Source organism: Mastacembelus armatus, chromosome 15, assembly GCF_900324485.2.
Source record: "Mastacembelus armatus chromosome 15, fMasArm1.2, whole genome shotgun sequence".
Taxonomy (NCBI): Eukaryota; Metazoa; Chordata; class Actinopteri; order Synbranchiformes; family Mastacembelidae; genus Mastacembelus; species Mastacembelus armatus.
In genome coordinates this window covers 3,494,343-3,617,780 of record NC_046647.1, presented here as the reverse complement: position 1 = coordinate 3,617,780, position 123,438 = coordinate 3,494,343, and the positions used below count along the sequence as shown (strand labels likewise).

The window sequence follows — 123,438 nt, the reverse complement described above, 5'->3', positions numbered from 1 at the left end:
ATCACAGAAGCAACTGTCGCTCGGAACCTGGAGAAGCAGAAGCAGACAGTAAGTAACTGAACATACAATTTACTGACAGGTACTGGTGCGAAACTATACCGCAGGAGTTAGTAGGACAAACTAACGAAGACGGAGAGGAAAACCAGGGCTTTTATGGAGGCAGGTGAGTGATTGATCACACAGGTGATGCCCATCAGCGGCTACCGCTCTCCCTGGCACACCTGCCAACAATTCAGACAAGGGAGACAGCACAACACACACTAAGGGAAAAGGAGACAGACACAAGGTAACTGGGAGACTGGTGTTTGTTTCGCTCCATGATTTTGCATCCTAGTGAGATTTTGTATGAAAAGTACTGAGACGACCTCCGCTGTTGAGCCCATCTGGGGATAAGATAACTTCAACTGCTGAGAGTGCTGGAGGAATCCTGGAAGCTGTACCATGAGTAGTTGCTACTGTTATTTTCAACATGGCTCCATGGATGGCTGCCTCAGTGTTAACGGTGCACTCTACTTTGCCTTTTTTTGTGTTTTATATTCAGTTTTCTGCCTCAGTTCTGGTGGCTCCTATCCTAAGGAAGAGCTCATGAACATCAGAGCTACTACCCCTGTGGACCTATTTCCAGGTTTTCTGGCTTCTACCGTGCACCTATTGGCTATTTTGATCAAGGAGGCATGTAACAAAGCAAGGCCCCACAGAAGAGGGAAACGCTCAGGTGTGCTTGCGCGTCTCCGCCGGTGCGGATTACTGTCGTAGAAATTTCTGTAAATTGAGAGTTGCTAATTCTCAGAAACAACCACAAGTGCGATGAATCATCTCAGGTTTAATTTCATGCGCATGGATAGAAGACTTCTCTAAGCATTCTCTGCCTTTGTATTACAGTAATCAGGTTTATATATCTTTGACAAGAAAGGGATAGACTAATCTTGAACAGACCCTACATGTTTGTTCAGGTATCTATCTTCAGCCTTCTTACCATCAAAGAAAACAAATTGTTGGCAGTTATTTACAACCCTCTACCCTAAAACACTAACCCACTAAAACAGACAAAATTACATACCAGAAATGGGTTAAGTAAATATTCAAGTGACCCTTTGACCTGGTGTAAAACCACCACATTAAGCACTGCGTTCCCCGGGATATTCCTCTCTAATGTGCGCTCACTTTGCAACAAAATAGATGAGCTAACCCTGCTGCTGAACAAAAACAAAGACTTTTCCATGTCCTGTGTTTTGTGCTTCAAGGAAACGTGGCTGTGTGATCTTATACCACGCTCTGTGCTACAGCTGAGTGGATTGCGACTCTACAGAGCGGACAGACAAACAAAGCTTTCCAGCAAAACAAAAGGTGGTGGAATCTGCTTCTACATCAACAACAGCTGGTGCAACGATGTGATAATACTGTCTCAGCACTGTTCCCCAGACCTGGAGGCCTTCACCATCAACTGCAAGCCCTTCTACTCACCCTGTGAGTTCTGCTCCTTCATTCTCATCTGTGTTTACATTCCGCTGCAAGGCAATGTGCGCGAAGCACAGCGTGCACTGGCTGATGAGATACCGCGTGTGGAACGGACAACCCCAGACACCTTGTTCATTGTCCCAGGAGACTAACAAAGGTAATCTCTCCCATAAACTGCCTAAATACAAACAGTTTATTAAGTGCCCGACCAGAGAGTGGTACTTATTGTGTTGTCCCTCATGCCGGCACTGGGCCAATCCGACCATGTCATGATGCATTTGATTTCTGCATACAGGCAAACTCTGCAAACCTGTTGTGAGGACATCAAAGAAGTGGACCAGTGAGGCTGTGGGGGAACTGCAGGAGTGTTTGCACTGTACAAACTGGGATGTTTTTAGGTTTGCCACCAACAGTCTGGATGAGTACACAGATACTGGGACGTCCTAAATTAACTTCTGTGAGGACAGCGTCATTCCATCACGCACCAGAGTGAGTTATAACAATGGCAAACCCTGGTTAACAGCTAAACTTAGACAGCTCAGGTCAGAGAAAGAGGCCACATTCAGAAGTGGGGACAGAGAAAAAAGGAGAAACAAGGAGACTAAGTACAGATTTAGCGAGGTGAGAGGAGCTAAATCAGTGTATGGTGACAGAATGGAACAGCAACGATTCTGCCTCTGTCTAGAAAGGGCTTAAGGCGATCACCAACCACAAGCCTAGAGCCCCCCATTGTGTGAACAACGTGCACCCAGCCAACAGCCTGAATTTCTTCTGCCACTTTGAGAGAGACAATGGGACAAACCTGACCTCCCCCAGTCCTCCCCCCACCATCAAATGACCAAAGAAGAAGGAGATGTGAATATGGCCCTCCTTCATCCTCCAGCATCTGGATTTCCCACACCAGGATACTGTTTGTGGACTTCAGCTCTGCCTTCAACATGATTGTTCCAGCTGTGCTCAGGGACAAACTCTCCCAGCTGAATGTGCCTGACTCCATGTGCAGTTGGATCACAGACTTCATGACAGGAAGCTCTGATGGGGACGAGTCGACCTACGAATCAACCTACAGGAGTGAGATGGACCATCTGCTGTCATGGTGCAGCACTAACAACTCCCTCAAAACAGTGGAGATGATTGTGGATTTCAGGAAGGACCCAGCCCCCCTCCACCCCCTCATCCTCTGTGATACTCCAGTGACCTTTGTCGAGTCCTTCCTCTTCCTGGGCACCACCATCACCCAGGAGCTCAAGTGGGAGCAGAACATCAACTCCCTCACCAAGAAGGCTCAGCAGAGGATTTACTTTGTGTGGCAGCTGAAGAAGTTTCACCTCCCTTCAAAGATGCTGGTGAACTCTTCCAGTCCCTCTCCTCTGGCAAGAGACTCCGGTCCATCAGGACCAGGACCTCATGCCACAAGAACAGTTTCTTCCCCACTGCAGTACCCCAGTTACCCCTATATGACCCCAACCCCCAAACTACAGTCAGTCACTTTTCACTTTAACATTCTTAAATTGCACTACACTTCACGCACTCTTCACTTTTCTGTATATATATACTATATATATATATATATATATATAGTATTTATTTTACATTGTACACAAGGTGCATTTGATTTTCGTTTTATAAAAATGAGTGTATAGGTTATGGACATACTCAAAATTTCTGTGGTGTGAAAAAACTACAACTTTTTTATATTTACAATTTTGAGGGATACAGCTATGTGTCACGTCCTGGCTCAAGGGACGCGACAAAAGAATCAATGAAACCAAGATTCTTCTAAAAGTTTAATGAAACGTGAGCAACCAATGTCCAGGGGTATGCCAAAGGCATCAAATAACAGATCAAAAATACAAGTAGCTTGCTAATCGGAACACAATCCAGTCCAAGCTCAAAACAAAAGCCAATCGTCTCATGCGAGGTCTCTATCAGTTTGGTCTTCTCTCTCTCTGTTTCATGCGAAGTCTCTTAAATCCAGCATGCCCCACCCATAACAAGGTGTACAGCATCCCGAATCACGGCTTCTCACTCCAACCTCCTGAAAGACAGCCAATCAAACAAAACACCAAAACAGACACCAGACGGGGACCGTCACACTCCCACCCAGAAGATAGGGCCTCATAAAGGACCTATTAATACATTAATCCCCACACACTACAAAATTTCCCAAATTGATAACCTCATATGTACATTATTCACACAGGCAATTCTGGAATGACAATTACACAACTTACCAAATAAATAAGGCCAAATGGTACAGAAGAGATTTTTTTTTTTTTTTCCTTACATTACCCCTACCCTCGGTATAACAGACAGCCTCTTTCCACTCAGCAGCCTCGGCACCTAGGAGCAATTTAAGAGAGAAAGAAGCAGACTACCAACAAAAGACAGAAGTTAGTACACATTACATAGGAGCCCGGGAGAGTGCATCTGCCATAACATTATTTTTGCCTTTAATGTGTTTTATGTCAAGTTTGTATGGTTGCAAAAACAATGCCCACCGCATTAATCTTTGATTGGGATTTTGCAGAGAGTTCAAGAATGTTAATGGATTATGATCAGTATATACAGAAATTACACGTCCAGAATCAAGGTAGACACGGAAGTGTTGCAAAGCCAAGATCAGCGCTAAAGCTTCCTTCTCAATCACTGAGTAATTCAGTTGATAGGAATTAAACTTCTTAGAATAGAAACTAACAGGGTGTTCCTTACCTTGTTTGTCAGTTTGTAAGAGAACAGCACCTGCTCCAATATGGCTTGCATCCACTACAAGCTTGAAAGGCTGATCTAGTCGTGGAGCCATTAACACTGGGGCAGAGCATAACAACACATTAACATTATCGAACGCTTGCTGACAAACGGGTGACCAAATAAACTTAGATTTTCTTTTAAGCAAATCAGTTAAAGGCGCTACCACCGACGAGAAGTTGCGACAAAAACATCAGTAATATCCAACTAATCCCAAAAACCTCATGAGTTCCTTTTTCGTGGAGGGGACAGGAAACTCATCTATAGCACAAACTTTAGCTCGAACACAGCACAAAACCTTGTCCTACAACCTTACCCAAATACGTTACTGTGGCCTTTGCAAATTCACATTTTGCCAGATTGACTGTCAGATTGCCATCTGCCAGACGCTGGAACAAAGCGCGGATACGAGCCACATGATCTTCCCAGGAATTACTGTAGATCACCACGTCATCCAAGTAGACTGCACAACCTTCAAGACCATTAACTACCATATTCATGAGTCTTTGAAAAGTAGCAGGTGCATTACGTAAACCAAAACCCATAACCGTATAAGAGAACAAACCAGCAGATGTAATAAAAGCTGAGATTTCACGTGCTCTTGGGGTCAATGGCACCTGCCAGTATCCCTTCAACAAATCAAATTTACTGACGTATTTGGCGGAACCAACTTGATCAATACAATCTTCAACTCGGGGTAACGGAAAAGAGTCAGATTTTGTCACAGCATTTACTTTACGGAAATCAGTACAACAACGTGGCGATTTATCTGATTTTTCCACCAACAAGCACGGAGATGCCCAACTCGAAGCTGAAGGCACAGCAAGGTTATTGTCCAGCATGTACTTTACTTCGGCATCTATAATTTTCCGTTTTTCCTCAGAAACTCTGTAGAACCTTTGACGAACTGGCGCTGTCTCACCTACATCAATATCATGTTCTATCAGATTCGTTCTGGAAGGTGTATCCCCAAACAGTGAAGGAAAGCTTTTAATTAGTTCTACCAACTCAACTTGCTTGTCGTCAGACAAATGAGACAGCAACACATTTAGATTTTTCAGCGATTCGGAATTATTCAGCCGACCACGCAATACAGAATCATCTACCACTACTACTTCCTCCCCCCCAGAAAACTGTTGCTGCACTCCTCCACTCACGGCACAAACAGCACAAGCCACAGAGCTGGATGACAACTGCTGCAAAGGCCCCACTGAACCAGATCGTGAATAATACGGTTTTAATAAATTAACATGGCACAGTTGATTGGTTTTCCTACGGTCAGGAGTAGCAATGAGATAATTCTGATCCGAAAGCTGACAAACTACCGTGTATGGACCAACAAATTTAGCCTGGAAGGGTGACCTTTAAGTTGGCAACAAAGCTAAAACCTGGTCACCTTCACTGCCGCAATTCAGACTCACGGTCATACCAACACTTCATTTTGGCCTGACTTTTCTGAAGCTTCTGCTTTGCAAGCTGACTAGCCAAATAAAGTCTATATCTAAATCCATTGACATAGTCAATTAAATTTTGTGGAGGATCTTCACCTTTCCATTTGTCACACAAAAGTGTAAGTGGCCCACGCACTTTGTGACCAAATACCAACTCATTTGGGCTGAAACCAAGAGTTTCCTGACAAACCTCCCTTGCCGACAACAATAGCCATGGCAAACCCTCTTCCCAGTCTTCATTCATCTCATTACAAAATGAACGTAACAGTGACTTCAGAGTCTGATGAAATCAATCCAAAGCCCCTTGGCTCTGAGGATGGTAAGCAGACGACCTAACATGTCGAACGTTCAATTGCTTAAGCACCTGTGCAAACAAACGAGAAGAAAAGTTGGATCCCTGATCACTTTGAATTATCTTAGGAATTCCAAACACAGAGATAAACTGAGATAAGGATTTCATCACTGCTCTGGCTGTAATAGAACGCAAAGGATAGGCAGCGGGATATCGAGTAACCCGACACATCACCGTCAACAGATAGTTGGAACCCGATTTGGACTTCGGTAACGGACCAACACAATCTATTATCAGATGTTCAAATGGGTTAGTAATTGCAGGAATCGGATAAAGTGGAGCAGGCTTAATGGCCTGATTCGGTTTACCTGTCATCTGGCATGTATGGCACGTTTTAATAAATGCAGCCACATCATGCTTCAAACGCTGCCAAAAAAAATTACGTAAAATATGAGCGAATGTTTTCTTAACGCCAAAATGCCCTGTCATGTCATGAGAAAACTTCAGAACTTCATTACAATATTTCTCTGGAACAACCACCTGCACTACAGGATCACCCAACGTATCCAAGCCTTGTGGCATCCATTTCCGGACCAACACGTGATCCTGAATAAAGTAACCACAAGCAACACTCGTTACGTCAACCATAGGACGGACTTGGTCAAACAATGCTTTTAAAGAAACATCAGCCTGTTGTTCCTGGATCAAATCTTGCTGAGAAACAGAAAACGACTCAGGCAGACACCACTCCAACTTATCTCGTTTGTTCTCCTCTGTAACCTGAGTGCATACTAGACATAGCCCGTGTCATTGCACCAGCTACGTCAACCTTCTGTAGTTCCTGTTCACAGTGATGTCCCTCATCAAAAGTCACCAGCTCTGTTAAAGCAGAAGAACAATCACCAGACCAAACCCGATAGCCAGCCAAATCATTACCCAAAATGACATGAACGCCGTCAATAGGCAAAGCTGGGCGCACTCCAATGTGAACCCCCCCCATCACTAGGTCAGAAAACAGGTTTACCTTGTGTAGAGGAACACACATTGTATTCAAACTCATTCCCTGAACCAGGACACACTCACCCCAGTCTGAATCCTGGGAAAAAGGTAACACTGAATTCACAATAAAAGAATCAGTTGCACCAGTGTCCCGCAAAATCTTAATAGGGACTTTAACAGTACCGCCAGGACGAGAGACAAAACCATCTGAAATAAATGCTTCAAAACCAGCAAGCACAGTACTGCAAGAATTATCCTTATGAGAAATTGGTAATAAATTTCTAGCAGGAGCGATCAAAGCTGTTGGGTTAACATAATTACTACGGTTACCTTTGTTTTTTAATAAAGGACAGTCAGCTTTCCAATGGCCTACGTTATGACAATAATTACAAGTGAGGTTAGGACTCATAAAATGAGAGCTGCGACCCCGCGAAGTCACCGCACCAAGAGCTGTAACTGCATGAGTATCTGGTTTAACATTAGCATTCCTTGAATATTGGTTTTTAAAGGTATATCTATGAGCTAATACATACTCATCTGCTAATATCGCAGCCTCAGAGGCTGTCTTTACTCCACGCTCTGTCACATGAGTAGCAATAACAGGAGGGAGAGAATTCTTAAATTGTTCCAGCACCATTAAGTCAAAAAGACCTGAAAATGAACTCACATCCAAAGACAAACACCACCTGCTGAAATGCTTCGACAAATCCCTTGCAAACTCAACATGAGACTGATTATCGGTTTTATGCCATGATCGAAAGCGCTGCCGGTAGGGGTAGGCCTCAGGCACCAACTCATAAGCCTTTAAGACTGCATCTTTAACAGCAGAATACTTTTGACTGTCTTGTGTACTAAGAGGTGAAAAAGCTACATCAATATCATGTTCATGTCCAAGCTCAAAACAAAAGCCAATCGTCTCATGCGAGGTCTCTATCGGTTTGGTCTTCTCTCTCTCTGTCTCATGCGAAGTCTCTTAAATCCAGCATGCCCCACCCATAACAAGGTGTACAGCATCCCAAATCACGGCTTCTCACTCCAACCTCCTGAAAGACAGCCAATCAAACAAAACACCAAAACAGACACCAGACGGGGACCGTGTATTTAGAAAAATAAAATAAAAAATATAAAAAATGTTTCATTTTTTTGTGGTTTATTGCACTTTTTAGCAATTTATTTAGTTAGTAGGCTTATTATGCACGTTATTAAAATTTGGCATATAAGGGTTGCATTGATGTATGGCAAATTAATATGCTCCAAAAAATGACATTACAGCATGTATGGAGATGTGCTCTGGCGGACTTGTTCTATGGAAGGTTTTAAAGGGTAAATACACTGCCTAACAATGCATCGGCAGATGTTCATCCAAATAACAAGATTTGAGAGATTTAAGTCTTACGAAGTTCCAGGCCAGGGTCAGTGAGTTGCAGTAACCCCGTACATGGATGAGTTTCCCTCAATCTGATTCGGAAGTAGTTATACACGATCCTAAAAGCAGAAAGGATGTCACAATCATTCTACCTGTGGGTCCTTATGATCCTGTGGAGAGAATACTGCAAGAATTCAACTCTGCATGTCTCTTACAACCAGCAACATGGCTTGCTAATATGCAATACAAAAACATCACAAATAGAGTCTACATAAACAAAGCAGAGAGATATGTCCAGTACTATGTGGACCAGGTTGTTCACAGTCTTTTCAGGCTGGCAAGGCCCCTGTTCAAAAGAGGGCTCAGTATAGCTAAAGCCCATCTGAAAACAGCAGCCACAAACATCGTAGGTGAAGTGCTGTCAAATATAAGCTGAAAAATCATAAACGGAAATCTGGAGGGGAGAGGTATGGCTGTATATACACGCAGACACCGCAAGAGATCACCAGGTGTCGTAGTGGCAAGCACAAGCGGTGCCAAGAGGCATAAAATGTCTGATCGTGCCTGTAAGGCAGGCAGGAAGAAGCCGGCCGGTAAGTCAAGCAGTGTCAGCTGCAAGTGACTGTTGAGTAGGCTACCGGTCGGTGTTTGTATCCAAGGATGTCTGTTGGGCAGTGCCAGCTGAGACCTAAAGTGGACTCCTGTGGATCGAGGTTTTTGAAGCTTAGCCAGAATTCACAACTATCTGACCTAGTCGTGCTGGGCTGGTGATCAACCACTTCGGGGATGTTACTTGCCCACTGGCATATTTCAAATCCACCAAGACTAAGAAGTTCCCTCATCTTGTCATGAACCCCTTTGCCTCTTGCAGGTTAGAAAGGCACAGCAAGCAATTGTCAAAGTAAAATGCTGAGTGGACTGAGTCATAAATGTCTTTGTGACTGTCCTTGTGCACCTTAACATGCCTCTGATGTGCAAATGTAGCACAAGGACTACAAGTCATCCCAAAATACAAGACTCTCCACTCATATACATCCGGGGGTCATTCAGTTTCACAATCTCTCCACAAGAATCACAGAAGGGGGCAACCCTCTTCTCACAGTCGAACCTGGTGAAACATGGCTTTTATGTCTCCACTCACTGCCACAGGATACTACTGAAAGTAGTCTACATTAGTGAAAGTGAAAGTGACTACTATTGTCAAGTATGGTGACCCATACTCGAAATTCCCCTCTGCATTTAACCCAGCCGAAGTACACACACACAGCAGTGAACACACACACGGAGCAGTGGGCAGCCCACAACTTCCGGGTTACAAGTCTGACTCTCTATCCTTTAGGCCACGACTGCCCCCAAGGCCACGACTGCCCTGGAGGAGCTACATCTTGCTGGCTGTATGTCACGGGCTGCTGGTCCTTCATCTGCTGGGCTTGTGGATAAAGGGGGTGTAACTTGATGTCTGCTGGGGAATCACAGGAACGTCAACTAATACAGACCACTGGGTGGCCTCTTAAAGACAGATCACTGGCCATTTCACGTGATGATTTTAGCCAGGGATATACATTGTTCTGTTTCAATCTGGAGCCAAATGAAAGAGGCTTGGGAAATGTCTCCCTGATTAAGACGGGAAATGTAAGACTGGAGGCCTGGTTCCGAACACCACTCCCACGCACTGTGATTCAGTCATCGAGATATCAAACAGAAGACAAGTACTGCTAGACTATTACTAAACAACATCATGAATACCATTGAATTGATTAGTATTGTTAAAAGAATAATTGAGGGCACAGATTTTCTGGGGGTTCTAGCCTGTGATCAGCTGGGAAAACTCAAAATAACTAAACACCCTTCTTCTTCACCCTTGATTGTAAACACTGAATCTTCACACTTACCTGGTGAACACTGGTTGGCCATCTATTTCTCAGGCTACATGCACAGATACGTCTTTGACAGTTATGGAAATCCACAAGACAGCTTTCCCCCATATATAAACAACTATCTTGTGAAAAACACCACCCATGTGTTTTACTCTGCATGAGAGGTTCAGAGCTTTAGTTTTTCTGTGGAATGCCTTACCATCAGCTTATTGACATGTATGGACCTGATCTTGTCGGTAACGATACCATGGTCTGTCACTTTGTTAATAACATCCAACCTGTATCTGTATACCATGACTATACATGTGTACAATGTGCATTTCTGATATGATTAAAAAAAAAAGACACATTGCTTATGTCTCACAAGTGATTTATTCACATTAAAATAAAAAATACATTTCTGTCAAAATTCACAGTCATTTTCTCTGTCTTTTGGGCAAATGTTTCAAAACATCCTCCACAACCAGATCCTTTACGCTGTCTGTCTACCTATCAGTGTGACTTGACTTAAATAAAACTTGACTTAAATAAAACCAGATAGTTAGTGTTTTAAACTAATAATACGGCTGGAATTACCGTGTATAAACAAATTCTGAACTAGATAACTACAACTCAAATTCTTATGGTGAACATATTTGGTGAACACATTTTGAACTTCCAAATTATTACTTGCATCAGTCACCTATAATGAGAAAATTGTTTTCGAGTATATGTAAATGACGTTGTGAAATCTGTGTGAAAGATTTCACACTTATGACAAAAAAAGTTTTGCCATTGTTCAACAGCCCACTCACAACCATGCTGAATGGATACTGTAAGTGGCCATCAAACTCTAATTTAATATCCATAAGGCAGCGTTGTGTAGTCAGGCAACACCTTGTCATTCTTCATGCTTGGCTGTATTAGCTAAGGTGCCTAAATGTCTGCTAGTGACAGGGTGGAGATTGTGGGTATATTCTTTCACGTTAGCTTCATTTCTGGAGCCAAAATAGACTTGAAGGAGCCTGTGGTAGTATTTGTTAGGCAGCTCCTGGCGGTTCTGTCGGACTTCCAAGGCAGCAAATAACCCAGTTTGGTTTAAGTGATCAGTGAACTCCTGCTCTAATGCTTGCCGGAGCAGTGTGAAGTCTATCTGAACATTGATGTTGACGTTCAATGAAATCATGGTTGGATGTTAACCTGATTAAGTAGACTTTGTCATAGGCTGTAGCCTGAGGAAATCTTTGTAGACAGAACTCAATGAATGGGAATGAGGGGGCGGCTGTGGGTCAGGAGATAGAGCAGAGGGTTGGCGGTTTCATCCTTGGCTTCCCTGGTCCACAGGCCGAAGTGTCCTTGGGCAAAACACTGAACAGCAAGTTGCCCCCAGTGGCTGTTCCACTGGTGTATGAATGTGTGAGTAGTTGACAGATTAGCTCCTCATGGAGTCTTTGTCCACTGTGTTGTGCATTTTCTGACAGCAGGATTTCATCTTTCAGATTCGCAACCTCTTGTTTTGCATTTGTGCAATCTTTGACTTGCTTGTTCTAACAAGTAGTTAGCTTGTCTTAGCTTGGTAGCCATGGTTATGGCTAGGCAGCCTAACATTTTAGTTAGGTTTTGGTTATCAAAGGTCTCTGTTTTAGCATCAGCTAACAAACCAGATAGAGTGGACTGAAAATCAGAAGGAATATTTTGAATCTGTTCTGCATATCCCGTTAACAGCGCTTCAGTCAAATTCATTAACACTGCTTCATACTCAGACGGTGTTATCCTGGCTGGGCTTCATCTTTGTGGTCACATCTCATGGGCTTATCCCAATGATACTTGCCATTTTGGCTTTCTTCTGCTCTGTAATTTTTCTGAAATTATTCTCACTTTTTCTGTGCGTTTGGATGATGGCACGTTACGCTGGCGCTTCGTATGTTCCAGGCAGAGATGAAGAGTTTACTTTGTCCTCAGAGGAAAAACACGACTCAAATGGCGAACGTTTGGATCCACTTTGTGTTGTATTGCATTGCACTAATTCCCTCTCAGCCACATTGACTGAAAGGCTCATTATGTCTTTGTCTTCTCAGGTAAATCACATGACTATTAATGATCAGACACACCTTCCTGCATATGCCCTTTCTAAACAAAAAGTGTCTTAGAAAAGTGTATTGTTTTCTGTGAATGAGTGAACAAGATGACTTTCACATAATTTTGAAGCAAACACTTTACACTACAAGATGTTTAATATTTTCTTCTGTTAATGTTTATCTTTTGCATATATCAGCAGTCTTCTGTTGTTCAAATACCTTGCAGTCTTAACTTTGCCTATTTCCATCTCAGTTGCCTTCGTAACCTTTATCGGACTGAAGTGACTACCATCTTTAATCTATGATTACTTTCCATTCATGGTTTTGTTCCATTTCTTTTCTTGGTTCCGCTACATTTGAGTTACTTGTGTCCCTTTCTGATATTTTTATTCTTTTGACAGTTTCATCTAAGTCTTCACTTGAACTACTCAATTTATCACCTGACTTCCTTCTTTTCTGGTAATGGACTTGTTGCCAAGCAATTCCATTATAATCACAATCTTCATCACTATTGTCTGCCATGCTTTCTACATTTATGCCACAGTTGTTGCAATCCTCTTTTATCTCAGTCAGATCCACCTCCGGACCACCCCGCTTTACTACGCTTTAAGCACTTTTTAAGGGGCTTTATGCCTGCACATGTACATTCACACGCACTCTTGTGCACACGCATTTTCATATGCGCAGCTACCGGAGTCAATATAATATGACACTATATGTATAGCATTCTGTCTATGCTATGTTACTGAATTTCTGTTGGCTGATGAGACATACATTTTATTGCAGGTAAATGTTTCATAAATCCAGAGTGCCTGCTGTGTTAGGTAGGTTTCCTTTAAAAGTCTGGTCACCAGCTGTTAGAGACCTGTGATGATAGCTGACACCAGAAACACTGTCAAGTGTATCTGAGACGTGTAACATGTCGCGAAGTAGTGGTACAATGGACTTGATGGTAGAAGACAAAAACAAACAACAAAAAGTGAGTTTTCAACTTTTATTAAGTGCAAAAGAATATTTACAATATTCAACGACAAATAATAAACAGGAAGATGTTTCCTGGATGCAAATGACATTTTGACACCATGTAGTATGTTACATTAATGGAAAGCAATCTGTGAAAAATCCCTGCACAGATACATATAAATACTCATTTTGCTTAATCAAAAAAGTTAGATAAGAATGAGTCAATTCAAACTTTGAACATTTGGCCCCTAGAGATAAACATGGTGAGCTACATACAGATGATGCGTGACAATAATTCTTCCAACAGCTCTTGGGTTTATTTCAGCTACATCACTTTTCAGTCCCCTGTTTACTGACAACATTAGAGACAGTTACATCTCATCACAATGCAAAACAGGAAGGAATGAAGTATTACAGTTCAATCGACATTTCATTGTAATTTTCCAACTACTGAAACTTTAAAATTCACGAGAAAATTTCAAGTAATATCTTCTGACAGTACCAAATAATACTGATACAGACTGTATTGCAGACTTATCTTGTATTCCTTCTCCTGTTCACTGTACCCACGCTTAACATTTATCTTTCTACAAGAGCCACAAAGAACCATACAGTACTGGGTGTGACCTCAGACCAGCTAAGAGGTCCACACAACCTGTTCTCACTATGATAACTTTTAACATCTGTCAGTAGTACAAATACCATATCAATAGTCTAACATGGCACTCAGCCACAGTTATCACTCAGTCACATGGTCTCAATATGAATGTAAAAGATATCATTTAAAAAGCAATATATATCAGGTAAAACACAGTATCTTTCATATCACCAGGATAATCAACAAGTACATACATAAATGTTATATTTTTTAATAGTACAACACCTGTTTCTAAAATTACTCTTAAACAAATTATTCTTAAGATTAAAAAACTACTATAATTGACAATGTTTGTATTTATGAGTATGTAGTATGTATTAATATGTAGTTCTTATTTCAAATTGCATTCATAATTATGGTGTCTGTCTGGAAGGGAATTCTTTTTTTTCCAGATATTTGTTTATGGAAAATGGTTCAAGCACATCTGATTTCCTCGTCTGTGTATATCCAGGTGTGGGGGGGAACTACTGCAGAAGTGACAGAGTTATATAAAGATTTTTGTGTGTCCAGAGGGAGCTGTGTGAAGTCTGATAAATTGTCTAGACTGATGTCAGTTGAGATGGTGGTGGGTTGGGGCTCAAGACTTTGAGAGAAGCTAAACAAATCTGTGCGTAGAACAACAAAGAAGTGAGCAAAAATGACTACAAACTCTGAATGCTGCAAGTTAGACTGCTTCCTAACATATATATTTTACCCCAACAGTCATTCAATATTTGTACTGAAAAGACAATGTGATATTTTACTTTTCACTGACAATACTGGTGTCTGTAAGAAAATATGCAATTGTGTACACATGGAAGGGCTGTGTCTCTCTAAACAGGTGGTTAGTGAGCTATGAGCCAGTTGTCACAGCAGATTTTTGATATGTCTTAATGGTAGTCCACCCTTTTCTTTTGTTTATATAAGCTGGATAGCTTCCAACACTGGGCATAAATCTTTTCTTTCTAATGTTATTTCTGGAAAATATTAACTTGCTATGTGCACCAGCTCCCACTGGGTGTCGTCATCCATCAAAATCTCAAGGAGTAAAGTTTCAAAACACAAACAACATAAAAATAATACAGTTTACCAGCAACTGTACCAAGTTAATCATAAGTATACATGTAACCTAAATAAACTATCTGCTGCATATTTAAAGTGACTGATCAAAGATTAGTATCACATGTATCTGAGATCTGATTTCTCTCAGTGTACCTTAAAGGAAGCAACAATAACAACTGACCCTGGATATGTAACTAAATTACCAGCATTAAGGCAGAATTGTGAACAGATCTGAATGTGCACATGCTCTTTAATAAAACTTTATATTGTCTCCAACTTTGTTACCTTGGGTTGCATTTTGAGAGTTGCCTTTAGTGACAACTGCTCTGATGTTAAAGCTAAAGCCAAGGAAATACAATCAAAACTCAATATCTCTCATTTTTTTCCCCTCCTTTCAGCTTTTCCTCTTTTGCTCGTGTCTGTCAGAAGGAACTTTCCAGCAAAAGGATGTTGACTGCAACAGATGTGTCATCCAAAAGGAGAAGTCAGGCTTTGTAAAGAATGGCACTGCACTGCATTTTGTCTACTTGAGCCCCTTGAGGAAGTGTATTTATTAGAGATAATTAGCAATACTGGTAACAGAGGTACGATACGAGGACAGAGGCCCAGTTCAGCACCCTGCTACATTCATATAGGTATGGAGTTGCCATTGAGGTGGCTGGGTGGCAGGCTGAGGGTCAGAGCTGGGCTGAGGCCTAAGCTGAGAGTGGGTTGGGGGGAGGTACCTAATAGATCCATGTTGATGTCATTCAGATTGGCTTGAGGGTCAGAGGTCCCAGTGAGGTCGTTGAGGTCGGGTGTAGTATCGAAGGGTGCTGATGATATGGCATTGCTATTGGCTACACGGCGGAAGACAAAGTGGAAAGGAGTGGCCTCTAGGCGGCTGTGGAGCTCAGCCTTGATCTTCTGAGGATGGTTGTCCGGTGCCAGCTGCTGGCTGCTGCCCTCTGTCAGTAGGAACAGGCCATAGTTCTCAGGGTCTGACACTTTAAACTTATGGGCACACAGCTGGCACACTTCTTCCACGGTGGCATAAGGTCGGACCTGTAGAGTCTTGGCCGTACAGCCACTGTCCAGCTCCTGCAATGCCACCCGCAGGTAGTTCTGAGGGGAGGTCAGAAGAAACACAATCACATGTACATTCTAGTTCTGTCCAGCATTAGCAGAGATTAAACCTGAAGCAACCCAGTGAATGACAAAACTTGACATGCTGTCTATGTACCACTTTCATGGTATACTTCCTTGGAACTAAATTATTTAATTTTTAATAAGGGTGACAGTTTCAGACCAGATTTATAAATTTGAAACTTTTGAATTTTAAGAGGCTTTTAAAGTGTGACCTTAATTTGGCAGTATAAGATCCTCAGAATGATTCAAAGTTTTCTGGAATAGAAGGAAATAATAAGACTTTTTATAGGAAAAATCCCTAGGATAATTACTGTGTGTGTTTTCACCTGGAAGTCATCAATGGACGGTGTTGAGCGCTGGGTGGTGCGGCGACGGTGCCACTGGCGGAGTGTGTCTCTGGTTTCAGAACTCAGTACCCTGGCTGCCTGCTCCTCCTGGAAGTTTCTGATAAGGGACATTGCACCGTAGGCGCTGGTCAGGTAGTAGCCACCTGGATTTGACACAGAGGCAGTGTTCATAAGACGTACACAGAGGGTAGTGTACAAAGCAATGATTCTTAAGTTGTAATGTTCCAAAGAAATTTTCCTTGTGGAGGAAAACAGATACCTTCTCCATGAAGCAGCGAGGGGTCCAGGAGCTCCATCATATACAGTATTTCATTGTCTAACTGGGGCATATCACACTGGGCCAACACATATGTCAGCATGGGCAGGAAGTCATCAGCACCATACAGACGACCTGAATTGTCCTCCATGATGGTATAGATGAGTTTGCAGACTCTTAGCAGCATAGTGACCTTCTTCTCTGGGGAGTAGAGTTTACACATTGTGTTGAACTTATGCTTGATCTTCTCTATGGCCACAGGGTCTGGGGGCATTGCATCAGCCACACCCATTTCCTGTGGTTTCCGGACTTTGGCCAGTGAGAGGTTCTCCTTCAGGTCCTGCCACTCCCCGCTGCGCTCCTGGAACTCCTGAAGGGCCATGCTCACTACAGATTTTAGAGGCTTCAGGACACACTTGTGCATTGCCTTTTCCAGAACCCGGTCTAAGGACAGGAAGAAACAGTTGAGCTTTTTAATTTGGATTATGTTACAATTCTAAATATTTAACATGCAAGCCAGAAGACTTTCTAAAAAAGTGGCAACAACAGATGCGAATTACAAAGCTGAACCTAACTCAATTTAAGAACAACAGAATCGAAATGAGGCAGATTAACCCTCAGCAGATCAACTGTCATGTTGAGTTCATGGGTTTTGTTCACAGTTATTGATCATCTGATTCAATCATTATTCACACATCAGTATATTATTTCTGATGTACTTTAACAAGATTCTGAAACCATCATGATAAGGCTAGAAATATGTTATATACAATGTCTGTAACACTAAAACCAACAATACAAATGATATGTCAATCCCTCTCTTAATACAATCTTACCAAACCGGCTTGTGATCCTGATGAGGGCATGTGTGTTCATGTTAATGAAGGAACAAGTGCAACAATGTAGGTCAATTATGTTTTTTAAATAGTTTTTGAACATGTTTACGATGCTTGTAATCCATGGCATTAATGAACTTTACAAAATTAATAGTTACACTGTTTATTATGTGTACTAAATAAGCAACTTCAAACAGTCCAATAGAAAATACAGTAATATTATATACTATATATTTTACTATATAATATTATATAGTAATCAGAACTGTGCACTTTTATTCTATGTTGGGTGCATTTAATTTCAGAGCAGACGCCAATGTTAGCATCTCCTTCTTTATCAGTGTTGTGTACACTGTGAGCTAAAATGGAATTTCCTAGAAACTTTCAAGGGCAGATCATGGTGACTTGTGTTGTCATGTGTGAAATCCAAGCTAGTGTTGTTCACCATCTGAATTAGATCGATGCTGAGGAAAGCTGAGTGTGTTGTTGTTTCTGTGTATCCATACTTTGACAGTGTCAACATCACCTTTTACTAGGTCAGCTTGTGCAGTGTGAGTAACATAAGCCATGATATCACAATACAGACAGGATGGAAGCAGAAAGGGAAGCCAAGCCACAGCACTGCTGAATAAGGACCATGTGTGAGTGCTGTCTGTGTGCTTGGTGCTGACTATTCTGCAGACCAGAGTGAAGTCAGCAATTTTTTTGGCCACAAAATCTGTAGAGAGATTATACTTTGGACCATCAGCCAGCATTTGCCAGTGACAAAAAACACTGTTTGTCATTCTTATTATTCTGAATTGTTTAACTCCACTGTTCCACCGACCTGGATTCTCAATCCCCAACTTAAGTCTGCTGGATATAGATCAGACAGCTCAGGGTAAAGTGATATTCAGGGGAACGACACTTGTGCCAGGCTCTCACAAACAGCATATTCTCACTTCCTCAATCCACAGCTACACAATAATTCAGAGTTGCCAGTAAGTAGGGCACCTACCATCATGAACCAGTATCAACATGATTTTACTGGCACTGACTATGAGTAAAGAGTGAGAGTGGATTTGTTGGTTTACCACCAACAAAATGACATACAATATAACTTTTGTCTTATTTAACTGTGTCTTTTTGAAATCAACTATCTTCTATCAGCTATCAACTATCAACTTATCTTTTTGTGTTTCTGAAACTACCTGTGGCTTGGGCAAGATGAAAGTTATGTAAATGTTTTTCGTTTCCTCCTCCATCAAGAAACAATAAAGCAATGTGGAAATTCAACTCAAGGGTATTATATGTACGAAAAGGAAGAAAACAAGTGTTTTATGGTAAGCTTCAGCATGGGTGTCACACACAAAAAAATATCACCTGAAACCATGTCCTTCTTCTTGAATGGCTAGAATGATGACGCTAATAATGTGAAGAATTAGGTGCACAATATGCATCTTTTCTAAGTAATACTTTTAGAGCTCAGTAATGACTGCACTGCAGGTCTGTTAAAGTGATTAAGAACAGAAAATGCAGTGCCAACATTCCACACTCTGCTCTAGACAACATTAAGAGCACTGTGCATGCAATTCTAACAGGCAGTTGAGTTTAGATTTACACACAAACAGAAGAAAGTAGCGTTTCTTACAGTGTTAAGGGGGGGAGCAACTCAGTCAACCTCAGTTAACAGTTAATGCATGATCAGGAGCACTGAAGTAATACTGAGTTGGTTTTTGGCGATGCTCCTCACTGTGCGGGATGAGTAGAATACAATACAATTCAATTCCTTATAGAGTCCCCTCCAACCACAACACTCCCCTCACCTTGCCTGAACATCCTGACCCAAACACTCAGGCCAACAGCCTTTTCCAGATTTAAAACCCCGGCAGTGTTACCTTTAAAAAAGAAATACAGAAACCTAAAAAATCGTGTTAGAGACAGAGTGTTAGAGACAGAGTGAGACTGAAAGTGAAGGGGTCTTGCATCAGATTTTCTCAACCTGATTGGAGAGTGGCTATTAAAGAATTGGAGTTGGAGTAAGACAGAGATTTCATGACTTGGCAGGCAGCCACCCAGATGCATCTGGGCTGGCTGGCCTTTAAGATAAGCAGAAAACACTCTCTGAAGCTGCCACAACAAAATATTGTGCAACTATTCCAGGAAGTAAAACGACAACAGCTCCCAGTGTGTCGCTACTTGAAAAACAGGCCATTCAGAAAACAGGCACAAGAAGGGATACCACGACAAGTGACAGGCAAACATGAAAAAATATAACTGCATTTTGAAATATAGTCCTCTAAAAAAAATTTCTTCAGATACTATTAAACCTTAAATATTTAATCTTTGATAATCTTTCTATTTTTAGTATATATTTATGTTTTGGACATTTTTTTCCTTTGATGAGGTGGCTGGCAGGTGTTCATTCTAAAGGATGTGATATCTGCTAATAGAAAGAAGAGCTTTTCACCCAATTTATGACTTCATAATTATAGCACTGAATCAGGCCAGTAGGAACAGGTTGGTTTGAAAGCCCTCTTCCTTCTTAGAGAAAACCCTCTTTGTGCTCTCTGTTTATATGTTACTCTGTCCAAAGTCTAATGCAGCCATTGAGTCTTGGCCTCAATGATTCAGATCACTTTTCCGGCAGGTGTGTTTATGTGTGTGTGTTCTTGTGCGTACATATAGTTGTCTAATTTTCCCCTTTAATGTTGCTATCATGATATTGTAAGATGCAATAAAGGATTGATTTAATAAAGAGCTATAGAAAGGAAGACAAATATTAGTATTGGATTATAGATCATTTGCACTCTAGTAAAGATAAGACTACATGGACTCCATCCATCCTTACTTTGTTTTTCAGTAGTTAGACTGAAACAGCATGCACACAATGAACTATATACACATAAGTGTAATGACTATCTTCCCACCAATTGTGTAACTGAAATCACCTGTGGCTTGGACAAGATGAAAGTGAGGGAAAAAAAATTGATCCCCAGGTAATGATTTAGGAGCACTGTCTTAAAGGGAGTGCTCCTAATCTCAGCTTGTTACCTGTATAAAAGACACCTGTTCACAGAAGCAATCAATCAATCAGATTCCAAACTCTCAACCATGGCCAAGAGCTGTACAAGGATGTCAGGTACAAGATTGTAGGCTGGAATGAGCTACAAGACCATCGCCAAGCAGCTTGGTGAGAAGGTGACAACAGAAGAAACACAAAGTAACTGTCAATCTCCCACTATCTGGGGCTCCATGCAAGATCTCACCTTGTAGAGTTTCAATGATCATGAGAGCAGTGAGGAATCAGCCCAGAACTACACAGGAGGATCGTGTCAATGATTTCAAGGCAGGTGGGACCATAGTCAACAAGAAAACAATTGGTAACACACTACACCTTGAAGGACTAAAATCCTGCAGCGCCTGCAAGGTTCCAATACTCAAAAAAGCACATGTATGGGCCCATCTGAAGTTTGCCAGTGAACTTCTGAATGAAACAGAGGAGAACTGAGTGAAAGTGTTGTGGTCAGATGAAACCAAAATCGAGCTGTTTTGCATCAACTCAACTCGCCCTGTTTGGAGGAGGAAGAATGCTGCCTATGACCGCAAGAACACCATCCCCACCATCAAACATGGAGGTGGAAACATTATGCTTTGGGGGTGTTTTTCTGCTAAGGGGACAGGACAACTGCACCGCATCAAAGGGATGATGGACAGGGCCATGTACTGTCAAATCTTGGGTGAGAACCTCCTTCCCTCAGCCAGGGCATTAAAAATGGGTTGTGAATGGGTATTCCAGTATGACAATGACCCAAAACACATGGCCAAGGCAACAAAGGAGTGGCTCAAGAACAAGCACATTAAGGTCCTGGAGTGGCCTAGCCAGTCTCCAGACCTTAATCCCATAGAAAATCTGTGGAGGGAGCTACCCATCAACCTTGACCTCTGTAATTGTTTCCGGGTAAGTGAATCACTTCCTACTGCAAGCGTGTCATGCTGTGTGTGCTGTATAGTTCGTCTACAGATTAGCAAGAGACTAGCTATAATCTAACACACCTAAAAACTAAACTCTCTAAACAATTCATTAACTGCTACACATTCTGGTACTAGTCAAGTACCTTTCTATTTTGGCTGGTTGACTGATTGCTATTCCCAGACTTAGCGTTCGTCAGCCTACCAGTTAGCTTAGCTAGCTAGTACCATGGCATCTCCCTCTCCCTCTCTTTCCTGCTTGGTGTGCCACATGTTTAGTTATTCCTCTGTCTCCTTTAGTGATAATGATACTTGTAATAAGTGTAAGATTCTGGTAGCTTTGGAGGCGAGGCTCACTGATTTGGAAGCGCGGCTCCAGACCTTTGAACAAAGCCAGCTAGCCTAGCCCCGTTAGCAGGTGTGGAGCCACCGAGCTCAGGCTCAGGGTCTGTTTGCAGTCCGACAGAGCACCCTGGAGAATTAGCCTGGGTGACGGTCCAATGGAAACATACTCCTAAGCAGAAGCCCACGGCTCAACACCTGCCTGTTCACATTTCTAATAGAACACACCTGCTGAAAAATCGACTCTGATAATTGGCGATTCCATAGTCAGAAACGTGAAGCTAGAGAGACCAGTGACCATAGTCAAATGTTTCCTGGGGCCAGAGCAGGCAACACTGAGTCAAATCCGAAGCTGCTGGCTAAGGCTAATCGTAAATATGGAAAAATTGTTATTCACATCGGCAGCAATGACACCTGATTACGCCAATCAGAGGTCACTAAAATTAATGTTGAGTCGGTGTGTTACTTCGCCAAATTAATGTCAGACTCCGTAATTTTCTCTGGACCTCTCCCCAATCTGACCAGCGATGACATGTCATCGTTCCGTCGCTGGCTGTCTAGGTGGTGTCCAGCAAGCGATGTGGGCTTCATAGACAATTGGGCCACTTTCTGGGAAAAGCCCGGTCTGGTAGCAAGGGACTGCATCCTTCCCACTTTGAATGGTGTGGGTCTCATCTCTAGAAATTTGGTCGAGTTTATTAGCCAACCTATAGTTTGACAATCCAGAGTGGGGACTGGGACGCAGAGACTCAGTCTAAAACACCTCTGCAGTTTCCTTAGTGCCGTCACCCCCCCCTCAAACCAGAGATTGTGTCTGCCCCTCAAACGTATAAATCAAATAAATCAGATGTTAACAGAAGAGGAGTTATTCATAAAAACCTAATAAAAATTAAGACCACTCCTCTGATTGAACAGAAAAACAGAACAGTCAGATGAAGATTATTAAATATTAGGTCTCTTTCAACTAAATCTCTGTTAGTAAATGATTTGATAACTGATCACCAAAATGAAACCTGGCTACAGCTGGATGAATATGTCAGTCTGAATGAATCAACCCCCCTCAGTCATAAAAATTGTCATGTTCCTTGAAGCACAGGTCGAGGTGGAGGAGTAGCTGCAATCTTCCACTCAAACTTATTATTAAACTTTCATCCTCAGAACAGTTATGACTCATTTGAGAGCCTCAGTCTTAGTCTCTCACATCCAAACTGGAAAACACAAAAACCAGTTCTACTTGTCATTGTGTACCGTCCACCTGTCCCTTACTCAGAGTGTTTAACTGAATTTCCAGACGTCCTGTCTGATTTAGTGCTTCAGATAAAGTCATTATAGTGGGAGATTTTAACATTCATGTAGATGTTGAAAATAGTCTCAGCACTGCATTTAATTCAATATTAGATTCAATTGGTTTCACTCAAAATGTTAATAAACCCACCCACTGTTTCAACCACACCCTTGATCTTGTTCTTACCTATGGCATCGAAATTGAACATTTAATAGTTTTATTTATAAAATTTAAGAAAATGATTCCATCTTTATTTACATCTATGCTTGCTTCATCTAAATCATCAGTGTGTCTCTTAGACCCCATCCCGACTAGACCGCTTAAAGACATTAATTAACTCATCTTTATTAGACTTAGTAAATTTATCTTTAGTATCAGGCTACGTACCACAGGCCTTTGAGACTGCAGTAATCAAACCCTTACACAAAAAGCCTAGTCTTGATCCAGGAGTCTTGGCTAATTATAGACCAATATCCAACCTACCATTTATTTCTAAAATCCTTGAAAAAGCTGTTGCTAAGCAGCTATCAGGCCAGGAATGAACTATTTGAAGATCTTCGATCAGGATTTAGAGCACATCATAGTATAGAAACCGCACTGTTAAAAGTCTCCAATGATCATCTCTTATCCTCAGATAATGGACTTGTTTTTATACTTGTTTTTATACAGACCTTAGTGCTGCATTTGACACTATTGACCACAACATCTTATTACAGAGATTGGAGCATGTGACTGCTATCAGAGGAATAGCATTAAACTGGTTCCAATCCTATTTGTCAGATAGATTCCAGTTTGTTCTTGTACATGATGAACCAAACGCACAAAAGTTAGTTATGGAGTTCCACAAGGCTCTGTGCTAGAAGCGATTCTGTTCGCTATGCAGATGACACTCAGCTGTATCTATCTATTAACCCTCTGGGGTCTGAGGGGGTTTTTGGGGCCTGGACAAATTTTGACATGTCCTGACATTTGTGCTTTTTTCAGTGTTTTTTAAAGATATTAATGTCTAAAGTCTAATAACACTGTAATCAGCACAAAATTGGCTACAATAATATGTGAGCTTCAAGTTTATACATTATTGTGTTTTTGAGAAAAAAGTGTTTATGCATGGCTAGTGAAAAACTACAATTTTTTACTCACTGAAATAAGACCATAAAACACAAACAGGACATTGGTTCACAAGACTTTGGAGACCAGCATGTTGTAGGCTAAAGTGTTTACTTCAGAGTGCTGTGAATGTCATCTTGTTCACACATTCACAGTAAACAATACACTGATTTAAATTTTCTAAGACACTTTTTGTCCAGAAAGGCCATATGCAAGAGGGTGTGTCTGAGGATGAATAGTCATGTGATTTACCTGAGAACACAAAACACGCACTGAACGTCCAGACAAAGCCGCGCATAATGAGCCTTTCAGTCAATGTAGATGGGACGGATTAGTGCTGTACAATACAACACAATGAGGAGCCAAACGATCCTCATTTGAGTTAAAATCAGTGTTTTTACTCTGAGGACAAACTAAACTGTTTGTCTGTGTGGAATGTAAGGAGAGCCGCTTCACGTGCGTAACGCGCCATCATCCAAACGCGCCGAAAAAGTGATTAAATTCTATGATGAAGTTTGATATTTTGTGTCATTTCTCGAGGGCGTGCACATATTTACCTGGTTCACCTGAGATTATTTACATGTGAACAGTGGACAGTGCACAAGGCGGGACCGCATTACCTGTAATGAGGTGAGACAGGAAAAAACGGACTTCTCCTTACGTTCATACGGATTAAATAAAAAGTGATGATTTGTTTTTGACTTGAATTGCTTCACTCAAAAGAAAACATTTCAAGCTTTCCAGCCATATAATTCCTATTTTTATGAGGCAAGTATTCGCTGAGATTCTGGTTGTTTTATTTACGCGTCTGTGAAGAGAAATGGCAGAGACAGAAAAGTCCGAGAGCGCACCCTGTCGGCTTTCTTTATTTAAAAAAAGCACAACGTTTTGTTGTTATTATGATGGTATACCACTAAAACTAGACCCTTTACAGATTTGAATGATATACTTCTTTTATCTGTACGATCAGAATTGACGGAGTAATTTAAGTTTGTTTCGGCCTTATCAGAAAAAGATGCGTCAAAACGCGCTGGCGCGTGCGTCGACCCCAGAGGGTTAAACCTGTTAACACAAACCAGTTAACCAGCCTTCAAGTGTGTCTAACTGACATAAAGGCCTGGATGACCAGTAACTTTCTACTTTCTACTTAAACTCATTTTATTGTATTTGGGCCTAAAAACCTCAGAAATAACTTTTCTAAAATTATAGTTACTTTAGATGGCATAGCCCTGGCCTCCAGCACTACTGTGAAAAACCTTGGAGTTATTTTTGACCAGGACATGTCCTTTAAATCACACATAAAACAAATCTCTAGAACTGCCTTCTTTCACCTGCCCAACATTGCCAAAATTAGGAACATCCTGTCTCAAAATGATGCAGAAAAACTAGACCATGCATTTGTTACCTCAAGGCTAGATTACTGTAACTCATTACTATCTGGATGTCCCAGTATCTCCATAAAAAGCCTCCAATTAATCCAGAATGCTGCAGCCAGAGTCCTGACAGGAGCTAGCAACAGAGATCATATTTCTCCTATATTAGCATCTCTTCATTGGCTCCCTGTAAAATATAGAATAGAATTTAACATCCTTCTTCTCACATATAAATCCCTTCATGATCAAGCACCTTCATAACTTAAAGACCTCATAGTACCATATTATCCGAACAGACCACTTCAGTTTCAGAGTGCAGGTCTACTTGTGGTCCCCAGAGTTTCCAAAAGTAGAATGGGAGGCAGAGCCTTTAGCTATCAAGCTGTGTTCCAGTGTAAGCAGCTCCCAGTCTGGGAGGAGGCAGACACTCTCTGTACGTTTAAGGATAGACTTAAAACCTTCCTTTTTGACTAAGCGTATAGTTAGGGCTGGCTTCAGGTAACCCTGAACCATCCCTTAGTTATGCTGCTATAGGCCTAGACTGCCCGAGGACCATCGGTGCACTGAGCTCCTCTACCCTAACCCTCCCTTCCCCTCCCCTCTCCTCCTCTCCTCCCCCCTCACATGTATATTCCACCATTGAATGTCACTAACCTTGTGCTCTCTCCCTCTCTCTCTGTTCTCTCTCTGTACCTTCTGCAGGTGTCCCTGGTCCTGGAGCTGTATATCGCTGATGTGCAGTTACTGGCCCCACCAACCTGCAGTGTCTATTTGTTGTTTATTGTTGCTGTTCTTTTCTCTCTGCTCTCTCCACTCACCCCAACCGGTCGAGGCAGATGGCCGCCCAAACTGAGCGCGGTTCTGTTGGAGGTTTTTTCTTCCATTAAAGGGAGTTTTTCCTCTCCACTGTCATCAAGTGCTTTCTCATAAGGGATTTGTTGGGTTTTTTGTTTTTGTAAAGTGCCTTGAGATAATCTGTATTGTGATTTGGTGCTATACAAATAAAATTGAATTGAAAGTAATTGAATAGAACTGAATTGAATTGAATTGAGCTGAAGGTTCGAGTTGCCAAACGTCAGCCTCGAAACCTTAATGACTTGTGGAGGATCTGCAAAGAGGAGTGGGACAAAATCCTCCTGAGATATGTGCAAACCTGTTGGCCAACTACAAGAAACGTCTGACCTCTGAAATGTTGCATATCAGAATAATATACGGGGTTGATGAATACTTTCAGATCACAACATTCATTAGTATAATTAAGGCCTAAAGCTGGTGCACAAGCCATTCTTTCTTAAACTACTGAAAAAACAACAGTATTAACCTAAGATCCAGAGTAAATAAGAGGGGAACTCACCAATCTGGTCCTCAGGGATGAGGCTCTCAATTGGTGGCTCCATCTCAGAGCTCTGTCTCAGGTAGCTTTTCATCTGCGTGATAAACTGACGGAGAGTCTGCAGCAGCTCCAGTCCAGAGGCATAGCTCTGCCAAGCCTGGGTGCCCGCACCCTCACCCATGTAGCTTAGGTAGTCCTTAACCAGGCAGCCGAAGTATGAAGCTTTGTCCCTGGACAGCTCAACCACCCTGCGTATCGTCCTCTTCTCAGGCGTCAGCAAAGAATTGAAAACACCACTCATTTTATGCAGGGGTCTGCGCAGGGCCCTCTGAATAACCAGGGCACTGGCACTGGGGCAACGCCTTGTGCGTTGTCCTGGTGGTATCATGGTCACATCCTGGTCTTGGTCACTGTCAAGGCTGACACCATAGTCAGGCTCCTCTTCATTCTCATCATCGTCATCATCATCATCTTGATCCATACAGTAAGGCAAGTGGGATGGTGGTAGAGAGAGGGGTAGGTGGGTGTTAAAATCAGCCACAGTGGGAGGGCTGGGGTCATGCAGAGGAGGAAGGAAGAAAGCTGAGGTCTGAGAGAAATCCAAAGAGTCTGAGGAATCTGTGGAAAGACTCATGTCACTCAGCCGTTGGCCACCTCCGCTGCATTCCTCGCCTGCTTCTTCTACTCCTTGCATCTCTGCATCCTTGCTGACTGTCAACAGTGAATGTTCTGGAGGACTGCTGGAGTCTGGTGCGGTAGTTTTGGTAGCATTACGCTGATACTCCTTGGCCCTAATGAGGGCCTTCTCAATAGTATGGTCCTCCAGTGCCAGGTGGCACTGTGCATCCTCCTGGCTGGACGATGGGGAGGTCTTGAGCCCATGGGGAGAGGACGAGCGAGATGATAGAGAGAGGGGCAGGGAGGGCCGGGGAATGGAAATGGGGGAGCTAATACCAAGTCTCTTGGGAGGAGAGGCTGAAGAGCTGATGCTTAGTGAGGAGCCCAGACGAGCAAAGAGGCTGCTGCTCCTCTCTTTCTCATCCACCTTGTCCTTGATCCAGGAGATCTTCTCTGGCATGTTGTGCTTCTGGAAAGGATGAGCTAAGTGTCGTAGCCCAGGGCGTGGTGGTGGTGGTCGAGGGGGTGGGGACCGAGACACACTTTGCGCAGCACTAAGCTTTTCGCTACTATTGGCTTGTATCTCAGTGTTTCTCCCAAAGTTCTGCAAGTCACTTTGGCTGCTACCACTGTGATCTGAGTCAGAGACCTGAGGACTGTTGCTAGAAGAGTGCTGAGTGTTCTTGCTGAGTTCTAGGTTGTTAGTTATAGGTTCCCTCTTGGCTGTGCCAGAGTGGTCGAAAGTGGTGCTCTGGTTGCTGTCTGGTTGGTGAACCTTTATGAAAAGGGGGTTGATGAAGCACAGCGCTCCATTGGATTGGCAACACTCAAGCTCAGATGGGGCGCGGGTTTGAAGCTGAGGGTGCCCTAAGACTGGTCTCTGGGCAGGAGGAGGGGGTCTGTTCGGAACTGCTGTCCCTGATGACAAATCAGAGCCCTTCCTCCTGTGGCATAACTGAGCATCCCAGAAGCCTGTGTGGGACAACGAGAGAAGATTGTACCTATATTATATGGATATGACATAATACAACTCAAAAGTATCAAATTAAATATTTCTGGTTCCTGATTCATCCCCTTGTGTTAGCAATGCTATGATTCTCACAAGCCAACATCTGGGGCACACCTGGACCACATCTGTAGTTGTGTAGGTCATAATCTACACAAGTAGACCACTGAACATCACAAAAGCATTAAGTAACAATTAGAACATGGCAGTTTATCTACACCTTGTTTTGGCACGTGCCAAACATAAATTTAAAATTGTTACGAACAGAAAGCATTGGCAGTTTCAGTGGTTAGCTAAACAATGCTATTGGGGATATCATAGCTCATAGCATCATTACTATGGTAAATCACCTGTTTGGGACCATAAAGTATCCTAGTACTTTACAGTGAGATCAAACCAAGAGGACCAATGAGGCAGAAATATAGTAGTGTCAACATTGTTGACAAAGATTTTACTGAAAACAGCTCCACTAAACATGTTACCTCATTTGTAGTGTCAAATACTGAATGTTGTCTAAAACATACTGATGTGAAAGTACTTTTTTCCACACAATTTTAAAGTGGTATCAGCACATACATAGATCTAGCTAGCTGTGTATTACAAAATAGTTATTGTTACAAAATAAATATGAAGTGTGTTTTCTAATTAATTGTAAGAATTGTAAAGAAAATGTATCTTTTGTTTTCCCCTCTGTGCCAACATACAGAACTATGTTTTGTGTCCAATTACGGCTCAACTTAATTTTAAACAGTTGTCCATTAGTTGTCTCTTGCTGTTGTTTTGGAAGCTAGACCTAAAGCAATCTGTAACCAATCTTTAATACAGAAAGCAAAAAATGGAAAATGCTTAACACTGACAATTTGCACTGCACTTAAACTTGTCCATTCATTGTCGATGATACAAGCATAACACAACATAATACAACTTCTAAATGCTTTTTGGCTCAAAATCATTAAACACTGACATAGGTAGGTAGGTGGCAACAAAACATTAAGAAAAGAAAAAAAATCAGGCAAACAAGTGGAAAAAAAACAAGTTATACTGGTGCCAGACACATAGCAGTTCTATCATACTACCAAAGAGCAGTAAAGAGAGGGCAACAATACTTACTGTGATCCCAAAGCCCACTGACACACACAAGCTGTTTATCTCGCTCTCAGTCACAGCACTGTCTCTGCACAAGCTGAAACTAGACTGGCTTCTCACTGTGTTGTGACTCACTCATGTTAATATGTGTGGGCGGGCTGTATTCCCGCCTCCCCCCCCCCCGCCCTTTAGTTGAAGTTCTTTTTCTCAATTTTTCTCACTGTGACAAAAGGCTTTCCTATTTCCCTCCTACTACACTAGAGTTTGCTCTCGGCTATTCATTTCTTCTCCTTTCATAAATGTTACAGGTTCTGACTGTGGTATTATCATTGCTGAAACAATCTCTTTAGATAGACAGTTCTGTTAATTATATTTACTTTAACACTTTTATTACTGCAGAATTAATCATACCTCAATAACACATGCAAGCATGTTCACTCAGGTATAGGCAAGGAACAGTGTACAGTCTTCAATTACACACACACAAATACATTTGTACACCTAGGACTGAAAGCCCAGTGGAATGTGGTTAGTGTGTTTGGGAAGTCAAGGGCAACTTGACTTGACTTGATATGAAAGCTGCTAAGCTGCCATGTGCTAATAATAATAACAATTACCAACAGGATTTATGTAGTATTTGACACCATTGTGTGAAACACATTTGATAGGTCGATGTGGGCAATAGAATGTCATGCTGCATGCCCTCTACTAAGCTACACTTTCACACCTGTGCTGTGGTTCATTTGGACCAGATCAAGGGAGAACACTGACTTTTTATAAACAAATCAATCAACATGACGACAGTTTTGACAAGTGTGATCCTGCATCGTTAGCACATTATTGGGACCCATGTAGGATAGTTATATTCAGATGTCCAAGACTCTAAAGTTTATTATGTGTTTGTTTATGTCCTCTGATGTCAAAAAATTAACTGATTATAAGAACTATTGGTATTTACAAATCGACCACATTAAGAATAACAGATGAGAAATAATTAAAAAAGATGCATATACATGCACACATTGTCACACACATGTCAAAGGGCACAAGGTAGGACAAAACATTTTACAGTAGCAGCTTACAACTGACTGATCATGGAAAATCCTCACATCCAGTTTACATTGGTGTAAACTGTGTTTACAAAAAACTTTGCATAAATATGTACAAATATTATTTATACTGATCACTTACAAGAACAATTCAGGACAAGCAAATTCATTCATGTATCAAACAGCCCACGTGTGTGGCTACGTACAGACACAGGCAAAACAGTAATATACTGTATGTTTAAAATTGCTCTGATGCCCAATGCCTGCAGCACAGCAATCTAAAGTAGCTCTTGTCAATGCACAACACATGATTTTACTGTATATTGTACCTGCAGAGAAAAAAAAAGATAAGTCAGTGGTTCAAAGCTTTAGCTTAATGACTTATACTGGACAGACTTGCTTCCAAAAAGTCAGTTAAGCGTCACAAAGGATAACAAAGTGTCTACTACACCAAAATGGCACTACGAGTATTAAGCTACAGGTAATATGATCCCATGAAGACATCAGAGTCAACAGTGCTCTTTTTCCAGCTTTCCCAGCCATATTTGACTCAACAGTGGGTAGGCAATACATACACATACACAATGTTGTTATTCATATGTACCTCAGAGCTGTATTTTAGATCAACTACTCACTGTCACTATGTTATTTTCACAGAATCAAAACCTGCCACTGTCTCAACTTAATAAACAGGAGCCCTTTTATGAATGTAAGAGACACACTGAAGAATACAAGACAGAGACAATGTATGTCTGTACGTAATTCAAGACCACATTAAAGGGAAGATGTCATCAAATCATTGTGTGTCACACTGAATTATAGAGACCAGGCCAGGCCAAGGGACACTGGAAGCCTGGCAGTGTAAACTCAGAGCACATGTGATAGCTTACAACTGGATCACAGCAGCAGAGCCTAAATTGACAGAAAGATTTGTCTGAGTGGATTATGAAAAGGGAAGTGGCGAGTAAGATAAACACCCACGCAGTTTTAAATCACACAAATGTTACAGTACAAGTTAGGGGAAATAAATAAAGTCTGTTCTTTTAGGAAACTTCTTCCACACAACTCAGTGAAAATATTCTAAGTTATGTTGCCAGGGCCCTCTGCAGCTGGGATAGAGAGAAAAATCTCCAGAGGTGGCCAGCTCTCGCCTGGATCTGTGCACAGCTAAGCAGAACTGATCTGGGCCTGGAAGAAGCTGAAGCCTCAGGGTAAGTCATTACGCCCTGGCATGCCAGTTAATCCTTCGTGCAGGGGAATGCTGTTGACATCGGCTGTATGACTGTCACGCCTCAGGGCTTTTTTTTTTTTTACACACACCAGATGTGGGATGAAGGAAACACTTCTCAGAATCTGTGAAAGGCTAAGGAATGTGCACAGATCGGTTTGGGTGCAAAAGAGTAATGCCATATTACCAATTCACTTCCCACTGTCTGGAAAAGTATCTCTGTTTTTGAAATAAGGGAATTTTCTAAAAATCCCAGCTGAAAACATGACCTCCATATGACATGCATGTTATATTCTGGTAGCTTAAATGAAGATTCTTCTGCAAAATCTGGAGACTATTCTGACTAAACTACATTTTTACCTTTCCATGAGAAAACAGGAACATTTAATGATATACACTACCCTCTAAAGGTTTAAATACACCCCCAAATTTTCAAGTTCTACAATGTAGGTTTGGTTTCAGTCAAGTTTATTGATGTACAATACTATTTGGAATGCAACATTACTTTATGATAACAATAAAACAACATGAATCTGAATATTACAGTCACTGGATCTTTGATTCCTAATAATACCTACTTTGACTTTGATTACAGCTTTGCAAACTAACCATTCTTGCTGTGAATTTTTCCAAGTATCTTGCTGGAATCTTTCACCAGATTTTCTGCAGACATTGCCAGAGCTGCTGTGCATTTGTTGGCTGGTTCGAACCCTACAATCCAATTTGTCCCAAAGAAGTTCTATGGTTTTGCGGTTGGGTGAGTGAGAAAGCCATAGGATGATTGATGGCACACATCCTTCTCTTTCTAATTAGTTTGTACACAGCTTGGACTTGTGTTTGGGATTGTTGTCTTGCAACAGGATAATTAATTGACTTTCTGAAGCTATAGCATAAGTTGAAAGATGTAATGATACTCATGCTGGTTCAGTTCTCCCTGGATTTTGTGGAGATCTTCAACTTCGCCTGTAGCAAAACACCATCACAGAGTTTTTTATGACGAGTGAGGGCTCTTTGAACTGCACCTACGGATATTGTCTTTTTTTTTTTTTGGTAATTGCTTTAAATGTATAACCCTCATCTAGGGCTGCTCAATTATAGAAAAAATCATAATCACGATTATTTTGTTCATTATTGAAATCATGATTATTTTACACGATTACTCATTGACTTTTGAAATATGTTGCATTTATTGAACAAAACAATGAATTCTCCTTAAAACAAATAATATAAAATATATTCATAGTGGTAAAATAGTGGTGCTGACACCACCGCGTAGCAAATCTTACATATAATATGTTTTTGATCCATGTCCACTTCTTCGAATCCAAACTGTTCCAAAACAATGGAATTGCTTCTACCTCTTTTGTTGACCAAAGACTTCTGCGGCTGCTCTCTTTCCACCATCTTCACATGTTGATTTTTGATTAATTGCAGCTACCTTTCAGAACTATCACTGACCGTTTTTTTTCTCATGAAATTTGTTCATATAATTTTTGAATAATGTATGACAGAATTTGCAAAACCTCAAGACGATCAATGTGGTAGTATAATATGCAAACTATGTTCGTTAGCTGTTTTGTCACAAACTGATCATTAGTGTTTATCATTTCCTGTTTTATTTTGATATTCCAGAGAACTGTTATGTTTTTGTCAACTTACTTCCACATGCAGATTATTTGCCTTGTAAAGTTTGGATCAATTAGTAGAGTGTATATACTTTGGTTTAGACCCTTTCCAGTTGCCAGTTTGTCTGTGCTGTTACGTCTCGTTAAGCCAGCTTTCGAGTCCTGGCATTGGATGGGCTTCTCAAACCCAGGGCCAAAGACTTGTGCGACATGAAGAACAACTGCAACAGATTTGCAAGGAGGTCGTGAAGGTAACTGGGCGACAAGAGGTTATGTTAACTGCCATTAGCAACCAGATTGGACAGCTGGTGAGTAAAGGTTCTGCTGATCAGACAAATATTACCACAGCACCAGCAGTCCTGGTTGCTAGCCAAGTTAGAACTATACCAATCACATTGCAACTGGCTCAACTCAGGCGCTTTTCCAGATTATCAGGAGACTGCCACCCTTCCTTACCCAGTGCAGTATCCATTTTGAACTTAATGCGTATTTGGATGAATAAGCGAAAGTGGCGTTCGTCATATTGCACCTCACTGGTCCGGCAGAGACTTGGGTGGCGATGGAATGGCACAAGAATTCCTGCTCAACATTTGAAAAATTCTCACGGCTCTAATGCTGATTTTTCAAATGGTTACACCAGGCAGAGGAGCAGCTCAAACATTAACTAAAATGAGCTAACACATCTGAATACGCAATAGAATTAAGGACACTAGTGACCGAGTCAGGCTGGGAGGAACTCGCCTTGTTTGACACCCTTTTTCAGGGATTATCACCTCAAGTAAAGGATCATCTAGCATTAGCAGAGTTGCCTTCTGATCTAAACTCCTTAATTGCACTGGTGGTAAGAGTGGTTCAGTGATTACAGGATAACGAGAAGCAGCAGTGCCAAGAGCAGAGTATGAACCTTTTTCAGAATCGGAAACCCAGCCATCAGTATTCCACCCACAGCACACATCCTGACTGCCACATCAGATGATTGGGACTTGAACCGGCGCTCCGACTGATAGGGGCGCCATCTGTTGCCAGGACAGAAAGAGACTCGGAAACCAAATCCTTGCAACTGGGACACGCCCGACTGTCAGGAGTCGAGAGGGAATGAAGGCTTAACCAGGGTCTGTGTTTCTACTGCGGTCAACGAGGTCACCAAGTTACTAATTGCCCACTAAAAGTCGAGGCTCACCAATAACGGAGAGGATATTGGGGAGCCAAACCAAATGCAGCATTAATTTCCTCTCGACCTACCACTTCAGTAACTACCTCTCATTTGTGTTGTAAACAGGTGGTGGTAGACTCTGAAACTGATGCGAACATGATGGACTCTGACCTTGTTTGGCGACTGGCACTGGAATTGGTGTCCATTCCCCAACCTATTGAGGCTACAGCTCTTGATGGTCAGCTCCTGTGGAGAGTCACGCACCACATGGTACCAGCTCAACTAATTTCACCGGATCACCATCATGAACATATTAGTTTCGACGTCATAAACTCCCCTCAGAAACCACTAACGCTGGGATATTCATGGCTCTTGCTACATAAACCCATGGTGGACTGGACAACTGGTCAAATATCTGAATGGGAAAAATATTGTCAAGAAAACTGTTACCAAGTTGCTACCAAGTTCTCTGAGGTGCCTGGGTCCAGGGACAATATTTCAGACTGAATTAAGCTGGCCCCTCTAGGACACTTCAAGGGATTTCTAAGGAGGAAGAGGTTTATCCTAACCACACTAAGGTGCCCCAGTGTTAGATGGACTTAAGGGAGGTTTTCAATAAGGTGAAGGCAACGTCTTTACCACCTCATAGACATCATGATTGTGCCATCGACCTACTACCTGGTAGTGTCCACCCCAAAGGAACTACTCCTTGTCCCAAAAAGAAAGGCAAGCAATGAATGAGTACATTGAGTCCTCATTAAAATCTTGCATAATTAGACCATCCTCCTCTCCAGCAGGAGCGGGGTTCTTTTTTGTAGAGAAAAAGGATACGTCCCTACGCCCATGCATTAATTAAAGGGGTCTTAATCAAATTATGGTAGAGAATACCTATCCACTACCTTTGTTAGCCTCAGCCTTCTCAATTTTCACAAAACTGGATTTACGTAATGCTTACCACTTGGTGCGCATCAAACAAGGAGATGAGTGGAAGACTGCCTTTAACACCACCACAGGTTACTATGAACACACCCAGCCCCTCAGTGTTCATCCTGGGGCTGCTAGGACTGACTTCATGTTGGGCTGGTGGTTCCGGTGGCCATCTGTTTGCTGGGACGTTACGGATTATGTCATGCCGGGTACAGTATGTGCACGACACAAGGCATCCAGGCAGAAACCACCAGGGTTGCTCAGGCCCCTGCCTGTACTGCATTATTTCACTGCTCCTGGTCAGTTGGGAGACTCAATTGTAAATGTCAAACAGGGAGAGGCTCCACCAGAATACCCACAATAGCTATTACAGCTTACAATCATGGTAGCGCATCAAAACAAAACTAGAGCCAAAATGAACATTGAAGACATGAAGACAAGTTTGTTAATTATGCCAAAAACATGGGTGTCTTTTTTAACATATCGTATAAGATATACCACAATAGGGCGGACAATGAAAAGGCACGAAGTCACACTTGATCACACGAGATTCTGTGAAATCTCATGTCTGTGGAATCGCCAGCGTGAAATCATTACTACAGACAGCAGGTGTGTGGTCTGCCAGACAGATCAAATCATCTAGTGTTTGCGTTCTTGGGATTTTAATATTAAAAATCTGTTGAAATTATCTATATGTCTGTGGCCTCCCATGTATTTAAAATCAGTGAAGATTTGAAAACTATCTACTGTGTTCCTGGCCTTAAGGCCAGTACATACTCGGTGAGAACAGAGAAATTTGTTAATTTCTCGAGTTGGTGAAAACAAAAACAAGGTTAGTTCTCAGCAGGACATTTCATACTCCACAAGAAACTCACGTGCAGAACTCCTGGGAAGTCCCTCCAACTGCAGCACGCGTCATGTGCGCTTAGCATTGTGGGAATCTGACAAACCACAATACAGTGACAGAACGGTGACAATGGCAGAGATGGCAGTTTTTGAGTTGATAAAGCAGGAGTAGGTGGAGGAGAACATGTTTGAAGTGGAGGAGGAAGATTTGTTATTAGTTGCTATTGCTGAAGAGATGAAAAAAGATGTGTTATAAAGATTTTTATAATTCCTCACCACCTCTGACATCTGTTCCTCAAATGTCTGACCAATCACACAATAGTTATCAGTCACCAGGTAGCTGGTGAGGTAGCTGACCCGAGGAGACCAGTCCAGAGACGGCAATGCAAGCAAGGCAAGAGGGGAGAGCTCCATTGTTAGGCTTAAAACCCGTGCTAGCCAGCCACCGCTACTGCGCCTCTTGCTAGCTAATGTGCAGTCTCTGGAAAACAAACTGGACAAGCTGAGAGCCAGGATTACAACACAACGGGAAGTAATAGAATGCTGCTCTCTGATTTTCACTGAGACCTGGCTCTCAGAGAAAGTTCCACTGTTCAGCTACAGACTCAACACACTGGGAAGACCGGACTACAGCCCCCAGTAAGGCTAAAGAGGGAGGTGTGTGTGTTCATCAACAACTTGTGGTGGTGAGACATACAGACTCTTTATAAGCACTGTTCGCCAGATGTGGAGTTTCTACTGCTGAAATGTCGCCCCCCATGTGGGCCAACTCTACAGAAGCACTTGGCAAACTCTGACATGACGTCATTAGCGAGCTAGAGACAGCTCACCCTGATGCTGTTTTTATTGTTTTAATCAGTGCAACTTACGGACTGTACTTCTCAAATATCGACAGCATGTGGACATTCCCAGCTACGACAAGAACACACTGGACCATGTTTACAGCAACATACACCGTACATACAGGGCTGCGCCCCACCCCCACTTTAGATACTCAGACCACATCTCTTCATTTCTGTACCCAGCCTACACACACAGACTAAAACAAACAAATGCCAACACCAAACAGGTTAAGCTCTGGACCCCAGAGGCCTGAGGCCATCTTGTAGGACTGTTGTGCTCTGACAGACTGGGATGTGTTTAAAGCAGCAGCCACTCGGGAGGACTATTTTGCCAGCATACAGGATTATGCTGAGTATGTGACTAGGTGGATTAGCACTTGTGTCGATAACATCATATCCACCTTACAAGTCGGGAAGTTTCCCAACCAGAAGCCCTGGATAAACAGTCAGGTATGGCACATGCTACATGCTCGATCTTTTGCATTTAGATCAGGCAATGAGACAGAGTACAAAGTTGCAAAGTATAGACTGAGAAGAGCCATTACAGTGGCCAAGAGGCAGTACAGAGAAATGCTGGACAGTTTCTACTCCACTGCAGGGCCTGCAGCACACCACAAACTACAGGCCGACCACAAGCACCACTATAAGCTCTTCAGACAGCCTGCCAGATGACTTCAACACCTTCTACACCCGCTTCGAGACCTCTAGCATCAGCATTGCTGATGACACCACAGTGATAGGATGGATCACTGGTGGGGATGAAGTAGCCTACAGGAGGGAGGTGGCCAGTCTGGTGACATAGTGTAAGGACAACAATCACCCTCAACACGAACGAAGGAGATGATAGTGGACATGAGGAAAGAGGAGAACTTATCAGCCACAGTTTATTCAGGAGGTTGAAGTGGACAGGGTGTTCAGCTTTAAATAGGTGGGGGTCCATCTCAGTGAGGACATCACCTGGACACCCAACAGCATCCAACTGGTTAAAAAAGCACAACAGTGGCTGTAATTTCTGAGAAGGCTGAAGAAGTTTGGCATGTCATCTAAGATCCTCAGCAACCTCTACAGCTATAGTGTTGAGAGCAACTTGACCAGCTGCTGAAAAGATCACCAGGACTCCACTGCCCTCTCTGCAGGCCACCTACCACCGCAGAGTCTACAGCAGAGCTCCCTCCATCCTTAAGGACTCCACCCAACCCTAACACGGACTGTTCACACTCCTACCCTCAGGCCGGATGTACAGAGTGTGAAATGCAAGACTTCTAGATTAAGGAACTCTTTCTTCCGCTAAGCCATCAGACTTTTAAACAGGTAGCCAGTGGACACAGACTGGCTGAATTGCTTCAAAACAATTTACACATTTCATAATAATAATGTTACTGCTGCTATTATTATCATTAATTTATGACATATAAATTATCTATCTATCTATCTATCTATCTATCTATCTATCTATCTATCTATCTATCTATCTATCTATCCAACCATTATGGTTCTTTTCTTTTTCTTTTTACTTAATTTGCACATCTGTTACTGTTACTGCTCTTAATTTATCATTACCATGGTTCTACTCAGATTTGAACATAAGCCAATACTGCACACTAACTTTGCACTTAGTCTATATTTCTATTTCTTTATTGTTATATGTTTTTATTTTTTTTATTTTTTTTACATAGTACCTTTACTTTGTACTTATGTAGTTTATACTTTATTACTTTTATTTGGCTCTGGCTATTTCACTGTGGACAGCAAAGAAAGAATTTCATTGAACAGGGAAACATGCTTTCCTTATTGTGCATATGACAATAAACGCTTTGAATCTTGAATCTTGAAACATTTGGACAGTAGTGTACATTAGCATACCTGCAGGTTAGCCAACATTTCACATACCACATTCTCATGCTGGATTCTTATTTTGTACGTGTAATCTGCCACATTTATAAATGTTATCTGCCAATTTTGTGGTAGTTCTTTCTAGATCAAAGCAAGTTCTCTCTGCTAATGTGTGCATTTCTATCTGTAATGTGGATTGCTGTCAGTATAATCAATAAACTAATATTTTACTTTCAGTCTGTCATCAGTTCACAAACTTCACCCATGTATGCTTTTTTGTAAATGCATATACAAATAAGAGAACAAACCTGCTCCAAGTTTAGCAATCTCCTCAAGATCTGCAGATGTCCTGGCTGTAGTAATGGCCTCAGGAAGCTTCAGAGTGAAGGGTAACACATCCCTAAGAAAAAGAAAAAAGTTTCAGTGAGTGGTAGAAAGACTATGAAAAAGAAACACAAATGAAAAAAAGAGGGTGGGATTGAAAACCTTTTCCTAAAAGTGTGAGTCACTGAATTGGAAAAGAGGCGCTTGGATTGGCCTGGGTGTGGGTTAGGGTAATAACCGTCTGCTACTCTTCTTCCAGTGGATCTTTTTCAAGATCTTCCAGACTTTCCAATGGTTTCCAAAGGTTTAACCCATTGAAACCTTAGTTATCAAAGCTGAAAATTACACCTACAGAATTCTGAAGAAAACATAAAAACAGGACAGTTTAAATTCAATAATTAACTGCAGTTGGACTATTGTGGGAAGGGTTACCAGAGGAACAAAAAGTTACCAAAAATGCTTTTATACAAAACATTTTATTTTGCATTTTGAGTATTTAGGTAACAATGGTAGGATTCTGAACATATAAATACAGAATTCTAAGCTCTGTTTAAAAGATGAGCTGTAGTTAGTGTTATTAAGTGTAAGTAAATAAGTGCTCTGTGGAATTTCTGACCAATAGTAGCACTGTTTTTTATGAGTGGTTTCCCATTTGGTTGTCTTGTGTAAGCATGAAGATACACAAGCAAGAGCACATCCTGCTAATTCACTAGTTTAAAGGTGGTATCAAATATGCCCATGTAAGTAAGGAAGAAGAAGATTGCTGGATAGGAATCGTGGATTTAAACAATATAGGATTTCAAATAATAAAAGAGTTCTGCAAATCTTTTAGGAAGAAAATAAAGACTTCATGCTTGTTAGACCTTAATGATAAACCCAATGCATTTTGGTAACACAGAATGTAAACATACAAGAAAATGCCACAGACCACACTTAAGGGTTTTTAGCAGAGAATTGATCTCACAATGGTATGAAATAAAATTTAATGAAAATAATCAGCACATTACCCAGCGCGGGGGTTAAAGGTACGATAGGCCATTCTGCAAGAAGAAGCTTGATTTTGAAAGCAGAAAACCAAAGAAATCCCACCCTTTCATTCTGACTTCTTCCCAAAGCCACTTGAACACTGAACACTAATTCAGTTTTTGCCTATTACTAAATATGTTTTTTTGAGCATCCAACTTCTATTTAGTTGTAGATTTGTCAAATACAGTCTTGTTTGTGAATGAAAGCTGCTATGGATACCTTCTTAGCAGTAGCGCAAACTATAAACACAGAGTGGTACCACATTTGCCTGCAAAGCTTTGTGAACTAAGTGTGAGGGCAGAGTGCATGCAAGTAGGAAGTGTGCTGACAGGCAGGTCGCCCATCCAGTGGTTTTGTTCAGCCTGAATAAAATGATTGGTCAGGTGTTTTTGAGCCCTGCTGTTGCTACAGATGATTTTCTTTGTTTATATTGTGAGTGCATTTAATTTAGGTAATCATTGCCATTGTATGAAATTCAAGAATTTGAACAGAGTACAGAAAGTACAAGTACAGAAAAGCTTTTATGTTGTGGAATGACTGTCAATATGCGCAAAGGGAAAAGTTATGCACTAGTCACATATTTAATTGTTAACCATCTCTCCATCTAAAAATGCATCTATGTTTCCTTGTCTAGATAACAGTTAAAAGTAGAACATTTTGTAGAATGTTGTGCCAGCCTTGTCACTTCCTTCTTTGTCTTTCTTATAATGCATAGTCTTGTTGTGTTGTATGAGGACTGACCTTGAACCTTTTCCACCAAGACAACAACATAGCCGTAATGGAGAGGTTTACACACTTCATTTTGGATCAGATGATTGCGTCAACATAGCTGATTTTATTTTAAATATTGATATACTTAAAACTATGAGTGTGTTGCACTTAGCACTCCATTTTACATAAAAACTAAATAATATGTGGTATAAACTGTATATGTACACACAAAACAGCCCATTCAGAAACAATCACTGGATTGCTCTAAAGAAAACATGATGATTCTCAGGCAAGTCCTGGGGTTATATAGTGTCATTTTCCTATGATTTCTAAATGGATTCACAGATGTTTAATTATTGTGGACATGATATACTTAGGATTAATGATAACCTTAAGAAGTGTGAGTCTATAAAGACTCCAAGAAGGGGAATAAAAATTGTGGCTCATGCTTCAAATCTATCTGCACCCCCACCAACTCCACTATGAATATTTCTGATAGGTATTAACATAAATGTGAAAGATGAACCACAGTAGTATGCTTTGCATGTGTTTGTGTAATTAGGAATAATTCCTAAAGATGAACTCACCTGCTGATGCAACAGAAAGCTACCAGCCGAAATAGATCTGCAAAGCTTAGGCCTGATCCCTCTAAAGAAAAAGCTGCAGAAGTAAAGAACAATATGATCAAGACACAACAACCTACAGAAAGTTCTCTGATGAAAAGCACTAGAAGAGACAGCTTAGTTTGCTGATTTCTAGTTCAAGGAAATCTGGTGTCAAATGAATGAACTCGTAAGATCATACAGACTCTCCTTCTATGTATCGTGCATCAACTTATTTAATTTGCAAATTGGTAAGGACGACACAGCGAGAAATATTCACAAATACCAAGGGCGAAATTTCATACTAGTTTAATCTTTGTATTTCCTTAATTAACTTGAATTCCCCTACAGATAAAAGATTCTGTATCACAAGAGTAGAACAAAAGGTAACCACTGCCCCATGTTAACAAATTATTGCTTCATGAGTCTCGAATAGAACAATTCTATTCTTCATAATATCAGTGTTTCAGAGGAGGGACACCTGAATACCTCTTGTTGGTAATCTGAACTAATTGTCATTAGATTTAAATCAAAACAACAGGAGAAGAATGCAGAAAGAGCAAGGGAACAATGTGTTTATACTTGAGAAAAATGAAGGAAGTGAGTCAAATCCAAACATACCGTATGTCTATATTGCAGTAGGCCTACAACTTAAGAGGTCAAATCTCTTCCGAGCTCCTGTTTAAATATTCATTATTCTAAGTGAAATATGTCTTGTCATCTGTTGTTGTCTGTAGTTCATTTGTGTGTGATTTCAACTCAGACCACTGAATTTAGAAAAGTGCAGATCATGTTATTTCTATATGCAAGTGATATGTCTATCAACAACACACTGCTTCTGGGACTTATAGGATCTATCTATTTTTACTGTTTGTGTCACATTAATAAAATGAAAACAATACAAATGGAGTAAGTTCACTAAAATACACATTTTAAGTTCTTATATGGGATAATGACTGAAAAGAAAGATAGGAGCAACTGCTGCCAACCCCAGCCTCTTTAGCCTATGGCAATCTGGCAGGAAGTACTGCATCATCAGGATCTCTTCTATCAGGCTGTCCAAAGGCCTGTTCCCTCAAGCTGTGAGGATCCTCAACTACTTGCACATGCAATTGGTCAACAAAAAACAATATTTTGCTTTTATATTTGCAGAAGCCTTTCAACCACCATATAGAACAATCAATTGATCACATCACACACTGGACAATCAGCTATCAGGGTTTCATTTGCAAACAAAAGTCCCTTTATCAGGGACATCAATCACATACTCTGTGCAACTCACAATAACATTTCTCAGTTAAAAAACACAGGTTCTAACAGGCCACACCACTTTAAACCTCAAGTAACTGATAATAATGAGTCACATACAGAAATAGTTGTTTATTACAACATAATATGCACTGGAATTCAGCGATGCGATTCTACTCTGAGCTCACAAACCCAAATAAATGTGAAGACACTAATGGAAAAATTTAGAATTTTTCTAACAGCCTAATTTTCATAGAGACAACCAGTGAAAGCAGTGCTCTGACTAACTGTTCTACTTTGAAACTCACTTTACCTGTTTGTATGGTCTAGCTTAGCACCACATGCAAATCACACAGTGCACAGTTGGAAAGAAATGTGCAAACAGGTAAGAGGTTCATTCAAGTGTTTTAGACTTTTTTAGGCTTTACCCTATAAATAGACATGTCAGAACAATTCTGGTGATTTTATCAATAGCTAACTAAATACATGCAATAAATGTAGAGCTACTACAAAATAAAGTAAGTAAACAATAAACAGGTGTGTATAAATGTAAATTCATACACGATGTATATACATAACCTCTGTAAACTCTGTCTGAACAAATAGATGCATTAACATTGGCTTCAATCCACTGTCCTGCTTTAGTCACATTAAAGCAGGAAAATATGAATTTCTTATCCATAGCTGATTTATACTTTATGAAAAGTAACTCCTTAATTAACTCCTTAGTTAATTAAAGCCCTGAAGTGATCTGAAGGCAGTAGAAGGAAGTGCTTCATGTTTTATTCTTGAAATGGTGCAAATGCTGCTAGGTCACAATTTAAGATACAGTATGACGTGACCATTTATAATGTAAGATACAGTGCAAAAATTGAAAACCATCAGAATAATGCAAGAGCTACTGCCTTGCATTTCTTATGGCACTGGTGTGATCAAAATAGGGGCCCTAAATACAAGGCTGGTGAGGTGGTGGGATCAGCGGTAGTGCAGCAGCAATACCTGCCTGAATGAATTCAAGGATGCATTTACAGCAGAATCTGACACACTGCTTTTCCAAAATCCTTGCATTGATCAGAACTTTTGATCTCCTAAAATCCACCACCAGCTCCTTAGTCTTGGTGGTGTTCAGGAGAAGGTAGTTCTTTTTGCTCCAGTCAGTGAAGGCCTCCACTAGGTCCCTGTACTCCCCCTCCCATCCATCGTGCACACGTGCCACAACAGCCGTATCATCAGAATACTTCTGAATGTGGCAAGACTCTGAGTTATACCTAAAGTCTGAGGTGTAGACCATGAACAGTCCCCTGTGGAGCCCCAGTGCTGCATTCCAGTGTCCCAGAAACAGATCTCACCCAGCCTGATATACTGCGATCTGAATGTCAAATAGTCCATAGTCCATGACATCAGTGATTGGGCCACCCCCATACATAATATATATAAAATATATTTAATATACACACATAAGTTACTAATAATATTAAAATAGGCTAATGTCTCAAGAAAACTATTTGTTAAACAGATTATTCTTTCCCTAAAAAATGAAACCATAAATTGCTTTTATATGGTCAAATTACTACCATCCATGCCAGTATACTGATGCATGGAAAGAATTTCCTTTGACGCTGACTTATTACTAGAACACACGCATGTATCGTTGATTTGCATGAAGCTTTGTATTCTATGAACTGATAACTGTATTTACAGCAATTGTTTGTGTGTCATTCAGGTGAGAAGAAATATATCACTGACTCTTCCGTATTGCTCTTTTGCCAGCAGTCAGCACAAAGAGACAGCTCTAAGGGTTTCAGTGGGCGGAGAGTCGCATGCAGTACATACTGTCACTGATAAGTATTGGGAAATTCCAATCTGGTATCAACAGAGACATCAGCATGCAGGTATTAGGAGGAGATGCTACACCTTTAGAGTATTCACGTGGTCAAAGCTACAGGAAAATCCCTGTTTTTTCAGGTAAGTGAAAACAGAACAAAAGAAAGAGGAACAGGAAGAAGAATGTCCAATAAAAAGTAAAATCTCCAGTCCAAATAAGCAGATAAAACATACATTATTTTGAGTATATGACACATTAGATAAACATGTAACTCTGTTACAAAACCTAAAGAAACTACAATACATACAGTAGAAGGCATGTGTTTTGCTGGAGGCCTACATATATTTATAATTTAGAGTATAACATTTAGAGTATATTTATGTTATGGTGAGACAGGCCTGGGTGTGTTTACTTTCATATATCAGCTTCATTTCATTGTTGATTGCTTTTAGCCATGTCAGGAGCTTTGCAAGATTACTGCTGATGCAAACCTTTCCTGATGCTGCAGCTTTACATTTAAAGCTTTCAGTGATACTTTCATTAAAGACTGAAGTCCCAGTAGAATGCATGTGTTTCAGCCTTCCACATGAAGCAATTAATATGTCCCAATAGTCAGGTTTCCCTTCAAAATATAGAACTAAATTTAATGATATTTTGGGAAGGAAATCAAATGCAAACCAAGGTGCGTTCCATTTCATTTTATTTCAATGCTGTGAGCTGGGGGCACTGAGATTACCACAGAAGAAAAGGAGCCTACAAGTTAACTTGATTAAAATAGTACCAGTAAAACTTTAATCAAATCATAATGAAAAATATAATGTCTGTTTCATTATTCAGTTCTGAAACCTTGTTGTAATCTCATTGGTCCATACATAGCTGATGTTTTTATCTACTATTATTTTTCATAATTTCTAGTGCAAGTGTAACAAATAAGTCACATGCTCATACATAATGATTTATTCATTTCATCATTTAACTTTGGACTTTGTCACATTTTGTTATTCATAGACCAACTTTTCCGCTGATTCAGCTAAAGGCTTTTTTCAGATTCTTTTAAGCTTGGAAAAACATTCAACTACCACATTTTACTTGTAACTCCTTCTTATATGTTATGGTGATCCAAGACATGTGCACATCAAGTTTATGTAGTGTCCCATTCTCCTTAACACAGCATACAAAAGGCTTACTAAATAGTTGCCTTGATAAAGTATAGGCCAGGTCAGAAAGGTTAGTGACATTGTTTAAGTTGAGTTACAGTTATAATAATAATATATAATAATTGTTTTAATATAAATTAGTTTTTGATTATGAGGAAGTTGTTACTCTATAGCTGTAAGTTTCACTAAAAACCTTCATAATTTGGGAATTTGTAACAAACCTTTTATTTAGAACCCAAATTCTATTCTGTATACAACTCATCAAAAATCTTTAATATAGTCACCTACATCAAACAGGTCTTCATTTTGAAGCAGTCCCTTTTTACTATGCAGCATACCTATATTTGAAGCTAAGTGGCCTTCAGAGGAAACACACCTTTAATAGGTTTTAAAAAACCTTCTGCCATTTGTTCAGCTTGTTCAAAAAGCTGTTCATAGCATTTACTGTATTTTATACAGTAATTGGGTCATGATTCAGGTCTGTATGGTAATAGTTTTCATTGCACTTATTTTCTAATAGATCCTATATTATGTTACTGGAAGAAGAACCCTTATTGCCAGTGGCATGCATTTAAAAAACAAACAGAAACAGGAAAAAACAAACATACCATACTGGCTCTCCTTGACAGGGAAGTCTTTGATGAGAACTGCAGAGTCCATTCGTAGAGATATGACTTTCTTTTGTAGGTCAGGTGTTTTTCTCACCACAAATGTCTGAAGGCCAAAATATCCAATCAGAACATATTTCATACATATTTCATTCATTTTAATGGAAATTTGTGAAGGATTTGTAACATGACAAAGCATGTTAATGTAAATATTTCTTACAATGTGGTTATATTTACCTCTACTTCTATGCTTCATATTTATAGATGAATTCAAAAAAGAAAGTGGAAGATACTTGTTAAAGCTAGAATACAGAGTATTGTATTTTGAGTTTAATTTTAAATAATTTTTGTTTTAGTTTTGAAATAGGTGAGTCAGCCCCAGACAAAGGAAAATATGTAAAAAAAAATGGCTGATGGATACCATGTCTCACCTGTGTCTCTGTAGTAATTGCATGATATGAATCAGCTGTGTGGCTTATGGAGCACACAAGTAAGTTTTCAGTTTGTTGGACAAAGGATAGATAGAGCGGAGTTGAACAGTTTTTTGACCGCATTCTAATTCACCTATTCATAAACGTACAGCCTTCTGGTATTGTTGGCTGTTCAGTACCTGAAACTCTGTTAGAGAATTATGAATTTGAAGCAATGATTTAGTCAAGTGGATTACATTGGTGTTGTAATGTATTCTAATCAGTGCAAGTTTGGTAAACTTTTAAATGAAAATAAAGTGTTAAGTAAGCATTGAAGACATGAAGCCACAGTGGTTGCAGTTTCCTCACCCCAGTTGGTTGGTCCTTCAGTATGCGAGTAGCATCCTGGTGGCTAAGGCCCAACTGTAACCACACAGCATGTGTATGCACCAGTCTGTCCAGAACACTGAGTCGCCGATGGAGGGATTCATAGCCAGAATCTCTTGTTCCCGGTAGGCACACTCTGATTCCAGTACAAGGGGACGCCTGGAGGAAGAGACCTCCCACCTCTTCTTCCAGCCTGAAACCATGGACAAACAAGGGTTACATATTAAAATCTCACTACTGAGTGTTGAAACAACATTCATGAGATGTCAGAAAACTAATATCTGACAAGAACATCTACATTTTTTCATATGTTTTTTTCTTTCAATGTGTACTGGCTCAAGTAGAGTAGTGTACACTAGAGAGGAACTGTTGGCCCTGTCAAAGATTGGACATGGAATAACTCACCCAATCCCGACTATGTTGAGGAGACAGTTTCATGGCTGTAGAGCCGGAGCTAAGCTAAAGACTAAGAGGAACAACAGAAAGTGGAGATACAAGCCTTTTCTGCCCTGTGTGCTCATGGGGAATGTTAACAAGTGTGATGAACTAGTGGCGCTTGTGAGGAGCCAGAGGCTGTACAGGGAGTGCAGTTTGATATGTCTTTCTGAGTCCTGAACGACAACATACCGGACTCATGTGTGGATATACCTGGCTTCACAGCTGTACGAGTGGACAGAGACCCAAGGACGAAAGGTGCAGGAGTTATCCTACTTTTCAATCAGAAATGGATTAAGCCCTGAAATGTGATTGTGAAAGAGATGGTCTGCTGTCTGGACCTTGAACTGGTCTCAGTTGGTTTCCACCCAAACTATGTGCCAAGGGAGATTACATACATAGTCGTAAACATGTAAACGTTGTTTAAAGTGGTGTGAGCCTGAAACATGTGATGTCATATGTGATGCCATTGCTAGGATACAGACCCAGCACCCTGATGCATTCAATGCAGTTACAGGGGATTTCAATCATGAACTCTCTGTCCTCCTGCCTGACTGACTTTGTACAGTATGTGGACTGTCCAACACATGGAGAAAGTACATTAGATCTGTTCTATGCTAATGTCAAAGAAGCCTACAGGGCTGTACCTCTTCCACCACTGATCACAACATGGTCTATCTTCAGCCCACATATAGTCCTTGTGTGCAGAAGCTCCCAATTAGTATTTGTACTCCCAATTAGTACAGTACAATGCTATCCTAACAATAAACCATGGATCACCAGTGACATTAAAGACCTCCTGAACCAGAAATAGAGGGCTTTCCAGGACAGGGAAGCTGAGGAGTATACGTACAACGGGAGCTCAAAAAGACACTGAGGTGAGCTAAGGTGGAGTACAAGAAAAAGTTGGAAAAACAGCTGGAGAACAATAATACCAGGGGGGTATGGACACGGGTAAGGACCATCACTGGCTACAAACTGAACAACTCTACAGCTACTCCCTCCACCACCACAGCAGTTGCTCCCTCCACCTCTGAAGCTCCTCAATACACCTTCAGCTGGAAAAAGACCCGGTGCTGTGGAGGACTTCTTGTCTAATACCAGTGCCCAAAACAGGGCGGCCAGTGGAGCTAAATGACTATAGACCGGTGGCTTTGACATCCCATATCATGAAGACCTTGGGGCGGCTCCTTGTCTATCGCATGAAGCTGCAGGTTGAGGAGGATCTTGATCCCTTTCAGTTTGCCTATCAGAAACACATGGGAGTGGAAGATGCAGTGCTTTACACGCTGCACCGGGCATATGCCTATCTGGATGTGCCTGGTTCATATGTGAGGATTATGTTCTTTGACTGTTCTTTGGGGGTGGCCCCCTCCCTGACGTAATGGATTATGGACTATTTGACATCCAGACCACAGTATGTCAGGCTGGGGAGATGTGTTTCTGGGACACTGGAATGCAGTACTGGGGCTTCACAGGGGACTGTTTTTACTCCTTTTCTGTTCATGGTCTACACAATGAACTTTAGGAGCTACAAGGAGCTGGTGATGGATTTTAGGAGATCAAAAGCACCATGCCAGTCAGTCTGCATTGATGGACAGGAGATAAAGACTGTACAGACCTTCAAGTACCTGGGGGTGGTACTGGACGAAAAACTGGGGTGGTCTACCAATGTGGATGCACATTTTTTGCACATGCAAAAAGGCCAGTTCTGTGCTAGGCAGGGGGCTGGACCCTCTCAGAACTGTGGTGGAGCAGCAGATGTGGAGGAAGCTGCTTTCTATATTGAACAATTATAAAAACCCTCTACATGATATACTTATTAAACAGAGTAGCAGCTGCAGTGGGAGGCTCATCTTACTGCACTGCAGAACTGAGAGTTTGAGGAGATCCTTTGTCTACGTCATGAAGTGCTATGAGAAACGTGTCCTGTCCCATATCAGAAACGTTATCCCCCCTGACCTTGACAAGCACCAGCTTGCCTACCGGGCTAAGAAGATGGCATCTCCATAGCGTCTCCTCGCACTCACCCACTTGGAGAAGCCAAAGAGCTATGTGAAGATGCTCTTTGTAGACTTCAGTTCTGCATTTAATACAGTCACTCTTCACAAGTTGGTCAGCAAACTGAACACTATCGGCCTTGGCTCCTCCCTGTGTTCATGGATCATGGACTTCCTGTCAGCAGACTCTGGCATGCTGAGTAGGCAAACACACCTCCTTCACTCTTATTCTGAACACAGGAATACCACAGGGCTGTGTGCTGAGCCCCATGCTGTTCACTGTGTTCACATACGACTGCAGCCCCATCTGCACTTCAAACTCTATAATCAAATATGCAGACAACACCACAGTCATTGGCCTGATCTCCAATGGGGACGAAACTGCCTACAGGCTGGAAGTGGACCATCTGATCGAGTGGTGTAAAGACAGTGACCTGGTCATTAACACCTCTAAAACCAAAGAGATGGTCATAGACTTCAGGAGATCTAAGCTCCTTAGAAAAGAACATCTCCTGTTCTGGGTTTTGGGTTTTCTTCCCAATTAGTTTCCTTTTTCCGATTAGAGACCAATCGGGCAATGAAGAATACTGGTTTCTCCTCATCACTAAGTTTTGTTTGCAGTGTTTGAGTTCAGTTGTTCATAGGGGTTTAAGTCGGGGTTGTTTGTTTTGTCAGTGTTGAAATTGACATTGGCATTAACTTAAACTCAGGAAGATTACAGGCCTCGGCTTTACATCTATCAATGGATGGGTCTTAATACCCCTTTTAAGACAGCCATATTAAGATTTTTTACAGAAATATAGACTTTGCCATTATTCAAGAATCACATATGCTCTCCAGTGATGTGGGTCATTTTACCATATGTTTTACCATAGTATTGCTAGCTCATTGACAACAGCAAAAACTAAAGGGATCATAGTGGTTTGTAAATGTAACTTAAAATTTGATCTATATTTTTGCTATCACAAAAATAGATTTAAATGGGACACACATTGCTTTGATTTCTGGTTACGCTCCAAATTTATTTGATCCAGAATTTTACAATCGCTTAACCCACGCTGTACTGGATTTGGTGGATTATGAGTTTATTTTGGTTGGCTGATTTCAATCCAGTATGGCTGATGTGGTCCACAGCAACATGGACCAAAGTTTAGCCACTCGGGCATTGTGGCAGTGGGCTAGTGATACAGGCATGGTTGACATCTGGCGAAAAATGTATTCTCACTGAAGGATTACTCGTTTGTCTTTGGAGGACACAAATCATTCTTGAGATTGGACTTTTTGCTTGTGTTGAGTGGATTATTTTGTTAAGTCCATGATGCGGTGTACATACCGGTTGCTTAGTCTGACCACAGACCTATTTAATGGTAAGCCTCCCTCTTCTCAGGCCCCAATAAGGTACTTTTGTGAGATGACGTGTATCTTTTACACGATGAAAATGATAAATAAAAAACTGTTTAAAAATTTTTTTAAATAATTCGAGGGACTCAATGAAGGCTCAGTGTCTGACCCCAGGATACTGTGGGAGGCAGTGAAGGTCTTTATTAGATCAAATGCCACCCCCTATGCAACTTAGAGGAAAAAGGAGCGTGTCGAGAAGCTGACAGTATTAGAGCGGAAACTTGCCTCTCTCTCATCGCTGCACAAAAGATAGAGTGACCAAATACACCTTCAAAAGAAACTGATGAAGAAACAGATTAACACAATTTTAAGGCAGCGTTTAGAATTCATTATGCATAAAACAAGACAAATGTATTATATTCAATCTGCCAGACACAGCCACTTACTGGCTTTAAGACTGAAGTCTGAAAAGCACTTCTCTGATATTTTCTGCGTCAGAACTGAAGACAGTTGTTGTGAATGCTACTTTTGATTCCTTTTATCTGTCACTATGCAGCACAGAAGGTTTTGTTCAATCAGTATTTGATGAATTTTTTGGCTCTATACAATAACCTTGTCTCTCAGGCATTGAATTACCTAAACTAGAGCATGCTTTTACCTTGCAGGAGTGTGAGATGGTACTAAGGGAGATGAACAGGAGTCCTGATGGGATAGCCCCAGAGGTCTATCGGAATTTCTGGGCTCTATTTGGTACAGTCTTGTTAAACATAATCCAGTTTTCAGTTATAGCGGGCAGCTTCCACAGACATGTAAATTCTGCATTATTAACCCTGCTCCTTAAGAAAGGCAAGGACCCTGTGGAATGTTCTAGATACAGGCCAATCTCATTGCTGAATGCGGACATCAAAATTTATGCAAAGGTATTAGCCAGGTGAGTGCAGAGGTATATCACAAAATTAGTACACTATGATCATTTGTGACATCAAGACTGGCTTCAGATAATGTTTGAAGGTTGATACATGTGATTGATAAAGTTCAAAACTCCAATTCAGCTGCTGCTGTACTGTTTGAACACTATGAAAGATTTTAGTCTTGAGTGGCCATTTCTCCGGTCCTTGCTCGAACATACATACTTCAGTCCCTTATTTATGAACGTGAATAAAGTGCTTTATAAGAATCAGTCAGCTGCAGTGATTACGGGTAGAACTTGTTTGTTGTATTTTCGAGGGTTGCCCCTTGAACCTATTGCTGTTTGCTCTGTCACTAGAGCCCTTGGCACAAGCCATTTGTTCGTCGCCGATGTTCATACCTATCTCTATTAATGACACCCATCATTGTATTTCTCTGTGTGCAGATGACATTCTGCTGTATATTAGCAACCCAAAAAACTTTATGCCTGGTCTGGTCTGGAAAATCCGGTCTGATAGTGAGAGACGGCATCCATCCCACTTTGAATGGTGCGGCTCTCATCTCTAGAAATCTGGCCAAGTTTATTAGCCAACCTAAAGCCTGACAATCCAGAGTGGGGACCGGGACGCAGAGACTCAGTCTAAAACGCCTCTCTGCAGTTTCCTTAGAGCCGTCACCCCCCTCAAACCACATAGAGATTGTGTCTGCCCCTCGAACATATAAATCAGATGTTAACAGAAGAGGAGATATTCATAAAAACCTAATAAAAATTAGGTTTTTATGAATATAGGTAAAACTTGCACTGTTCTGATTGAACAGAAAAACAGAACAGTCATGTGGATTATTAAATATCAGGTCTCTTACATCTAAAACTCTGTTAGTAAATGATTTGATAACTGATCACCAAAATGACTTACTTCGTCTTACTGAAACCTGGCTACAGCAGGATGAATATGTCACTCTGAATGAATCAACCCCCCTCAGTCATAAAAATTGTCATTTTCCTCGAAGCACAGGTCGAGGTGGAGGAGTAGCTGAAATCTTCCACTCAAACTTATTAAAGTTTCATCCTCAGAACAATCATAACTCATTTGAGAGCCTCACTCTTAGTTTCTCACATCCAAACTGGAAAACACCAAAACCAGTTCTACTTGTCATTATGTACCGTCCACCTGTCCCTTACGCAGAGTTTTTAACTGAATTTCTAGACGTCCTGTCTGATTTAGTGCTTAGTTCAGATAAAGTCATTATAGTGGGAGATTTTAACATTCATGTAGATGTTGAAAATAATAGTCTCAGCACTGCATTTAATTCTATATTAGACTCAATTGGTTTCACTCAAAATGTTAACAAGCCCACCCACTGTTTCAATCACACCCTTGATCTTGTTCTCACCTATGGCATCAAAATTGAACATTTAATAGTTTTTCCCCAAAATCTTATTTTGTCAGATCATTCTTTAATAACTTTTGAATTTAAGATGATGGATCATGCAGCATTTAGAAGAAAATTCCACTACGGCAGATGTTTATCTGACAATGCTGTTAATAAATTTAAGAAAATTATTCCATTTTTATTTACATCTATGCCATGTGCCAACACAGTGGAGGGCAGCTGCCTCAATCCTACTCCCTACTAAATTGACCAAATTGATCATATCGTTGACAGTGCTGTAGCCTCGCTACGTGAAACACTTGATACTGTGGCCCTTCTGAAAAAGAAGTTAGTGAATCAAAGGAGATTAGCCCCATGGTATAATTTACATATTCGTACCTTAAAGCAGGCATCACGAAGGCTGGAAAGGAAGTGGCGTTCCACAAATTTAGAGGAATTTTTTCTAGCCTAGAAAAACATTTATTAACATATAAAAAAACTCTCCGTAAAGCCAGAACTGCATACTATTCATCACTAATAGAGGAAAATAAGAACAATCCCAGGTTTCTTTTCAGCACTTTTTGTCAGCACAGGCTGACAAAAAGTCACAGCTCTGTTGAGCCCAGTGTTCCCTTAGCTCTGAGCAGTGATGACTTTATGAGTTTCTTTACAAATAAAATCACAACAATTAGAGATAAAATTCAGCAGATGCTTCCTATACCTGCAATCAATGAATCTTCTACTACAGTAGCTCTTGAATCATCTGTAAGACCTCAGTTATGTTTAGACTGCTTCTCTCCCATAGATCTCTCTGAATTTACACCAGTAATTGCTTCATCTAAATCATCAACGTGTTTCTTAGACCCCATCCCGACTAGACTGCTTAAAGACACCCTGCCATTAATTAACTCATCTTTATTAGACTTGGTAAATTTATCTCTAGTATCAGGCTATGTACCACAGGCCTTTAAGACTGCAGTAATCAAACCCTTACTCAAAAAGCCTAGTCTTGATCCAGGAGTCTTGGCTAATTATAGACCAATATCCAACCTACCATTTATTTCTAAAATCCTAGAATAAAACTGTTGCTAAGCAGCTTTCAGACCACTTACACAGGAATGAACTATTTGAAGATTTTCAATCAGGATTTAGAGCACATCATAGTACAGAAACAGCACTGTTAAAAATCACCAACGATCTTCTCTTAGCCTCAGATAATGACTTGTTTCTATACTTGTCCTCCTAGACCTTAGTGCTGCATTCGACACTATTGACCACAGCATCTTATTACAGAGACTGGAGCATGTGACTGGTATCAGAGGAACAGAGTTAAAATGGTTCCAATCCTATTTATCGGACAGATTCCAGTTTGTTCATGCCCATGATGAACCTTCCACACGCACAAAAGTTAGTTATGGAGTTCCACAAGGCTCTGTGCTAGGACCGATTCTGTTCATCCTGTACATGCTTCCGTTAGGCTATGTCATAAGGAAGCACTCTATGAATTACCACTGCTATGCAGATAACACTCAGTTGTATCTATCTATTAAACCTGTTAACATAAACCAGTTAACCAGACTTCAAGCGTGTCTAACTGACATGAAGGCCTGGATGACCAGTAACTTCTTACTTTTAAATTCAGAGAAAACAGAAGTTATTGTATTTGGGCCTAAAAACCTCAGAAATAACTTTTCTAAAATTATAGCTACTCTAGATGGCATAGCCCTGGCCTCCAGCACTACTGTGAAAAACCTTGGAGTTATTTTTGATCAGGACATGTCCTTTAACGCACACATAAAACAAATCTCTAGAACTGCCTTCTTTCACCTGCGCAACATTGCCAAAATTAGGAACATCCTGTCTCAAAATGATGCAGAAAAACAATTCCATGCATTTGTTACCTCAAGGCTAGATTACTGTAACTCATTACTATCTGGATGTCCCAGTATCTCCATAAAAAGCCTCCAGTTAATCCAGAATGCTGCAGCCAGAGTCCTGACAGGAACTATAGTTAGGGCTGGCTTCAGGTAACCCTGAACCATCCCTTAGTTATGCTGCTATAGGCCTAGACTGCCCAAGGACCATCGGTGCACTGAGCTCCCCTACCCTAACCCTCCCTTCCCTTACCCTCTCTTCCTCTCCTCCCCCTTCACATGTACAGTGGGTACGACCCCTTTAAATTTTTCACTCTTTGTGTCATTGCAGCCATTTGCCAAAATCAAAAAAGTTCATTTTATTTCTCATTCATGTACACTCAGAACCCCATCTTGACAGAAAAAAAACAGAAATGTAGAAATTTTTGCAAATTTATTAAAAAAGAAAAACTGAAATATCACATGGTCATAAGTATTCAGACCCTATGCTCAGTATTGAGTAGAAGCACCCTTTTGAGCTAGTACAGCCATGAGTCTTCTTGGGAATGATGCAACAAGTTTTTCACACCTGGATTTAGGGATCCTCTGCCATTCTTCCTTGCAGATCCTCTCCAGTTCTGTCAGGTTGGATGGTGAACGTTGGTGGACAGCCATTTTCAGGTCTCTCCAGAGATGCTCAATTGGGTTTAGGTCAGGGCTCTGGCTGGGCCAGTCAAGAACGGTCACAGAGTTGTTCCAAAGCCACTCCTTTGTTATTTTAGCTGTGTGCTTAGGGTCATTGTCCTGTTGAAAGGTGAACCTTCAGCCCAGTCTGAGGTCCTGAGCACTCTGGAAGAGGTTTTCTTCCAGGATATCTCTGTACTTGGCCGCATTCATCTTTCCTTCAATTGCAACCAGTCGTCCTGTCCCTGCAGCTGAAAAACACCCCCACAACATGATGCTCCCACCACCATGTTTCACTGTAGGGATTGTATTGGGCAGGTGATGAGCAGTGCCTGGTTTTCTCCACACATACCGCTTAGAATTAACACCAAAAAGTTCAATCTTGGTCTCATCAGACCAGAGAATCTTATTTCTCATAGTCTGGGAGTCCTTCATGTGTTTTTTGGCAAACTCTATGCACTTTCATGCACTGAGGAGAGGCTTCTGTCGGGCCACTCTGCCATAAAGCGCCTGCAGTGATAGTTGACTTTGTGGAACTTTCTCCCATCTCCCTACTGCATCTCTGGAGCTCAGCCACAGTGATCTTTGGGTTCTTCTTTACCTCTCTCCCCAAGCTCTTCTCCCACGATTGCTCAGTTTGGCTGGACGGCCAGGTCTAGGAAGAGTTCTGGTCGTCCCAAACTTTTTCCATTTGAGGATTATGGAGGCCACTGTGCTCTTAGGAACCTTGAGTGCTGCAGAAATTCTTTTGGAACCTTGGCCAGATCTGTGCCTTGCCACAGTTCTGTCTCTGAGCTCCCTGGGCAGTTCCTTTGACCTCATGATTCTCATTTGCTCTGACATGCACTGTGAGCTGTAAGGTCTTATATAGACAGGTGTGTGCCTTTCCTAATCAAGTCCAATCAGTTTAATTAAACACAGCTGGACTCCAATGAAGGAGCAGAACCATCTCAAGGAGGATTAGAAGAAATGGACAGCATGTGAGTTAAATATGAGTGTTACTGCAAAGGGTCTGAATATTTTTTTGACCATGTGATATTTCATTTTTTTTTGTTTTATAAATTTGCAAGAATTTCTACATTTCTGTTTTTTTCTGTCAAGATGGGGTGCTGAGTGTACATTAATGAGAAATAAAATGAACTTTTTTGATTTTGGCAAATGGCTGCAATGACACAAAGAGTGCAAAATTTAAAGGGGTCTGAATACTTTCCGTACCCACTGTATATTCCACCATTGAATGTCACTAACCTTGTACTCTCTCTCTCCCCTAGTTTGTGCTCTCTCCCTCTCTCTCTCTCTCTCTCTCTCTCTCTCTCTCTCTGTACCTTCTGCAGGTGTCCCCGGTCCTGGAGCTGTATATCGCTGATGTGCAGTTACTGGCCCTACCAACCTGCAGTGTCTTTGTTGTTTATTGTTGCTGTTCTTTTCTCTCTCCTCTATCCACTCACCCCAACCGGTCGAGGCAGATGGCTATTGGCTTTAAATACATGTAGTGACCCACTCACTTCACTCTTTATTGTAGTACAAGTGCACTATGGCAATAAATTACATAAAAGTGGATAATGTTTTTGTTACTGCCTGACAACAAGGAGGTTCTGTATTTGAATCCTGTTTGGATCTGGGACCTTTCTGTGTGGAGTTTATAGGTACTCTGGGTAACGGATACAGTCTGAAGATTACCAGGGTGTGGTTAAGTTAATTGTTGACTCTAAATTGCATGTAGGTGCTAATGTGAGTGTGAGGGATTGTCTCAGCCTTGCAATAGACTGGTCATCTGTCCAGGGTGTATGCTGCCTCTCATCCAATACCAGCTCCAGTACCCCACAACCATGGATGTTCCAAGATAAGCGGTAGATGATGGATGGTTACTTTTCACCACTATAGTACAACTACAACTTTTTTTATTCATCCAGCAAATACTGACTTGACCACACAAAACCACACATGCATATGTCCGCACACTTGCAGACAAGCATGCACAAACTATAAAATGTGTCAGCAGGAATAATGTGATAATATTTCAAATGCTGATACTAAGAGAAGCAAACATTTTTTTAATGATATAGAGCTCATGTGTATTTTAGTGACATTGATAATTCCAAAAAAGATGACTAATAACTAATTGGAATTCATCACAGTGTATCTCACACACCTCTTTCACACTTTCTGATTTCTAGAGAAACTGTATCTTAGAAGAGGAATCAATCACTAGAAACAAGAATTAGAGATTCCAGCTAAATTTGCTAGGCATGATGCAACATCAACTTGGAATTATACAGGTCGAGGCAGATGGCTGAACCAAACTGAACCTGGTTCTGCTGGAGATTTTTTCTGTTAAAAGTTTTTCCTCTCCACTGTCGCCATGTGCTTGCTCATAAGAGATTTGTTGGTTTTCGGTTTGTTTTTTTATTTGTAAAGTGCCTAGGGATGATTGTATTGTGATTAGGTGCTATACAAATAAATTGAATTGAATTGAAATTCATAGCTGATATTACTGTTGTCATTATTATCCCTGATTTGTACAGGCTCAGGTTTTTTCTGCAAGTCCAACATGCTATTTTCCAGGTAACAATACCTGGCAAGCTTATTTATCAGCTGATTCCTAAAACAGCTTTTTGACAACGTGTCTTCTGGTCATTTTGTGCATTGCACAAAATACAAAACAGAAAGGCAGCCAAGAGCACTCTCTGCTGGTAGCAATAGGGACTTGCACACCATTAAATCAAATCAAAAATCAAAAAAATACCTACATTCAGACTCAAAACAAGAAATTTTCTGTGAAACAGACAGAACCCAGCTCACCCAAGAAGTGTATCTGTCTTGTGGTCTCCTTCATCCAGATCAGTCTTTTTCCCCATCTCTTTCTTCAGTGTGCCAATTTCCCAGGCAAATGAGTCGATCAGCTGCAAAGAGACAAGGGAAAAACATAACAGGTCAAAGATCTATGTATCTATCGGGGGAATTTCAGTTTCAAGTGTTGTGCTCTAGAGTGTTTTTCTTGTGATGTAAACAGGTTTTTATTTCTGCAAGCATAAGGCTGCCTCTGTGTGTGTGTGCGTGCGTGCGTGCGTGTGTGTGTGTGTGTATAAGAGAAAGAGATTTTCTTCCCTAAGTCTAACCACTTCCCTGTGCTCAACCAAAGTTACTAAAGAGGAACACTGGAAGGAAACAATTCATAAAAGTCTGTCTGTGAACAAACCTACATGATGTATAAAGTTGTTTGCCCCCCCCCCCAGGACACAGAAATAACTCAGATTTTGTATCCCTTTGGTGTTTTAATCTTGTATCACAATAATGTGGCTTTGTTGAAAAATTATTTGTATTACATTAATGTGAAACCAATTCAAGCAACTGGCCAACAAAATAAATAAATCTTTCTGAATGATCTTTAAACTTGCTGAATGACATTTTAAATTGGCAATTTTGCATAATCATATGGTGGGGTTACAACCAAAAGCAAGTGTCCATTCAGACAATTAATGATTCTCAGTTTTCAGCATCCGACCCCATCAGGCACAATAAAACTCATTAATTCCCTTAAAAGATGCAATGTTTTCTCATAACCTTCTTGTCTCCTAGTTCTTGTTTGTTTTTGTCAACATTAGCGGTTAGCACTGTTGCGTCACAGCAAGAAGTCCTGGGTTTGTAACCCGGCAGGGGCCTTTCGTTGTGGAGTTTGCATGTTCTCCTCGTGCTTGTGTGGGTTTACTCTGAGTACTCTGGTTTCCTCCCACAGTCCAAAAACGTGTATGTCAGGGTGATTGGTGACTGAAATTGCCCATAGGAGTGAGTGTGAGTGTGTGAGGTTGTTTGACCCTAATTAGGAATATGCAGGTATATGGATGGATGAATAAATACATTTATATCAAGCACGCAGCACGTATCTTAATACAAAGAACATAGAAACAGGAGGAAACAGCCAGCACCTCTAAAAGGTCACTAATGAACATAATAATGAACATTTATTTAATTACCACAAAAGCTAAGCAAAAACAAGTGTAACAATGACAAATTGTGGGTTGTAGTGCAAGGCTATGGAGCAAGTGATAATGATATAATTATCACATACAGTATTGTTCAAAATAATAGCAGTACAATCTGACTAACCAGAATAATCCAGGTTTTTAGTATATTTTTAATTGCTACATGGCAAACAAGCAGTAGATTCTCAGAAAACAAACAAGACCCAGCATTCATGATATGTACGCTCTTAAGGCTGTGCAATTGGGCAAAAAAAAAAATATATAGCAGTGTGGAATTCAATCAGTGAGGTCATCAATTTTGTGAAAAAACAGGTGTGAATCAGGTGGCCCCTATTTAAGGATGAAGCCAACACTTGTTGAACATGCATTTGAAAGCCTGAGGAAAATGGGTCGTTCAAGACATTGTTCAGAAGAACAGCGTACTTTGATTAAAAGGTTGATTGGAGAGGGGAAAACCTATAAAGAGGTGCAAAATTATAGGCTGTTCAGCTAAAATGATCTCCAATGCCTTAAAATGGAGGGCAAAACCAGAGAGACGTGGAAGAAAACGGAAGACAACCATCAAAATGGATCGAAGAATAACCAGAATGGCAAAGGCTCAGCCAACGATCAGCTCCAGGATGATCAAAGACAGTCTGGAGTTACATGTAAGTACTGTGACAGTTAGAAGACATCTGTGTGAAGCTAATCTATTTTCAAGAATCCCCTGCAAAGTCCCTCTGTTAAAAAAATGGCATGTGCAGAAGAGGTTACAATTTGCCAAAGAACACATCAACTGGCCTAAAGAGAAATGGAGGAACATTTTGTGGACTGATGAGAGTAAAATTGTTCTTTTTGGGTCCAAGGGCCATAGACAGTTTGTGAGACAACCCCCAAACTCTGAATTCAAGCCACAGTACACAGTGAAGACAGTGAAGCATGGTGGTGCAAGCATCATGATATGGGCATGTTTTTCCTACTATGGTGTTGGGCCTATTTATCGCATACCAGGGATCATGGATCAGTTTGCATATGTCAGAATATTTGAAGAGGTCATGTTGCCTTATGCTGAAGAGGACATGCCCTTGAAATGGTTGTTTCAACAAGACAATGACCCCAAACACAATAGTAAACAAGCAAAGTCTTGGTTCCAAACCAACAAAATTAAAGTTATGGAGTGGCCAGCCCAATCACCAGACCTTAATCCAATCGAGAACTTGTGGGGTGATATCAAAAATGCTGTTTCTGAAGCAAAACCAAGAAATGTAAATGAATTGTGGAATGTTATTAAAGAATCATGGAGTGGAATAACAGCTGAAAGGTGCCACAAGTTGGTTGACTCCATGCCACACAGATGTGAAGCAGTTATAAAAAACTGTGGTCATACAACTAAATATTAGTTTAGTGATTCACAGGATTGCTAAATCCTAGAAACAAAAACGTTTGTACAAAATAGTTTTGAGTTTGTACAGTCAACGGCAGACACTGCTATTTTTTTTAACACACCCCTTTCAACTAATTGCCCAATTGCACAGCCTTAAGAGCGTGCATATCATGAATGCTGGGTCTTGTTTGTTTTCTAAGAATCTACTGCACCTACTGGTAACTTGTTTGCCATGTAGCAATAAAAAATATACTAAAAACCTAGATTATTCTGGTTAGTCACATTGTACTGCTATTATTTTGAACAATACTGTACATTCATATTTACAAATGTCAAACATGTTTTGTCATAGTTGCAAATTCCATTACAATGTTCCAGCAGATGATCTTAATGCTATACTGCTGTCATTTGTCATTGCTGTCCACTGGCTTTGCTGTCAGATTTCTTTTCTAACACAGGTGTGTTAATGCTCTTAAAGTCATGATGAATTAATGCATTTAGTGCACTTCTCTTCTGAAGAGGCTGTGCATCAACCTTTCTAATAACAATTTACAAGAAAACTGTAACTTTTAGTTGGAACAGTTGATACTGACTGAACTTCTATGTCAACTAGCTACTCCATCTGACGGACATTAATGTGCACACACATAAACAGAATGAGCCTTAACTGGGTACTAGGAATAGACATACAAACTCAGGACAACCTGCAATGCTAACCGTCCTTACCTGTGAGACACCCATTTTCTTTTATGGAATGATTTAACAAGAAAGAGCAAGAAGGTTAACAATCCATTGATCTGAGAGTACCATTATGTGATAGCTTCTGTTTCATAGGAATACTTTCTGCAGTTATTCTGTTGGAATTTAGATGGGCCTTGATTATTCTCAGCCTCATTTGTTTCACTTCCCAGTTTTCTGTCTAGTTTGGAAATGGAAATATTGGGTAATCGGTTGTTCAGGCAAAGTAAAAAAACAATTAGCTCAGCTTCTTCAAATGTAATGACTAATTTGGTTTGCCAAAATCATATTCGAGATTTACACACTCACATACTGTCTTCCCATTTTCAACTAGAAATTATACGTAGGATACAAATGATATTAGAGCAACTTTATGTTAGTGTTATAGATATTTTGTTTGTTGCAACAAATAACATTCAGACATTACTATACATCACTGCATCTGTTGCAAGTCTGTCCTGTTTTTTGTTAGTCCTTTCTATTCATCTTTACTTTACTTTTTCCTCCATCCTCCTTCCCTGACCCAGATTAAAGTCCAGAGAAAATTCCGGTGCACAGTGCAAATTGAAGTATTTGTCAAATGGTATTCACATATTAGATACCATATTTTATGTTATAGTGTGGCTTCACACAATTGCGTTGTCTGTGCTATGAGGTGTAGTCAGGCAAGGTGGACCTGTAATTACTGATGCAGGGTGCAGATGAACCATAACAGGCCAGTAACAATTTCATGTAACCAACATATTGATACAATTTTAAATTGTTCCAAAAAATACACACCATTTAATTAAATAGTATAATTTTTGCTCAGTTTTGCTATTGACTGTTAATTTAACCCCACAAAAGTGACTTGTTTGCAATGGTGGTGAGTTTGCATGATATTATATGGTGTTCTTGACATTTTTATTTTAGGTTTTTCCTCACCACCAACTTTAAAGGAAGAAAAATGTTGTTTGTAACCATATATTGTGATGCGATGGGAAGGAGATAGAGCTGTATGGCTCTGTATCCATGTCTAAACAGCTGAGTGACAGCTGAGGAACTTCTGTGAGTGGGCAAAATGGCTTTAGAACAATATCGCACATTTTTGATTATATTCTCCACAAATACAAATCCCTGCATGATCAAGCTCCTTCATACCTTAAAGACCTCATAGTACCATATTATCCCAATGGAGCACTTCGCTCTCAGAGTGCAGGTCTACTTGTGGTCCCCAGAGTTTCCAAAAGTAGAATGGGAGGCAGAGCCTTTAGCTCTCAAGCTCCTCTCCTGTGGAACCAGCTCCCAGTCTGGGTTCAGGAGGCAGACACTCTCTGTACTTTTAAGGCTAGACTTAAAACCTTCCTTTTTGACAAAGCGTATAGATAGGCCGGGCTTCAGGTAACCCTGAACCGTCCCTTAGTTATGCTGCTATAGGCCTAGACTGCCCGAGGACTCTCTACTGGTGCACTGAACTCCCCTACCCTCCCATACCTTACCATTCTCTCCCCTCATTTCCTCCCCCTCACACTTACAGTATCTCACAGAAATGAGTACACCCCTCACATTTTTGTAAATAATTTATTATATCTTTTCATGTGACAACACCGAAGAAATGACACTTTGCTACAACGTAAAGTAGTGAGTGTACAGCTTGTATGACAGTGTAAATTTGCTGTCTCCTCAAAATAACTCAACACACAGCCCATTAATGTCTAAACCACTGGCAACAAAAGTGAGTATACCCGTAACTGAAAATGTCCAAATTGGGCCCAAAGTGTCAATGGTGGTCACACAAAATATTATTTTCCAGCACTGCCGTAACAGTCTTGGGCATAGAGTTCACCAGAGCTTCACAGGTTGCTTCCGTTTGAGGATGCCCCACAGATGCTCAATAGGGTTTAGGTCTGGAGACATGCTTGGCCAGTCCATCACCTTTACCCTCAGCTTCTCTAGCAAGGCAGTGGTCGTCTTGGAGGTGTGTTTGGGGTCATTATCATGTTGGAATACTGAAGGGAATGGATCATGCTCTGCTTCAGTATGTCACAGTACATGTTGGCATTCATGTTTCCCTCAATGAACTGTAGCTCCCCAGTGCCGGCAGCACTCATGCAGCCCCAGACCATGACATTCCCACCACCATGCTTGACTGTAGGCAAGACACACTTGTCTTTGTACTCCTCACCTGGTTGCCGCCACACACACTTGACACCATCTGAACCAAATATGTTTGTCTTGGTCTCATCAGACCACAGGACACGGTTCCAGTAATCCTTGTCCTTAGTCTGCTTATCTTCAGCAAACCGTTTACCGGCTTTCTTGTGCATCATCTTTAGAAGAGGCTTCCTTCTGGGACGACAGCTATGCAGACGAATTTGATGCAGTGTGCGGCGTATGGTCTGAGCACTGGCAGGCTGACCCCCCACCCCTTGAACCTCTGCAGCAATGCTGGCAGAACTCATACATCTATTTCCCAAAGACAACCTCTGGATATGACGCTGAGCACGTGCACTCAACTTCTTTGGTCGACCATGGTGAGGCCTGTTCTGAGTGGACCCTGTCCTGTTAAACCGCTGTGTGTCCTTGGCCACAATGCTGCAGCACAGTTTCTGGGTCTTGGCAATCTTCTTATAGCCTAGGCCATCTTTATGTAGAGCAACAATTCTTTTTTTCAGATCCTCTGAGAGTTCTTTGCCATGACGTGCCATGTTGAACTTCCAGTGACCAGTATGAGAGACTGAGAGCAATAACACCAAATTTAACACACCCGCTCCCCATTCACACCTGAGACCTTGTAACACTAACGAGTCACATGACACCAGGGAGGGAAAATGGCTAATTGGGCCCAATTTGGACATTTTCACTTAGGGGTGTACTCACTTTTGTTGCCAGCGGTTTAGACATTAATGGCTGTGTGTTGAGTTATTTTGAGGGGACAGCAAATTTACACTGTTATACAAGCTGTACACCCACTACTTTACATTGTAGCAAAGTGTCATTTCTTCAGTGTTGTCACATGAAAAGATATGATAAACTATTTACAAAAATGTGAGGAGTGTACTCACTTCTGTGAGATACAGTACTGTATATGCCACCACTGAATGTCACTAACCTTGTGCTCTCTCTCTCCCCTAGTTTGTGCTCTCTCCCTCTCTCGCTGTCCTCTCTCTCTGTACCTTCTGCAGGTGTCCCTGGTCCTGGAGCTGTATTTTGCTGATGTGCAGTTACTGGCCCCACCAACCTGCAGTGTCTATGTGTTGCTTATTGTTGCTGTACTTTTCACTCTTATGTGGTGGTGGTGGGGTTGAAGGATTGGAGCTGGACCCAAGTGCAGACCTGGATACACCAGGCTCAGGTACATCTGAGAACGCTTCTCAGCAATTCGGACACAGTACAAACTGTCTTTAGACACTCTGCCACTCAGCATAGAAATAGAACACACGAACACAGGCGATCCTTCGCAAAACATAGTTACAAACATTAATCCTCCAACCAAGAACCAAAGACACTGGGAGGGACATATACACAATAACACAAGGCTAATTGATCAAAGGTGAGTTCTATCAGATTAAAGAAACATAAAGCTACCCAAAGTTAAATCAGGCGAGACCAGAAACAAACACCAAAATAAGAGCCCATCACCGGAAGCAGAAATCCCAAACCATAACAGGACAGAATCTGGAGAGGTGGTGGCGTCGGCGGCACTGGCTGGCACACCGGGATGTAGCTCAGGTCCAGGAGAGGTGGTGGCATTGGCAGGCTCGGCCGACCCACCGGGATGAAGCTCGGGGTCCAGAGCTTCAGTGGCATCAACAGGACTGGCTGACCCACTGGGACAAAGCTCAGGGCTACGAGCATAGGTAAGGATAGCACCTGCCTTCATCAGCACACTGAGGCTCAGGAAGCAGGGGCGGAACCTCAGTGGGGACACCTTCGTCGGCACACTGAGGCTTAGACTAGACTGGGAACTCTTACTGGCTAGCCGGGAACTCTGGCGACAGGCTGGCCTGCAACTCTGGTGACAGCGGATTAAACATTAATGGCTGTGTGTTGAGTTATTTTGAGGGGACAGCGAATTTACACTGTTATACAAGCTGTACACTCACTACTTTACATTGTAGCAAAGTGTCATTTCTTCGGTGTTGTCACATGAAAAGATATAATAAACTATTTACAAAAATGTGAGGGGTGTACTCACTTCTGTGAGATACTGTATATGCCACCGCTGAATGTCACTAACTTTGTGCTTTTGTGTGTGCTCTTGCAGGCTAGTCGGGAACTCTGGCAGGCCAGCCGGAAACACTGGCAGGCTAGCTGGGAAATCTGGTGGGCCAGCGGGGACAGGGACTGGGGAGCCAGCAGCCGGGGGCTGGAGCTGGGCTAGGCACCTCTGCGTAGCTTCATAAGTCGGGAATCCACACGGTCAGGCACGTCTTCAAAAAGATGCGAGAGGCAGAGATGAGGGAGACTAGGGAGTCTGCCCTCACCTTGGAGACGTAGTGAGGGGGCTGCTGAACGATCTCCTCCAGCCGGTAATACGACTCGAGTTCCTCCTCGTAGTCGTCGGAGGCTCGGAACAGGACTTGGAAGACGCGGGGGAGTTGGTGTTGTTACCCAGTCTTCAATTCAATTTAGTTTTATTTGTATATCACAATTCAGTCATCTGAAGGCACTTTACAAAAAGTAAAAAACCCATCAAATCCCTTATGAGCAGCACCTGGTGATAGTGGAGAGAAAAAACTCCCTTTAACAGAAGAAGAAACCTCCAGCTGAACCAGGCTCAGTATGGGTGGCCAGCAACAAACTGAGCAACAGAAACAATAAACAACAAATAGACACTGCAGGTTGGTGGGGCCAGTAACTGCACATCAGCGATATACAGCTCCAGGACCAGGGACACCTGCAGAAGGTACAGAGAGAGAAAAGAGAGAGAGGGAGAGAGCACAAACTAGGGGAGAGAGAGAGCACAAAGTTAGTGACATTCAATGATGGAATATACATATGGGGGGTTGGGTAGGGGAGCTCAGTGCACTGATGGAGAGTCCTCAGGCAGTCTAGGCCTATAGCAGCATAACTAAGGGATGGTTCAGGGTTACCTGAAGCCAGCCCTAACTATAAGCTGTCAAAAAGGACAGTTTTAAGTCTAGCCTTAAAAGTACAGAGAGTGTCTGCCTCCTGAACCCAGACTGGGAGCTGGTTCCACAGGAGAGGAGCTTGATATATGTAAATGACTGGTTATTGCATACTGTCAGTTATGTATGGAAAAACGATGTCCAATAGACAGTGTTTCAAATGACAGTGGAATGTACAGTACCTTGAAGAAATTGCCCTTTCTCTCCTGCTTGAAGGGTTCACTGACAGAATTGAAAGACATACTGTCGGTAGGTTCAGCTCTATCTGTCTCTGTCTGCTGAAGTGTCTGGGGAGGAAGAATTATATTAGAGCTATACATAAAAAGAAAGACAAAACATGGCAGCTTACTTATGTCAGGTTACGATCAGTGGGCTTTCCTGCACATGTAATCACATTTCACAGTGTTGTCAGTGCAACTGACCTCACACTGAGGATACCTCTACATTTACAGTTAGGCAAGAACCTCAACCAAGAAATTGATAGAAAAAAAAACAAAAGAAAAACATGAAGGCTAATAACAGCAGAAGCTGTCTTTGTAGTAATATTTGGCTTTATTTGATCAAGCCTTTAGAGAACAAATGTCGAAAGCATCAGAATTTCCATTTCAAACATAGCTACGTAAACTGGAATTTCTATACCTTTGCCTCCTTTTCACTTTATCATTGTCTTTTATAACATTCATTTCCTTAACTGGTGGGGTCTTTACTTCTCTCTTTCCTCTCCTATGGCGTCCCCTTCCATCTTTGCTGTCTGTGTAGAGCAGAGATGGGACAGGTGAGCTACTCACTTTTATACAAAATGGAGGAGAGATTTTTTATTTTTAATGAACCACTGACACTGAACACACACTGCGCCTATGTACATGGCATGTTGTCATAACTACTCAGCTGTCCTGGCGCCGCAGAGGAGATTATAGTTTACTTGAGTTATCCACAATGTATATATACAACAGAACCTGTCTGCAATGGAGAAGTACAAGGTATAGATGGAGTTCTGAAAGCAGTTTCATTCAAAACAACTGTCAAAGCTTACTTATTTTGATTCACTCAAAACAACAACTGTCAAAGCTTACTTATTTTGATTCACTCAAAACAACAAGTGTCAAAGCTTACTTATTTTGATTCATGCAAAACAAAATTGTTACTTATTTTGCATAGAAGCAGAACCCCTGTACACAAACACAGGCATGCTTGTCTCAGATGCTCTGGTGGATTTTGTTACAGCAGCTGATATGAGCCAGCTGTGTCGAGACATGCAACACATCCCAGCCCACCCCTCTTTTAAAAAGACACATGTAAGAGGAAAACACAATCAGCATCCACCCTACTGAAACACGATCCCACAGACATTTAAAAAACAATGCTTAGACAGCAGGTTGTGAAAGCACAAGACTCGTGGCTATTATTGGATGCTATATGCCTCATTAATGACACTGGACAAAAAGGCTGCTGGACAAAAAAAAACTGGTCAGTTAGGTGCTGAATTGCTTTTGAGCCCAGAACCAGCTAGGTTCTATCAGATTATACATATTCTAAACGTGTGGGCTAGAATCCACTTTGTGTTAGATCCATTTGTGGTGGCGGGGCGTAGTTTTGGCAAGGCTGCAGGGAGGGGGAGCAGTTGAGCAGTGGCCTGAGGAACGGCAGCTGAAATTGGGCCCAGCTGTAAAATGTGAAGGGTGATGAGATGTCTCCGGATATATATAGGAAGGACGTGTGACGGAGTGAGGGCAGCACGACAACGAACAGACACAACCAGAGACATCGACGGCGAGAGGTCAAGCAAGGTCTGCTGCAGAGCAGATGGACACAAAGAAAGAAATAAACAACTTAAACACTAGTAGTTTATTGATATGGTGCTTCAGACCAGAGAGAACCTGTGGATTGTGACGGGAAATGTTATACTGGTGTTGTCGGCAGGACCCGGCTGTGATGTCGACACCATCGACAAGCGATAATCCGGGAATTGGCAGCTCGACCAGAGAATCAAGACCCCTCTTCCCGAGGATCACTCCCTGCCCTGTCGGTCACCTTGCAGAGGATGAACCCAGAAGACGACCCACCGAACTTCCTGAAGAACTTCCAAGCCACAGCCTGTCAGTGGCCGGCATCTGAGTGGGGGATGCGACTGCTGCCACTACTGAGGATTTTACAGCAGTCCACCCTGTCATATCCCGGAAACTAGGTTTCCGGTTCTGGGATTTTATTTTGAAGGGACAAGGGGAAATGTTTGGGCATTCTCTTCTGAACTTGTTTTGATTTCTGATTTGTGTCACATGTGGACCTTTGCTTAAATAGCAGGATCATGTGGACACAAGCCGCCGGATTGTTTGTTACCACATTTGTTACCACTGAGGATTCACGTTTCGGCTGTATGTGCTCTGATGTTTGACGTCTGGATTGATCGGAGGAATCTCCAGCTTACGGCAAGTGACTTTTTTCTTTTTCGGCTTCTGCTGTGTACACTTCTTGAGGAAGTTGGTTAGCGGCCTGCACAACTGGAGTTCGGAGGAATCGCCAGTGTGTCCAGCGCCTTTCTGTTTTTTTTTTTTGTCAAGAGGATATGGCTCGGAGGAGCTAGCTTATGTACCTTGTATTGTTGAGCCCACGAAGAGGATTAGACTCGACGAGGGGGACGCGTTTCTCTAGTGGATTGTTTATCTGACTGTTCATTGACACTCAGAAGGCACCTACGGGGATCTCCGCTCCGGTGGAGGCTCAGGTGCGACAACTTACGTTGTTACTGTATGTTCCTTTATTAACCTAGTCTCTTGTTTGTTTTCTGTTTTCCGAACCTTGAGACTGCCCCGGCCTCGGACTGACCACAGAGGGAACAGTACACCGTCAGATATTGCTCTGCGGACCCAAGACGGACAACTCACTTTCATCTCCGAGGACCAGCCCGACTGTACCGGTCCTGGCCGTCGGAGAAACCACAACCTCCCGACTCTTCTAGGATTTACATCCATCACCATTGGTCTTCAACCAATCCCACGCTTCATTCATTGTACTTCCAAATAAACTTTGGTATACTCTACTTCAGTGTCTGGGTACTTGTTGTTAGACGGGTCGTGATCCATACTAATTTATACACAAATCATGACTCACCCGGTGAGAGCCACGAGGGAGGGACAACAGGAAAAGGGGCCCCTACCCATCCCACTACCACAGAGGCGCCCACCAGGGACAGTACCACCACCACCAGTGACAGCTGCTGGCCCTGCGGACATTGACCCCACTACACCACTCTCTCCTCCATCTCAGGCCCAGGCCTCGGCCATTTCTCCCCCACAGACAGCTCCTCAAATGCTGCAGCAGGAGTGTTGGCGGTGCGGGCGACCCAGCCACCTGAGGAAGTACTGTCCACTAATGGAGATCGGACAGGTGGTACAGGTGGTTGGCATGGCCACCTCCTCCCTCGATCTGGCAGTGATGTACAGCATACCTGTAAGGATTCAAGGGGGTATATACCAGGCGATGGTAGATTCAGGCTGCTCACAGATCCTGATCTGCCAGAACATGGTTCGACCTGAGGCACTGGTGGAGGCGCAGTGGGTTAAGATAAGGTGTGTGCATGGGGATAAACATAAATACCCTGTAGTTTCAGTGGAAATTAGGTACAGATGAAAAAAACAGAATTAAGGCAGCGGTTAGCACTGGCCTTATGCACCCCGCTAAAGCAGCACTCAAATACCCACATTTTTCCATTATTAGAGATAGGTAGATAAGATATCTATAGAGTCATGACACCCAGTTAAATATAGAGAATACCCAGTTGGTGGTGCCAAAGAACCGCTTCCGCTGATGGGGCTGCCGTTCGAGCGTGTCGGAATGGATATAATCGGCCCATTTCAGCGGAGCGCACGGGGGTATCGCTTTGTGTTGGTTCTGGTGGACTACACTACGCAACACCCCGAGGCAGTGTTGCTGCACAGCATTTTGGCAAAAAGTGTTGCGCAGGCACTGTTTCAGTTCATCTTCCAAGTCAGGTTCCAAGGAGGATTATCCAAGCGCCAGAAAAAACGAAGTGCAGTACGTCTTGAACCGGGACAGTAATCACGGGAGAATTTGCTCCAGGCACAAGAACGCCTGTACAACAGAGGGGTGCGGCTACGACAATTTGCACCGGGAGACAAGGTGCTTGTATTGCTCCTTTCATCCAGCTCTAAATTACTCACCAAGTGGCAAGGACCCTTTGAGGTCACATGAGTGGAGAGTTCGTTTCAAATGGTGAAACAAACTCTCCGTGGGAAACTGCTGCTTTATGGTCCTAACTTCTCTCTCCCATTTACCCTGCAGACTGACACATTGGACAGAGGGCTGGGGTCCGTTTTGTCCCAGCAGGTACGAGGGATTGACCACATGGTGCAGTACCTCAGCCGGAAATTGTCGGACCAAGAGACGAGTTACATCACCATAGAGAAGGAGTACCTCGCCATCTGGTGGGCAGTCGATGCCCCCAGATATTACCTGCTAGGACACCCTTTCATCCTCTGTTCGGATGGCCCTACAGCCTTTTAAGTTCACAGTGGTCCATAGGCCGGGGGGCACACATTGTGGTGGCCGACTTCCTCTCCTGCTTGGGGGGTGAGTGGGTGGGGCCTAATTCAGGCGGTGGGGGCGTGGCTTTGGCAAGGCTGCAGGGATGGGGAGCGCTGGAACAGCGGCCCAAGGAATGGCAGGTGAAATTGGGCCCAGCTGGAAAACATGAAGGGTGATGAGATGTCTCTGGATATATATAGGAGGATGTGTGAGGGGGAGAGAGGGCGGCACGACAACAAACGGACACAAGCAGAGACACGATGGCGAGAGGCCGAACAAATTCTGCTGCAGAGCAGACAGACACAAAGAAAGAAATAAACAAACGCTAACAGTGTGTTGGTGTGGTGCTTCATGACCAGGGAAAACCTGGGGATTGTGACAGGAGTGTGTTACATTGTTTAAGGGATCAATATGCTTTAGCTGAAGTGACTTAAACTATTTTTTGTCAGTAACAGACAAAAAGAGTAGATATCTTTATCAAAAAAATCATCAATACTGGCACTGTAATAGACAATGTTACTTAAGCTGATCAGTTCAACATACAAACATAGGCAGAATGGTGACCTCTAGCTGTTGGTCTAAGAAAAAAATAAAACCTGTCTGGAAAAAGACTTAGATTTCCCTTTTTTTTTTTAAAGGCATGTGTGTCCATACAAAATTGAGAAACACAGAGAACAGGTTTATTTCCTGGAAAGAATCAGAAGCTGCAAAGTGACAGAAGGCATGTGACTTTGTTTTTATCTTCAGTCTCTCTTGGTCCCGCTTCCCTCCTCACATATAGTGGGCCACTGTTGGGTCAACCCTTCTTGTCAAAACAGCAGTGGGTTGAGATTCTGGCAGTGGGGTGAGCTTTTGGGTTTGTTTTAGTTGGAACTAGATGTGTGAGTGCTTTCCTGTGTGTGACTGTGAGCTTGTGTGTGATTCACAGTCCAAGTCTGGTAAACAGGAAGGTCCCTGTGGTTGTCAATCAAGAAAAAATAAACACTGGGCTGCCATTTGTCCAGAGATAAACTAAATAGCCTTTGACTCACATAGACAGCGTACTTCATACTATGTGACCTACAGACGTGAGTGGCACATTTTCTAATTCACCCAGAACTACAAAGAACTTATTACCCACACAGTCATATATATATATAGTGGTATATAGCTATGCAGTAGATTTACTGATTAAAACTTTGGCCTATATGTGCCAAGCAGATAATGCATAACGAGGCAGCTATTACTGTAGTTATATGTGTAGAATTTAACACAGTGGAACAGTTGTTTGATACAGTCAAATCATCGATGTAAGTGTAAAACAATGATCACTGGGAATACATACTGCAGCAGAACTGCTGTGTAACTCACTGGCCTTACACTTCACACAATCATGCATACTGCAGACAGACATTATTCTCAAAGGTAAAGTTTCTGCTGGATTTTCTGACAAGAGAACAGAAAACAGTTAGTCTGGCTTTTGATGATGTGCAGCTGAAGACTTTAGCCCATCTGTTAACACTGGACTCAGTTTTATGAATGGAGTGTTTTATATGAAAGCCTTTACTCTAAGGACATTCAGTGTGACTTGCACTTTTTATACTTCTATCACTTTCTTTGATATCCAACGCAAATAAATTCAAACTGACCACAAAGATGCTCCTAATGACGCCAAAACTAGCCTGAGAATAATCCCATTTTTTAGGTTGTTTTCAATAACTAAGTAATCCAGTAATAAGTATTTGGACATCCAGAGGTATTCTGCAAACAGGAACTGATTATACTCATATAGAAGTCCACAGCTAAATAAACACTGTACTTCCTGTTTACAACCCCTACTTCATGGAAAGTGTAGCTTCAAAATGTATGTGGTTATCTCCTTAATAAAAGTAAGATAAAAAATTATATAATGTATTTAAATAGTAGTGATGAAATGCATAAATACAAACTTCAGGCAAAACACAATTCTGGGTGGGAGAAAGAGGTTGCAGTACACTTGACTGAGCAGAAGTGGTGATGATAATAATAGTAATAATGATTTTATTTGTATAGGACATTTCTTATCCCAGTTACAAAATGCTTTAGCAATAAATGAAAGATCTACAGTTTGGATACTGTGGAAATGGAAAATGAATCTCACACTTCTGTGTTTCATTTTGTCATCTACACGGCCACAAATTACCAATTTGCAATATCTACAGTTGATCCTGAATTTTCAAATACAAAAACGTGTTTTCATATTCTTGGAACTTTTGTGACTGTGTGTTGAGAAACACTACCTAGGCGATAGCTGAGGTTGCGTAGTAAGGGGATCTGTGGTGACTCATATCCTCTATCCTACAGGCCAAACCCCTTTACAACTCATGCTCATAGTAGAAACTATGCATGTGTCACAAGGTTGGCTTAGCTGATTCTGGATAGAGCCTTAGGTTAAGGGTATTTAAAACCAAAACACTAAACTCTTAAGGCCCAAAGCCATTTTACTATTAAATGCAGATCTTTCTAGTAATCTTTAGAAACATGTTTTTGAGGGAAAAAACAATTTTAAACTATTTGGTTGTATTTTATTGGTTAAATAACATGTGTCAACAATGAATAACAGGATTATTTGATAATTTTGAGTATAATAACATAAGTATAATAATTTTTTAGCTGTGATATTTTACCTGGTCATCATTTCGCAAAGCTGTCTTATTTCACACTCTCTTACAGCAGATTATCAAAATTAAAGTGCTTGGATTGGGATCAGTGGCGAGAAAAGCATCCCTAATTTATACCCATTCTCCGTTGAGAATGATGATGCATACTTTCTGACAGGTTTTTCATGAAGGCAAGCATAGTGTGCATGCAGTTGAGTGTACAAACATGCCAGAAGCTGTTGAGGGAAGAATTAAAACAGCTGAAAAAGGTAAGAAGTAATGGGATTTCAGATGCTGGTAGACAAAGTGACAAACACTTTATCTAAAGTGTAATATAAGCCCTTATAATAAATAAAGGTGTTTAATAATATGACCCATTACAATTATCTGCAAAACAATTACCTGTATAAACTGATTAGGTAGGTCGTCCCTGTATTTTTAAGAAATACTTTCTTTTATTGGTCAGTTTCCCTATTGGATCATAAAAGTTGTTAGCTCTTGAATCTTGAATCATGTCTTCCAGCTGAGTGCTGCTTGAAGGCACTGCTACGTTTCCAAGCCTGCATGTAGAGACAGGCAAATAGGTTAAAACGTGGAAGCTACTGAAGCTCTGATTTCTCACACATTATCTGAACCACAAGCCAGAGATGCTCACAAGTTATTTTTTGGAAGTCAAAGTAAAGTCTCAAGTCTCTGATCACAAGTTCAAGTCAAGTCTCAAGTCTCAAGTCTCTGGCCACAGGTTCAAGTCAAATCTCATGGTTGCAATGAACAATTCTTGTTGCATATTGTGCAGACTACAAAGCTCTACAAAGCTATTAACAAGCTAACATCAGATAGCCAATGTTGAGGTAAACCAAGTGACGACTGACTGACCCCTCCAGGTGCATTGTGAGGTGCCTGATAAAATTAGATATGGTTGATCCAGCTTCTTTTTTTTATACTGCACACCTTGCATGTTGTTGTTCATTTGTTTACGTTTTGTATGAAGTCATAATACCCAAATTTGGTAAAACTTGCTGGGGCATTTGCCATGTTCACAACACTAATTCAATTTACTACAGTTTACAGTCACCAGTGGCAAGGCATGCCACGAATGGATTGTGCTCACTACCAATAGAGTAGCAGTATGTCCCTGCTGCATCTATGTTTCTGCATCTATGTTAAATAAATATATATTGTTCACAAGTCCCAAACATGAAGTCTGAATCGAGTTTCAAGTCTTTTGAGGATGAGTCTCAAGTCAAGTCTCAAGTTACTGTGTGTGCAACTTATTAGACCCCATGATAACACAGGTTTCACAAACCCTTTAAATTTAATGGAAAGTTCCTTATATGGGTTTATGCATGGTCTTACCTAATAAGTGACATCTACTGAACATCCCGGTGCAATCATGTAACAGTATGTAAATATGTGTACCCATGACAAAATTTTAAAATTGTTGTGTCTGTGAGACCTGTATTGCATTGGGTTCTTGTGGCCTAAGTGTGACTCAAGTCTAAGTCGCAGACTCAAGTCCCCATCTCTGCCATAAGCAGTTAGGTCATCCTATCCAAGCTGCCAATCTACCCTACATATCTGCAACATGCTAGGTTTGAGAGATCTGATTGTGTTAGGCCCCGAGTCCTAGTTTCCTGTTTGCATTTTATTTTGGTCAGTTTCCTGGGTTCCTTTCCTGTTAGTTCGAGGTAGCTTTGTGTTTCGTTTGGTCATCAGTTAGATTGTGTTCACCTGTGTTTAATTGGTTCTTCAGTTCTGTCTATATATGCTCCTGGTTTTCCTTTGTTCCCGGCCGGAACATTAGTTAGTAATGCTACTGATGCCTATGTTAGTCACATTTGTTCGTGTTTCGCGAGTTTTCTGTTTCCCTGTCTGCCTGTCTGCCTGCCTGCCTGCCGAGTGGCGGAAGGTACCTTTTGTGTTTGCCTGAGCCCTGGACGATCCAGGGAGAAATAAAGCCTGCCTGTTTGTCCTGCATTTGGGTCCTCACCACTCCTTTTTGCACCGCCGACACCCGGGGGCATAACAGATTGGTCTTTCCAAAAGTGTATATGACACACCTTTAGTTGCAACTACTTCACAACTACAATTGGGAGAGTACTCAGAACTGAGGGGGATGGATATTCCTTTGTTTTATTTTTGATCCAGTCTGTTAAAATAAAAACTTGAGAAAGACAAGTGCTCAGTTGAAGCCTCATCCCAGTATTTAAACTCTGTCACTTCTGTCAGTGCAATAACAAATTCTGGTAATGGTAAAATTTTAGTGCACAGTGCAATCAAAACATAAATCAAAGTGATTTATTTCACTGATATTAATTAAAAGACTTAATATTACAGGCTATATTGCAAAGCAGCACACTAAGCTTGTAAACAGCAGCTCTGAAAAATGTCCTTGACAATAAACCTTCTAACCTGTCAGGATCCAACACTTCTCTCCAGTCTGAATTGCATATAATGGCAGCCATTTAACTTCATTCACAAAAATGGCTATGTTAATCTACCAAAAGTGTGTCAAACACATACCATGTAGCTTTACACCAACTGGGTGCTTCTCTGTTTTTAAGGCCAGAGTTGTGTTCTCTTGGCCTGGCCAACCATACTAACTCTTTTTCGCTACAAAGAATTAGTCTGGAATCTCTTCGGTTGAGACTGAATTCCTGGGTGCGGGCCAATGGATACAGAATAAACCAATTAGAGAAATGAAGGGTATAACGCAAGCAAAGTGACAGTGAGACTAGTATCAACAAATAAACCTAGCTTTAATCCAACATGGTGTCCGTTAGAGTAGATGCTAGCGGACACCGTGCTAACATCAGTTCTGTGCATATTTTTGAATGGAGTAAATAGCAAAAGCTAGTTGTAGAAAGATTTGTGGACTTGGCACTGGCATTGAGAAATGTTATGAATTAGTCAGTACATATGTGCAAGGTCTTTTTAAATATGGGTGATGCCCCATTTGAAGCCGGAGGAAGAGACTCCCTAAGGCTGGATGTGTAAAGTGTAATGGTTAAATGGTTTTTTGCGACATGCCATGCCTTCTGTTAAAAGGGCCAGTAATGTACATATGATGTTCAGCCTACACTGGAACAAAAGCAGAGAACCACCGATTTACAGTGAATTATAATGGGGAACTATGAAGTTACATTTCACTTTCACATCTCTCCTAGGAACCTCCTCCTTCTCATTATTTGTACTGTATCTCTTGTTCTCTTTAGAATCTGTTTACATGACTGGTAAATGACAGTATCATTAAATAATGTTTCCCCCTATAATAGAAATGCCTGGCAACAAAAATGGACACTGTCCTACTCACATTTAAACCTGGCCAGGTAAAGGACCAGTGATGTAGGATGTCTGATTTAGACAGAGGCCGTACACATAAGTTTGACCTACTTCACTGTGCTGGTCTGAAAACGACATCAGAAACATAGAATGTCTACTACAGTTAATACAGTAAACTGTATTCACTCTGTCATACTGAAACCGAGCCACTTTTGGCCCCAGTTTAAATGCAATAGTAAGCAGGGCTGCACACTTGAGTCAGATAACTGGAATTCATCCAAGTCTTCTTCAGTAAGAAAAGTGCAGTAGGGTCAACGGAAAACAGGGTTTATGGGAAATGTGTTTTTAAATAAACAAGCACTAACAATACCAGTTTAACACAAAACTACAATTGCATTTCAATTTGGCCATAGAAAAATCAAATTTTAATGAAAGCAAAGTGAGCTTGACATGCAAAAAGAGGTAGTCAAATCACAAACAAGGATACCAGACCAACATATTTTAATTCTTGACACTGCGATTCAGGCTTGAGACAGACAACAGCACTAGCCTGCTTTGGCCCTGACAATAAACACTAAGCACATTAGCCATCCATCCATCCATCCATCCATCTTCTATACCCGCTTTTCCTGGCTCAGGGTCACGGGGATCTGCTGGAGCCTATCCCAGCTCTCTCTCGGGTGGAAGGCAGGGGTACACCCTGGACAGGTCACCAGTCTGTCGCAGGGCCACATATAGACACACAAAGACAGACAACCACACACACTCACACTCACTCCTACGGGCAATTTTAGAGTCACCAATCAACCTAACATGCATGTTTTTGGACTGTGGGAGGAAACCGGAGTACCCGGAGTAAACCCACGCAAGCACAGGGAGAACATGCAAACTCCACACAGAAAGGCCGGGATGCGAACCCACGACCTTCTTGCTGTGAGGCAACAGTGCACATTAGCCAATTTCTGAAAATATTGAAACGCAGACTTTTGACCAGTACCAAGAAAAACTTTGGATATTTTTAATGCTACTTCCCTAGCACCACCCATAAATTGTCTGAGGGGATGATTTGATGTGAATGGATGGTAATAACAGGTAAGGTTTTAGTACCCCACAAATCCCTTGTAGCTACTTTAAAACAGGAGCCTAATTACCATGCAAACATAGATGACTAAGAGGGGAAACATGCAGGGGCCAAAAGTAACCTGAGTCTTAGATGGATTTCAGTGAAATATAATACTAGTGGGCTGGCATATCAACATATGGTCCTGGGTATGAGAATTTTGAGGATAAGATTAAAATGTTCTGGAAGATATTTATTTATTAAGAGGATAAACCCCTTGAGATGAGTTATATCGTTTTCCAGGGGGTCCGCAATTTAGTTGTTGTTGTCGAAGCTTATTTTATTGGTTATTGTAGCTATTTCCACCATTCCCAACAATGATGTTTACTGTTTATTTTCAAGTATCTGGTGCAGTACATCCAGGTAAATAGTGCTTTATAAAATGGCATTAATAAAAGGGTGTCTAATCTCAGGCTATGTGGAACTAAAGTATAATGTGTGTTGTAAATGTAAAAGAAGCATGTAGTTATACAAAGCATGTAGTTATACACCATCGATTACACGTGTACAGGATACCTTAAACTCTGTTGATACATATGTGTTTTGTATAAAGATTGATCGGTTGTGGCCATAACTGCATGGTGCAGGAACAAACTTTCACAGGAACAACACTCATAATGCTCACATTAAACCACACTACCTGTCCTTTCATTGGTCTTGGGGCTGTTAAAATGAACAAATTATTTGCATATTTATCTCATGTAGTCCGTGCTGCCTGATTACATGCTGAACAGAAGAATGTTTCCCGCAGATTCGGGAAAAATCTCAAATCAGTTTATGGTTTATGCGGATCGCATTAATAACGCATATTTTTTCAATGTTTCATGAGTATGAACTCGTATTATTTGTTTAAGGCTGACGTCGTCGCAACAGGTGGTGATAAGTTGACTTGGACAACACGTTTCGCTGGATTTCTCACACATACGTTAATGCTGCTTTACTATTGCCAGAGCAACAGTAAATAACAATCCTATGACAGGAGCTTTCACTTTTTAAGAGACAGAGCGAACAAAAATATGAAAGTTACAGAAGGCAAAAACGCTGGATCACCGCTGCAGAATGTCAACACGAAAAAAAAGCTATAACGCTGACTTACCTAGTGTGTATTATTCTAGTTTGGCAGAAGAAAGTTCCACGGTTCTGGCGAGATGCTAAATATAATTACCATTATAGTTCCACGTCGAGGCTACCAGCGTTCTTGTTATAGTTTATATGTTTTTCTTATAATTTTAGGTGAGGAAAGCAAGTAAACAGTATCTCTTGCGCCGGCTGCCCCCATGGTCTCCGCGAAGACGTTCTACATTGTTCTCCTGTGTGTAAGCCAGCAGCTATAAGAAAGGACTTCCGTTTATGTTTTCCAAAATAAAACATATAAACGTGCATTGAAATGAATCTAAATTCCAAAATAAAGAGTTTCTTTACATTTTTTCTGAAAATGTCGCTTCACAACAACGCGTTTTCTATCAATATAAATATATGATTTAACGCTGTCGATATAATTATGTTTAAATACTGTATCCAAATCGTTGGAGCGGAGTGGCACCGACAAAATCTGTAGTGTTAAAATAAGGGCAAAGCTGCAATGCTTCCGGAGATCCACTTCCTTGCTGACTAACTTGATCCCACAGCGCTGCAACACAACAAAAACAAATTCTGAATGCTTTGCTTTCAGATCACGTGTCTCAACTGGGAAAACGTTAAAGCTCCCTCCCCAAGCTACTAGGTCTGCCTCTAGTCAAGAGGTTGTACCTCAAGAGCGATAAAAGTTACTGTCAGAATAAGACAAAATACATTTTGTGTAATTAAACGCAATGAAGAGTTTGTATAGTGATTTGGTGACTTCACGTAATTATATATTAATGACATTTGGATTAAGATTTTACTTTTGTTAGTTGAAACAACAGAAATGCATACCTAACATGCCTAATGTTTTCTACGGACATAGCAAGTTAGTTTACTATGTAGTATGTAAAATACAAATTTATGGAGGAGCAATTATTTATCATAAATGTGCCACTTTCAACCGTTCGGTATCAGAGACTAGTGCATCCACATGTTTCTAGGAAAATGTCATTTTAGCTTTTTATATTGCATGCTAAGAGATAGTGAGAGTAAATATTAATATAAATCAGATCTGTATGGAGAAACTGAATAACACTCAAAATTCATTCATTCACATCTGTGCTTGTCCAGTTTTGTCATATCAAAATGTCTTTAGTGAAAGAGCTTCAGTATGTCATCATACCTGAACTCATGTTTTCTTGTATAATCCAGAGGAACTGATAATGTTCTTGTTGGCTACATGTACAGTATATTCTACTCTCAGAAAATGGAACTCACACATATTAGTATAGCTCAGCTTGATGCTTGATGCTCCAACATATCTACATGTATGCTTGAGAATTGTGAGTACAGCGTAACAATCTTCAAACTGAAGCACATCAAAAAGACCTACTGTATATTTTACATAGTTCAAAACACATTACAAAACTAAAGTCCAGCTTGAGTCTCTGAAACTAGTTTGCATTAACATTCTGAAATGCTGAAATACTATAGTTAGTACTGTCACTGTCAATGTGTCAATGTGCTACCGGGCTGGATCTCATAAAAAACATCAATTTTAGACAAATTATTCAATTAAAGAGTGATGAAATCCTCAGGCAAAGAAGCTACACTTAAAGTGTGCAAAAGTTGTCAGAATACTTTCTGAAATTACTGTATGTAGCACAAATTTTGATGTTATTGATCAGGTGTTGATAAGGGTGACCAAAAAATACTCTATTTTTAACATCCAAAGGTCCATCAGGCAATAGCTTTGATTGTGTCACCCCCTACTGTGAACATCCACTGTGCTGACACTAGAGTTACAAATTTGTACTAATACAAAAATAGGGAAAACCCATTGCAAAAGATGTGACACATACAGAAAAATATACACATATGAATACATTGAACTGTGACTGATGTGCACTGATTTAAACGGAAACATCATAAAATGTAGCAGTTTCTTAAGTGAAGGTCCAAAAGGCACACTGTTGACACTTTCACTTTTCCTACTTTCCTGGAGGAAGATATATAACAAAAATGTACTGTGTGTAGGTATATTTTTAAAAATGAAGGTATCTTGTCATCCTTACATTTATGTACAGTGGAAAAACTAATAATTAAGAAAAATGTCAGTTTGTGCAACTTTGGTTGAAAGTGTCAGTTTCCTCAGAATATGGAAACTCCACAGGTTTGCAGCACCGACGGCCGGTCCCTCCCTGCCTGAATGGGGCGAACCGCAGCCACTTCTTCACCACGTCAGCATACTGGTGATGTGTGGCCCCCTTACCTACTGGTGTTCGTTTCAGAGCACCTAAGAGTTAGAAGAGAAGCTGGAGATTATCATGTTTACAGTCTAGTGTTACTTTCCATCATTCAGTATTCTAGAATTGGTACCTGTGGAATGGCAGCTGGTTATGTACTTTCCAGAAATTCATGTTACATGATTTTTAAAACAATGACAAACAAGGAATTAGTATCATTTACTCATTCTTACAGTTGTGGGAGAAGACATAGGCTGTGTCCGAATGTCCACCCTAGTCCCTAACCCCTCAGTCACTATATAGTGGACTGTACAGTGCAGCACTATATAGTGGACTATATAGCGCCCTCAATTAGAGCACATCATAGTACAGGAGCGGATTCCAATTTGTTCATGTTTATGATGAACTTTCTATGCACGCAAAAGTTAGTTATTGAGTTTATTCACAAACTACTTTTTTTCTGTCGCTGATTATGATGTAGTATGGACCTCCAGCGCATGTAGACATCATTTGGTGGACTTCCTGTTTCAAACTCAAATTATTTTTATCTTAATTTAGTGGTGAAAATTAATTTATCTCATCCTGAATGTTTTCTTAAAAGGTGTAACTTAATATTATTACATCATAATAATAATAATAATTAATATGTCATGTCAAAGTGACTTTCAGGTGACTGCGATTTTTGTCATCCATGCACTGCATGCCGGTCTATTCTGCTCATCTAATGACCATTGCTGCTCACAACTTTCACAATTCATTGTGTGAAATTTTGAGGAAACTACTTTTCAGTTACTAGCGATGGCGTACTCACGTAGAAAATTTAAATATATATATGTATTGAACATGAAGGTTTATTATGTCTGTTTTATGAATTATGAATATCATAAACCATCATAATAATTTCGGGCACCAGATCCTTTAACAGCAGATCAACTAGTCAGTTAATGAGTAATACAAGATATCAGTCTACAATCTGAGGGAGAGTTCTCCTGATTCAGTGACGTATTCACTGTGTGAAATAACATCATTGATAACAGTCTTTTTAACATTTAATCAGCTAATTACAATATATACATGCTATTTACATATTATTACATATATTTACATAGGGGGAAATGGAGGGAGAACTGATCTAAGAAACTAGCTGAGTCTGAGGTTTAAATACAGTTTAGGAGGAAGCTGTAGTAACTATGGAGACTAAGCGATTAGTGTGAGACAACCAATACAGCCACAGGTTACTTGCTTGTCCTCGGGTTTACTGAGGCTTGGTCCGTTCCGCTGTGGACTGGTCCGACTGCAGTCTGCTGGCGGGTTTCCAGGAGAGACGTAGGCATTCCCTGAAGTCCTGGGCTGCAGGTCTGGAGTCCGTTTGTCGCATTTCCCCGCTTTCTGTCTGGTCGCTGCAGGATTGTCTCGTGAAGTTGGTTGATGTGAGATGGTCAGCTGCAGGACAATTACACGTAGGTAGAATGTCTTTGTTTCTCCTATGAGTGGGCAGTAAAAGCAGTCTCTACTTCATGGTTCTTCTGTGAGGTGCTCTCTTTCTGAGAGTCTTTCTCCTCAGAGCAAGAGGATCTTGAGAGCCTGGAAATCTCTTAACTTTCTTTAAATCTGTCTGGAACTCTGTTCATGTCTGTTCAGCGAGTTCTGTTCTTCAGGGTATTTATTTTTCAGAGTCTGTCTGTGTACTGTCTTTTGTGTCTTGCCGCGCTGGGCGGGGGATTCATCTGGTCCCTCTCCTGACTGTGCTTGGCACGATGTGATTGGTCTAAGAAGTGCTGCATCCTTGCTGGTGATTGGTTTAAATCTCACTGGTCATGTGTGAATCAAGAAAGTAACCTACTGTGTTGTAAATGTAAAGAATGTTTTTCTAAGATGGGAATGGGAATTTCTTTTTCCACCCAGCAAAGTTTAAACATATGACAAACTTAATAACTAACCAAAGTCAATAGTTCAGCAACGTCATAAATGAAAATCAATACAACTTCATAGTTATATGGATTAATTACAAGCATGAATAACTAAACATAAACAATAGCACAACTTCTATATCACACTGTAGTCTGACAGCAATGCTCTGCATTGGTCTGCTCACACATGTTACATATTTAGCAATCAAAGCAGAAATATAAGAACAAGATATAAAGACCAGTTCATAAGTCATTGTAGAGGTTAGGTCTTGCCTGAAAAGGAAGTAGTTCTAAAGCAATTTATGGCAGGATGTAAAGCAAAGGGGGGTTTATTTGTCAAGAGCCAGTGATCTGCTCATTATCAAATGGAATCTTCACAGTGCCGTACTTGTTGGAGAGTCTGTACCATCCCCTGTTGTTTACCTTAGTAGGTCACAAAGAGTTTTACAGCCAAAAATTGTCTAAAGGATATCACTCCTGCCTCAATCTGGAATGTGAATATATTCTGCTGCTTTAGGTCCGCTACATTGACTATACAGGGCCATATATGGTGTTTAGGGAGGACATTCTGACACAGCCTTAGATCCAGTCAGGAAAGAAGTGTTCCCATGGATACAGCATTATTTTCACATGTAGAAACTGTTAGCTCTACCTGAGATAAATTATGAGATGAGATAATCTTTGTTCATCCCCAAAGGGAAACTCAGGACAATATAAAAGAGGCCTAAAATCCCACGGAAGCTGAGGAGTAAGAGAAGAGGATGCAGGGTGATAGTGAAGTGTCCTGAACAAGTATGTTATCAACCTTGTCCCTGGCTCATTATGAGGAATGGAATGTAAGATCTGACCCTGATAAAAATCGGGAAGCTAGTGACGCTTATAAAACACCAGTGCCCATTTGACAGTTTGTATTATAGTTTTTATTTGATATATTTTGTGTGCACGCTATATTTTCTGCCATATATTTATATTTATTTATTGTTTGCTCTAACTTATTTGATTGAAGTAATTCACAGTATTGAAGTGACTAGTAGCTTTGACAGTTATTTGTGTACAATGGTTCGATAATACTAAGGACAGTATTATACTTTAGCTTTACATAGAAATTACCAACCATGTGTGCAATATCATATTATCTTGTTGCCACTGTGCCTGAAAAAAAAATCTGCACCACTGACTAGTGTTTTGGTGGTGTGATTCCAGATGACAGAGAGAGACCAGCACACAACTATAAATGCTCACAACACCAAAAATCTGCCATTCACTGTTGGTTTTAGGCTTCCGGGTTAGTGTCAATGCTTCATTTTGCTGCTGTGACACTTCTTTCTCCCTGTGTTGGACCAATCAAATGCATCTTATCTAATTCAGTAGATGTAGCATGCATACTTACAGAAGAGGATCCCTTGAAGGCGAGTGTTCCTGAAGCTCCTTTTCTGTCCACGGCCCACCCAGTTTAGCTCTGAACCAACGGCAAATGAAAGCACAGCTTGCATAAGACGTCTCACTGCATCACCAACTGTAGCGCCACCCATTTGTGAAAGGTAAGATACCTAGGGATCGAAATCCATTTGCATGTAGGCACTGAGCATTCACACAGCAAGCATCTTAAACCACTTGGAGCATCACATAGAAACAACACCATTCATACTACCATTCTCTTTTGAATTCCTGGGTCCTCCAGGCATCTTTCCAACTCATCCAGCTGCTCAAGCATCTTCAAAGGGAGGTCCATATCCAGAGCCTCCACATCCTCTTCCTTGTAACTGGAATGTCCTTGCAGTCGGACCTGAAGATCTCTCAGAACCACCCACTGCCTCTGCTGCTCCTCTTTGATCTCCACGAGGAAGGCAATGATCTTCCGCTGAGCAGACATCTCTGGAATGGAAGTGAAGAGAAATGTGACATAATGGAGAAAGGGTTAAGATTATGGTTCAAGATATGCAGATAAATCTGGCTAGTACCAAGGAAAACCTAGAGAAGATGTGATATGTGCATGACATTAGCCTGAGGTATGGAACATTCACAGGATGATACACACAGAACATGAACATAAACATTTTTACTTTTTCGATGGTATAATATTATCTTCAATTGAGTCAAGAGTGTCATCTAACACTAGTGACAACTCAAGAAAATGACTGTAAATGGACACATATAAGTCCCTTCGCTGTATAAGTTGCAGGACAAGCCAGAGGAGTAAAAGAAGTGTGAGTTATAGTCCAGAATATATTGTAAGTGAAGTTAAATTTAATTAAAATAGTATTATGTAATTATGGTTATAAAATAATAAAAGACATTAGAAGTGCCAGTGTCTGGACATCATCCTCTGTTGTATTCTGAAAGAATTCTTCTCTGACAGTTACTGACTTAGCATACAATACAATCAATACACTTACTCTGCAATTAGGCATTTACACCAGCAGACAATTATGCTCTCCAAGGTCATCCATCCATCCATCCATTTTCTATACCCGCTTATTCCTTAACCAGGGTCACAGGGATCTGCTGGAGCCTATTCCAGCTCTCTTTCGGGTGGAAGGCAGGGGTACACCCTGGACAGGTCACCAGTCCATCACAGGGCCACATAGAGACACACAGAGACAAACAACCACACACACTCACACTCACTCCTATGAGCAATTTAGAGTCACCAATCAACCTGACATGCATGTTTATGGACTGTGGGAGGAAACTGGAGTACCCAAAATAAACTCTCCAAGGTCATTAAAAATCAAAATCATCAGCTTGAATCTTAATGCACAGCAGTACCCTGGCACCATATGCCCAATCATTTATTATTCAACATACATACAAGGAAGCATAAGTGTGTAAACTATGAATAATTTCCTGTTTTCTAAATTAATTTGTCATAACATGATGTGACTATCTAAATCATAAATACAAGCAAACAATGTGCTAATAACACCTAAATATGTTTTGTTTATTTATTGAAAAGATGCATTAAACATAGGACTGATGGAAAAAAGAAGTGAAATAACTGGTCAAACCTCCCTTGGCAGCAATAACCTCAACCAAGCAAGTCTAATAGCTTAATGCAGTTCTACAGTTCTTGATCACAAGTGTTCTGAAATAGGATTGCCAACTACTGACTAACAGCTTTGGTAAGAAACTAGGGGTTCACATACTTTTTCCAAACTACACTATGAATCTTTGTGTGATGAATTTAATATGGACATAAACAATACAGTGATAGTTTAAACAAGTAATATTTGTTAATTATTGTAACATATGAAGAACTCACTGTATATTTAACGAAATTTATACATAAGTGTCATAAATCTCAGATTCAAAGATTTAATTACAAGCATGAACAGCACAGTTCTAAATCACTGGCAGCAATTAAAAATATTATCACAACTTGATAGATATGTAATGCTTTTATTATAACATTTGTACCTTTAATTAAAAAAACTGAACAAATTTACTTGTTCACTATGATTTTGGTTGTTGGAAACAAATTTTGATAATTAATAAAAACAGACCATGCTTTGAATAATTTAGCACTGCACTTTGTTCTCTTACCAAAAATAAGTTTAATTAAGTTTAATGTTATTATGCAGACCATTAAGGCATTTTCAGTGTGGACTTTGCTTTCAGGTAAAATAAGTGGTTCGAGGTAAAACAGCAGCCTTTACCTGTGGGTGAAATAGAGGTGAACCTGTCTGCGGCACGGGAGCTACAGGCGGTGCACAGCTGCGGCCCCACGACGAAGCTCACGTCTCCTCGCCGCTGCTCGTCAATCAACTCTTCCCCCGAGCGCCTGGAAACCTGTTCAACCAGGTTCTGCATCTCATCGGACACAGCAGTCAGCCTCTGCTGGAGGCTTTCCAAAGCGATGTCCTCCATATGTTTATTTACCAAACCTTCCACTCGCCGTTCCATCGACCAGCCGGGATTATCTTCAGCAGCATGCTCCATTTCCGTTGGTCCCTCAACTCTTAAGCGATAAAATGTTCCAGAAAACCTTTCTAAACGTTTTAATAACGTTTCTAGGTGCGCTTCTGTATAGGGAAGAAGAGGAAGTTGTTGAGGAACAGAAATTCCATGCGCATGACATCAAGCTGCACAAACCGAAATGTTGACAGAACATTGGGGGCGTATAGAGAACTACATTTCCCAGAAGGCAATCGTTGCATTGGCAAAGGCAAGGAAACATAATTGGGGGATTTCCAGTATTTTAGGAGTTTAATGGGAAATTATTTTAACAAGTCCATCTCTCCCAGTTATTTGTGTAATACTTCAGCATTCTTCAAATGTGTCTATTGTTATTGAGAACGAAAGACTTTCTAATAACCACCAATACATTTGTTTTATAGTGTTCTGATATAAACAGAATTTGGATATGTAGTCATCAATATTTTAAACATTTGTTAGAAACAATGAAAGTAGACAACTAGGACAACCCATCTACAGCCTACATTTAACCCATTATTGTATTGCATTGTGACACACGGGCACACATTTTCACTTACAATAAATCTAATGCAGGCTCCAGGTAATCCCAGTGACCCTAAATAGCAAGTGGGTATAGGTAATGGATGGATGGATAGATAGAATGCACATTATTAAATGGCAACAGGAAAAATAAATGTTTTGATTTACACAGAGATGAGTCTATTAATTCTATGGAAATGCTTTACCAGAAATTAGGTACACAAAAACAAAATCTGCTCCTAAGATAACAATGGTACCAGTGATGGATGACCTGTGAAGAAACAGTGAAGATATGAAAAAAATATATACCTAACTACCCATGTATTTTAAATGTTCATTAAGAACCCCTTTAAAAGAATCTCCAGAGATTTTTCCAAAGCCCCTTTCAACCATCTGTATTACACTCATAACCAAGGTCTGTTTTGAAACAGCCAGAAAGTCAAAATTGAGTGGTCTCCAGATTTGCATGTATGTGTGTGTATGTGTAATTATAGGATGATAGGCTTATCAGTTCAATTTTCAGTTTGAGACAAGACAAAGAAAAAATTAGATCATTGAATGCAATGTAAAATTAGGCTATTTGACTTTTTAAAATTTTTCTTTCCATAAAATATGAAATTGAAAAATAGATAATATATAATTTTGATAATATTTGATAATATTGAACATTTAAAGTATTTTTTTCTTTCTGTTTAGCGAGAAGAAGCATCTAAGCAGAGGCTCAAATTACTGATCATCCTACCTTTGTCCAAGGTCCTCATCCTGTCTGATGTAGGCCTTCATGGCAGCATACATACATCACATAAAATCACATTTAAGACGTCTGAAGGCTCAAAAGTGTACCACAATAGCAAAGACCACTGAAATGGGTAAAGAGCTATAGAGGTGACTACCAAAATATGTCTTGCCCATAAGAAACAGCTGTGTCAAGACCAAAAAGACCACTTTACCTGGATATAGAGTGAACAAGCCTACTTCAGACACCCAGAGCTGGAATCACAAGTGGAAACAAGCTGGTAAACAAAAACCTTACAGCATTTGGCCCTAAAGATCTTTTAAGTGAACCAGAATCACTGCTTCATTCGGATTGTACATGTTTGGACAGACAGCCCAGGAATCACCAGATCACAAACCACACAGATCCTGGTCATCCCATTGACCAGTGCCAATCAAACCGAGGGACAAAGGACACACACTGCCAACTATAGGTATGGTTGTACACGTAAACAGAGACAACAAGGGCAAGATTACCTCTTGTGTTTGTAATTGATGCTTAAAATCTTTATGCACAACAAAGTCCACAAGTTGAATGCAAGTGGAACTGTAATAAATGCCTGGTAGTATTTGTATCTCTCTACTCCTTTCTCTCTCTTTTTTATTTTGTACTGTATGTGCTGCACATCATGCATCCTGAGAGTCTGGACTGACAGAAAAACAACACTAAAATTTAGCTAAAGAACGTTAGACAATCAAAACTGTGCAGAACTCACAGTAGAATTTAACCAAGGTCAAACTAAAAATGTCGTTTGATTCTAAAATTCAGGGCTCAGAGCCCCATTAACCACCTAAGTTCAGGCTGCTAGGCTAACTCTAACTCTTTGTCCACACATGCAAACACATGGTGCCTATTAAGGCACAATTTTAAAGATTTCCTTTCAATTACTTCATAGAAAATGTAGTGTGCTTTTCACCTCCTGGAGTGTAAATGTATTTAACATAAAACGGCTTTGGTTTGAAGCAAAACAGGCTTATGTTTGGCTTATGCATTATTGGTAGCTTTATTTCTCATTAGTTCATAGTTTTCACCTGTATTTAATTAGTCTTCTGTTCTGTCTATATATACCACCTGTTTTCCTTTGTTCGTTGTTGGAGCATTAGCTTGTTTAGGGATGCGACATTTGTTTCTTGTGAGAGTTTTTGTATTTGTTTTTTCGCCAGTCCAGTTTTTCTCCCAGACAGTGTATTCCTTGTTGGTTGTGCCTGAGCCCTGGAAGATCCAGGAATAATAAAACCGACTTTGTGTTCTGCACTTGGGTCCTACCTCTCCTCCTTCATCATCGCACCCCGCATATCGTAAGACATCATCAACATACTGCAGCAAGGCACTGTCAGGAGATAAAACAAGAGATTCAAGGCTGCGTCTCAGGGCCTCATTGAAGATAGGAGGACTTTCACGGTAACCCTGACAGAGACGAGTCGATGTCCATGTTTTCCCTTGAAATTGAAAAGCAAACCAAAATTGACTGTCTGAGTGAACAGGCACACTAAAGAAGGCATTAGCCAAGTCAACAACTGAAAACCACTGAGCTGATGGAGGCACCTGTGAAAGAATAGTGCAAGCGTTGGGCACATCACACCAGGCTGTACAGCATCAGTCAATGCTCGTAGATCTTGCACAAAACACCATTCAGTAGGTTTATCTGCATCTCTGATCTTTTCCACTGGAAAAATGGGAGTGCAACAAGGACTGTTATCACATGGCATAATAATACCCGCTTGCTTGAGTGACTCAAAGACAGGTGTAATACCATCAATGGCCTGCTGTTTCAGAGGTTATTTGCGATTTTGGTGTTATCATGACTGGTTCACAGATCTTGATAAGAACTACTTCATATTTATGTTTAGCATAGAGTATATCCGGCACTGTCTGCAGTGCAGGAGTTGAGCCGAACTCAGTATCAGACATTTGTGTGTGACAAGATGTGTGTCTGTGAGATTCAGGTGTCAAAGCAACTGTGCGTGTGGCGTGCACAACAGAAATATAAGACTTTCTGTAAGCTTTCATTGAAAATGAATCACATCAGTCTTCTGTAAGCTTTCATTGAAAATGAATCACATCAGGATCTGTATCAACAGTTTCCCAATCATGTACAGATAGACAACATCTAACAAAAGGACCTAAATCTCTCCATTCATCAAGTTTAGATTTGGATAGAGAGATCTGTGGAACTGAATTAGAAACAGAAAAGAGTCTCTCCTGCTCATCCAATAGAGAGACAGAGTGCACATCGATTGGATGACCAAAATAGGAAGTGGTAGCCAATTTATCAACTGATTTTCTTTCCCACAATTTTTCAAATGCCAAATCAGAACCAAATGACACGTGTGCTGTACAATGTAAGTCTCCTAGAGTCATAAACTCTGTGTTCTCAGGAGACACAAGGTTGTGAGTTATGTCAATCAAGTCTGCAGACAATGTGGATTGTTGTAACTACCATTCGTATGCATACATCAGAGAATCTGAACTGTCTGACCAAGTGTGTAGTCAGTAGGTTCTCGTTGGTTGCAACTTGGACACCTTCTGGTGTTGAAATCAAAGAAATGCCCAATTTAATCATTAAATCTGTCTCTAGCAAATTTATAGGGCACAATGTGACAGGTGACAACATAAAAGCATACTTGAAGACTGTCATTTTCATAATGCACATAGATTCCTTGCTCAGGCTTAAACTTTTTCTCCAGTGCCTGTATACACTGTGACAACATTTCTGAATCAGTTGCATTCTTCATTGCAGTTAGCTTTTAGTTGCATATCAGTGCATGTGAGTGTAAGCGTGTCTTCACTGCTGTGTGTGCTGTTACCTCCCTCCTCTGTAGCCGCTTGCTATGGCTGGTCCTCTAGCCTGTTGTTCCGCTGTCAGTTACCCTGAGGTGCAACTGGACATTCAGCTGGACGGTGTCCATTTCCTTGGCAGTGTGGGCATCTTCCCTGTGTGGAGTTGCAATCTCGAGCCCAGTGTCCCTCTTTTCCACACAGGAAACAGGCATTATTGTTCCTTCTGTTATTATTGAAGTTGCCTTGAAGTTGCCCCCCCCCCCGTAGTACTTTGCAGAATGCAGCATTGTTACTGAAGGCAAATGAAGCTCCTTTCTGTTTCTGACCATATTCTTCAGCATGAACTGCATGTCTTCGCACCTCGTTTGTGCATGCTCCCTTATTTAATCCAATGCAGGTTAGACAAACAAAGTCAGCAATGTCAGGACGGAGTCCATTGACTCTTTACATGTGTCTCCCATGAGCTTGAAACCTGTCCAAGCTGTGCCGGATGGTCCATGCCTCCATATGTGTCAAAAATGTCAATGAGGCAGTGCAGATAATCCTCTACTGTTCCACCCTCTTTTGTGTGCATGCTGTGACTTTCCCCATATCTATCAGGCGTGGAAAGGCAGTTTTCACCTTTGTCATCAGTCGAGTGATTGTCTCTTGATATGTGGTGTTGTCATTGTGTTCCCAGGTCACATGTTTACAGTGCAGTTTTTAGTGGCAGGTCAGGTGAGTTTCTGTAGGTCTGCCGCTGACAACTTTCCCTTTCTCAACTTTCCCTGCTCCTTTGGGGCGGAACTCCTGGCAGAAAACTCACAGGTGATATGCAAACTTTTTCACCTGAATCTGTTGGTGAAGCAAGATGACTGAACATTATCTTCGGTCCATACTCTTAAAACCAGTTGTGAACCCTGTGGACCCCCAACCTCAACCATAGGCATGGTGAATGTCGGCGCCAGCCAGTTGGGTGATGGATCACCATATGATGATGTTGACTTTGGCGTCAACTTAAATGAGGGCTGAGGCACAGAAGTTTGTGATGGTGATATTGGGGGCCAAAACACAGGCTGCAGTTGTGGTGAGAGCATATATTGCTGTTGTGGTGAGAACACAGGCTGTTGTGGAGAAAGTACAGGCTGCTGTAGTGAGGGCACAGGAGGAGGAGACAACATGGTAGGCTGTGGGGTGAGAGTAGTTGGAGATGGAGTGGCCTGTGGAGGTGGGGTTGGTGGTGATGGTGATGCAGGGCATGACAGACAGGAGTCCAAGTCAGAGTACAGGTTTCATCAGGCAGATACTTGATCGTGCGCCAGAAGCTAAATGGTGGTTAAGCTGGTTTCTCAACAGTGAAAGCCTTGAGAACACAAAAGACGCACTGAACGACCAGACAAAGACGCGCATAATGAGCCTTTCAGTCAATGTAGATGGGACGGATTAGTGCAGCACAATACAAAACAATGAGGAACCAAACGATCCTCATTTGAGTTAAAATCTGTGTTTTTACTCTGAGGACAAGCTAAACTATTTGTCTCTGTGTGGAATACAAGAAGCGCCTCTTCATGTCCGTGCCGTGCCATCATCCAAACGTGCAGAAAAAGTGAGTAAATTCTATGATGAAGTTTGACGTTTTATGTCATTTCTCGGGGGTGTTCACATTTACCTGGTTCACCTGAGATTATTTACATGTGAACAGTGGACAGTGTACAAGGCGGGACCGCATTACCTGTAATGAGGTGAGACAGGAAAAAACGGACTTCTCCTTACGTTCATACGGATTAAATAAAAAGTGATTTGTTTTCGACTTGAATTGTTTCACTCAAAAGAAAACATTACAAGCTTTCTAGCCATATAACTCTTATTTTTATGAGCCAAGTATTCGCTGAGATTCTGGTTGTTTTATTTACGCGTCTGTGAAGAGAAATGGCAGAGACAGAAAAGGCCGAGAGCGCACCCTGTCGGCTTTCTTTATTTAAAAAAAGCACAACGCTTTGTTTTTATTATGATGGTATACCACTAAAACTAGACCCTTTACAGATTTGAATGATATACTGTACGATCAGAATTGACGGAGTAATTTAAGTTTGTTTCGGCCTTATCAGGAAAAGATGCGTCAAAACGCGCCGGCGCGTGCGTCGACCCCAGAGGATTAATCAATTTGTATTCGTTATCTGGATGATATACTAATTTTTTCATGCACGCTGCAGGAATATCGGGAACACGTCAGGCAGGTGATGCAGCACCTCTTAGAAAACAAGTTATATGTCAAAGCGGAGAAGTGTGAGTTTCACCAGGAAACCATCTCCTTCCCGGGGTTGATTATCGAGAAAGACAGGGTGCGAGCTGATCCGGACAAGTTATGCGTGGTGGCCGAGTGGCCCCAACCAACCACTCGTCGCGGACTCCAGCAGTCCCTGGGGTTCGCCAAATTTTATAGGCATTTTATCCAGGATTTTAGTAGACTCACCTCTCCCAAGTTCTAGTTCCTTTGGTCCCCAGAGGCAGAAGCGGGGTTTAAGGAATTGAAGGTAAGCTTTACCTCAGCTCCCATCCTAATCCAGCCAGACCAGTTTATAGTCGAGGTAGATACTTCGGACGTGGGGGTTGGCGCAGTCCTCTCACAGCGGTCCGAGTCCAACAACAAATTACACCCCTGTGCCTTAGTCTCTCGCTGTCTGTCCCCTGCAGAACAGAAGTACGACGTGGGAAATAACTAGCTACCGGCCATCAAATTGGATTTAGAAGAGTGTAGGCACAGGATTGAGGGTGCAGAGCAGAACTTTATAGTGTGGACGGAGCACAAAAACCTTGCCTGAATTCAATCCGCTAAGCGCCTCACTGTGAGACAGGCCCGATGTGTTAAACGCCACTATGTTCGTCTGCAGGTGCTCACTGCTTTCAAAATTAATTTTCACCTGACAAATTTCCATTGTTGAACAATTCACAACCAGTGGCTTTTGTCAGTGGAAATGGTCGCCTGTAACACTGAATTCAACAGACAAGTCAATGCTGAAGTTCAAAAAATCACAAAAATCATCAGTGTATCTATATGAGGTCATCTGAATGTGATTTCTATAACATCTGCCTTCATTTAAAACCTGTAGCATTTGTCAAGTACAACTGCCCCAACAAGTAGCACTTACTACATTTAAACACAAGTCAGTGCTCAGGTTAGGTCAATACGACAAACATGGAAGACCAACTCTACCTTGAAATTATGTGTCCTCATGAAGCACATTTTTCATTCTGGCATCTTCTGATTTGTGTTCCAGTTGCAGTGAAGTGATATCTCTTGGACAGATTTCCTCCTCTTAAGTACTGAGCAAAGCCATTTTAAATTTGATCAGCTCCATTTGAATGAGTTTCAATTGGCTTGATAATGGCTGCAGAAAGCTCTGACTATTTAAATGGTCTGAAAAACATCACCTTACACTTATGCAGAACATTAGCAGTTGATGTGTTGTGAAGTGGTCTCCAAAGAACTTCTTGATCCAACTCATTTGCACATGGTAGCCTACATCTGGTACTCCATCAATACATGAATAGGCAAAGAATTATGGAACTTCTCCCGAAGCCACATTGTGATAAATGGCCTAAGACAACATCTGAGACTGCATTCATATGAGAACAATAAAACTAAAAAGAAAAAAAAATATGAAGGGATTCTGTAGAGATACATCCGAACTTCACAGCACTTTCCTCTATTTAACTCCAAGAATGTGATTCAAGTTGAAGTACATGATGTCCTGAAAATTTCTAATCAATTTTCACCTGACACATTTCCATTGTTGAACATTTCACAACCAGTGGCTTCTGTCAGTGGAAATGTTCACCTTTAACAGTGAATTCAACAGACCAGTCACTGCTGAAGTTAGCGTAATACTAATGCCTTTCAAAACAAGTCAAATCAGTATGCTTGGTCCATCAACAACTGACTGAGAATGGAAAGAAAGTTTGAGTCAGGGAAATCGGAAGTCATCAACACCACTGCATCCAATACAACTTACTGTTTACAGAGCAGTGATCAGTGCTGGTGTTTGGGTCATGTTAATGACAAACTGGTGCATTTGGCTACATATCTGAAACAAAAGCAGTTTCTGAAGATGTATCCTTGTCGAAGAAGTCACAACCAAGACAACCCCAAAGAGAAGCACTTACGAACACACAAATCATCAGTGTTTCCATTTGAGGTGCTCTGAATGTGATTCTCAGTGTTCAAGTTAGGGTAAGGCTAATGTCTTGGTCAGGGAATTGAGAAGTTATCAACACTACCCCAACAAATAGCACTTACTGCGTTCAGAAGTCAAGTCAGTGCTTGTGTTTGGGTCATGTTAATGACAAACTGGTGCATTTGGCTACATATCTGAAACAAATGCAGTGTCTGAAGATGTGTCCTTGTTGAAGAAGTCACAACCAAGACAACCCCAAAGGGAAGCACTTATGAACACACAAATCATCAGTGTATCTATTTGAGGTCATCTGAATGTGATTTCTGTAACATCTGCCTTCATTTAAAACCTGTAGCATTTGTCAAGTACAACTGCCCCAACAAGTAGCACTTACTACATTTAAACACAAGTCAGTGCTCAGGTTAGGTCAATACGACAGACATGGAAGACCAACTCTACCTTGAAATTATGTGTCCTCATGAAGCACATTTTTCATTCTGGCATCTTCTGATTCGTGTCCCAGTTGCAGTGAAGTGATATCTCTTGGACAGATTTCCTCCTCTTAAGTACTGAGCAAAGCCATTTTAAATTTGATCAGCTCCATTTGAATGAGTTTCAATTGGCTTGATAATGACTGCAGAAAGCTCTGACTATTTAAATGGTCTGAAAAACATCACCTTACACTTATGCAGAACATTAGCAGTTGATGTGTTGTGAAGTGGTCTCCAAAGAACTTCTTGATCCAACTCATTTGCACATGGTAGCCTACATCTGGTACTCCATCAATACATGAATAGGCAAAGAATTATGGAACTTCTCCCGAAGCCACATTGTGATAAATGGCCTCAGACAACATCTGAGACTGCATTCATATGAAAACAATAAAACTAAAAAGAAAAAAAAAATGAAGGGATTCTGTAGAGATACATCCGAACTTCACAGCACTTTCCTCTATTTAACTCCAAGAATGTGATTCAAGTTGAAGTACATGATGTCCTGAAAATTTCTAATCAATTTTCACCTGACACATTTCCATTGTTGAACATTTCACAACCAGTGGCTTCTGTCAGTGGAAATGTTCACCTTTAACAGTGAATTCAACAGACCAGTCACTGCTGAAGTTAGCGTAATACTAATGCCTTTCAAAACAAGTCAAATCAGTATGCTTGGTCCATCAACAACTGACTGAGAATGGAAAGAAAGTTTGAGTCAGGGAAATCGGAAGTCATCAACACCACTGCATCCAATACAACTTACTGTTTACAGAGCAGTGATCAGTGCTGGTGTTTGGGTCATGTTAATGACAAACTGGTGCATTTGGCTACATATCTGAAACAAAAGCAGTTTCTGAAGATGTATCCTTGTCGAAGAAGTCACAACCAAGACAACCCCAAAGAGAAGCACTTACGAACACACAAATCATCAGTGTTTCCATTTGAGGTGCTCTGAATGTGATTCTCAGTGTTCAAGTTAGGGTAAGGCTAATGTCTTGGTCAGGGAATTGAGAAGTTATCAACACTACCCCAACAAATAGCACTTACTGCGTTCAGAAGTCAAGTCAGTGCTTGTGTTTGGGTCATGTTAATGACAAACTGGTGCATTTGGCTACATATCTGAAACAAATGCAGTGTCTGAAGATGTGTCCTTGTTGAAGAAGTCACAACCAAGACAACCCCAAAGGGAAGCACTTATGAACACACAAATCATCAGTGTATCTATTTGAGGTCATCTGAATGTGATTTCTGTAACATCTGCCTTCATTTAAAACCTGTAGCATTTGTCAAGTACAACTGCCCCAACAAGTAGCACTTACTACATTTAAACACAAGTCAGTGCTCAGGTTAGGTCAATACGACAGACATGGAAGACCAACTCTACCTTGAAATTATGTGTCCTCATGAAGCACATTTTTCATTCTGGCATCTTCTGATTCTTGTCCCAGTTGCAGTGAAGTGATATCTCTTGGACAGATTTCCTCCTCTTAAGTACTGAGCAAAGCCATTTTAAATTTGATCAGCTCCATTTGAATGAGTTTCAATTGGCTTGATAATTGCTGCGTCAGGGAATTGAGAAGTTATCAACACTACCCCAACAAATAGCACTTACTGCGTTCAGAAGTCAAGTCAGTGCTTGTGTTTGGGTCATGTTAATGACAAACTGGTGCATTTGGCTACATATCTGAAACAAATGCAGTGTCTGAAGATGTGTCCTTGTTGAAGAAGTCACAACCAAGACAACCCCAAAGGGAAGCACTTATGAACACACAAATCATCAGTGTATCTATTTGAGGTCATCTGAATGTGATTTCTGTAACATCTGCCTTCATTTAAAACCTGTAGCATTTGTCAAGTACAACTGCCCCAACAAGTAGCACTTACTACATTTAAACACAAGTCAGTGCTCAGGTTAGGTCAATACGACAGACATGGAAGACCAACTCTACCTTGAAATTATGTGTCCTCATGAAGCACATTTTTCATTCTGGCATCTTCTGATTCGTGTCCCAGTTGCAGTGAAGTGATATCTCTTGGACAGATTTCCTCCTCTTAAGTACTGAGCAAAGCCATTTTAAATTTGATCAGCTCCATTTGAATGAGTTTCAATTGGCTTGATAATGACTGCAGAAAGCTCTGACTATTTAAATGGTCTGAAAAACATCACCTTACACTTATGCAGAACATTAGCAGTTGATGTGTTGTGAAGTGGTCTCCAAAGAACTTCTTGATCCAACTCATTTGCACATGGTAGCCTACATCTGGTACTCCATCAATACATGAATAGGCAAAGAATTATGGAACTTCTCCCGAAGCCACATTGTGATAAATGGCCTCAGACAACATCTGAGACTGCATTCATATGAAAACAATAAAACTAAAAAGAAAAAAAAATATGAAGGGATTCTGTAGAGATACATCCGAACTTCACAGCACTTTCCTCTATTTAACTCCAAGAATGTGATTCAAGTTGAAGTACATGATGTCCTGAAAATTTCTAATCAATTTTCACCTGACACATTTCCATTGTTGAACATTTCACAACCAGTGGCTTCTGTCAGTGGAAATGTTCACCTTTAACAGTGAATTCAACAGACCAGTCACTGCTGAAGTTAGCGTAATACTAATGCCTTTCAAAACAAGTCAAATCAGTATGCTTGGTCCATCAACAACTGACTGAGAATGGAAAGAAAGTTTGAGTCAGGGAAATCGGAAGTCATCAACACCACTGCATCCAATACAACTTACTGTTTACAGAGCAGTGATCAGTGCTGGTGTTTGGGTCATGTTAATGACAAACTGGTGCATTTGGCTACATATCTGAAACAAAAGCAGTTTCTGAAGATGTATCCTTGTCGAAGAAGTCACAACCAAGACAACCCCAAAGAGAAGCACTTACGAACACACAAATCATCAGTGTTTCCATTTGAGGTGCTCTGAATGTGATTCTCAGTGTTCAAGTTAGGGTAAGGCTAATGTCTTGGTCAGGGAATTGAGAAGTTATCAACACTACCCCAACAAATAGCACTTACTGCGTTCAGAAGTCAAGTCAGTGCTTGTGTTTGGGTCATGTTAATGACAAACTGGTGCATTTGGCTACATATCTGAAACAAATGCAGTGTCTGAAGATGTGTCCTTGTTGAAGAAGTCACAACCAAGACAACCCCAAAGGGAAGCACTTATGAACACACAAATCATCAGTGTATCTATTTGAGGTCATCTGAATGTGATTTCTGTAACATCTGCCTTCATTTAAAACCTGTAGCATTTGTCAAGTACAACTGCCCCAACAAGTAGCACTTACTACATTTAAACACAAGTCAGTGCTCAGGTTAGGTCAATACGACAGACATGGAAGACCAACTCTACCTTGAAATTATGTGTCCTCATGAAGCACATTTTTCATTCTGGCATCTTCTGATTCGTGTCCCAGTTGCAGTGAAGTGATATCTCTTGGACAGATTTCCTCCTCTTAAGTACTGAGCAAAGCCATTTTAAATTTGATCAGCTCCATTTGAATGAGTTTCAATTGGCTTGATAATGACTGCAGAAAGCTCTGACTATTTAAATGGTCTGAAAAACATCACCTTACACTTATGCAGAACATTAGCAGTTGATGTGTTGTGAAGTGGTCTCCAAAGAACTTCTTGATCCAACTCATTTGCACATGGTAGCCTACATCTGGTACTCCATCAATACATGAATAGGCAAAGAATTATGGAACTTCTCCCGAAGCCACATTGTGATAAATGGCCTCAGACAACATCTGAGACTGCATTCATATGAAAACAATAAAACTAAAAAGAAAAAAAAAATGAAGGGATTCTGTAGAGATACATCCGAACTTCACAGCACTTTCCTCTATTTAACTCCAAGAATGTGATTCAAGTTGAAGTACATGATGTCCTGAAAATTTCTAATCAATTTTCACCTGACACATTTCCATTGTTGAACATTTCACAACCAGTGGCTTCTGTCAGTGGAAATGTTCACCTTTAACAGTGAATTCAACAGACCAGTCACTGCTGAAGTTAGCGTAATACTAATGCCTTTCAAAACAAGTCAAATCAGTATGCTTGGTCCATCAACAACTGACTGAGAATGGAAAGAAAGTTTGAGTCAGGGAAATCGGAAGTCATCAACACCACTGCATCCAATACAACTTACTGTTTACAGAGCAGTGATCAGTGCTGGTGTTTGGGTCATGTTAATGACAAACTGGTGCATTTGGCTACATATCTGAAACAAAAGCAGTTTCTGAAGATGTATCCTTGTCGAAGAAGTCACAACCAAGACAACCCCAAAGAGAAGCACTTACGAACACACAAATCATCAGTGTTTCCATTTGAGGTGCTCTGAATGTGATTCTCAGTGTTCAAGTTAGGGTAAGGCTAATGTCTTGGTCAGGGAATTGAGAAGTTATCAACACTACCCCAACAAATAGCACTTACTGCGTTCAGAAGTCAAGTCAGTGCTTGTGTTTGGGTCATGTTAATGACAAACTGGTGCATTTGGCTACATATCTGAAACAAATGCAGTGTCTGAAGATGTGTCCTTGTTGAAGAAGTCACAACCAAGACAACCCCAAAGGGAAGCACTTATGAACACACAAATCATCAGTGTATCTATTTGAGGTCATCTGAATGTGATTTCTGTAACATCTGCCTTCATTTAAAACCTGTAGCATTTGTCAAGTACAACTGCCCCAACAAGTAGCACTTACTACATTTAAACACAAGTCAGTGCTCAGGTTAGGTCAATACGACAGACATGGAAGACCAACTCTACCTTGAAATTATGTGTCCTCATGAAGCACATTTTTCATTCTGGCATCTTCTGATTCTTGTCCCAGTTGCAGTGAAGTGATATCTCTTGGACAGATTTCCTCCTCTTAAGTACTGAGCAAAGCCATTTTAAATTTGATCAGCTCCATTTGAATGAGTTTCAATTGGCTTGATAATTGCTGCGTCAGGGAATTGAGAAGTTATCAACACTACCCCAACAAATAGCACTTACTGCGTTCAGAAGTCAAGTCAGTGCTTGTGTTTGGGTCATGTTAATGACAAACTGGTGCATTTGGCTACATATCTGAAACAAATGCAGTGTCTGAAGATGTGTCCTTGTTGAAGAAGTCACAACCAAGACAACCCCAAAGGGAAGCACTTATGAACACACAAATCATCAGTGTATCTATTTGAGGTCATCTGAATGTGATTTCTGTAACATCTGCCTTCATTTAAAACCTGTAGCATTTGTCAAGTACAACTGCCCCAACAAGTAGCACTTACTACATTTAAACACAAGTCAGTGCTCAGGTTAGGTCAATACGACAGACATGGAAGACCAACTCTACCTTGAAATTATGTGTCCTCATGAAGCACATTTTTCATTCTGGCATCTTCTGATTCGTGTCCCAGTTGCAGTGAAGTGATATCTCTTGGACAGATTTCCTCCTCTTAAGTACTGAGCAAAGCCATTTTAAATTTGATCAGCTCCATTTGAATGAGTTTCAATTGGCTTGATAATGACTGCAGAAAGCTCTGACTATTTAAATGGTCTGAAAAACATCACCTTACACTTATGCAGAACATTAGCAGTTGATGTGTTGTGAAGTGGTCTCCAAAGAACTTCTTGATCCAACTCATTTGCACATGGTAGCCTACATCTGGTACTCCATCAATACATGAATAGGCAAAGAATTATGGAACTTCTCCCGAAGCCACATTGTGATAAATGGCCTCAGACAACATCTGAGACTGCATTCATATGAAAACAATAAAACTAAAAAGAAAAAAAAAATGAAGGGATTCTGTAGAGATACATCCGAACTTCACAGCACTTTCCTCTATTTAACTCCAAGAATGTGATTCAAGTTGAAGTACATGATGTCCTGAAAATTTCTAATCAATTTTCACCTGACACATTTCCATTGTTGAACATTTCACAACCAGTGGCTTCTGTCAGTGGAAATGTTCACCTTTAACAGTGAATTCAACAGACCAGTCACTGCTGAAGTTAGCGTAATACTAATGCCTTTCAAAACAAGTCAAATCAGTATGCTTGGTCCATCAACAACTGACTGAGAATGGAAAGAAAGTTTGAGTCAGGGAAATCGGAAGTCATCAACACCACTGCATCCAATACAACTTACTGTTTACAGAGCAGTGATCAGTGCTGGTGTTTGGGTCATGTTAATGACAAACTGGTGCATTTGGCTACATATCTGAAACAAAAGCAGTTTCTGAAGATGTATCCTTGTCGAAGAAGTCACAACCAAGACAACCCCAAAGAGAAGCACTTACGAACACACAAATCATCAGTGTTTCCATTTGAGGTGCTCTGAATGTGATTCTCAGTGTTCAAGTTAGGGTAAGGCTAATGTCTTGGTCAGGGAATTGAGAAGTTATCAACACTACCCCAACAAATAGCACTTACTGCGTTCAGAAGTCAAGTCAGTGCTTGTGTTTGGGTCATGTTAATGACAAACTGGTGCATTTGGCTACATATCTGAAACAAATGCAGTGTCTGAAGATGTGTCCTTGTTGAAGAAGTCACAACCAAGACAACCCCAAAGGGAAGCACTTATGAACACACAAATCATCAGTGTATCTATTTGAGGTCATCTGAATGTGATTTCTGTAACATCTGCCTTCATTTAAAACCTGTAGCATTTGTCAAGTACAACTGCCCCAACAAGTAGCACTTACTACATTTAAACACAAGTCAGTGCTCAGGTTAGGTCAATACGACAGACATGGAAGACCAACTCTACCTTGAAATTATGTGTCCTCATGAAGCACATTTTTCATTCTGGCATCTTCTGATTCGTGTCCCAGTTGCAGTGAAGTGATATCTCTTGGACAGATTTCCTCCTCTTAAGTACTGAGCAAAGCCATTTTAAATTTGATCAGCTCCATTTGAATGAGTTTCAATTGGCTTGATAATTGCTGCGTCAGGGAATTGAGAAGTTATCAACACTACCCCAACAAATAGCACTTACTGCGTTCAGAAGTCAAGTCAGTGCTTGTGTTTGGGTCATGTTAATGACAAACTGGTGCATTTGGCTACATATCTGAAACAAATGCAGTGTCTGAAGATGTGTCCTTGTTGAAGAAGTCACAACCAAGACAACCCCAAAGGGAAGCACTTATGAACACACAAATCATCAGTGTATCTATTTGAGGTCATCTGAATGTGATTTCTGTAACATCTGCCTTCATTTAAAACCTGTAGCATTTGTCAAGTACAACTGCCCCAACAAGTAGCACTTACTACATTTAAACACAAGTCAGTGCTCAGGTTAGGTCAATACGACAGACATGGAAGACCAACTCTACCTTGAAATTATGTGTCCTCATGAAGCACATTTTTCATTCTGGCATCTTCTGATTCTTGTCCCAGTTGCAGTGAAGTGATATCTCTTGGACAGATTTCCTCCTCTTAAGTACTGAGCAAAGCCATTTTAAATTTGATCAGCTCCATTTGAATGAGTTTCAATTGGCTTGATAATTGCTGCGTCAGGGAATTGAGAAGTTATCAACACTACCCCAACAAATAGCACTTACTGCGTTCAGAAGTCAAGTCAGTGCTTGTGTTTGGGTCATGTTAATGACAAACTGGTGCATTTGGCTACATATCTGAAACAAATGCAGTGTCTGAAGATGTGTCCTTGTTGAAGAAGTCACAACCAAGACAACCCCAAAGGGAAGCACTTATGAACACACAAATCATCAGTGTATCTATTTGAGGTCATCTGAATGTGATTTCTGTAACATCTGCCTTCATTTAAAACCTGTAGCATTTGTCAAGTACAACTGCCCCAACAAGTAGCACTTACTACATTTAAACACAAGTCAGTGCTCAGGTTAGGTCAATACGACAGACATGGAAGACCAACTCTACCTTGAAATTATGTGTCCTCATGAAGCACATTTTTCATTCTGGCATCTTCTGATTCGTGTCCCAGTTGCAGTGAAGTGATATCTCTTGGACAGATTTCCTCCTCTTAAGTACTGAGCAAAGCCATTTTAAATTTGATCAGCTCCATTTGAATGAGTTTCAATTGGCTTGATAATGACTGCAGAAAGCTCTGACTATTTAAATGGTCTGAAAAACATCACCTTACACTTATGCAGAACATTAGCAGTTGATGTGTTGTGAAGTGGTCTCCAAAGAACTTCTTGATCCAACTCATTTGCACATGGTAGCCTACATCTGGTACTCCATCAATACATGAATAGGCAAAGAATTATGGAACTTCTCCCGAAGCCACATTGTGATAAATGGCCTCAGACAACATCTGAGACTGCATTCATATGAAAACAATAAAACTAAAAAGAAAAAAAAAATGAAGGGATTCTGTAGAGATACATCCGAACTTCACAGCACTTTCCTCTATTTAACTCCAAGAATGTGATTCAAGTTGAAGTACATGATGTCCTGAAAATTTCTAATCAATTTTCACCTGACACATTTCCATTGTTGAACATTTCACAACCAGTGGCTTCTGTCAGTGGAAATGTTCACCTTTAACAGTGAATTCAACAGACCAGTCACTGCTGAAGTTAGCGTAATACTAATGCCTTTCAAAACAAGTCAAATCAGTATGCTTGGTCCATCAACAACTGACTGAGAATGGAAAGAAAGTTTGAGTCAGGGAAATCGGAAGTCATCAACACCACTGCATCCAATACAACTTACTGTTTACAGAGCAGTGATCAGTGCTGGTGTTTGGGTCATGTTAATGACAAACTGGTGCATTTGGCTACATATCTGAAACAAAAGCAGTTTCTGAAGATGTATCCTTGTCGAAGAAGTCACAACCAAGACAACCCCAAAGAGAAGCACTTACGAACACACAAATCATCAGTGTTTCCATTTGAGGTGCTCTGAATGTGATTCTCAGTGTTCAAGTTAGGGTAAGGCTAATGTCTTGGTCAGGGAATTGAGAAGTTATCAACACTACCCCAACAAATAGCACTTACTGCGTTCAGAAGTCAAGTCAGTGCTTGTGTTTGGGTCATGTTAATGACAAACTGGTGCATTTGGCTACATATCTGAAACAAATGCAGTGTCTGAAGATGTGTCCTTGTTGAAGAAGTCACAACCAAGACAACCCCAAAGGGAAGCACTTATGAACACACAAATCATCAGTGTATCTATTTGAGGTCATCTGAATGTGATTTCTGTAACATCTGCCTTCATTTAAAACCTGTAGCATTTGTCAAGTACAACTGCCCCAACAAGTAGCACTTACTACATTTAAACACAAGTCAGTGCTCAGGTTAGGTCAATACGACAGACATGGAAGACCAACTCTACCTTGAAATTATGTGTCCTCATGAAGCACATTTTTCATTCTGGCATCTTCTGATTCGTGTCCCAGTTGCAGTGAAGTGATATCTCTTGGACAGATTTCCTCCTCTTAAGTACTGAGCAAAGCCATTTTAAATTTGATCAGCTCCATTTGAATGAGTTTCAATTGGCTTGATAATTGCTGCGTCAGGGAATTGAGAAGTTATCAACACTACCCCAACAAATAGCACTTACTGCGTTCAGAAGTCAAGTCAGTGCTTGTGTTTGGGTCATGTTAATGACAAACTGGTGCATTTGGCTACATATCTGAAACAAATGCAGTGTCTGAAGATGTGTCCTTGTTGAAGAAGTCACAACCAAGACAACCCCAAAGGGAAGCACTTATGAACACACAAATCATCAGTGTATCTATTTGAGGTCATCTGAATGTGATTTCTGTAACATCTGCCTTCATTTAAAACCTGTAGCATTTGTCAAGTACAACTGCCCCAACAAGTAGCACTTACTACATTTAAACACAAGTCAGTGCTCAGGTTAGGTCAATACGACAGACATGGAAGACCAACTCTACCTTGAAATTATGTGTCCTCATGAAGCACATTTTTCATTCTGGCATCTTCTGATTCTTGTCCCAGTTGCAGTGAAGTGATATCTCTTGGACAGATTTCCTCCTCTTAAGTACTGAGCAAAGCCATTTTAAATTTGATCAGCTCCATTTGAATGAGTTTCAATTGGCTTGATAATTGCTGCGTCAGGGAATTGAGAAGTTATCAACACTACCCCAACAAATAGCACTTACTGCGTTCAGAAGTCAAGTCAGTGCTTGTGTTTGGGTCATGTTAATGACAAACTGGTGCATTTGGCTACATATCTGAAACAAATGCAGTGTCTGAAGATGTGTCCTTGTTGAAGAAGTCACAACCAAGACAACCCCAAAGGGAAGCACTTATGAACACACAAATCATCAGTGTATCTATTTGAGGTCATCTGAATGTGATTTCTGTAACATCTGCCTTCATTTAAAACCTGTAGCATTTGTCAAGTACAACTGCCCCAACAAGTAGCACTTACTACATTTAAACACAAGTCAGTGCTCAGGTTAGGTCAATACGACAGACATGGAAGACCAACTCTACCTTGAAATTATGTGTCCTCATGAAGCACATTTTTCATTCTGGCATCTTCTGATTCGTGTCCCAGTTGCAGTGAAGTGATATCTCTTGGACAGATTTCCTCCTCTTAAGTACTGAGCAAAGCCATTTTAAATTTGATCAGCTCCATTTGAATGAGTTTCAATTGGCTTGATAATGACTGCAGAAAGCTCTGACTATTTAAATGGTCTGAAAAACATCACCTTACACTTATGCAGAACATTAGCAGTTGATGTGTTGTGAAGTGGTCTCCAAAGAACTTCTTGATCCAACTCATTTGCACATGGTAGCCTACATCTGGTACTCCATCAATACATGAATAGGCAAAGAATTATGGAACTTCTCCCGAAGCCACATTGTGATAAATGGCCTCAGACAACATCTGAGACTGCATTCATATGAAAACAATAAAACTAAAAAGAAAAAAAAATATGAAGGGATTCTTTAGAGATACATCCGAACTTCACAGCACTTTCCTCTATTTAACTCCAAGAATGTGATTCAAGTTGAAGTACATGATGTCCTGAAAATTTCTAATCAATTTTCACCTGACACATTTCCATTGTTGAACATTTCACAACCAGTGGCTTCTGTCAGTGGAAATGTTCACCTTTAACAGTGAATTCAACAGACCAGTCACTGCTGAAGTTAGCGTAATACTAATGCCTTTCAAAACAAGTCAAATCAGTATGCTTGGTCCATCAACAACTGACTGAGAATGGAAAGAAAGTTTGAGTCAGGGAAATCGGAAGTCATCAACACCATTGCATTGTGGGAATGCAGACACACTTTGTGTGACTAGTATGCAGCATAGTGTGTAAAGTGTACTCCTGTATGTTTTAGACACGTGACAGGGTCACTGCTCTTCACTGTCTTTACCATGAGGGAAGGTAAAGGGAATGACAACTCCATATATGGTAATAGTCCAAATTCCTTTTCTGGAAAAGTACTGGTATTTGGGGCGGTGGCCATCAGCTATATCTATTCTATAGTTTCCCCCTATAGCTCAGATCTCTCCGTGTGTCCCATGAGGGTTGATCTCCAGAGCGCTCTGTATAGTTTTAAATAAAACCTATGATCAGCTGAACCACTCCAGACGTCTTTGTGTACTTCCTCATCAAACGGACCTGGGTAAGTTAAATGCGAACTCAACAATTTGGTGGCCCGTACGGGGATGAGGAAAATTGGACTGACTGCCTGAGGAACGCATTGACAATATACTTGGCGCCACAGACAGGTTAGCAGAAACCTTTTCATGAATTCTGCATAATTGGCATATTCTAAAATTACAATTGTCAATGTGTGAATCGGGATAGTTATAAATTTGGACGGTTTGGGGTGGTAGGTCGTCATTTCGTGTTGGATCGATTGACGAAAAAAAGAAATAAAACCGTGTTGGATCGGTAATAGAAATAAACCTTGTTGGATAGGTAATAATAGAAAAACCGTGTTGGATCGGTGGGCTTTAAGCTTTTATTCCCGGTTGTGGCGGACCCACCAGTTCCCGACGGGGGACTGGCAGAGCTGGGTTGCAAGACCCGGGGAACTGGGGAACCCCGAAATAATAAGTCATGTCGGATTGACTCATAAACAAAGGACGCTGTGTTAGATAGGTTGTGTAGAATTTTAGGTTTTAAATATTGTGCATTTGTGTGGATCTCGAGGAAGTTTGAGTGAATCTATGTCAGTGTGAATTAAGGAGTGGGGAGTGAGGACAGTAAGTGTGTGTGTGTGGAAAGCGCCAGAGATAGATAGAGACAGGAAGTGTAGGGGCGCGGGGTTTGTGAAGACAGAGAGAAACGCGGAAGTGAGAGAAGGTAAGGTAAGTAAGGCTCCGCCTATATTTGGTTCCCTCTACTGGAGGAAGAGGGAATTGTATTATAATTTATTTGGCTCCCTCTCCTGAAACAACTAGGGATAATAATAACTATAGATAGAGCCCCCTCTGGTGAGGAGGGGATAAATTAATAAATAAAATAAAATAAATAAATAAATAAATAAAATAAGATAGAATAAAATAAATAAATAATAATAACAATAATAATAAACAAATAAATAAAAATAAAATAAATATATAATACAAGAATAAATGATAATAAATAAATATAAGAAGAATAATAAAGAATAATAATAGCAACAATATACAAAATAAAGATAGACCATGCATTAATTTGGAAGGCAGACTTGAATATAACAATGGAAAGACACCTGGACCAACAGGTAAGTGATGAGGAATGGGGCCCGTCTGAAAAATGGGTGAAACTGGAAACTCAGGTGCCATCAACCCTGGCGGCAGGTCGGCTGAAGCAGGGGCAGAAGAATACAAAAGAAGAAATGGAAGAACAATATAGGAAGAAGTTAATGGTTTGATTAAGGAAAAAGGAAGAAACCCACAGGATCGAGCTGCCCTGATCCCATGGATATGGGAGAAGGCACATGGACACGAGAAACGGGCCAAGGAAGCAGGAATGGAAGGAGAAAAAGCTTCCATCCTTAGTAAAGGTAAGTTCAGACAGAGAAAACAGGAAGAGGAGGCAGAGGCCAGTACCTGGATTAATATAGCCCTGCTGTGGCAGAGTACCCAGCATCTACACAAGGATAAGACATGGAAGGCCAAAGAGGGAACTGATGAGAAATTGCCGCCACCTTATTTCGTAAGTAGTCCATCTGCACCCTCGGTTCCTACTCTATATCCTGTAATAGAGATCAAAAAAGGAGAATTGCAAGTGCCTGATCTGCCTCAGCCTAGTCCACAGGTCCACACACAGAAATCAGGCTATAAAGAGTACATCGATTGGGAAACTTTGAAGTTAACTCCCTCTGGAAGTGGATGAAGCTCCCCGGATCACGCGGCAGAACCTGTTCCTTTTGCAGACAGAGCACATAGAGAGGGAGGCCCCAGGAACGTTCATATTCAAACACCTCCTGAGACGAAGGTAAGTACTGATAGGTGGACAGACCCACAGATATTAGACCGGGAAGTTTTGCTGAAGTTCACCCCACAAAGACACCCAAAGACAGGACAGATAGTCCTCTGGGCGGAAGGAACATGAGGTCCAGAGATGAAGGAGGCTGAGGAAGAAGAAATGAACGGCTCAGCTGGAAAGGTGACTGGTAAACTAGAGGATCCAGGTCCTAGTGAGAACTAATTGCCAAAAGCTCAGATCATGGGGACCCCCCAAGGGTCCCCCACCTTTCCCCAATCAGTCCACCCAATCCATTGAGAGCAGCGAGGATGAAAAGGACCGACTGGAGGACGGGGAGGTAAATCAGCATCATTCTTTAAAACCACCCTTGTTGGCTTCGGAAGGAAGTGTGAAGTATCGGCCGTATGGGCTCGGGGATGTGCAGGTGTTGGTGGATCAACTTCCCTCAGTGGCAGAGGGAGGAGGTTTGTGGCTTGGCAAATTGGACAAGCTGATCGCAGGGCAGAGATTGGCATTGGGAGACTTTAGGGCGGTTATTCAGAGGTGCCTGACCAGTATAGATGCACGAGACCTTGAGAGGGCAGCAGGGACTTTGCGCCAGCAGGATGAGAAGCCGTTTGCGCAATGGGCTGGTGACCTGAGCAGGGTGATTAGAGAAAAATATCCATTACCCACTTCATCCGCCGTGCCCAAACTGGCATGGAATTCGAAAGAAAATCCAAGGATCTTCTTGGATCAGACTAAGGAACTGTGGGTGCGTCATACTGGGTGTCATCCTGGCAAACCAGGGCCCCAGAGGGAGTGGTATAGACAGGCGGTGTTGGAGGGAGTACCGGAGAAGGTAAAAACTGCTATGTGTGACAATTCTGATTTACAGGGGGCTGACTCTGTAGTGTGGGAGAGACATCTGGTGCACCATCTGACTCGTGTTCAGCAACAACTGCAAAAGGAAGACGAGCAGAATAAGGGCCTCCAAACTCAGCTTTTAAAAAAATACAGCTGTCAGAGGCCCGGGAAAGGGTTAATTCAGAAAAAAGAAGGAGAACAACGAGGAACCAAAGAAATTGATGTGGCAATGGGGAATGGATGCTCCAGAATCCCCGGACCTGTTTCCCATACCGCCCTGGGAGCCGAATCGCCGTTTACCGGTGAACAGAAGGGGGTACAGGGGAGCTCCGAGGGGGGAAATGGATGGAGAGGATGCGGGGGGCGTGGGGGCCCACCTCGAAATGTATGCTTCCTATGTGGGGACACAGAACATTGGGTAAAAGACTGTCCTCACAGAGGTTACTTCGCCCGAGGAAGAGCCCGGGGGGGACAGGGTGCCGGTTCGTATCGTGGACGAGGTGGCCCTCCATCCTACAACATGCCAGTGATGAACTGGGGATCTCCCGTGACCTGGGATGATCCCTACCAAGAATGATACACCCCATCGAGAGGCCCGGACAGCAGTAAAACTACGGCGGATCCGCTGCTGCCCGTGATGGTCAATTACATGAAGTTGTCGTTTTTGGTCGACACTGGGGCAAAATGCTCCACTTTGAACACCACCTCAGAATCTACGCTGTCGACCCAGACTACCACAGTTATGGGCTTCTCGGGGAAGAAACAGACTCTGCCGGTGACACTGCCACTACTCACACAATTGGGCCACCAGTGCGTCCGCCACACTTACATCTACTCTCCGGGCACTCCTGTCAACCTCCTGGGCAGGGACTTACTGATCAAACTGGGGGCGACTATTCTCTGCTCCCTTGAAGGACTGAGTGTGACTCTACCAGATGGCACATGCTTGCCTTGTACCCGGTATTCTACCGGGGAATGTGCACAGTTCCTACTTAGACCCTCAGAGGAAGAGGGAGCAGATATTTACTGGGCTAAACTTTGCCCTGAACCACCAGACCAGGGAGGCATCTGGTCAGCATATCAAAGGTGGCGCCCCTGGATCTCGCTCCTTGACCCCTACGTCCCTCCCCCGGACTCTCTCCGTGTCACCCTCTTCTATGACAGGCTCCAAACCGATTGGTACAGGGGAGAGTTCGATCAGGTCGTAGGAGATTCTTGGAGCATCAATACGGAAAATATTTATGTGGCACCAGAAGGTGTGGCGGCAGCGGTGAAGCTGCTTCCGGAACAACAACCGTGGTATCAAATGGAGGAGGATTCTACACCCCATGTGTCTCTCGCACTACACCCGAGTCGTGAGGCCAAAGAATTGGGAGGTATCGTTAAGAGGGCATTGGCTCACTCAGACTGGAAGCCCACCTCAATATCGCAGGTCTCATACGCTCCCACTATACAGACTTTTATGTACTGGCGGCACCATCTGCGACTGCCTGTATACAGGCCACTAAGATAGTCTTGATGCTTCTGGCAGAGAGGGGTTTCAAGGTTAGTAAACAGAAACTCCAAACCTGTAGAAGACAAGTCTCCTTTCTGGGGCGTTAGATCTCTCAAAAGGGGGCAGGATTGTCCCCTGCCCACAGATCCACCATACTGCACCACCCCAAGCCCCTGCTGGTAAAGGACATGCTCTCCTTCCTTGGCCTTACAGGGTACAGCTGCTCCTACGTCCCAGATTTCACGAACCTCACGAGCCCCCTCCGATGGATGGTGAAAGACCAAGGTCTGAGGAACCTCTCCGCCCACCTTGTTTGGACGACGGAGGCAGAGCAAAACTTCATCCGCCTTAAACAAGAACTGGCTACAGCAGCTGAGTTGGCCATTCCGGACTATTCACTCCCATTCTTTTTGGATGTGTCTGTCACAGATGCCGTGGCCAATGGCGTCCTGTACCAGAAAAAAAAAAGGCAGCCCAAATGTGGAAGAACTTAGAGCAATGGTGGCATCCATATCCCAAAGATATGGCCAGAGAGTTGGTCAGGGAATGTGACATCTGCACCAAGTACAACACCAGACCAACAGTGAAACCAGAGATCGGTAGGTATCCACTTATCACCAGGCCTGGATGAGAGATTGTTATTGATTTCACAGATATGGGAACCACCGTTCGAGGGTACAGGTACGTACTGATGTGTGTGGAGGTGTATTCAGGGTGGCCAGAAGCGTGGCCCACCAAGAGGGAAGACAGTAATACGGTAATCAAATGCCTGATAAATTATTATATCCCCAACCATGGCTTCCCAGAGAAAATTAGGTCAGATAATGGGACGCATTTTAAGAATTAGGATTTGTAGAAAGTGGAGGCCATGATGGGGTTGAAACATGGGTTTGGAACGGTGTATCATCCACAGTCTTAAGGAAAGGTGGAAAGGATGAATTGAATTGTAAAAATCAAATTGGCAAAAATCTGTGCACAGACCAAATTGAATTGGATTGATGCATTGCCATTGGCACTTATGTCCATCTGCTCTTCTGTTAACCAATCCACTGGGTTTACACCTTTCGAACTCCAAACAGGGAGACCTTTTCCAGGGTCCTATACCATTAGCCCAATAACCACAGTAGAGAATGAGGGTCTGTCAACCAAAGCATATTTTAACCTTTTGCAAGATCTCGTTTCAGCTTTTCCTCAACAGGTGGCGAACAAGGGGGTCTCCGGACAACAGACGGTCCCAGAAGCCGACTGGGTGCTTCTGATGGTCATCAAAAGGACGTGGTCCGAACCACATTGGACAGGACCTTATAAGGTCACGGAGAGAACATCTCACGCAGTGAGGCTGCAGGGAAAGGCGATACCTGGTACCACTGGTCGCAGTGTGTACTAGGACAACCGCCATCCAGATCCTTGACTAAGGTCCAGGAGGACCTGTAACAACATACCTCTGTCTCGGCTGAGGCAGAGAAGGACCCTCCTCAGAAAGGGGCAGAATAATCCCCGGGGAGTGAGTCAGGTATTGAGGTAGTCCACCCTCAGTCCGAAGAAAGAAGAAGCCGTCCGAAAAGGAAGGGGGTAAGAAAGAGCGCCCCTCTCCGACAAGGGCCGTGCCAAGCCTCCAGCCGACGAATAAGAGCACCGAGGGAGGCAGCGTCGAGGGATTGTTGGTTGTGATTTTGAGCGGTGGTTTCAGCTGTAGATCTATTTAGTTTATAGTGTATGTTTAGTTATTGCCAGATAATTTAGTCAACGAGTGGGGAAATAAAAGGAGATGTTTGGATTTGGGAAGGTATTGGGGGTCTTTACGACCCTGACTGTAATGATTGTTGTTTTGTGTTTGGTTCACTATGAGTTTCGATTTTTGTATTTGTAGGCATACTGGTCACATGTGGGTGTTGCTGCATTCCCTGTATGAGATCCCTGGCGCTTCGGGTAATTTCATCCGCATTAGAGAAGCAGGACCTGAAGGTCCTCATGCCTTTATTGGCTACTGATCCTGATGATCTCAATAGTGGTGTTGCCATACTGAGGCCTATTGATGTGTGATCTCCTAGGGGAGATCAAAAGGGGGATATCAAATTTTGACATTTACATAGTGGGGGTGGGCTCTTAGGAGAGCCCAAAAGGGGGAATTGTGGGAATGCAGACACACTTTGTGTGACTAGTATGCAGCATAGTGTGTAAAGTGTACTCCTGTATGTTTTAGACACGTGACAGGGTCACCGCTCTTCACTATGTCTTTACCATGAGGGAAGGTAAAGGGAATGACAACTCCATATATGGTAATAGTCCAAATTCCTTTTCTGGAAAAGTACTGGTATTTGGGGCGGTGGCCATCAGCTATATCTATTCTACAGTTTCCCCCTATAGCTCAGATCTCTCCGTGTGTCCCATGAGGGTTGATCTCCAGAGCGCTCTGTATAGTTTTAAATAAAACCTATGATCAGCTGAACCACTCCAGACGTCTTTGTGTACTTCCTCATCAAACGGACCTGGGTAAGTTAAATGCGAACTCAACAGCATCCAATACAACTTACTGTTTACAGAGCAGTGATCAGTGCTGGTGTTTGGGTCATGTTAATGACAAACTGGTGCATTTGGCTACATATCTGAAACAAAAGCAGTTTCTGAAGATGTATCCTTGTCGAAGAAGTCACAACCAAGACAACCCCAAAGAGAAGCACTTACGAACACACAAATTATCAGTGTTTCCATTTGAGGTGCTCTGAATGTGATTCTCAGTGTTCAAGTTAGGGTAAGGCTAATGTCTTGGTCAGGGAATTGAGAAGTTATCAACACTACCCCAACAAATAGCACTTACTGCGTTCAGAAGTCAAGTCAGTGCTTGTGTTTGGGTCATGTTAATGACAAACTGGTGCATTTGGCTACATATCTGAAACAAATGCAGTGTCTGAAGATGTGTCCTTGTTGAAGAAGTCACAACCAAGACAACCCCAAAGGGAAGCACTTATGAACACAAAAATCATCAGTGTATCTATTTGAGGTCATCTGAATGTGATTTCTGTAACATCTGCCTTCATTTAAAACCTGTAGCATTTGTCAAGTACAACTGCCCCAACAAGTAGCACTTACTACATTTAAACACAAGTCAGTGCTCAGGTTAGGTCAATACGACAGACATGGAAGACCAACTCTACCTTGAAATTATGTGTCCTCATGAAGCACATTTTTCATTCTGGGATCTTCTGATTCGTGTTCCAGTTACAGTGAAGTGATATCTCTTGGACAGATTTCCTCCTCTTAAGTACTGAGCAAAGCCATTTTAAATTTGATCAGCTCCATTTGAATGAGTTTCAATTGGCTTGATAATGACTGCAGAAAGCTCTGACTATTTAAATGGTCTGAAAAACATCACCTTACACTTATGCAGAACATTAGCAGTTGATGTGTTGTGAAGTGGTCTCCAAAGAACTTCTTGATCCAACTCATTTGCACATGGTAGCCTACATCTGGTACTCCATCAATACATGAATAGGCAAAGAATTATGGAACTTCTCCCGAAGCCACATTGTGATAAATGGCCTCAGACAACATCTGAGACTGCATTCATATGAAAACAATAAAACTAAAAAGAAAAAAAAATATGAAGGGATTCTGTAGAGATACATCCGAACTTCACAGCACTTTCCTCTATTTAACTCCAAGAATGTGATTCAAGTTGAAGTACATGATGTCCTGAAAATTTCTAATCAATTTTCACCTGACACATTTCCATTGTTGAACATTTCACAACCAGTGGCTTCTGTCAGTGGAAATGTTCACCTTTAACAGTGAATTCAACAGACCAGTCATTGCTGAAGTTAGCGTAATACTAATGCCTTTCAAAACAACTCAAATCAGTATGCTTGGTCCATCTAAACAATGCTCATAACGTGAGGCAACTCAATGTACTTAGCTTTTAGCCTAGCTTCACTTAGCATTGCATCGACTAACCCTATAAACAACAAAAATGCTACTTGGGCTAACAGAACATTGCCTTACCAACACATAACCATCTTACTTGCGCACATTGCTCACCTGTTGACATAAATTAATACAGCATTGATGAGCGGTGGCTTTCACTGAACTACTTCCCGCTCATGACTGAACTGATTTGCTTTTGCCATAAGAGCCTTGTTGTTAGTCCTCTCAGCGCCACTACTGCCATCAAGCGGCGTAATATGTGTATTACACTATGATTTCCCTTAATTCTACAGGTGACTTATTTCCTGTTTAAGTGGCACAATGCATAACACAACAGTACCAACCATAAATTAAACAAAATACCAGTAGAACAAACACACAAAAGTTGTAGGGGGTTACCTTTTGTGTATGACATATCCTCAGTGCCACACATGCAACACATGTATAAACATTTATTTCTTTACTCATGCCCTTTTAGGGGTATTTTTGGTAACACTGCATAGAAAGTGTTGAACGGCACAGTGCTGGGGTCACCCAAAGGGAATGATGATAGAATGTAGTTGCTCTCAGACTCCTTGAGAATAGTATACACGCAAGCATGGCCCACCAGCTCACAGTTAATGCCATTTCATTTGTTCCCCTCTGTTTCTGTTTTTGCAGTTCTGTTTCCAGTATGGAATACTTACCATGGTCTGTATCAACACAGAGATATTTGAAGGTGGTACACAACAGGACAAGAACCTGGTGAACGGATGTGAGTCGAGCAGAAGAAGAATCATGTCGAGATGCATACTCACTTACATGGATATACAGTGGGTACGGAAAGTATTCAGACCCCTTTAAATTTTTCACTCTTTGTGTCATTGCAGCCATTTGCCAAAATCAAAAAAGTTCATTTTATTTCTCATTAATGTACACTCAGCACCCCATCTTGACAGAAAAAAACAGAAATGTAGAAATTTTTGCAAATTTATTAAAAAAGAAAAACTGAAATATCACATGGTCATAAGTATTCAGACCCTGTGCTCAGTATTGAGTAGAAGCACCCTTTTGAGCTAGTACAGCCCTGAGTCTTCTTGGGAATGATGCAACAAGTTTTTCACACCTGGATTTGGGGATCCTCTGCCATTCTTCCTTGCAGATCCTCTCCAGTTCTGTCAGGTTGGATGGTGAATGTTGGTGGACAGCCATTTTCAGGTCTCTCCAGAGATGCTCAATTGGGTTTAGGTCAGGGCTCTGGCTGGGCCAGTCAAGAACGGTCACAGAGTTGTTCCGAAGCCACTCCTTTGTTATTTTAGCTGTGTGCTTAGGGTCATTGTCCTGTTGAAAGGTGAACCTTCGGCCCAGTCTGAGGTCCTGAGCACTCTGGAAGAGGTTTTCTTCCAGGATATCTCTGTACTTGGCCGCATTCATCTTTCCTTCAATTGCAACCAGTCGTCCTGTCCCTGCAGCTGAAAAACACCCCCACAACATGATGCTCCCACCACCATGTTTCACTGTAGGGATTGTATTGGGCAGGTGATGAGCAGTGCCTGGTTTTCTCCACACATGCCGCTTAGAATTAACGCCAAAAAGTTCAATCTTGGTCTCATCAGACCAGAGAATCTTATTTCTCATAGTCTGGGAGTCCTTCATGTGTTTTTTGGCAAACTCTATGCAGGCTTTCATGTGTCTTGCACTTCGGAGAGGCTTCCGTCGGGCCACTCTGCCATAAAGCCCCGACTGGTGGAGGGCTGCAGTGATAGTTGACTTTGTGGAACTTTCTCCCATCTCACGACTGCATCTCTGGAGCTCAGCCACAGTGATCTTTGGGTTCTTCTTTACCTCTCTCACCAAGGCTCTTCTCCCACGATCACTCAGTTTGGCTGGACGGCCAGGTCTAGGAAGAGTTCTGGTTGTCCCAAACTTGTTCCATTTGAGGATTATGTAGGCCACTGTGCTCTTAGGAACCTTGAGTGCTGCAGAAATTCTTTTGTAACCTTGGCCAGATCTGTGCCTTGCCACAATTCTGTCTCTGAGCTCCTTGGACAGTTCCTTCGACCTCATGATTCTCATTTGCTCTGACATGCACTGTGAGCTGTAAGGTCTTATATAGACAGGTGTGTGCCTTTCCTAATCAAGTCCAATCAGTTTAATTAAACACAGCTGGACTCCAATGAAGGAGCAGAACCATCTCAAGGAGGATCAGAAAAAATGGACAGCATGTGAGTTAAATATGAGTGTCACTGCAAAGGGTCTGAATACTTATGACCATGTGATATTTCAGTTTTTCTTTTTTAATAAATTTGCAAAAATTTCTACATTTCTGTTTTTTTCTGTCAAGATGGGGTGCTGAGTGTACATTAATGAGAAATAAAATGAACTTTTTTGATTTTGGCAAATGGCTGCAATGACACAAAGAGTGAAAAATTTAAAGGGGTCTGAATACTTTCCGTACCCACTGTACACTATTACACCATGGGAATTCCATGATGTGTACATGTACATGTGGATGTCGTCTGATCTCCACATTGCCTTGTCCTGGGGCAGGATAACCATTTGTTTCATCTTATCCATTATTATTCTTATTTACTGCTATGGCTGTACAAAATCAGACACCACGTCAGGGATAATAAGTTTGGGGCTAATCTCAAAAGGGCTCAGATTCTACCCTTCCTCACGGTGACATTATTCATGTTCTGTTGGATTCCATGGATCCCAAGCACCATCATTACTGCTCACATTTCGGCTATGAGGATAATAATAATAATACATTTTATTTCATGGCGCCTTTCAAAGTCTCAAGGTCACCTTACAGAGAGAAAAAGGAAGCATACAGCATGAAATACATAGAGTGCATTAAAACAACAATAACAACAATGCATAAACAGAGGGCCAAAATGTAAAGGCAAAAGTGTAGAGTATCTAGGAAGTGGGCGATGTACAGTAAAAGTAAATTGAAGGATGTCAAGTATGTCGTGCTCAATGTCTGCATAGGTATAGGGAACATGGACTGCATCACAGGTGCCAGGTGCCAAAAGTACTCACTAGCCCAATGACATCTGGAATGATATCACAGCTATGTGCTTATCACAGCCTTCTTCTACACCGCTGGGACTGAGGATGATACAGATGATTAAATGGAGAATTCCATGATAGGTAATCTCACTGCTATGGTGTTTGGTGATTTGTTATTTACCATGAATGTGAAATAAAAGTGCAGCATGGTGGCTGCGTGGTTAGCACTGTTGTCTCACAGCAAGAAGGTCGTGGGTTTGCAACCCGGCTTTTCTGGGTGGAGCTTGCATGTTCTCGCTGTGCTTGCGTGGGTTTACTCCAGGTACTCCAGTTTCCTCCCACAGTCTAAAAACATGCATGTTAGGTTGATTGGTGACTCTAAATTGCCCATAGGAGTGAGTGTGATTGTGTGTGGTTGTTTGTCTTTGTGTGTCTATATGTGGCATTGTGATGGACTGGTGACCTGCCAGGGTGTAACCCTCCCTTCCACCTGAAAGAGAGCTGGGATAAGTTCCAGCAGATCCCCATGACGCTGGTTAAGGAATAAGCGGGTATAAAAAATGGATGGATGGATGGTGAAATACAGGCTCTGAATATAAAATTAATTGTCTAGAGCTTATTATCCTCCCTTCGTGTAACCTTTGCGGCTTATGACAGTGGCCAAGACAGGTGGTTGCAACAGATATGTTGCAACCACCTCACATATCTAATGCCATAGTTCAAAACACACAAAGCATGCAAAGTCATTTCATTTCATTACACAAATACTACTACTACTACAGTGTATCAGTTAGATAAGACAGCCAGTACATTGGCCAAAATGTTAACCAGGGTTCAGTACACCCCACTGAGGTGTGGCCACCCAGGTCTCATGTCTATCAAACTCGCCTGGGCATCGGAGCAGATGTCACACACCTGAGAATTCTTATCCAAGGCGACATTGAACTGCTCAGTATAATTGATCAAGGGGGTGCAACACTGAGATGTGGCACACATGTCCGACTCCGCGGTCTGTCTGCATCTGGCGCCTCTGAGAGTCAACTGGTCATCTGTGACGGGGGAGACTGTCAGTAATTCTTCAGCCACAGACATAGAAGCGGTGCCCGCATCCCGGCCATTACGGAAAACATGTTCACTGGTAACCACCACGCTGCATGAACAGGCACACATACATACATACAAAAGTCCACTCATAACTCACCTGTCAGCCATCCTTACCTGTCATGGACATCTATTATAGGGCATCAAGGTTGCACACTTGCTGCTCTAACTGCACAATTACAGCCATAATTATGTATGTATTGTTTATAGGATGGTATGAATATTATTTGAGGTAGAAAGAATACAGTGTTAACATCCAACCAATATGCACATGGGAGTGTTATGATCTCTGGTGTGGTGTCGGTGAAGGAAAGGCGGGAGGACCCAAGTGCGGGACACAAGACGCTTTTATTCTCCCTGGATCGTCCAGGGCTCAGGCAAACACAAATAATCTCCCCCGTTTGGCGGGCAAGCAGAAAGGACAGAAACGGGAACAGGAAACACAGGCTGTCGTACACCTCACACACAGACGCTATACGTATCATTATCAATGCTCTGGCAGGGAACAAAGGAAGCCGGGGGACATATATACATACACAGAACTCAAGACTAATTAAAACCGGTGAACATAATCTTACTATTGACCAAACGAAAACACAAAGCTACCTGGGACTAATACAACAGAACCAGAACACCGGAAACTGACCAAAATAACAGACAAACAGGAAACAAGGCTCAGGGCCTAACAGGGAGAGCGTTTTTCTGACTGAGAGTGAGTGAGCCTGTATCATTGGTTGGACACGTGTTTCCTTGGTTGGATTTGTACATTAATATGGTCGAATACCAAGATCTCCGCAGCTACAGCGACTTGTTCAGTATGTGAATAACTTTGCAGTGGAAAAAACCCACTTTCTCTGTGAAATACAGAAAGCCAATTCACCTGGTAGATTCCGAAATGTGTGCAAATTTGAAGAAGTCTTGAGCCGCAGGACAATCTTGTCTACAGAAAGGAAAGATGTCAGGACCTGAGCACATTCACTACAGGTCGGTTGATTGAAGAAAAGCTGTTGGTAATGTTGTTACACAATCAGCATTACTATAATATCAAAAATCTAAAGGTTTTCTGGGACACAACTTTGCGTGTAATTCAGGGTGTCAGGAGGGGCAGTCATTCCAGCCCCCGGTCAAAAGAGCAACCACAAACTGTTTGAAAAGCCAGCGCGTGTTAAAAAAATTTACCCACCCTCTCTGCACACAATTTGATGGTACATGTTGAAAATTATTCAACTGATGTTTTATTCAACTGATGTTTTACATTTACTGATTCACTTTGGGCCATTTTATTGGCAAAACATTTTTTTTTAATATTTCAGACCACCCCCCCCCACCTCTCTTCACAGACTCCTGTTGTGCAACAATGCTACAAAACAACAGAGAAAATTATTCATTCATAGATCATGACAACTATTAGAGACCAATAAAAACAATAAAAACATAAGCAAAACTTCCAAAAATGTCAACAAATTATGAAACAAAGAATTGAAAAACACTTCAAACATATTTACATATATGACGTGACAGTTAAGTTTGTATTGTCCAGTGTCATGTCATATTGATTCTCATGTTGCTCTCTCTGTGTTGCTCTCTCTCTCTCTCACATTCTCTGTGTGAAACGTGAATAAACAGTTTTTTTATTATTATTTTTTGGGCAGTTTTTGCCTTTATTTGATAGGACAGTGAAGAGAGAGCGAGGGAAGACATGCAGGTCATATGACGGCCGGCTCGAGAGTTGAACAGGCATCCCGTGTGTATATGGATGGGTGCACTACCGCTACACCCCCAAAAAACAGTTCTTCTGAGCTGGGAAACAGAGGTGCACATTACACTTTATACACATCACTGTGGGCCCAGAAACCCTGCATATACCCTTGTTGTCACACATTGTTGGCCAGTGCGATGTATTGTCCAAGTGGCCATCCTGATTTGGAATAGGAGGTGTAGGAAACTTCTTCTCATACGCTTGGTAATTCCCACCACTGGTTTGCCCTCTCACTTTTTTTTTTTTTTTTTTTGGATTTGCACACACTTTCTGCAATGTGGGATTTGAATGCATACAAGTGCATTCGGTCACTTTTTGTCATCCCATTCTCAGTGCAGTCCCGTCTGTAGAGCAGCCAATATGTCACCACTGCCATGACTTGATGTTGATGCAATCAGTGAATAACCAAGTCAACACCACCCATGTACTGATTTGTATGTGGATACAGCTGCTGGACATGGGACCTTGATCTTTTGGTTTCTGTGCACATGGGAGACAGGGTGAGCACCTACATATCTGCTAAGGACTGACTGATCTGCTTTCATACCATTTTACTGCATACAGCTGCGCATCTTCAACATTGGCAGTTTTTTCCTGGTTAACTCCTTTTTGTGGAGATGTTGCCGGTGTCGAGGCTGCAGGACTGCAGACTCAGGCTGAGTGACTGGTGGCTCAGGCTGAGGGACTAGTTCTGGCAGACTGGCTGGAGACTCTGCCTCTTCGAGTCAGGACAGCAGAGGCTCTAGTTGTGGGACTGTAGACTCGGGCTGGGGACTTGGGGGCTCAGTCTGACGGATTGGTGGCTCAGGCTGAGCGACTGGTAGTTTAGGCTGAAGAACAGGACAGGCCCCCTCTTTTGATGTCACCGTTGTTGTGGGATGGCAAGCGTGCAACTAGCATGCTAGCATACCTGCTAGCGCCAGTGTCAGCAGCAGAGAGACTCATCATCCGGCATAGCAAAGAAGCGAGTCGGTGTCGTAGCATGAGGGGCCAGTGAAGAAGGCTGGAGTGACAGCGCTGGGGGGATGAAGCTCCGGTGGACTCAAGATGTCTGAGTCCTGTCCTCTTGTGTATGTGCATAACCTGTATTTCTCGAACATATAAATCAAATAAATCAGATGTTAACAGAAGAGGACCAAATAAAAATTAAGACCACTCCTCTTATTGAACAGAAAAACAGAACAGTCAGATGTGGATTATTAAATATTGGGTCTCCTTTCATCTAAATCTCTATTAGTAAATGATTTGATAACTGATCACCAAATTGACTTACTCTGTCTTACTGAAACCTGGCTACAGCAGGATGAATATGTGTCT

The 123,438-nt window shown here is 41.4% G+C and overlaps 2 protein-coding genes across 7 annotated transcripts; both read right to left on the bottom strand.

Moving 5' to 3' along the window:
- Positions 1–13,228: 13,228 nt before the first annotated feature.
- Positions 13,229–80,220, bottom strand: rin2a (Ras and Rab interactor 2a). 2 transcript variants are annotated; one of them, XR_004463219.1, is made up of 12 exons: positions 79,829–80,220; positions 67,353–67,457; positions 58,778–58,878; positions 47,362–47,572; positions 46,583–46,688; positions 41,730–41,802; positions 39,390–39,481; positions 26,890–28,458; positions 16,645–17,085; positions 16,365–16,528; positions 15,114–16,014; positions 13,229–15,063 (listed from the first exon to the last, which is right to left on the bottom strand). XR_004463219.1 is itself a non-coding variant. In XM_026308592.2 (11 exons), the coding sequence occupies exons 2-11, from the start codon at positions 67,410–67,412 to the stop codon at positions 15,538–15,540; spliced, it is 3,294 nt and encodes a 1,097-aa protein (XP_026164377.1). In that variant the 5' UTR covers positions 67,413–67,457; positions 79,829–80,220; the 3' UTR covers positions 13,229–15,537. The 2 variants fall into 2 exon arrangements, 1 of the variants encoding a protein (XP_026164377.1); XM_026308592.2 differs by having other exon boundaries at positions 13,229–16,014.
- Positions 80,221–81,794: 1,574 nt separating this feature from the next.
- LOC113131414 (uncharacterized) lies at positions 81,795–88,030 on the bottom strand. 5 transcript variants are annotated; one of them, XM_026308599.1, is made up of 5 exons: positions 87,607–88,030; positions 85,602–85,825; positions 85,341–85,500; positions 83,280–83,483; positions 81,971–82,090 (listed from the first exon to the last, which is right to left on the bottom strand). In XM_026308599.1, exons 1-4 carry the CDS (start codon positions 87,887–87,889, stop codon positions 83,296–83,298), a joined length of 855 nt encoding a protein of 284 aa, XP_026164384.1. In that variant the 5' UTR covers positions 87,890–88,030; the 3' UTR covers positions 81,971–82,090; positions 83,280–83,295. The 5 variants fall into 5 exon arrangements, 3 of the variants coding, with proteins under 3 accessions (XP_026164385.1, XP_026164383.1, XP_026164384.1); XM_026308600.1 differs by lacking the exon at positions 83,280–83,483 and having other exon boundaries at positions 81,795–82,090; XM_026308598.1 differs by having other exon boundaries at positions 81,954–83,483.
- Between the last annotated feature and the right edge of the window lie 35,408 nt (positions 88,031–123,438).

Coding starts and splice junctions, on each gene's coding strand:
- rin2a (XM_026308592.2), bottom strand. CDS start 67,412: ATGTCTTTCAATTCTGTCAGTGAACCCTTCAAGCAGGAGAGAAAGGGC. Junction 47,573..58,777: donor AAGACAGATACACTTCTTGG/GTGAGCTGGGTT, acceptor CCATGGTTTCAG/GCTGGAAGAAGAGGTGGGAG. Junction 16,529..16,644: donor CTCGCTGCTTCATGGAGAAG/GTATCTGTTTTC, acceptor TGTCAAATCCAG/GTGGCTACTACCTGACCAGC.
- LOC113131414 (XM_026308598.1), bottom strand. CDS start 87,889: ATGGAGCATGCTGCTGAAGATAATCCCGGCTGGTCGATGGAACGGCGA. Junction 85,826..87,606: donor CACCTCTATTTCACCCACAG/GTAAAGGCTGCT, acceptor CTTCCATTCCAG/AGATGTCTGCTCAGCGGAAG. Junction 83,484..85,340: donor CCTTCAAGGGATCCTCTTCT/GTAAGTATGCAT, acceptor ATTGTCCTGCAG/CTGACCATCTCACATCAACC.